At 37.7% G+C, this 121,896-nt stretch overlaps 8 protein-coding genes and 1 long non-coding RNA gene across 10 annotated transcripts in view; 6 read left to right on the top strand and 3 right to left on the bottom strand.

Moving 5' to 3' along the window:
• Positions 1-1,062, bottom strand: part of LOC139120102 (coiled-coil domain-containing protein 172-like) — an 8,611-nt gene extending 7,549 nt beyond the window's left edge. The window contains exon 1 of the mRNA XM_070684190.1: positions 909-1,062. Coding sequence (XP_070540291.1) covers positions 909-987 — 79 coding nt within the window. The 5' untranslated portion in view covers positions 988-1,062. The remainder of the gene's footprint in view (positions 1-908) is intronic.
• Positions 1,063-1,120: 58 nt separating this feature from the next.
• On the top strand, positions 1,121-7,186 carry LOC139120100 (uncharacterized). Its single transcript, XM_070684188.1, has 6 exons — positions 1,121-1,511; positions 2,679-3,500; positions 3,893-4,037; positions 5,169-5,318; positions 5,835-5,982; positions 6,213-7,186. The coding sequence occupies exons 1-6, from the start codon at positions 1,315-1,317 to the stop codon at positions 6,479-6,481; spliced, it is 1,731 nt and encodes a 576-aa protein (XP_070540289.1). The 5' UTR covers positions 1,121-1,314; the 3' UTR covers positions 6,482-7,186.
• Positions 7,187-10,213: 3,027 nt separating this feature from the next.
• On the bottom strand, positions 10,214-13,770 carry LOC139120104 (zinc finger protein Pegasus-like). The gene is made up of 2 exons (XM_070684194.1): positions 13,639-13,770; positions 10,214-13,255 (listed from the first exon to the last, which is right to left on the bottom strand). The coding sequence occupies exon 2, from the start codon at positions 13,235-13,237 to the stop codon at positions 11,849-11,851; it is 1,389 nt and encodes a 462-aa protein (XP_070540295.1). The 5' UTR covers positions 13,238-13,255; positions 13,639-13,770; the 3' UTR covers positions 10,214-11,848.
• Positions 13,771-13,806: 36 nt separating this feature from the next.
• On the top strand, positions 13,807-34,294 carry LOC139120105 (uncharacterized). Its single transcript, XM_070684195.1, has 12 exons — positions 13,807-14,192; positions 15,319-15,417; positions 17,592-17,690; positions 18,568-18,738; positions 19,884-20,015; positions 21,043-21,180; positions 21,762-21,890; positions 27,894-28,022; positions 31,664-31,789; positions 32,076-32,208; positions 32,794-32,919; positions 34,274-34,294. Coding segments are annotated over exons 1-11 (1,314 nt in total). The 5' UTR covers positions 13,807-14,035; the 3' UTR covers positions 32,795-32,919; positions 34,274-34,294.
• A 12,062-nt stretch (positions 34,295-46,356) lies between these two features.
• Positions 46,357-73,803, top strand: LOC139120103 (uncharacterized). The gene is made up of 14 exons (XM_070684193.1): positions 46,357-46,406; positions 47,420-47,825; positions 48,581-48,664; positions 49,949-50,052; positions 50,864-50,989; positions 52,297-52,392; positions 52,794-52,866; positions 54,254-54,339; positions 54,834-54,948; positions 56,062-56,149; positions 60,648-61,313; positions 61,876-61,978; positions 63,022-63,109; positions 63,980-73,803. The coding sequence occupies exons 2-14, from the start codon at positions 47,576-47,578 to the stop codon at positions 64,177-64,179; spliced, it is 2,079 nt and encodes a 692-aa protein (XP_070540294.1). The 5' UTR covers positions 46,357-46,406; positions 47,420-47,575; the 3' UTR covers positions 64,180-73,803.
• A 482-nt stretch (positions 73,804-74,285) lies between these two features.
• Positions 74,286-98,729, top strand: LOC139120106 (PWWP domain-containing protein 2A-like). 2 transcript variants are annotated; one of them, XM_070684198.1, is made up of 3 exons: positions 74,286-74,471; positions 74,626-76,197; positions 98,596-98,729. In XM_070684198.1, the coding sequence occupies exons 1-2, from the start codon at positions 74,329-74,331 to the stop codon at positions 76,175-76,177; spliced, it is 1,695 nt and encodes a 564-aa protein (XP_070540299.1). In that variant the 5' UTR covers positions 74,286-74,328; the 3' UTR covers positions 76,178-76,197; positions 98,596-98,729. The 2 variants fall into 2 exon arrangements, with proteins under 2 accessions (XP_070540299.1, XP_070540297.1); XM_070684196.1 differs by lacking the exon at positions 98,596-98,729 and adding an exon at positions 89,699-95,172.
• Positions 96,043-109,131, bottom strand: LOC139120108 (tetratricopeptide repeat protein 1-like). Its single transcript, XM_070684200.1, has 7 exons — positions 109,020-109,131; positions 104,605-105,311; positions 103,762-103,822; positions 102,931-103,043; positions 102,353-102,389; positions 101,625-101,773; positions 96,043-100,440 (listed from the first exon to the last, which is right to left on the bottom strand). The coding sequence occupies exons 2-7, from the start codon at positions 105,271-105,273 to the stop codon at positions 100,249-100,251; spliced, it is 1,221 nt and encodes a 406-aa protein (XP_070540301.1). The 5' UTR covers positions 105,274-105,311; positions 109,020-109,131; the 3' UTR covers positions 96,043-100,248.
• A 226-nt stretch (positions 109,132-109,357) lies between these two features.
• On the top strand, positions 109,358-121,311 carry LOC139120107 (O-phosphoseryl-tRNA(Sec) selenium transferase-like). Its single transcript, XM_070684199.1, has 10 exons — positions 109,358-109,646; positions 110,531-110,685; positions 112,496-112,614; positions 113,298-113,456; positions 114,348-114,501; positions 116,792-116,894; positions 117,301-117,430; positions 118,608-118,699; positions 119,856-120,037; positions 120,674-121,311. The coding sequence occupies exons 1-10, from the start codon at positions 109,533-109,535 to the stop codon at positions 121,002-121,004; spliced, it is 1,539 nt and encodes a 512-aa protein (XP_070540300.1). The 5' UTR covers positions 109,358-109,532; the 3' UTR covers positions 121,005-121,311.
• LOC139120109 (uncharacterized) lies at positions 115,003-116,087 on the top strand. Its single transcript, XR_011549038.1, has 3 exons — positions 115,003-115,129; positions 115,534-115,554; positions 115,956-116,087. It is a non-coding gene; the product is annotated as an uncharacterized lncRNA (long non-coding RNA).
• Positions 121,312-121,896: the final 585 nt, after the last annotated feature.

Below are 121,896 nucleotides of genomic sequence, written 5' to 3' on the forward strand. Positions count from 1 at the left end.
AGTCTGTGGTTTGCGCTTCAGTGCAACTTTTTCACAGTGACTGAGGCGGGTCCTACTAATTACTGCCCGTGACTGCCCGTAGCTGCCCGAGGACTGCCCGAGAACTGCCCGAGGACTGCCCGAGGAGCAAGTAGGCCTAATTTCGCCAATTTTAACACTAAGCCAATAGCTTGAACTTATATTATGCCTGGCTAACCAAAAATATCATTGATTTAGTGTTTTCTTTAGCGGCTTTAAAACCCGAAAGACGCCGGGCTTTCGACGAGAAAGACGTCCCCGGCTTGATTGTGAGATCATACCATTCAGTGCAAGGGGTGGTAGGTTATCAAGCTGTACGCACTCGGCGAGGTTATTGTACCACCTCTCGGACTAAATGGTATGATCTTACTATCAAGCTGGCGGATGTCCTTCGAGCGGGGCCGTCTTCAGAGTTCCAAAACCGCCGGAGAAAACATCAGGTTAACGCCAAATCAATGATATTTTTGGTTGGCTGGGCATGATATAAACTGAACCTATTGGCCTAGTGTTAAAATTGGCGAAATTTGGCTCACTTTTTCCTCGGGCAGTGCTCGGGCAGTTCTCGGGCAGTCCTCAGGCAGCTACGGGCAGTCACGGGCAGTAATTAGTAGGACCGACTGAAGGCAGCTGAGGGACCGACCGTGTTGTCGTTTACATTGAAAACTCGATAAAATGTGTCAAAATAAACCAGCCTTGTTTAACACATGTAAAAATACAAATTTTCAATCACGTCGATCTATCTGTATGATGGAGGTAGACTAGAACAAGCTTCTCCGTGGCGCGCTCATACGTACAAACAAGTGCGAACAACACACGGACACGATATCGATAGAGCCTGGAGGACGATCGATCATAGTCATTTAATATCGATACTAATTTGGGCCACTTACTTTTAGTTAAATAACTTCGGCGGGCCTGCGCCTTCTGTTCCGATTCGAGAATCTGGACGAAAAGTTCGTCAAGACTCATTTTTTACTTTTCAAGAGTTCAGAAGTGTATTTTGACTGAGTGCCCGAGGGCAGATTGGTCGTCTGCTAAAGCGGAACCGGAAAAGCACTGTATATCACGTGAGCGACAAACGAACCAATCATCACCGTTCGATGTGACATCATCGCAAGACCACGAAAGGTGTGAGGTCACTTTCTCGAAGAGGAAAATGAGGTCATCCTGTACCTTGGCAAAGAATGACTCATAAGCGAGCACGCCCACACGTTCATATAAAGCCGATCGACAGAATAACCGTCACTTACTAGATAGTATCAGTGAAACCAAGAAAGTGCAGACTTGTCCTACATCATGGCAGAAGCTCAGTGCAGTTCATCGTCGTCTTCTGCAAACTCAAGCCGAGAGGACCTGGTACGGCTGTGCAACGAAGACGCAACTGCTGGCGCATGTGAAAACAGTGCTGATATGAGCCATGGAAAGGCCTCAGCTTGCGCAGCGGAGGGTGACTCGATCTCGACGTGGGAGAAACTTGTGCAGAAGCAACGGAGGTATTGTATATATCTTTAGCAAGTTTCTTCTCTACTCTGTTTCAAGTGCTTTCCATGGCCCTGGATACATTTCTAGTTTTTGGATATGTACAGGTCTAGTCTTAGGTAATTCTTGCTCTCCGTGTTGCATTGTCGAGAGGAGGAAGAAACCTGGACCTCTCAGCCCGGCTTTGCCGGTTGCTAGGTTGCATTTGAAAAACACTGGTGGGACACAAATAAGAGGGAAAAACTTGCCGCAATTGCCTTTTCAAACAATTTTACCATTATCGACCAGCATCAAATGGATTTTAACGAAAGTCAAAATAGCGGTGCGCGCATGGATATTTTACATCTAGCGTAAAGCGTGTACCTTGACGTCGAAAACGTCGAAGAGCTTCACTGGACCGGGTAACCATGGAAACCGGTCAGTACATCGTTCACCGGCCCGCTAACTCCCCGGATATGTTCCTATTCAAATCAATGCACAATTTTGCACTCACATCGAGGCATGTAATAATATATAAAGCTACACCTTTGCTATTTTCTATTTTCTGTTGTTGGATGTGCATGTCAGTCAGCGAATTCAAAAATTTGCATATTGTCTGAGGATATCATGTATTAAAAACTATCAAAATGCAGTGAAATCGCATAAGGAATACTAAAAAGATGAACATAAGATGGCTTGAAAAGGATTTTAGATCCTGAAGAAGTTGTTTCATCATTTTCCAAAACTTACTTATGTTGAAATAAAAAGTGTTAAGCTTGCTGACACAACAAGCCATGCACAATGTTGTGGTTGACAAATAGATATTAGTCTGTAGTAAAATTCAATTGTCAAGAATAACCTTGGACATTATATACATACAGACTGCATCGACACATAAACACTATGCACTTGGACATGAGTGTTGTAGTAGAAAAAAGAAACTTTACTTTACAAGCAGAAAACACACTGAAAAATTCATCAAACTTTTCAGCTAATGAGCCCTTGACCAAAGTGTAAGTTCTGGGACAATCGATTAAAATCAGATGTAGAGTAGGGCGACGTCTACTTACGCATACACTGTGTTTTCTTACTGTCCCCTCTTACTACAAGAACACTGCGCAAGTATAGACGTCGCCATACTCTACATCTGATTTTAATCAGATTGGTTCAGAGTGTAAGTTGTTCCCTTTCTGTCTCTGCAGTGAATTGATGTATGAACTATGGAAACTCCAACATGGTGAGAAACCTGTCACAGGGAAAGATGCCCGCCAAAAAGTAGAGACATTTCTCCAAGAGCAAGTGAACCCGAGCAGTTACACTCGTCCAGAACGTCGTGATGATGACCCAATGGTGTTGGAAGTAACTGGCTTAATCGAAAGGAGACCAGTCACGTCTGTACTCAGGAGTTCAGACTTCAAACGTGATTTGGAAAATGCAATTCGCGGAACTATCATTAGACAAGAACGTGAGGCTGACAGGGTGAGAAGGCAACAGGAAATAGCAGCAGTGGCTGCAGCAGCAGCAGCGCCCCCTGTTGCCGATGACAACTGGGATACAATGAGTCAGTCAAGCTACACCAGTGCAATTAGTTCACACTCATCATTTGAACAAAATCAGTTTCCATGGCAACCTATTCCTCAACCACCTGTTATGGCATACCAGCAGTATCCTGGCATGGCTCAGCAACCACCTGCCCAGTATCCAATGGCTCAGCCACCTCTTCATCAAGGGCACTTTACTCCACCAACCATCGCCCATCAGCCGGCACCGTGGTGGCAGCAAACGTCAGTGCCAAGACCATCTCTGAATATGGCACATCAGTGGCAACAGATGCCCGGTGTACATCCTCCACAGATGTACCCAGGAATGCCACCTCAACCAATGATGCAAATACCACCCGTTGCTCAGCAACAAACATTGCCACCATGGCAACAGATGCAGCGGCCACCAGTACTTCCACCTACCATGCAGGGTTTCAACCCATTGCAAAGGCAACAGACGACAAGCGTAAATACACCACAACGGTGAGTGATTGAACTTTGTCATTGCACAATGCCTTAGCTCTCTTCCAGTCAGATTGAAAGAAAATGAACAGAACAAAGTGAAAATGGTATCAATGTTATCAGAGATGAATTGTAAACTCAGGATACTGATGTTAATTATCAAGAAATGGGACAGTAAGCAAAGTTAATTTTTGGGTGATGAACATGTTTAGTTGACTGAAAGTCAAAATGGGTAACTATGAAAAACCAAAAGACAAATGATCATGATACTAATTGGCAAATGCCTGTGTCAAACATTATTTAATCATATTTGTCTATTCAGTGATATCTCTTGTGTGTTAAAAAAAACTATAAAGAAGCCCATATAACCAAGTGAGAAGTTAATTAATGTCTTACATTCTTTCCTATTTTAGGTCAATTCAAGTAAGTTCTATGGAGGCCTTTCGTCAGGCCCAGAGAGAAGAGCTTGTCAGTGAAATCAGTGAGCTTGTACAGCGAAGACTTGTATCTCAAACTTTGGACGGACAGTTCAGAGGGCATCTTGAAGTCCACCTGCAGGTAATATTTGTGGATTTTAGTAAAAATGATGAATGGTAGGTTTAATATATGCACCGGCTATATGCAAACAAAGAGACAGACTTAATTTGTATGTTTTTCTGATTAAACGGATTACAAATTTCATGGCTTGTCGGTGGTATTGCATATTACACAATAAAGCACATTTGTTTTCATCGGCTGCTCCAGAAGGAAAATAAGTAAAAAGTTAATATTGACAGGTATGTAGGTATGATCTGGTCATTTTGAAGAGTAAAGTTGTGTCATAATGGTCCATCAGTCTCAGTCCTTTCCTACTCTAATTCAGAACTACAGGTACAATGAGACTGTACTATAGAGTGCATCAAATGAATAGCAGATGCTATTTCTCTTTTGGCTCTCCTAGGGTGCTCTTCACGGTACACATGTATACCCCCTAGGATAAGGGTAAATTGTAAAACAGCTTTCAGGTAATATGAGCCTCGAAAATGAAAGACTTAAACTTTTGCTCAAACTTTCCTCAAGGAAACTTTCACCCGTTCTCTTTCAAAATCAGGAATAAAAATTGAGTGTCACCTTGCAAATTTTGGTACTAGATAAATAAATTACCAAAGATTTACTGATATTTGAAATTCAAAATATCACCCTTTCCTGTGTTAACTCTATAGGGAAAAATGAAATTGACTATTTTCGAAAAACTAAGAAAGAGAAATTATTTCTTTTACCAAGAGCTTCAAATCAAGCCCCCGCACGTGGTAAATCAGAAAAGAATTGTAAAAGTTTGAGAGTCTGAATATCTGTCCCCGAGGCGCATTCTACCTTAACTTCTAGCCACAGTGCCTCCACCCGCTGTGCTTGAGTGTAGCATATGTCAGTCATACCAGCCAGGGTATTGGTGTGAGGACTAGGAAGATCAGATTTCAAAGTCGTCTGATTGTAACTGTGAATTACAGTTTATGTTAATTTATTCATAAACCTTTGTACGATAGAGTAGTTAAGAAGTTTTCTGTGCAATATTTGTTGCATAATTTAAATGAATTTGTTCTCATTTTGTCTTTCTAAAATGTTGAGTATTTTTTTAAAATGTGTCAAAGGTTAGAGAATTATTTCTTGACTGGCAAGTTGCTTACCATCATGATATGATCACTTTTTCAGGAGACCTTGCAAGCAAGGAACAACAATGGACCGCGAGTTGAACAGTTCGTCAGGTCACTGCGATCCAGCACACAACATACCAGAAATGATTTCTCAAACCTTGGTATTCACGTACCCACTCCCACTGGAGACAGTCCTACGGCTTCAATGGTAAATGTCATTTTGATTTACATATTTTGATGTTATCATGTTCACATAATAAGGTATACTTGTTGTGGGAGATCAAGGTGGTTAAATTTATGTATACTCGGAAGTTTTGTATAAAACCTAGATTATAACAAATACGTTTTATTCTCAAACAGACTATTTGGAAATCATACTCATTTTTGGCACTTTTTTGTTGACATCAATATTATAAATATGAACATCATCATTTGACTAGATTCATATGTCAACAGTAACAATGCATATTGTATTTCAACACACTGTAGGAAAATGAAGATACAAAAGTACTTGTCTTCAGATGAAAATTATTATTCAGTTACAGCTACGTAATTATCCTTTTATGGTAGAAACCTAGTCAACTTACGGAAAATGCTTTCAAGAGAATACTCAATGCACATGCAAAATATTGAATTGAAGTGGACCACATCTTGTGCTATTACATGCATAACATTGAATATCAGTGAATGCTTGAAACTCTATTTTGCCGGGTTTTTGTTGTAGGGTGTATCAAATGCAGCATTTGATGCAATGAGACATGAAATAGAAGAGCTGAAGAACATGATCAGACTCAATTTTGAAATGCAGCTGGACATACGGAGAGCGATATGCCAAGAGGTCGCTGCAGCCTTTGCTGCAGTCAGAGGCACTGGTAAGTGGCGTGTGTTCTTATACCCTAATTTCAGACAGGTGTAATTTGATGAATGCATGTGCATTATCAGGGAGGAAATTTCAGGTTTTTGGAAGAAGTTAAAACAAAAATCCAACTTTAAAGATATTTTGACTACTTCATACACTTGGATGAGGGCAGTGTCTTTGAAGTAGCAAGTTTACACATGGTTGAAGCAATACATTAGAATGTTGTTTGATTTTACATTACAGGTGAGGACAGCCAGGCACAGAGTTGTGTACCCAGCGGCTCTTCCCAGCCAATTCAAGACGGCCATTGCCTGATATGCCTGGACAGGAGTGTTGACAGTGTCTTGTACAAATGCGGTCACATGTGCGTGTGCATGACCTGCGGGTTGAGGCTGAAAGGTCAAGGGTTACACTGCCCAATGTGCAGGGCACCCATCCGTGATGTCATCCGGGCATACAGATGTGTGGCAGAGAGTTCCGATAACCAGGATGAGGCCCAAGAAACGGAGTAAGAGGTCATAATCTGAACAGCAAGTCATTATGGTTCCCCCATAATCTTGAAACCTTTCAGTTTATAGGTCTTTTGTATCACTAATAATCTGGCTTTCTATTGTTAAAAATAGCACCAGTCAGAGATCGCAAATTTTGATAAATGAAGTAATTTGATTTGCTCTGCAGCAGACTCTACTGGTATCAAATGTAAAAAGAACAAGGGCATTAATTTGATTAGTACAGTATTTATTTACTGCATGGAGGCAGATCAGGGATTGTTGCACTGAATCAAATGCCGATTATTATGGGATGTAAAAGTTAGAAGTTACCCAGGAATATCAGCAAGAGATTGGATCAAACTGTGTTCAGCGTTATTGATGGTACCGGTAAAGATAATAAAAAGTAGAAAAACTCTTATGAAATATTTATTTACTACACAAGTAAACTTACACGGTATATGTCATAAAGTGTGGCATTTGTAAATATTTTCCTCAAGAAATGTAGTAGTCATGGGTACAGGGTCATGGATATATTTACAGGGTTATCTTATTCAGAAGTATGAGTAAACTGTAAACATTACAGGATGTGTATGACTGCATGTAAGTGCAAATATTTTAAATATTTTCTATACTATGAGATTTACTACAATATCGGCATTTACATTAGAGTGAGGATTCATATTTCTTGTATTAGCTTAATAAAGATATCATACATGAAAAATTAAATAGCCTGTGGTCTTTTTTCTGATTTGTATTTGAGATTTGTCTGTTCGTGATATCAACAGCAGTATTCTACGGATAAGTCTGCTTGATAATTTCTTCATATACTTTTGTCAGTGTTTGTGTCACGTTTGACAATAAAGTCTCCTAACAGATGCCTGCCAAATTATTCTCCTCAAAGGTATTTTGGGTGAGTTAACAGAGGGAGTTCATTATATTCCTAGATGACCAGATTTTTTGCAATGCTCTATGTCACTGTTTTTTCTGATCTGACTGAATAAAGAGTATTTAAATTATTTTTGTTGAGAGAGTGTTTTTATAGATTCAAATCTACACTTAATCTTCATCATCAGGTGATCCAATATATATAAATTATCAAGTTGACCAATGAACACATACTGATTTTCTAGCCTATGGACACCATCAGTAGACTATGTTGATAAAGTAAGCATTCAGCCAAACCAAGGGGTGAGCAAATCATTTTTTGAGTCACTTAGCCCAAGGGCTAGTAGCCAAACAAATTTACTAGCCCAGCCTTGCTTCCCATTTACCAAACGGTGACTTGTTAAATTTTGTGAAGTTCATGGTTTCGCTACCTGCTTTCCAACTGCAAAATGTGAGGAGGAAAAATGCATTTGGCATGAAGATTTTTGCCTAAATCAACGAAACTTGAGAACCCAAAAATATAACAAGATACTAATTTCTATTTAACGAAATGCATGACTGTTCTTGGGTGCATTACGTGATAATGACTGGATATGTGATACTTGTATCATCCTCTTTTCCTCTATGTCGTGAATATCTCCAGTGACCTCAATGACCCTACATATTAGAAGCATTCTATTCCTCTATACCCATGTAATAATTGGGGAAATAAATTACAACAAATTCAAAATAGGACATCAAATTGTAAAATTGAATTCAGAATAAGAAAATAGAAATTAGTAATTTTGGCATGGATTTGACACCATATTCTCATTGTTCGCTTTGCCTATAGGCAATGTGGTTCTCTATTTCATTCGATGCCGATTAATTTTGCTACTTGCCTAATTTATGCTAGCCTGTTAGGCATGTAGGCAGCAAAAATTTACCTCAAAAGATCTGGCTCTGGCTGGTGGCTTTGCTCACCCCCGCAAACCGGTGAATTTTTTTGTGCCAGTTTTACCAGTCAGAAAGAAAAAAACTTTCAGGAAACCCACAATGGTTGAAATAGTTTGTTAGAAGTAGAGAGAGCATTTTAAAAAATTATTTCAAAACACAGTACTAGTATGGATGGTGATCAAGCGTCATGCATGAACATAGTTTTCATGGTATAACTGTGGCACTAAGTGCAAATTTGTGCACATTCATAGACTTTTCCCAGTTATCCCACAATGCATTGCTGTGGCTATATCAAACACCGTACAAACACTCCAAACAATGAAAACATACAGATTTGTGTTGTACAACAGATTGTTATAGAAGAATGACACAAATTTGCAATGCCAAATAATGCTCCGTGTATATTCTAACCATCAGCAATGAAAATATAGGTCAGGGTGTAATCTACCATAGAGTTCTATGAGTAACATACCCTGCGTGTACCCTACGGCTAAAAAGTTTATTTGTAACTTATGCTTTGTATTCCCTGGCTTGCACTGCATCATGGAACCGGTAAAAGGACTATTGAAGACTGGTAGCACTATGTGCGTCCATTTGTCATGCGTGTGACTCGGCTGTCCATAGACCCAGAGAGGAACAAATTATAACCACATTCACTTCTCATTTTAGCACAGGTCTAATTAAAATATCACAATCTATCCATTAACCAGCTCACCCCATTCCCTGTTCACAGGTCCACAATTACCATTGATAACAATGAGTTTGGGCCACACCATCATGGTTAAAGGGTAGAGGAAACTCTCAAACCCACGGATTGAGCATCCCCATGAACTTACTTTTCCCTGTTATCAAACAATAGCAAAAGAAGGTGAAATAAATCCCCTTTACACAGAACTGCACGCAACATTTGGCAATGAATGAGATTTACATGAATAGTAAAAGTGATAGTACTGGTATGAACTATATGGACATGAGTTCAGTGTAACTATAAAGGAAGCCATGCTGTAACACTGGAAAATGAACTATCACCAGAGAGTCATGCATTGAAACCTGAAGGGAAACTGCAACCCCATAGCTCTCAGTAGTTGCTAAATTAATGATCATGCCATAAGCTTCCTTTGACATCATCGTTGCATCTTTTAAAAGACTGGTAGGTTTTTTGACCCCTCAGAACACACAGTGGGGCTACCCACAATTCCCCTTGATTTGTGCATTCTTCTATCAGTTTCTTAACAATTTGAAATTTAGAATTCAATTTCAGGATTATCTGTTAAAACTATACTCCAAGATTATGATGTTTAAAATTCAAGACTAAATTAAATAAGAAGTCGATGTTTGAAGGTGCTAAAAATTGTACACTTGTCAAGGAAAGTAACAGCATCTAAGATGGTCTCATCATACCACCTGTCAGATATGCAAATTTCCTTTGTCATGAACATTAAAAGAAATTTAAACCCTTTCTTTTGCCAAAACAGATGTGACATTCCCTTAGTTTCCTTGAAAATATTGTGTATGGCTGTATGTTGACAAAATTACAAAATTGCTATCTCTTCTGCGGTTAAAGGGGTTTATCTTCTCATTATTCACAGTGGGAAATAAGAAAATTATGATTATCAAAACTATGTGGTCAGAATTTTGAAATATGGTCAAGGCTTTTCTGTGTATAGAAGAAATTTGCTTCCGTTCTGTGAGTGATCTCCGTGTGCGCGGATCATGGAGAATTGTTGGTAGCCTCACTGTGGAACACATCTGTCAATTCGATCACAACACGAGTGTTGCTGATTTTTGTTTTCTGAAATTACACTTTTGCCAATAACCTAGCAAACAGTTAAATCTGACTTAGAACACATTTGACTCTTTTTTTATCACCACGGTCTTCATGGATTTGGTATGAAAGAGATGAACGTGAAAGTAACTTGTGTACTTAATTAATTTATGCTACATAATATACCCTAGGATTTATTTTGTCAAAGTAAATAAAGATACAAACACTCAGACAAAATATTTGTACTAGTACAGTTCAGTTAAAAATAACGATAAATATTGACAAAGCATTCACATTAATGCTGCTAGACTTCACAAGACAAAAAGGTAGTATGCGCCTCTAAACTTGAAAGTGTTAAATTTCACTTTTTCTCAAATTTTCTCTCAAAGAAAGTTTTTAAGCAATAATCTTTCACAATCACGAATAAAATTCAGGGGGGCCACCATGCAAATTTTGGAACTAGAGAAACAAATTACATAAAATCACTGATATTTGAAATTCAAAATGGCCGCTATTCAGTCTGGTAACAGTGAAAAATTAAAGTTTAAAATTTCACATAATTAAGACTATTGCAACTTTATTTGCTCCACTGGTATTTAAAATGAGTTCACACAGGCAAAAGTAAAACTAAAAGATTGTACAAGCATGCAAGTCCTTTTATCTGTCCCCAAGGCGCATTCTACCTAAATGTATTTTTCCAGTGGCATTGCTGCAGCTTTCTGCGTCTACCTCCGGGACCACACAGACACAAAGAACACAACACTGACTGCACTTGTTTCTCATCCATGATACGCTCTAAACTACTTGGTTAATACAAGTATCATTATTTTCCTTAAATAGCTCATTTTAGTTTCAGCGTTGTTACAGCTTCAGTGGAGAAAGTGACAGCTACAATGTATCTACCAATGTGACCTTGAATTTGATAATTGCCATCTGAATTGTGTTGTGTTTTTGAGAAGGAAACTTCTTGTACACTGGCCATGAAACACTATATGTAAACTTTGTGACACTTGAATCTCTGCATTCATGAGCTATAAATAACTTAACTGCTGAACAAATTAATTACATAGAAATTCTTGTTCTACTCTTGATCTGAGTTGTATAATATGTCAATCAATGCAGCACACTCCATCAATCATAATTTGGGTAAAAAATATACTGCAAACAATAGTTCTAGACCATGAAGAACGGTATGTGCCAATCCTTGACCGTCATGTACAGGATAAAAGAGATCACACACCATGTCACCAAAAGGTCAAGGTTCATGGCATGCTACGGTATGCAGAGGTCACTGTTCATCACACTTGATGCAACGGTTAAAAAAGTGCGTTTTCGGGTCAAACGTCACGGCATTTTACAGTACATGGACGGGTCCAGAGTAGATCATGACACAGAACATAGTATTGTCAGAAATCAAAGTTGTGACCAATGAGTACACCTACTTTCGCATACACATACAAATTAAAAGATCTTTCACAAGGATCATACTTATAAAAACTACTAATTGATTTGATGAAAACGTATAATGCATATGTCTCTCATGATTGTATAGTTGAAAGATATGAGTAAATCACTGCCTACAGTTTTTGGACCATGGAATGGCTCTCTCACAATCTGAGATGAGTTGGTGGGTCATATAATATTTGATCACTGCTGGAATTACTAATATCATTTGATAATAATCATTATCTCATACAGTATTTGATATGGCATCCCATTACAATGTACACTGGCTCTTTCACAATAAAGCTGAGTTGAACAGAGATCAGGCGGTTTCATGCACAAGTTGGCCAGCAGAGAGTTCAGTTTTTGTGTTGACTGCGGGTAATGTGACAAGTAAACTCGATTTTGTCCCTGCACTCATAGCCACATATGGCACACTGGAATGGATGTCGGCTGCCATGACAACTCATATGTAGTGTGTAGATGACATTGTCCGAAAAGAGCGTTCCGCAGTGCGGGCACGATTTCAAATTTTTGGCTATGAGTTCGCATCGGCTGCAGCCAGAGCTGTCTTGCTCGACTGTCTGAGTCCCTTCAGATTTGAAAGTTGCCTTTGGTATCTCCTGCTGCTGGGGACTGCCTGACAATGAACTACTCTGAGATTTGGTCTCTTCATTGTGCCTCTCATTCTGTAAAGGAGCCTGATTCTCTTGACTTTGCCTATTGTCCGTGATAGATTTTGCGTCTCTCGTGGACGTGGCCACCGTGACAGGGGAGATTTCTGCTGCCGGTGGCACTGAGGAGGACATTGGCGTCACGGCCATGTTGTGTGACAGTGGGGCTGTTATCGTGTACGGAACATTTCTGATTTGAGGAAAACCGAAAGACTTTGACATGCTTGGAAGAAGTTTCAATGCCGCTGCCGTCCTAGGCAAGTATGAGGAGTCATTAGGAATTTGGTAGTATTTTTCTGCGACGAGCTCTGTTTGCTTAAGTGATGTTACCGAATTTGAAAAGTGAAAGACTTGAGGTTCGGTCGATGGAGGGCTCTGCAACACAGCTGGGGTTTGTTTTTGTCTGCTTTCGTCTCTCTCTTCAGTGGAAGAGTTAGCATTGATGGGTGCATATGTTGGTTCTGGCGATGAACTCATTTCTGAGGAAGCTTCTGAAGATTGAGAGATTGGTGGGTTCACCGAAAACACACTGCCGATCTTTGGTAGAGGCTGCTGTGGGCTTGGCGACGACTTCGAGGGCGTGCTAACGGGACAGTCTGAGAAATCCTTGTGGCATTTCCTCATGTGCACCGTCACATTCCACTTGTAGCGGCTCTCGTACGAACACCGTGCACACCGGAAGGGCTTCTCGTTGGCGTTGGTGTGAATCTTCACATGCCGCAGGAGACTGCTGCGAAACGCACTGCTGAAGGGGCAGTACTGGCAACAGTAGGGTTTGATCCCTGTGTGTATGTTCATGTGATCGGTGTACGCTTGGTGACAAGATGCAACAAAGTGGCACATGCTACACTGAAACCTGGCCTGAGTAAGAATATATGGTGAGGAGTCCTCATTGTTACCAAGCACGCTGCTTTCATGAGCTCCCCTGCTTTCATCCTCCATTTCATCATCCAGAATCTCTTCGATACTGTCTTCATCATTCAGTTCTTCCTCTTCTTTCACCCCATCTTTTACTGCCTTCCCATCGGTGTCCTTGGATGCGATCCATATCACCTGTTTTCCACCATCACTCATGTTTACCGACGTCTCTACCTAGTAGTACAGTAGAAATTGATAAATTACCATATTCAGTGAGGTAATACATGCATTTATGCGCCGCAGCAATGCGGGTTTTCCCACTCCTTCCGTAACCTAGATTCGATGTTATGAATTTCTTGAACGGAATATAAACACATTCCAGCCAAGTCCATGATCGAAATAATCGATTATATGACACCATCTTTACACATTTCACACTGCTTTATTGAGATGCAAGCATGCCAATATTTTAATTTGATGATCGCATTCGCAAGCACAATGATAACAAAGGAGTGATCAATCCATACTGCTGAGCGGAGTAGGCGTGAACACCACTCAAAATAAATTGTCTGACTTAAACTAATGATAAAACACTGTTAAAATTCCAAGAAACATACCACATTTCTCTTGCACGGGTTTAAGTTTTCTTGGCTGAAATATACGAGTAGTTGTATCGTCCGACGCTTGTTTGCCTCTTGACCTCGATTTAGTGCGCCCTCAAACAGACAAGTTCCTGTCACTTTAGGGCCACTTAACGATACGGAAATGACCCACTTCTTTCTTTTCGCGGAATGTTGGTGCAAACGATCGAGCTAGAATGAGCAATCTTACTGAATTTTTTTAACCATTATCAAAAATTCTAGAGCTTAAAAAGGCGAGAAAACTCGTCAACGTACGTGCACAGTGGCAGTCATACCCTAGGTCAGATGGTGGACTCCTTCTCAACTAAGTTACGTGGTATTCAAATATGTCAGCGGGTACATTGAAATAGCGGTGTTGTGTTGATCATGGATCATGTGTACCAAGTCAATGATGGCATCTCAGGGGAAACAAGTCGTTATGCTAGCCTCAGGAACGGTCGTAGCAGTCGCTGCAGCCATTTTTGTCCAATATGCAAGAGGAATTATTCGAAGAAAGAGCCGAGAAAAGTTAGAGCAACACATAGATGATTGTGAGTATGGGTAAATCTTGAAGGCCATGTGATTGATTGACTTGGTCGTCTCTGATGTCGACACCGTCTCTGCTGGGCTATTTTAAATACGCAGACCTAAACGTAGAGCTTCGTTGTCAGCAATAACGACAACTGGGCACGAAATGGTTGTACTCGAATGATTTCTATCTGCCAATTATATTTACCAAACTGTAGTGCTAGCTGTTGCTCAGCCATGGCGCCATTGCACGGCATTAGAGGAGGCAGAACGAGATATCTGTGGTTCAGTCGGGTTAAAGCGTAGACAGGCCGGGCCCTCTACTGTCTATGGTTAAAGCATGGAGTTACAAGCGAGACTCACTCTTACCTCTGAGGTTTAAGCAACCGTCAATGAGCAAGAGCCGTCAAACTATTTGCCAACAGCCGTGATATATTTTCATCAGATGGAATTTCTGACCCTTTGTACTCGTTTAAATTTGTAATTTCATAATTTGTTTTCCATTGTAATTTCAACTCAAGGCTACATTTACAAATTTACTGGGTTAGTATTTTTTTTGGGGGGGGGGAGGGGGGGCTGGAGGAGTCAGATTGAAATTTTAATTCGTTTAGATCCCCCTCAATACCCTCAAAAACGATTCAAATCCCACCCCTCTATATGTCATCAAACATGTTGAAATCCCGATATTATATTGCCAAAAATTTATCTAGCCAACACTTAAACTAAAATTTTGTAGTTTTTCCTTGCTGTGTTTTTGCCTTTTGTATCATCTCTTGTTTTACACCCTATCACAGGGTTTTCATTATATTTTTCATCACCAGCAGTGTTTCATCTAGGATGGCATCAACAAGGGGATTTTTCCCTCTTGACCAGCAAATTTAGGGGGATTTCACCAGTTCATGTGTTCTACTTTATCTCTGAGGTGCGAATGGCACCATCTCATAAGGGGCCGGTCCTCCCTTGACAAATTACTAGAGGGTGCCAACATGTCAACAGAGGGGGAATCCCAATCCCCCTGTCTACATTAAATACTGCTCCAGGTTAAAAAGAAATGACAACCACCTGGATTTAACTGTGATCCCATTTCATTTCAGCTCAAAAAAATCACAGAAAAAATTTGTACAACTTTATTGTTTTCGCTATTTTCAGACATATCATTGGAAGATCTTGGCGCACTAGCACTCCATGCACCTCAGGTCAACTTACGCAGAAGTGCTGAACAAGTGGTGCTCGACAGAGCAGCCAGACGTAAGTTCTAAAAAATTGATTTCATATGAAATCAGTGACTTCAAAATGCCAACCCATGTGTGTGATAGGTTGAGATATCATGCACATGTAACAGGAATACACCTTGTCAGTAGGGACTTTGTGCTGTGGGAATATTTTGTTGTTACTCTGTGATGGTCTACATAGCCCATGTAAAATGCCAACAATGCATGGTGTAAGGTAGAATGCACATTGGGGACGGATAGTAAGACTTTCAATTTTTAGCTCATATTTGGTTTTATATATAAATACCAAAAAGAGCTTATATGATGAGTCTGAGTGGCGTCTGTATGTCTGTATATTTGTGGGTATGCGCGGATGTATGTCCGTCACACACAAAGGCTCCCATACCGCCAAAGCTACCGTCTCAGTATTTGGTGTACAGGTAGATGTAGGGGTTGAGATATGAATTTGTTCAAATGAACACATCAGTGTCAAAAATGTGCAAATGAGGTAAGAAAAAGGGAAATTCTGCAAATGTTCATGAGTGGTCGCATGCCAATGGCTGAAACAGGATACTCCACTGACCTGTAGTCATTTCCCGTCATTGTTTATGAACTATTACATATTAACAGACCTACTCAAACTAAGGGACGGACCATTAGATCTTGGGAGGGGGTGGTCACAATGAAATTGTGAACATTTTTTTTACAGCTGTAAATTTCTAAAAAAAATTTTTTCCAAATGAGAAAAGCTGTGCTAATTTTTTTTACTAAGTAAATTTTCAGATTTATAATTTTTTTTAGTTCGACGCTGTCTGAGGATACAATGTACATCCATATCACTAGCGCAAATAAGATTGCGTGCTGTAACTACTTATGGCCCAGTGATTTATATTGCTGATAGATTTCGCGAAATGTTGCAGATCATCTTCTGACAAGCTGAGAAGCTGTTTGCAAACTATGTGGTGAAATTTCAATATTTGTGTTTTTAGGACAATTTTTGCCCTTTTTTGATCAAAACATCAATTTCTCTGTAGCAGTATGTCAAACTTCTGTCATTCTTGTTTTTCTGGTTGTACTGTGCAGAAATCATTGTCATAACATCAACGTAGAATTTTCCTGCACTGAACAGATAGAAACAACATTTATTGTTGATCTTTGGTACCCATACTGGTATGTACCAATTCTCATCAAATGTGAGCGACACCGTATAATTGCGATATTTTTTACAATTCTCTTCTGATCTATCGCTTGTAGACTTATTTTAGAGCTCTCGGGGTAAGGAAAAGTTTCACAATCTCAGATTTTCAAAAATCAAAAATTTTATTTTTCTCATCAGATTTAACACAGGGATGGCAGCCATTTTGAATTCAAATATAGGTATCATTTTAGGCAATTTGTTTCTCTGGTACCAAACTTTGCAAGATGACCCCTAATTTTTATTGTTAATTTGGTGAGAGAAAGGTTGAAAGTTTAATTGAGGAAAGTTTGAGCAAAAGTTTAAGTCTTTCACTTTCAAGGCACATACTACCTTAACAGTGCCAGGAACAAAAAAGTAGTTACAACTGCATGTTCACAATGCCACGAAATATTGGCCATTATGAAGATTCATGGACACATAGTTTTTGGATGTGGACCATATGGGAAACTTATTTCCTGAAGGCCTCAAACTGTATAATGTATTCTGAATCTTACCATAATGACTCCCTAGGTTTCTAGTGATTAATTGGTATATCTGTGTCCTCTGGAGTTTTGTCTTCCTTCCTGCTGAAAAACGCAAATCCCAAAATTATTGACGGTTACCTTTAGCATGTATTAAAGGTATTACCATGTGCTACAGGTTGAGATGATATAAGAAATACTATTACTTTTGATTTACAGTGCCTTTTAAGTTAGATGTGAGAATTAAAATTCATCATGTCTGTTAAAGGTATACAGTCACCTGTAATCTAAATATGCCCATATATGATCAAAGGGGTGTTCCCTGGTATTCAAAATGCCCATGTGAGGGCGCTGTTTTTAAAAAGCGGCCACCCTCTTAAAATTTATGATTGGTCACATTTCCTTTCGACGGTAACTGTGGCAAAATTGGGACAGGTGACAGTATACCTTTAACTAAACATGCAGTTTGATGGTTTATAACACTCCAAGTCATCTTTGCAAACACGATGACAAGTTTCATAACTTGAAAATGCACTGTTTGTCTCCACACAGCCCAATACTTCAGTCATATCTTAAAATGCTGTTTAAATAATGATGATGAGGAGTCAGTCTTGAAATCAATAACAGTCCTTTGTGTGATACTTAAAAATGGTAAGTACTTGGTAGTACCAGACTTTAAAATGACGCACAAGCTCCTCGATTTTTACCTGATATTTGAATTCCAATCAGTTCATTTTTTCTTCTGCATATTTTTTCGTATTTGCACCTGAAAATTAAGACTTAAAGATCCATTGCTTGAGGGCGCTCTTTATGCTTCGAGGGGGGGGGGGGGGAGTGTAGAGGGAGCCCTCCAGTGACAGATCTTTCAGTCTACATAAAATTGTAATCATACTTTTATAAGCTTACACTGTAAAATGACCAAGTGAAAAGTTATTCCCTGTAAGGACCTGACAGATTTCTTTCACTTCATCTATTTAGAATGTTGCTGTTCCTTATTTCAGCAAAACAGGTGCAACTGGATTCACATATTGCTTTAATCTATTCCATGTGGCTGTCTACAATCTACCACTGTCCATGAAATTGCATTCTCCTTCCTCAAGAATTATTTTTCATTTCATTCAAAATGTACAATGAGGATATGTATGACCCTAAATATACACCCTTAAAATTTATGGAACTATTCTTTAATTCCTGTACATAGAAAAGATTTTCCTGAATACATTAAGCAATTTTTTGAGTATTTTTTTTCCCCTCCAGAAATTTAAGAGTGCAGTAGGTTACTAGTCAATGTGTATGAGCTCTTGTCTTTCATTAAATTTATAACTTTACTGTATTTGTTGAGTAGAAAGGTTTCACAGTGGACAACTGTGAGGATGAAATGTTTCAAGTGTTGCACTAAAATTTTGGTGGGAAAATTACAGCACTCAAAGGGTTAATATCTACGGAGTTTCTCAATACTCACTCATGTGATACCTCATTATGCACAATAATGTTTGATACCTTTCTGTGACATCTTGACCCACTCTAGTCAATTTTAAAGAACTTCCTGATGAAAGGAAAATTCTGTCCGTCCTTGGAACATGTTTCATGAGAAGCATCCACCAACAGAAGTACAAGAAACAGTGCAAAGATGTCTTCCTGAAACAAAGGGTCCAGTCCAGGTTGGCGGGAGTCATGTTTGATATCATATGTGACATGGGTAAGTTTTCTTTGCGAATCATTTTGCATTTTGTAGCCTTTGTTTTTCACTCTTGAAGTTGTAATTCTGCAAATTTTATATTGATGAGAACATAAACCCTGTAAAATACAGTTATTTCCCAGACGGTGTTGATTGATGTTAGTAAGACTGCCAACACTCAGTTGCAATTCAAATTCATAGACATTAATGGTTACAGTATTTTAACACTGTCTGTAACATAATGATCAAAAATGTAAACCAGCCATTGAAAAGGTATAATGCATTTAATTTCTGTTATTAACGACAATATGAAATCATCAGTCTTAGGTACTTCCTGAGTTTTAAGATAGCATGCGCCTAGGGGACAGATATTTGAACTCTCATCACACTTTTACAATAATTGTGTTGTGGCCTACCACTTTGGAACTCAGGTTGAAGCTCATGGAGTAGATGAAGATTTTACTGGTGTAGTTGTGTGAAAATCAGGAATTTTATTCCCCCCCCCTCCCCATTGACATAACACAGGAATGGCAGCCATTTTGGTTTCAAATATTGGTGAATATTGGGTAATTTGTTTCTCTAGTACCGAAATTTGCGCAGAGACCCCCAGTTTTTACTCTTGATTTTAAAAGAGAATGGTGGAAAGTTTTAGATGAGGAAAGTTTCAGCAAAACTTAAGTCTTTCATTTTCAAGGCACGAACCAACCACCTTAAGGTAGAATGCACCTCGGGGAGAGATATATCTCAAACCTTTGCAATACTTTTTCGGTCTTTAACTTTCTAGGGCTCATTTTGAAGGTCATGGAGTAGATAAAGTGTGCACTAGCTTATTTTTCTGTTAATTTTTCCCTATAAAGTTAACTCAGGGTATGATGGCCATTTTGAATTTCAATTGCCAGTGAATAACGGCTTATTTGTTCTCTAGTACCAAAGTTTGCAAGTTGCCCCATATTATTATTCATAATTTTGGACAGGAAAAATTCTAAGTTCTTTTATGGACAATTTGAACAAAAGTATAAGTCTTTTAATGTTTAGGCATGCAATACCTTCAAGCTGTTTCAGTGGTTTCTCCGACATGTTAACATTACAAGGACGGAACAATCAGACGTTCAATCAGATGATGTGACATTCACCTCCGTTTTGTATGTGCATCTCTTATGTCACAGATGAGAGAAAGATGATGCTGATCTGGGAAACGGAGGGTATCCTAGCAACTATCCTCAATGAGATGCAAACGACAGAGAGCAAAGAAGTGATGAGATACTGTTTGTTTATCGTGCATCAATTGTGTCTGTGTGGTAAGTGTAAAATGTATTGCAAGGCCTGGTACTCTTGAACAGGTTGACATTGATTCTGGGAGATCTCATTTGAAGACTGAAAAGCATTCAGTTGTGCTGAGCCATATTACAATGCAACATTAACCTAGGGGTCTCTTTCTACATTCATCTTGACATACATCCTAAGAGAAGCCAATTATAATCATAGGGAGCGTAACCATACTATATGTCAGGCTTGTTCAGTTCTAGAACAGAAAATTGACCATAGTGCTGTCATTAAAATTCAGAAACAGCCCAAACTACAAGGAGAAATTATGTCATTCATAAATGATCAACAAGCCCAAAGCAATAGCAAACAAATGCTGTGACCAGTGCAGGGCGCCCTCTATTTAGCTGAGATGTAAGCATCACCGACGTTGAACTGTACCATTATCCGTAGACTTCCATTCTGCTGTCTATGCATGGTCAGAGCAATAACATGCACATATATTCTTTAAATTATTGTGATGTGACTCATGGAGAACATATAACTGATAATGCTGATAATTATGAAAATGGTATCTCAAAATGAAACGAGAAAAGTCTTTATTTCTCAGAATCAGGTTGTCTTCACCAATATGTAATCTTTACTGCCAGTTTTGTACAAACCTGTTATAATAGTTTACTTTCATGACGTACAAACTGAAATCTTGTGATGTGTAATTGCAATTCAACATTTGTAGCAAGAAAAAATGCAAATATTTGAATGAAAGATAAGTGATCGTGGCATTTCAGTATGTAATTCAGTGACACAGTTCTACGATCAAATTGCTAGATTCCATCAATGAAAAATACCAGAGTGTCAGGTCATGAAAATGGCCCGTTTGCTCAATTCCCAGGTCTAGTTGTGTATGTCAAAGTGGTGAATCTTTCAGTATCATTATAAAAAGTGATGATCCTTTCAGTGTTAACATGAATGCTGATTGATATTAATATATATAAGAGGTTTTGCTTTTCCCATTGCTTTTCATATCAAGATTGACTTTTACCAATGTTCATGTCTTTACAGATGGTTTGGTACCGGAGCTTGTTGAAAGTGACTGTGTCCCTATCATCTGTGGTATGGTTGTCAACTACTGGGGTGACACTGTTATACAAAGAATAGGCCTGCAAATGCTGGTTTTAATTATCAACACACAAGGCATTGGTAGGTGTCCCTGTGATCACTCAGTCATGCCTGCAACCCCCTGTGTCCAAGTCTATGGTCCATACTATCAGGTGAAAACAATGGAGTTTTACAAGAAATGGGTCAATGCAGGGTTTAATTTGTTCTTTCATCACGTGTGGAAGGGACTGCCAGCCATTCAGCTTTCACACCAGTGCGCCCTCTAAGCCTATTTGGCACACCATGACTTTTGAATATTCTCTGTGACGCAAGAAAATTTTCAGTTGAATAGGAAATTATACATTATGACTCAAGAAAATTTCACAAAATTTTTAATTGACTCAAAAGTTCCAAGAAATCTCTTTCATTAGAGGGTGAGTCTTCACAAACTAACACTGATTGTCACTGCTCAGATTTTGTGATGCTTGTAAACAATTTGGTAACCCTAATAACACTTCTTCTGTCCAAAACAAATGTCCACTTTTGACTTCCCAAGGAAAACTCGTGTACAATGACCAGGAAATCCTTGCTGTCACACCACTGAGTTCAGCATTTATAACATTTCCAGTTTGTGTGTAAACAATTTTCCTCCTAGTGTTTGATGATACTTTCTCAATTATCAGACGAGAAGAAAATATTGGCGGAAATAGCATCCCACAATGTTGTGATGCATGCTGTGGTCTGTCTCAAGTCAGAGGAGAATGTCTTGGTTTACTGGGCTGTTGCATTGCTGCATGAATTCGCCGTCAATGGTAAGCCCTAACTCTGTGTTTATCATCAGGTGTTACAATGAAATGGCAACATCTGGTGGTACAATTCCAGATTTCAAACCTAGATGAAGGGATTGAGGATGTATGTTCAAGAAAAACCTTAAAAGTGACACTGCAAAGAAATGTATTTCTTATTATTAACGTTTCTTTTGTTTCATACTTTAATTTGCTACATCATTGAAACCTAACTGACATTAGAGGAACACTGACTTGTTTTAACAAAAACCCTGTACTGACTATTGAATATATCTAGTCTTTGAGTGCATATTATGTCCTCTTTCTCAGAGACCCATACAGGTTTACTTCCCTTTAAATCTAAACGGTGTGAAAGCATTGATAAGAACACCACTGAAATTGACTTTTGCCAGCATTTTTTTGAGTTATACAGTGTCACTAAAGCCTAGATGTGGTCGCACCTTCAATGATCACCATGGCAAAACAGGTACATTGTATAATACACTCTAGCGCTTACTGTGCAAATATTGTGTACTTGGCCCTGAGATCACTCAAATGTTTAACCATCAAACAGTTTTTGGACACCGTGGTGCGAAGCACCAAAGGTGTCCTATGTCGCCACAATGTCTGTGTGTGTGTCCGTCTGTCCGTCCGTCCGTCCGTCCGTCTGTCCGTCCGTCTGTCCGTCCGTCTGTCCGTCCGTCCGTAGACAGATTTTGTTCCACTCATAACTTAAAGGGAAACCTAAGTCCAGCGACATTGACAGTTTATCCCTTCCAAAGTCACCCTTGAATAAAATGCAGCTCAAATTTGCAACATAATTGCACGCGCCGACGACTACGGAGCGACGAAAAGGGACATTGAAGTAGACGACATTTATGGAAATGAGCTTGGAATTCCATGGGCGCGAAAGGGCTCATGGGAGGAGCGTGCGTGACGTCATCGGCGATACACGAACGTGTGTAACAGCTGGAGTCTATGACTGCAGCAGTGCAGTTCTGCACGTTACGACTCTTTTATGCTCAGTAGCATAAAAAATGATTAACTGTTGTTCACTTGAGTGCAAAAATCACTCAAGGAAGAACAAACTGAGTCAGCTTTTATCATCGTCCCACAGAACAGCTTTTTCGAAGACAGTGGCTAAAAGAAAGTCGGGCGAGTTTTAAAATCTTTAAAAGATAAAAAGTTATGTTCTACTTCTTTCATGATGATTGTTTTATAAGGGATTTCGGGATTCTGATACCGATACAAGACTATACTACTCAATGCGGTTCGTATCTTGACATGCTGAGTCAGCCTACTATATATCGCCGGTTTTAACCAGATAAATATTAATATTGGCGATTTCGGGACTCTAAAATCCGAAGACGGAAACTACACAAAGCGTCTCTTATCTCGACAGCCCGGGTCTGCGAAATCGCCTATATATACCCAATAAATATAGTCAATTTCGGGACTATATCTGGTAATATTGATATAACAAGATATACTGGAATGACTTCTCGCCTATTGTGTCTCGGCACGGCGGGTATGACAAATCGCCGATATTATATTTACCCGATAAATATCAATTGCGCCGGGACTCCTAGACTAATGCAGACGATTCAGTGTGGCTGTTTTCGGACGACCTCGGTTTTCGGACATTTAATGACATGCTGTTCGTTGTACTCACTTCGCTCTGTATTGATAGTGTTTTACAAGTCATGTGACAGCATATTAAGTCAAGTGACGCTGTTGTCCCGTTTCGGATATTTTTTCGGTAGAAGCTATTTCCGGCTACAAACTTAGCCACACCGTTCAATACAAGGTGTCGAACGCAATACACAGAGACAGCCCATGTCCGATATTTAAGCGTCGTCCATGGATTAGACGTAACTAATTTATCACATATTTTTACAAACAGTTTTCTAAACACATCGAAATTGAAAATCGGGGGTTTGAAGTTTCAAAATATCAATATTTAGCCCCTATAATCACATTCGAAATACGACGTCCGATTACTGCGATAGCAGTCCAATTACTGCGCACTCAACATGGGCTCAACAATTTGGCAACTTTGACCCCCTAAATAACACTTCCGTCCTGTCAACAGTTTGAGGATAAGCGCAATAAAGTTTCGAAGGATATGGTAATAAGATTTCGACAGTGCTCGTCATTTATGAAACGGCTTTGAGCGAAATTCACTACCCTGTCCGAAAACTGTCACTAGATTTACTTGCACTGTGTGGTGTCGGCACGCCGGGTCTGCGAAATAAGATATTTATCCGATAAACATCGGCGACTTAGGACTTTAACTCTGATACTAGACGATACATTGTCAAATTGAGGGTAAATGTCCGATGTCCATATGAGATTTCATAACAGATCTGACCACTACTATCGCAAGGACTTGAGAGGGCCGATCGGATATCACCGTGAGTTTGGGAGGACCTTGCACGAATTACATTCTGTACATGTAATACATTTTTACTTGGCGATCGATCGGGACTTGAACAGAGGACATATCGGACATCATCGGGAGTTTTGGCTGGTCTTGTATGAAATACATTCTTTACAACAATAGACGATACTGTCTTTTTAAATAGCGGGCAAATATCCACTATATCGGAGATTTCATCACTTTGTAGATCTGAGTAAGCCCGACTTCCTAAGTTCGAAACGAACTTCGAAAAATAGACGACACTATAGATTTGTCGAATCGCGAATAAATATTTTCCGATACATATCGGAGATTTCGCAACCTTAAAGATCTGGCCAAGCTCGACTTACATGGTAACACCATAGACCCTCGAGGGTCTATGGTAACACATACAATCAGTCAATCCTTCCGTATCATTCACGAACCAAAAATTAATTTTAAGCGACTGGTAAAGAAAAAACTATGTTTTAGAAACGTAGCGTTGAAGGATCGCAGGGTCACTCAGTGTCTCCAATTCAGTTCGGGGTCTGTACAAGCACAGTGACTCCCTTTGTGGAATCATACACAAAACGCAAACAACCAAATATGAACGATGTGTGGAGATGCTTTCATGATATCTTGGTTCACATTAGTATGGTTTGATTTCAGTCGGGGAAAATTAATACTCGATGTCAGAAATATCGCTGTCCGAACAGTCCGAACTCTCCATAGTCGTCTTACAAACGCGCTGAACTGTTTACAGAACTCCTTCAGCTGCAAGCTACAATCGTCTGTATCGCCAATGACGTCACGCACGCTCCTCCCATGAGCCCTTTCGCGCCCATGGAATTCCGAGCTCATTTCCATAAATGTCGTCTACTTCAATGTCCCTTTTCGTCTGATTTTTGGTATATAGGGATAACTTAGCAATACAATTATTTTGACAAAATGTCACGTGACCTCGGTGACCTTTGACCTCAACTATACATATTTGTCCATAACTCAGTAACCACAAGTGCTACACCCTTCATATTTGGTATGATGGGACACCTTATGACGCCACATATTGTACCTCATTAATTATGTGCATATCTAATTTTGAGCAAGCCAATAGAGGTAAATGTATGATTTTTAGCTACTATAGACTATAGTCTATAGAAGCTATTGGGATGGGTATCCGTCCGGCGTCCGTCGTCAGTCTGTATGTATGTATGTATGTATGTATGTATGTATGTATGTATGTATGTATGTCCGTTTGTGAGGCGTCCGTCCACTCAAATATCTTGAGAACCGCAGTACTTACTGATTTGATATTTGTTGTGTAGATGAAAAATACGATTTTGAGAAACTATTTTTTTTAATTTTTGATATTGTTGAAAATAGGCAAATTAATGCCAAAAAAGGCGTTTTTGGTAAAAAATCTTCTTCTTCATAACCGCTGGTCAGACAGCTTTGTTATTTGGTATACAGGTCCCTAGGGGTAACCCAACTTAGACTTGTTCAAATTGTGATGAATATGCAAATCTGTATTTTTAAGGAATTTTTTTGTCATTTTAGGTCAAAATTTGACTTACATTGTATGTAATTCTTGTACTGTATAAACCCTATCAATTCACCCAGAAAAAAATATTAATATGATTTTAAATAATTGAATTAATTAGGAAATCATCAAAGCCAAAATAATTTTAGTGTAGAATTATCAGAAAGTTCAACTTTTTTTGACAGTTCATAGTGAAATGCTTACCATCTTGGAGGATTAAAACATGTAAAGGCAACTTTCCTGAATCCCAACTTTGACATATTCTGAACCGTCATTTATTGTGCCCTGTATGTTATCTAAAAGAAATTGCTCAAAATAGTCAATAGAGATAGAGATAGAGATGAGATAGAGAAAGTTCTAATTTCCATTTATGGTTGACTTGGTAAGGATAAAATAAAATTACTTTTTGAGGAAAAAAATAGAGTGGTCAATTAAAAGAGTGGTCAAAGTGATAGGGTTTTATGGTAAAGCTGGGCTGTATAAAGATTCCTCATGTGCTATTTATAGCAATTATGCAATCTGTGTAAACAGTGCAATGAAAGTGTAACATGATTCCTTATAATGCTTTTGATGACCTTGAACTTCTTAAGTTTCAAACCTTTGTCTCTTCAGTGTGCTTTCTCTGAGTATGTACAGTCTCAACTTATTAAACAGAACTCACAATGTTAATCAAAGATATCCACCTTCTTCATCAATACATGTGTCACAAAAGGTTATTCTCTACATAACTCAACAGAGCTCTGTCAACTGTTGAGTTGCTTGTTCTTTCAAAACCGCTGGTCAGACAGCTTTAATATTTAGTTTACTTGTCCATAGGATGACCTTAGTGAGATAATTTCATACAGTCAGGAAATACTTAATTTTGTATCCATGTCTATAGTAGCTTCAGGGACTTTGGCCCTATGTTTAGTATATAGGGACAGACTATAGGAGAGAAATTTTTTGACAAAATGTCATGTGACCTCGATAACCTTTTACCTAAAATACACGATTATGTCAATAAATAAGTAACCACAAGTGCTATGTCCTTTATATTTAGTAGGATGGGAGACCTTATGACAACACATGCTTTACCTCGTTAATTATGCCCATATATAATTGTGGGCAAGCCAATAGAGCTAGAGGTCTGAATTTTGGCATATATGGATTAATTAGCAATACAATATTTTTTTTTTTTTTTATCAAAATGTCACGTGACCTTGATGACCTTTGACCTTGAATATGCATATATATGCATAACTCAGTAACCACAAGTTCTTTACGCTTCAATTTTGATAGGATAGTAGACCTTAAGATGTCAAATCTTGTACCTCATTTATTATGCACATATGTATTTCTTGGCAGGCCAATACAGCTAGAGGTCTGATCTTTTTTCCCGATTTAGAACCATAACTTAGACATGCCTCTTGTTTCAAAATGGGAACAATGACATAGACCTATGTGTCCATAGATCTGAACATATACACTCCAGTGATACTTCTTAATGACCTCATTTCCCTGCCCCATCAAGACTAATACTCCTATCACAAGTGGAGACTATGTCATTGTCAATGACTTGTTACTTCTAGAATATACAGAATATTATCTCACATAGTGAGTGTCTGAATATTATTCTGAATTGTATTCCAAAGCACATTCTGAAAGGACTCTTCTGGAATATACAGAATATTATCTCACATAGTGAGTGTCTGAATGTTATTCTGAATTGTATTCCTAAGCACATTCTGAAAGTAACTCTTCTGAAAATTTCACATTCTTTGCCACTGCACCATCTCCTTAATACATACTGATGACCCACGGTGTCCACTCAAAGTCTCACTTTGATTTTATGACACACTGAACTTGCAAAAAATGTTGAACAATGTTTATTTCATTTGCTGATTCTGATCTGTGTTTTTTATGCTAACCCAGATGAAAAGGATTGCCTAGAGAGAGGTCGAGTAGAACTACGGAAAAACTTGATGTTTTTCACCCCTTTTCCAACACAGTGGGATGTTTTGGTCATCCTTCACTTCCTCCATGGAAAAATTAGTCTTTCCACATTTCATGTACCGTTGGCGTCAGTGTTGAATACCCATCTTGATTATTGCAGAGGTGTTACGTGATAACATTTGCAAGCTTCCATATCTCATGAAGAGTTTACAGAAGGCGTTGTACGGTGGCCAGGCTGGTCTGCAGAGATTGGTTCTCCGAGTGATTTGTTTCTTAGCTCTCAGAAATGGTAAGTTGAAATTCGTAAATTTCATAATTTGTACTGCTTTCTGGCGCTTACACTCCAAAACTGAATGAAAAACAGGATTTTTCTATACTTCCTTGCATCCTTTCATGATCATGATATTGTTTCAAGATTTTTCACAAATCGTATGGTGTTTCTTGTCTGCAAGTTTTGAATTAACAATTCCTTCCATTTGAAGACTAAAACCATAGACCCTCGAGAAAAACGGGACAGGCAACTGCTGTGGTTTCTTTGTGCGATCTATCTTGGAATACATTAACTTTGTTTGCCAAGAGGTCCCCCACAACAATACTTCGTACTTAACACTGAATCCCATTAACGATCAAACTGATGTTCTGAATATGTAGACTTTGCTCTTGCATGGCACGTTCCCAGTAATGACACAGAGAATTTTGAGGGTTTTTATTTATACCAGTCATGCTGAATGTTCTGGTAACGATGAAGATCACATTTGGGATTCTAGCCGAAACCAACAGGAAAACACCAGACGATAAAAACAGTGTACATTTAGCTATAGGCGCTACAGAAAACTCTTGCTCGGTATCGACAATATAAATTTACATTCCCTACCATAAAAATCTCCGATAACAACAAACATTTACAAGTAAGACAGGTCTACACTTCCCCAGTCCTGCAAAACAAAAATCTGACCTTTATTCATCTGTCACACAAAATTTGATGAAAATCAGGGTTTACAAAAAATTACTACTCAATCGGAGCTGAAATACACAACCTCTAACATTTTGGTACTGTTTTAGCCTAAAGAAACATCAAAGTTCGGATATGCTACACATGTCTACACCCACAAAGTACTAGAAAATACATTTTTAACACTGACTTTCGCTGTCAGGCGAAACTTTGCGATAAATCGGGACTCTACAATGTTTGGTGGAGTCAGAAGCGGTAAGGTAGACATGCATTTACACAAAGCTGAACGCTGTCCTCGCAAATTTGGCCGTTCACAGTTTTCAAACAACAACAGTTCAGTAGTTAACATACATACTTTGCCGAATCATGGAGCACTCCTCGCACAGAAAATATTCCGACGGTTAAAAAACTGCAAAAACGAGGGAAAATTCAGAGATACATGGACGATTGCCGAATGTAAACAACTCTGTGATGTCAACTGCTGTCAAGTCTGGAACTGCAGTGATATGGATTTCGGATTTCTATTTGAAACTTTGTCACTTTACAGCAACATAATGACTCCCTACAGACTTCTAGTTGTATCGAATCTCGCTACCAATATGTAAAAAGTACTTTAATACCATTTTGACGAATTCTTCTCAAAATAGTTGTAACACTTTTCTTTCTAAAAGTGGACTTGCGGGTAATCCGAAATAACTTGTAATCCGAAAACGTTATTACCGTATACCCGCATGCATGTGCCTATGAACCGGACGTTGTGCAGTCGATCAGGTTCAGCTTCATTCCGTCCCCGACCCATTAACACCTCTTAATTATTCCAAGTAGGATCGCACACTGCTAATCCCATAGACCCTTTGTTCTCTATTGCAGTTGCCTGTCCCATTTTTCTCGAGGGTCTATGCTAAAACCAATGATAGAAAAAAAACAGATTTCATTTCAGAAATATCATTATATGAAAGCTCAAAATTTGAAAAATTTTCTTAATTGTGCTCATGCGTCTATACTTTATGTCATGCATGACCATGCATATATTAGACCCCGGTTTTAGACACGATACATGAAACCATCTCGAAAATGAATTAATGGTCATGACCATTAATTCATTTTCACAATGGTTTCATTGAATTTGTCTAAAACCGGGGTCTAATATATGCATGGTCACCCTTTCAGTATCTTTCAACATGTCAAACAATACAAGTAGTATCTTGCATCAAACAAAATTCATGAAAAATGGCCAACTTTGTCCTCTTAAAGCCCCAACTCCCGTATAAAAGCGCGAGAACCTCCGAGAGTGGTCATAATGGTGGGATATTCAAACGTACTCGGTACGCTCTGGACGTCGTCGATAAAAACTGTTAATGTAGAAATCTACTGATTAATTTTTTTCTTGGAAATTGAGAGATATGTGTATAAGTATTTAAAGCACAATATACTTGGTTTCTGACGAAATTAAATTTGAAATGACGTCTGGAACCAGAAAAAGGATAAAATATTTGCCGGTATTATCGCCGATATAACGTTCGATGTTCAGTTTGAATCTGCGTGATTGACATGATATGCAAATTGAAAGTGAGTCATTAGCAATACGTTGTTTACTTTTTACGGACATAGCGTTGATTGTCAATGCAGGAAAAAAAAACAAAATAGTCGGAGCGTACCGAAAGATACAAACGCACACACACTGTGTATAATAAATACATGCAAACATATTTGATCGGAAGTTCTCTTTTTGGAAAATTTGTTGATCCTGAAAAGGACCGTTTTCATTTATGTTGGCCCTGAGCCGTACGTACATTTTATAGGCAGGAAGGCCCATACTGTCATTTATGCCCAACATAAAGTACGTCTGGTATGTTCGGGCAGAGACCACGGACAAGTACCAGCACAAACTCTGGCATGATCTCTCACTTTGTCTACACTGTCTGTATATCTTCTGTCTTCTTTTCAAATTTCAAGTTTTACCCTCTGTTCAACGTACAGTTGAAAGCGCAATGCGTAACTATCGCTTAGCTGTTTCCAAAAGTGATGTACGTTTTCTTTCCCGACCTATTAGCTGTGCATGCCTATGTAACACAAAGCAAACAAAGTCAAAATTCAAAAAACAAGTAGCCTCCAGAATCCAATATGCTGACAAAACCGTGATTTTTTTGACGCCTGCTATCGCATTCGGCATGTTCGGTCGTCACTGCTGGGTCACTTGAGGCTGATCCGACGTCGAGTTGACAAATGTCGCCGGCTGCAGATGAGGTCACCATACTAAACAATTCCAGAAGTTGCACTCAAATGTCCGTGCTCGATCCCCATCACAGCTAGCTCCAATTCATTCCTGGCAAAGAAAATTCCCGAGGCTTCCTCCTGCTCATCAGTGACCGCTATCTTCATAAAGCCAGTTGACATAGTGTGATTAGTCTGACTCTGACTACCACGCGTTTGTAATGAACTAGTATCGCGACTGCGTGGAGAGTGTACAAGTGCAAGTGCACGATTTTGGCGGGATCGTTCAAAGTAGCGAAATACTAGAACTCACCATTTTATAAGGAGGGATGAACATCGAAACGAATGCTCCAAGAATTCATGCGATCACTTTATTCTGATTTTATTTTTAGTGATTAAATATTAGCAGTTTTGATTTCTAAAATACGTATTTTCCAGAAGCTTTTTGACATAATCATAAGACAACAAATCGACACCACATTTCATTTTGGTCACCATAAAACTTGTAATCGAAGCCGGGGGGAATCGTCGCCATATACTTATGTTTTGCTGCGCCCATTTTTATCGATTTTTCTCAGTAGGGCCCTACCGAGAGTTACCCATTTAAGGATTGATTTGCAGATCATATTAAGTAGTTGTTAAAATTTGTGGAAAAGGTATTTTTCTGCTATACAAGCAAGGTCAAGTAGATTCACAAGAGTACCTTAGGTGTTTGATATGATTTTCCATGCCTTTACAACCTGTGTACCTATTGTTTCTTGCAGAACCGTTCAAGTTAGAAGTGCTGGCTTGTAACAGGATCTTGTCTCGCATTCCTATCTGTCTGTCTAGTGGTGACAAAGACGTAGTGCACTGGGCCTTGGTCTTGACCCATGACCTTGCCATGATAGGTATGATAAAGTGCAGTGATTTGTCGTGAAAATAAATGTTGTAACTATACACTGTATGGTTATACCAAACCAAGCTAATGCCAAAGAGAGGTTAGGCCTGGATTCTGATCCTCAAACTCGTCATTCTTGGCTAGCCTGCATTATTTTCTTGTATGCCTGGAAAAATGCTAACACAATGGCCGCTCAGAATATTAACAGCTCAAGCTTTGTATCCACAAACATGAAATGCAGCTTACTTTTCGATACAAATGCCTGACCTAATGGAGTTTCATCTGTCTTGACACAGGTAAAGCTGCAGTTGAGATGTTACTGTCATCCTGTGATGGCATTCTCCAAGCGATGACACCACTGGCCAACAGTCCAGATTCTGTACTTGTGCGGCTATTGGCTGAAACACTGTGGTTTCTTCTGTTGCTGTGGTCAGTTTCCAATGCTTTGTTACATATAAATGTTATGAATGTGTAACCACATATTAGATTTCTTTGATGTGAAAATTAATCTTTACACAAGATTGATCACTCAGATGTTTTCCTCTGATATACATCTGGTATACAATGTGTTTGGATGTATTTTGTCAAGTGCTGTTAAAATTAGTAGTCCTCTAAGCTCACTACAGAAATGCAAATTTCACTTGGAAGATCACAATATTCATATCAGTTGACACAAGAGATGCCACTATTGTTCCTAAGCACGCCCCTCATGCTGTCTTAGTTCAACAAACTATCTACATCGCCATAGACTCTTGAGGAAAATGAGGGTAATTTTACTACAAAGCGCCCTCTAAGGTCAAACTTTTAGTTTACTTTGTCTGGCTCACTGGTGCTAGAAATGAGAAGTTACAGCTAGCTGCCCTTGACATTTGTTGTAACTTTTCAGATTTCTTGCACGGCATCAAGTGGTTTTTGTTGCTGAATACCTCAGCCAGTCTGGTTTTAATATAATATTTTCACTTGTGGTCTTTGATTATTTGTTAAATATTTTGTCTGTGTTTTTCACTTTTTCAGAGCAATTGCACCACATGCTGGTGAAAGGAGGGATCTTGACTGCGGTTTTGTACTTTGCCGAGTGTCATGATCCGGAGTTGACATTCTGGGCATCAGCCTTGATGCTGAATCTTGCTATGACATCAGGTATTGTAACTTAAAATAGTGCCAGTAAATCTAGTTGAAATATAAAACAAGGGCAAAGACACAGACATCATCAATTACAATGCTTAATTAAACTACCAGACGAAAGGGACATAATCTTGAATATTAATTAAATGAAACATCACTTCAAAAACTTTTGATTTTTTCTTGAGGTTTTTTTCTAGTTGTGTTGACTCCCAGGTTATAGCCAATATTCTATAGCACCAGTCTAAGCTATGTTTCATACAGTCAAGTTGTTAACGCCACTCAACCTTAAAGGGACAAAGTCGGCCATTTTTCATGAATTTTATTTGATACAAGATACTATTTATATTTTTTGACATGTTGAAAGATACTGAGTGAATGGGTGACCATGCATATATTCAACCCCTGTTTTAGATAAATTAAACAAAACCATGGCGAAAATGAATTAATGGTCGTGACCATTAAAATTCATTTTTGTGATGGCTTCATGTATTGTGTCTAAAACGGGGGTTGAATATATGCATGGTCACCTATTCATTCCGTATCTTTCAACATGTCAAACAATATAAGCAGTATCTCGTATCAAACAAATTTCATGAAAAATGGCCGACTTTGTCCCTTTTTTAAATGTTCTACCCCTTTAATAAAAAGCTAGATGCTGAATAATGTTGAGACAGTTTTAACTTTTGATTACCAGCCACAAAAAATGATAGACATCCCCAGCATTGTTCTGCTATTGAAATGCATGGTACTAACTGATTAATATCAGTACCTGTAATTTTATATGCTGCACATAAGATTGCATTTCAAATATCCGCAACCAGCACATTGCCAACTTTTCACTTCTTACATGTAGTTGTGACTGGCAGTGTAATTTGAAACGTGAACATTGTTGCGTCTTCTCATTACTTGAATTAAAAAATGATTCTGAATCCTTTGGGAGGTTTAGAGAATTCAAAACTCTTCTCTGGTATGCACAATATTTCAAATCTGGCAGGCATAGAAATTATTTACCTTGACACGTACCTTGCTCTATATAAGATATCAGGCTAAATAATTTTATACACTAACACAAATACAACTAAATTTAAATAAAAAATTCAAAATTTAATATTAACATGCCAGCCGGTTTCAAAATATGCCTGTATGTTTACCAGTATTTTTTGAGAAGTGACAAAATGCAGGTTGTAATAAACAGTGAAAATAGTGAACAACTTTGAATGCAACGGCTGCCTGTTTAGTGAATGAACATAATATGCCATCCTATTTATTGATAAAAATTTAATGTTGCATGTGCTACTTTTAGACCACTTCTAAATTTTTCAATGTTACATATTTATTGTCTTCCAAGTATTCTATTTCGCACCAACAGAGGCAGTAAAAGTTGAACTTTTGAAAGCTGGCGGCTTGCAGACTTTGGTCGATCTTTGTATCGGACAGACTGAAAACACTCAAGTTGTTACCATGGCAGCTAAAACACTGAGCATGCTGGGATATGTTGGTAAGTGGATGTGTAGTGAGTATTGTTCCTAAAAATGGTATGAAAATGAAAAGGGTATGACTTGATACATATTATTTGTGAAGTATTAGGTTTTACACGGTTTTCCCCAAAAACTTTGAAATAGTAATAAATGTGCAAATTATTTTATATAGTGTACAGGAACAGACTTCTGTAGTTTTGTAACATGAATAACCTGTAATGTCATCAGAGGGAGCTAATATTTATCCCCTGTAAACTATACAGTTAAACTGTGAACATTAATTCAAATTCCACTGGTAAATGTAGTCATCTCATTGTTGAACACTGATGTTATGGAATATGACCTTTGCAATTCTTGTTGATTACATTGTGTGTTGACAAAAAAATTTTTCCATCACAAATTGCTAACGGCGTGATTTTATGTGTTTCAGATGCATCTCTTGAAGTCAAGGTGGAATGTGACAGTGAGAGTTCTAGTATCAGTGTCCATGGCAAGCCACATCACTGCAATGCTCCAGGGGTAGGTTATTGGCTAGGAGTTTGGTCAGTTGTCAAGCATTCTCTTGGATGGCGTGCATTGTAAATTGTAGTATTGCTGCATTCAAATCTTAGGCTATGTCTCCTTTTCTCTAAGTCCACTCACAGAGACAGTGATGTGCATCAGCTGATGCACAGGAAAAACATTAATACGAAGGCGCATAGTTTAGTGTAATACATCTGTTTGCTGCCCAAGTAAATTTAAATTCAAGTTGATAAACAGTCTATAATATTAAAAGTATACTTTTTCATTTTTTTAAAATAAAACCTAGATGTCGAAGTTTAACTCAAACATTGAATTGATGCAATATCAAACTCAATGGAACTTGGAGGAGGTAGATTGGGAAAGACTGAATAATGTTGGGCACATAGCAACCTGTAGTATAATTCAACATTTTCTTACTAATAGGGCGTATTTTGTATGCGTTCACCATTACCTAGTAAGGGCACCCTCAGACAAGCACTAGTTTTTCCTGAAGGATGACATGCCCCAATGTTCTTTAGCTTGTTGTGAAACATCATTGAAGATTGATCTCAATGTAAACTTAATTCAGTGTGGAAGTCATGAATTTTGACATTCTGGAAGAAGAAGGATTATCAATATCCTGCCATTTTATTTCTGAGAGACAAAGACTGATTATTTTATTGACCATAGTACCTGTCACTTATATGCACATGCATTTGCAATCTTCAAAACAGCTGTTTATTCCATATCTCAACATTTCTCCATCTCACTTCAGATTAATGTGATGCTGTGGGATACCCTGGCCAATGAGGAAGCCATCTATCAAAACCTCAGTTTGGAGCAATACCCGGCCATTGGAGAGCTGCACCTGGACATTCCGTGCCTGAATTCAAATGAAGGCAGAAATCTCGGCAACATAGTATTTATTACAATTCGTGGAAAGCATGGAGATAGATACCTCAAGGGTGTGTTAGTATTTCATTGACCATTTCATCTAATTAAAGTTGTGTTATTTATCACTTGTTGTATTCATTTCCACAGTTGTCAAATCAGTTGTCAGTGTGTGAATACAAATTTTATGCTTGACATTTTACTAAATTTGTTTGTTGATTTCTTTCTTTTTTCATCTTTTTCCTTCCTTTCTTCCTTATGCTCCCAGTATGTATTGTAATATACACAGTACAAACCATTGAGAGCTCAATAGGATCAGCTTGTGTCTGTTATCTAGCTATCTGTCTATATGTGTGTTTGTTTATATGCATTATGAATGAATGTATGTATGAATGTAGGTAGGTAGGTTGGTAGGTAGGTAGGTAGGTAGGTAGGTAGGTAGGTAGGTATGGATGTATGTATGTATGTATGTATGTATGTATGTATGTATGTATGTATGTATGAATGTATATATGTATGTATATATCTACATGTCTATGTATTTATGTATATATCTATGTCTATCCAACGATGTTTCTTGAAATTTTTTTGTGCACTGTATCAATTAGGGAAAGAGAGCATTTTGACCTGGAAAAAGTTTATTGAAATTTTTTGCAGACTGCTCTCCTTGAAAATAATAAAGTTTAACATTCTAAGATATGACAATTACTTGACATTGTTGACCTTGGACTGAACTTACAATTGATGTTGTACTCTTTCAGGTTTGGAGAAACTGTTGGTAATTGACAAGAAGACATCATTCAGTGGAGTGACTACAATGAATGAATTAGAACTGCCAGTCAACCACACCTGTCTTGTCGTTGCTACACTGGTCAGTGACAATAAATTACAAGTCACGCTGATTGACAAAAGTATCAAATACAGTGAAATTGACCTGACCTTCCCGTATGGTAAGCCCATCTTTGTGAGAAATAGAAGACAAAAGAGACACTTTTTATTTTTCTCAAGCATAAAAGTCAAGGGTCACCAAGCAAAGTTTGACACCAGAGAAACAAATTACCTGACATTTACTGATATTTGAAATTCAAAATGGCTGCCATTCCTGTGTTAACTCTATGGAGAAAAACAAAATTTTCGATTTTTGAAAAACTAAGACGGTTAAAATTTTCCATACACGTAGAGCTTTAAAATCAGCCCCCACGATTGGTTGGTTAGATGAGAATTGTAAAAGTTTGAGAGTCTAAATATCTTTCCCTGAGGTGCAATCCACCATAACATTTCAGCATAATTTTGGAAATAGAATAAGGAATACTTTTATATACAGAACAAATATAATAGAAAATATGATCAGAAGTTACAGCTTCAACATATTCAGTAGAATGGAAAATGACAAGGTTGATTATAGTCATACCAGCCATCAGAAATGTTTATGATAGTGGCATATTACTTCAGCACTGTATACCAGTACTATATTTTACTTTCAGCCGATATCATAAACCACAGAGTGACAAATCTGGTCCTGCTTCCAACCATCGATCTGATATTAAACAGCCCTCCGAGCCGGAATATCAGCAGGGTGTCAGAGATGGAGTTGCTGGAGGTACTGGCGAGACATCCCGTTCACAAGGACATCATGCTGCATGTCAATGGCTTCATGGATCACCTGACCAGTGTCATAAGGTTTGTTGTCATTGCTTGGTGAATGATCAAATCGTAGTTGTACCAAGCCTTTGGGTCATTATGACTAGTTGTTTAATCATTGTTCTTCCAGGTTTGTCTGTCGCTATCGTTTCAAGTTGGTTAACACCAGTCAAGGTAGAATATGCGATGTTGGAACTCGCAAATTATAACACTTTTCTGGTCTACCACAAGTGGGGGCTCATTTTGGAACTTGTAGAGCTAAGGAAATTTTAACCGTCAAATTTTTGTGAACATTTAAAATTTTGTTTTTCCCATTGAGTAACACAGGGAAAGAGGTTGTGTAGCATTTAAAGCGTCGGCAAATATTAGGTAATTAATTAATTTCTCTAATACCAAAATGTGTACCATGACGCTGGATTTTTATTCTGCATTTTGAAAGAAAATGATTTGGAGTTTCCCTAAAGAAAGTTTTAGCAAAACCTTAAAGTCTTTCAGTTTTGGAGTGAGTACTCCGGATTATAGACACCTTGATTGAAGAGTTTAGAAGTTTCGGCATATTTTCATCATAAAAGCTTTAAACCATAGTTGTTGATAATCAAGGAAGTTTGTCTGAAAATTACCTTGCCATTAAAAGACCACACAAGTTATATGAGGGGTAGTCCTCAAGAGGGGCATTTACTAAAATAATTCAGTAAAAATCGGGTCACTATCCAAATTTCGGGGCAGAGACACAAAACACTCAAAATGAATTGATGTTTGAAAGTCAAAATGGCCACTATACCTTGTTTTGACTTTATGAGAAAAAGTTGAATTTTCGTTTTTCTCGAAAATCAAGAAAATTAAAACTTATTTTAATTCACAGGCTTCAAAAGAAGTCCACATGAGAGCAGACTATCGGAATATTGATCAAATTTGAGTGTCTATAAAATTGTCTCTAGAGAACATTCTTCCCTAAGCTTCAAGTGTTCCGGTTTTAACAAACTTGAGCAGTTGAAGAGTCGTAAAACTCTAAACATGATTTCACTGGCTTTTCGTGCTATTACAGACATACAAAAAGATATTGATTTTGACTAGCTTGGCCCAGCACTGATAGTTTGTGTCATAACGGAATATGTCATAGTGGTCTGGTCACCTTGATTTTTACACAAATTTTGAGTGGTTTGACCTGAAAAGGGATGATGTATAGTCAACAATACTCTGAGAATCAGCCCCTTTCTGTCTTTTTCAGTAACCTTGTATTGGATATGACAGATGAACTACGGCTTTTGTTTTGACAAATGCATTGGACACTTAGAGGGATTATCGTAACATTTTGCTGCCATTTGTAGATTTCAATGTGCCCATATGTCACTAGTGTTCATTAATAATTGTCAGACCTGAAGCCAACCAGTGTATTTTGTCAGACTATCTCCGAGTTGCCTGTACTTTGCTATGACAATACTGCCTAATTGATTGGTGTCATATCAGGAAAGGTTGAGATACATTCAAAACAGTGAGATAGTAAAACAAAAATTAGACTACTAGGTATTCTCTGATGACACAGATATCAGAGATATGATAACAAATTTTGTACTGTTACTAGTGTTAGTGTACTGTGTTACACATGTGAGCAGCTGTACTATAGCCTGTCACCAATTAATGGCTGAGTGACTGTGTTCACAAGTACAGTACTGAAAACTGTCCGTCCTGGTCATTTAATAACTGATCAAAGTTACAGGTTTTCCTGCAGATTTTCACCAATCTTCAATTACTGTATAATTGCATTAATTGTATCATAACAAGCATAGGTTTTACATGAAAACATTAAAGGCTACATTCAGGATGTTCAGTGTATTGCATTGAACACTTTTGTGAGTTTGGTCTCCGACTCAGTTAACAAAATAGTTTGGTCTCCAAGTCAGTTTATAAAATATGTTGTGATACAAAATTGTATAAGAGCTTAATCTTGCCATTTCAATTCTACTTTCTTTGAAATTCTAATAAAAATATGATATCATATGATATTTCTTGTGCTTTTTCCCTTCACATGTAGTTTTTGTAGTGATAAAGGAGTGTCTAGTTTCCAGTCACAGCCATTACCATTGGCCCACTGTCTCGGTGCACTCAGAGTGTTGGCATCGCTAACCACACATGGTGAGTTTACCTCGATACAGCCCTCAACTCTGCATGGAACAAATGTTGGTTGTTTTTGGTTAACGTGAGTGGAAGTTTGTTTAAAAAGAATACAAAGTGACAATGTCCTGGTTCAGGCAATGAGGTTTTACAATCAGTGATTTAATTAACTTATGCTATATTCAACCATATTTGACCCACAGTTGGTTCTAATCCAGAGAAGGGAATGTACTGGTAGGGTTATGAAAATAAATTTAATTTTATAGAAAGTAGACTCAAAATTGCAGAGAAGGACGCAGCTTGACATAGTTCAACCAAAATTTCCACTCGCATCAACTAGACATAATCAATATTTTTATTTCAGTTCAGTAAATATTCAATTAATTTTGGGATAAGTCTATCACCTTTTACACACCCTATCACACTTCTAAATGTAAGCTTACAAACTTCTATCCACTCTTTGTCTGAAACCCATATCCCTCTTCCCCTGTGTCATAGCGAACAGTAGGACTGAACCAAAATATAGTTTGGAAAGGGTTAATAGTATGTAGTAATTAATAGTATGTAGTAATATGGGTAAAGATTTCACACAGTTTCAACACTTTGACCAACAGAATGAAATGTGACATAGTCAGTCATTACCCATCCATTTCTTTGCTCAGAATATGGCCATTATTAGCTACTATAGACTATAGTCTATAGAAGCTATTGGGATGGGTATCCGTCCGGCGTCCGGCGTCAGTCTGTATGTATGTATGTATGTATGTATGTATGTATGTATGTATGTATGTCCGTTTGTGAGGCGTCAGTCCACTCAAATATCTTGAGAACCGCAGTACTTACTGATTTGATATTTGTTGTGTAGATGAAAAATATGATTTTGAGAAACTTTTTTTTTTTAATTTTTTGATATTGTTGAAAATAGGCAAATTAATGCCAAAAAAAGTGTTTTTGGTAAAAAATCTTCTCCTTCATAACCGCTGGTCAGACAGCTTTGTTATTTGGTATACAGGTCCCTAGGGGTAACCCAACTTAGATTTGTTCAAATTGTGATGAAACATGCAAATGTGTATTTTTAAGGAATTTTTTTGTCATTTTTGGTCAAAATTTGACTTACATTGTATGTAATTCTTGTACTGTATAAACCCTATCAATCACCCAGAAAAAAATAATTAATATGATTTTAAGTAATTGAATTTATTAGGAAATCATCAAAGCCAAAATAATTTTAGTGTAGAATTATCAGAAAGTTCAACTTTTTTTGACAGTTCATAGTGAAATGCTTACCATCTTGGAGGATTAAAACATGTAAAGGCAACTTTCCTGAATCCCAACTTTGACATATTCTGAACCGTCATTTATTGTGCCCTGTATGTTATCTAAAAGAAATTGCTCAAAATAGTCAATAGAGATAAAGATAGAGATAGAGAAAGTTCTAATTTCCATTTATGGTTGACTTGGTAAGGATAAAATAAAATTACTTTTTGAGGAAAAAAATAGAGTGGTCAAGTAAAGAGTGGTCAAAGTGATAGGGTTTTTATGGTAAAGCTGGGCTGAAGATTCTTCATGTGCTATTTATAGCAATTATGCAATCTGTGTAAACAGTGCAATGAAAGTTACATGATTCCTTATAATGCTTTTGATGACCTTGAACTTCTTAAGTTTCAAACATTTGTCTCTTCAGTGTGCTTTCTCTGAGTATGTACAGTCTCAACTTATTCAACAGAACTCACTTACAATGTTAATCAAAGATATCCACCTTCTTCATCAATGTGTCACAAAAGGTTATTCTCTACAAAACACAGCAGAGCTCTGTCAACTGTTGAGTTGCTTGTTAGTCCCCACAGACACCGTCCGGGGGGACTTATAGGTTTGGTCATGTCCTTGCGTGCGTGCGTGCGTGCGTGCGTGTGTGCGTGCGTCCGTCCGTTCACACAGATATCTCAGAGATGCAAGAAGCGATTTCATTCAAACTTGGTACAAGGATTACTTCATATGTCATACAGATGCACGTCGATTTATTTTGGGATACGATCCAATATGGCCGCCAGGCGGCCATTTTATTACGATTTTTTCGTGTACAGAGCCATAACTCAGACATGTTTCTACCAATTTTATTCAAAGTTGGTACAAGGACATTGACCAATGTCATAGATATGCACGTCAATTTTCTTTGTGATACGATCCAATATGGCCGCCAGGCGGCCATTTTATTACGATTTTTTCATGTACAGAGCCATAACTCAGACATGTTTCAACTGATTTTATTCAAAGTTGGTACAAAGACATTGACCAATGTCATAGATATGCACGTCAATTTTTTTTGTGATACGATCCAATATGGCCGCCAGGCGGCCGTTTTATTATGATTTTTTCATGTACAGAGCCACAACTCAGACATGTTTCAACCGATTTTATTCAACATTGCTACAAGGACATTGACCAATTTCATAGATATGCACGTCGATTTGTTTTGTGATACAATCCAATATGGCCGCTAGGCGGCCATTTTATTACAATTTTTTCATATACAGAGGCATAACTCAGGCATATCTCAACCGATTTTATTCAAAGTTGGTACAAGGACATTGACCAATGTCATAGATATGCACGTCAATTTGTTTTGTGATACGATCCAATATGGCTGCTGTGTGGTCATTTTGTTACGATTTTTTTCATATACAGAGGCATAACTCAGGCATATCTCAACTGATTTTATTCAAAGTTGGTACAAGGACATTGACCTATGTCATACATATGTACGTCGATTTTTTATGTGATACGATCCAATATGGTTGCTAGGCAGCCATTTTATTACGATGTTTTCATGTACAGAGCCATAACTCAGACATATTTCCACCAGTATCATTCAAAGTTGACATTGACCTATTTCATACATATGCTCGTCAATTTGTTTCACGTCATGTAGCAGTAACATGTCAATTATTGAAGTTTCGTAAGTAGGCTGATATGTCAAGAAATATGTACTGCATCAAATTCATGAAACTTTATACAGATGTTAACCGATATTAAGCTCACATTGCTTTAACATTGAAAAAGACATTTATCAGTGTCATTTTAATTAATTTGTAATTGCATAAGTAATGAACTTTCCTAATTAGGGTAATATCTAAGCCACAAATTAATACAACGTCAAATGTGATGAAACTTGATACAGATGTTGATCTCATAGTGTTGTAAATACTGCATCAAACTTTATGAAATATGGTACCAGTGATAATCTGTTAAGTGTTAGAATTGTATGCAAAAATGTTTTGCAACATCCTGTTGATTAATTCCTAGTTGACTCATTTTATGAACTTTAGGATGGTGGCCTACATTGGTTTTATGTTTTCATCACCATGGAACTCATTCTTGGCCATTGAGCGCCATCTGTATCAAAGTATTTTTATCACAGACCTAATTAATGAAGAGAACTCTATCCTCTCTGAGGACATGTAATCAAAGTACCCATTATTAACAAGTGGGGACTGTGTCATCAACGATGACTTGTTTTTTCAAAACCGCTGGTCAGACAGCTTTAAAATTTGGTTTACAAGTCCCGAGGATGACCTTAGTGAGATAATTTCATACAGACAGGAAATACTTAATTTTGTATCCATGTCTATAGTAGCTTCAGGGACTTTGGCCCTATGTTTATTCATATGCACATAAAAATTATAAAATTATATTTTCATGAGTTGTTTTTATATTTTCTTCCGCTTTCCATGTACAGGGTAAAATTCCAAGCAAGTAATTTTATACAAACAAGTTGCTTATTTTTCTGGAGTATTGATATCTTATCTTTTCTACTTATTTGCTTGCCAGATTTAGAAGCCACAGTAGGATAAATCTGTTGGTGTTTCATTACATGTCAAATCAGTAATTTAATTATACGATGCTGAACAGTTCTATGCCAGATAACTTGTACTGATAGTTTTGGTGGCAAAATAAGCATGATAATATCCAAACTTTTTGAATTTGTCCCTTTGATATTATTTTTCACCGAAGTTTTTGCAATATTTCAGAGGTATAATTTCGCTACACAAAGTTAAGGCAAAATAGATTGCACTAACATAATCACTACAACATTATTTTCTTTCTCAAAGTCTACAGAACATTATTCTGATTGACCAATCAAACATTTCACATCTGTTGTAATTTCAAGTCACAATAAAATTTAATTGTTCCCACTAAAATGTAATTCCTAAATTTTGTGTTAATGCACCATATTTCTAGCAACTTATCTGTAAATGTACTCACCATCTACTTCCATGCATGTCTTTAAATCAAAAATGGAAGTATATTTTAAATATATTTTATCACATCTATTGATTTTATAAATCTATTTATAATTCTATTCTTTGTCATTTATTTCATACAGAAATAATCTAAAGTGTTTATTTGTCATACTTGATTACTATCAGCTCTTTTCATCCATTATTTTACGTACGTATCGAATCGCAGCCCCCCCCCCCCCCAATCTTCATCAGAAATGAAATCATTACTTCATCAGTAAGCTGAAATTTTCCTCAACTTGTCATCACATATCGTCTCTGCATGTTCATATGTAGTGTACATTTGTCCTGTTCAAGTTATCCAATAGTTCTGCAGGCCTTGAATCAATCACACATGTTGAATCAGCAACATAAAGGTAGAATGCGCCTTGGGGACAGATTCAAACTCTCAAACTTTTACAATTCTTTTCTGATTTACCACTTGTAGAGGCTCATTTTAAAGCTGTTGGTGTTATAACATTTTTTACTGTCCTATTTTTCAAAAATCGAAAATTTTATTTTTCTCCATAGAGTTAACACAGGGATAGCGGCCATTTTGAATTTTAGATATCAATAAATTTTAGGTTATTTGTTTCTCTAGTACCAAAATTTGCACATTGACAGTTTTGATTTGGAGAATGGTTGACAATTTCATTAAGGAAAGTTTGAGCAAAAGTTTAACCCTTTTCCTGCCAAGTCGGTGAAAATCCGCTTGAAATTTGGTGTAGCCAGAATCTAAGCACTGGTGACCGTTATTCTCCCAACCCGGTGGAAATCGGGCCCTTTTTGGGTACCCCCTTTCCTGCCAAGTCGACGGCACTACGTTTTGCTATCCCCTGTGCGTTTAGGGGTCATCCGAGGAGAGGTTTTCTGACAAGGAACGCCTTTTCCCCTCGAAATGGGTTCGCAGGGAGTCGATAGACAGGGAAAGGTGCAGAAACCTGTCCACCAGTCCCCCACACCCGAGGGGGGCTGGTTTTTTTTTACCGCTTTTTAGCGGACTTGGCAGGATAGCATGGTGACGTTTTCTGGCGGAGTTGGACGTACTTGGCTGCCTGGCACTATAGAGATTGCTGCCGAACTTGACCAACTCGGCAATGCTAATCTAGAAGGCTACCTCTTGCAAACAACTTGGCAGATATGCCGATGGTGCGAGACGAAAGTCACTTATTCAGTTGTGCGTGACTGAAAATGAGAACGTATTTTTGACGGGACGGCTCGACTTGTTCCTCCGATGGAACGGATATGAACGACTCGGAAATACCATTACAAACTGGTGTCCGACGTACTAAGCTGGGCTTCAGCTCTGCAAGTTCAAGCCAGGCAACGTCCTTCACCGCCTTGGCCGTGCCATTCAATGGAGGTAGCTTTGGATTTTTTATTTATTCCATCGTCCGAAGTATCGGCTCTGGTTTGCAGGCAAACGTATTCTCTTGCCGACGCATTAGTAACTACGTACGCTGTTTGCGTACAGAGAATTCAAAAGGTGACATAAGGTCAATATGCTACGGGGATACCGCCTGCAGTAAGCAGGGACTGCTTTTGTTATGCAAACCAGCTAGCAGTACAATATGGCTGCCAGGCATGTGGACACGTACACGTCGATGGCTAGAACAATGGAAGCATATTGCGTTGCACCCGTGCATCGCAAAAGTGAACTGAAGACTTGGGTGTAGTGACTGGTTATCACTGGTTAGCTGCAGCCCAAGCCATGTCGGTACAAACCCGTACCTGACTGAGGACCACTCGATTAAGTCAGTAATGACGGTAACACTCGTAAGCCAACTCCCAACTGAGCTGGCTAAACTACGTTGAGCTGTGCTTCAATGGCTCAGCCATGTCGTTAATACAACGGCAAAAACGTAGTTTTTGTGCTACACTACCAAGTCGTTTAAGGTACGTATTCAATTGACCCTACCCTGGGGAAACAGGACAGGTTTGACGGTGCTTCTGCACCCCTAGCACGACCCTCAGGGTCTCTGACTAACAGACGAGTGAGGTGATGTTTGTGCCTAGCGGACGTGCGTAATACTTAAGGAGTTTATTTCCGAAAAAATAAACATGAAACGGCAATAAAATGACGCACTCCCAGGGGCAAACAAAGCCGGTGACCTCAATTTTTTTCTGCAGCAACCCTTGAGCTCCTTCCCCTGTCTACGGGCATGTAGAAATTATCGAAGTCTAACACGTATAAGTACGGCTAAAACTACCCTGAAAATGGGCGATTTCTGCCAAAATGCCTGGCAGGATAACATGCAGGAGAGCCAATCTTTTGCAGGCACATATTATGGGGCGGTTTTCTACTGACTTGGGAGAATAACGGACAAGGGCGCTCGGCAGGAAAAGGGTTAAGTCTCACTTTCACGGCGCATACTACCTTAAAAAGACCGATTGTCAAGGCTTAGCTTTAAAACTTGGATTAGACGTAATGGAAATAAATTGCTTCAGGGCCTGAACAGACAAAATTTCTTATTCTGCTGTTTGTGTTCTCTCATTTATTGATGTTGTATCACGTTATCTCTGACTGTCTTGTTATGTCTTGTCTCAAAAGACCCGGATACTATCACAGCTGGTTTCCTATCTCAACTTTCGCAACAACTAGGTAGGCAAAGCTCTATTAAATGTGACCTTTGAACTCTGTCATTGCCAAAATGGCATTGTATGCTTGTGATGACTGCAGAGAATTGCACATATGCTCCATTAAATGTGACCTTTGAACTCTACCATTCCCAAAATGGCATTGTATGCGTGCGATGACTGCAGAGAATGAGAGATGGGTTCAAAAGTTCAAACGCATAATGTCAAAAAGAATTCCACAAGTATTGCCTGCAACCCTTCACACTATTTTGAAATTATATTGCTGATATTGATCAAAGTTCTGTTCTTGCGAATTCTCAACAAGAATGATAATTTTTGTCAAAAAGGACAATAAGTGTAGTCCAAAACTCTCAGTACCTTGCATCAGACTTTCAATAAGATTCCCCATCTAGAAAACCAAATAATATTGCAGTGGTCAAATTCTTTCATGTTATTGTAAACATTCGTTGCAAATATGCCCTTGTTGTACCGTGTTTTGTGACTTAACTTTTTCTAAATCTCAATGATTCTGCCTGTCTCAGCTGAGTGCTGATGCAAACCACTCTACCATCTGTCAGCTGTTGTTGTTCACATCTAAGTCACACAGCGTATCAGCGTGTGGGTTGCCCGCCTTGATGCCAGTTACACTGATAACAATTCTGCAACTTTTTCAGTTTAATCAATATTTGATATCAGAAAAAATTACAAATTGTCAAACTGAATGTGGTGGTTTTCATACCAGAAATCTACATTGAACATTGACCAAAGTGGGGCAAAGATATTTGATTTAATTTGTGTGATTACATCTGCCCATTTGAATATGGAAATTTTAAATCTGTTTCACTTTAAAATGCCAAAGGAAGTTTCAAAAGTTCCAAAATTTTTTTCTGCATTTTTTTGAACCTGAGACTTCTGTTAGATTTATGTACACAATTGTTTCTTCAAAATGTATGACATTCAGGGTATAGACACCGAATCCTATGTTATTTAATGAACTCTGACACAATGTGATAAAATTTTAATGAAATTTGATTCCAGTGTCGTGTAAGAAGTGGGAGCTTGAAAGCCAGAACCTTATTGGTGCAATATGTGGCATTATTGTTTAATATCAGCAATATATGGATCCATTCCGTATTGGACAACGTCACGTTGGAATACCACAATGTTGACAGACTGTCTGCGAGTAAAATAAGTATGGATGCAGCCAGTGTCACCAATGACCAATCAAGCAGCAGCAGCATCCCAGGTGACCAATCAGAGACGGGAAACAAAAACGTGGACCAATCAGGAAATAGGCAAACATCAGGCAGGGATTCTACCAGTGCAGGTTCTCCAGTGCACAGAGATGTTGTCATAGAGACATCCCCAGGTGATGAAATTGCGGTAAAATCAACTTCAGAAATATCAGAGGATGGACAGCGAAAATCACGGCAATCTTCAGAAAGTGAGTACCACTGTACTTCATCAGGTGACAAATATGACTTCTTGTGCTGTAATCATATTCTGTGTTGATTTCATTTCTACTTTGAACATAAGAATGTATCTTTAAAGCAGTATGCGCTTCGAAAGTAAACAACTTAAACTTTTGCTCAAACTTTCCTAATGAACTTTCAACCATTCTCTTACTAAATCAATAAAAATCAAGGGTCACCGTGCAAACTTTTGAACTAGTGAAACAAACTGCCCGACATTTTGCAATATTTGAAATTCAAAATGGCTGCCATTCCTGTGTCAACTCTATGGGGGGGAGATTAAATTTCAAATTTTCCAAAAAACTAAGATGGTGAAAGTTTTTCTTGCTCCAAGACCTTTAAATGAGCCCTCCATATGTCGTAGATCAGAAAAGAATTGTAGAAATTTGAGAGTCTGAATATCTGTCCCCAAGGCGTGTTCTGTCTTACTGATATTCAGCACAAAGTAAAAGATAATTTTATGATGTGATGTCAAAGCATGTTACAGTCATTTGGATTTTACATCAGTTTGTTTCTCAAATCAAACACCAATATTACAAGTTCTTTTCACCCCAGAAAAAGAATTTAACCTACCACTCCCCAAAAATGTGATACAATATGATCAACTGGCAAAGACATCCTGAGGTTTATATGTTGATCAGGGCAAACCAGTGCATCTCTGTTTTTTACCAATCCACTTCACATTTATCCATCTCATCTAAAACATACTTCTCTTTTCTTTCCACAGTTGATGAATATGATGAGATGTACGCCAGTCTAGCCAGGTTCTCTGTGCTCATACTTGGTAACCTAGCAACCATTAATGATAAAGGTACGATCAGCATTTTTCGGCAGTGACTGCCTTCAAAGCTGCACCAGCTGCAACTTTTAATGTGCTTTTCAATAATTTTATCTGGTTTGTATGAAAGAAAGAATTTTTTCTTACTTTGCTCCTCCCAAAAATCAATTTATTGAACGTGTCAATACAGCCTGTGTACCTGTGTATGGAAGTCCAGTGTTATTGTAACAATTTGGACCAGAATTCATCTGTCGGTAAGCAGGGCGCTGACACAGACTGTGCTTTTTTGCCAGGTTAATACCGTGTTTCGACATACTTTTTGGAACTGAGAAGGATAGGAAAATGTTTGTTTTTAATAGAACAGCTGGTGATGGCAGTTTTATCAAAAGGGGAAAACATCAGACAGTAGTCTTTTTCAAGTAATTGATAGTATGGAGCTGGAAATAAATAGGTGTTTATGTCTCTGTCTTCATAAATATCACCCAATGGCACAGTTTGTCCAGGAACTTTGAGGATTTTTGAACTCTTCAAGTTTATAGTCCTATACCAATACATGAAATACATGTATGTACCAGTAAACCTCTTTTGGGCCAGAGACAACACGTCGATGTGGCTGTGACAGTGGTTATGCTGCACCCATGCAAGATTTATATAGCAAGGATTAGACTCAGTCCACACAGCAGGAAGTTGTCATTGGACGTTTTTAGATTTATTGGATCTATTTCAGGATTAGGGTTCAGGTTAAGGACCGGGTCACAGCAAGGGGTCAGGGTCAAGGCTAGGGTTGTAATAGCAATCCTGAAATTGATACCATAAAGTTTATGATATTTGACGGCTACTTCCTATTTTGTCTAGTGTGCCCCATATATTATATTTTATGGCTTCCATTTGTCATAAATACGCATAGCATGTAACTTTCTGGATCAGGCAATGTCTGTTGTCTACATTTTCGAATCTTTATGTACATGTACATGTATGTACATGTATATACATACACCTTTATGTTGGTCCGCTAAAAACTTTGAAACAACATCTTTAACCTCAATACTTTCTGTAAAGAAACAACATAATTTGTGGATGGGGATTTTATCCAAATGACTACAGGTGCTAGTCTCAAACATATGCAAATGAGACTAAAAATGTGAAAAAAATTAACTAAAGTCAAAATCTCAGAAACTACCATTCCAAATGCTTTTATATTTAATCTAGATATTTTGTCAGGGATGGTCCAATTTGGATTAAACAGATTCCCAAAATTTTTAGATTTTAATTGTTTACAATTTTTTTACATTTTTTTCTTTCATATTTCTCTTGCAGAAACTTCTCGTCTTTGCCGTGAAGTGCTGTGTAAATCTGGTGCTATACATAATCTATGGTGTACACTGTTGTGTTCCGGTGGGCCTTTGAAATTCAGCATTACTGTAAGTTTAGATGTACTGTAACAACAAAGTGACCTGTACTTCCACATCCATGCTGCTTTTTAGTGTCATTTTGCTGTTTTCATTTGACTCAACATTTTGTAAGATTACGTCTTCCCAAACAGTCACATTAAGTTGATCGCATCTATGTTATATTTCACATGTTGGTGATTCAAAATTTGATGCACCCAACAGTATCTGTTTTCTCTGTACGTCGTCATCCACAAACCAGATATACTGACACTGTGAAATACTTCAGGGTTTTCCACAAGGGGATTTTAGGGGTGGGCCACTCCACTGTCTTTAGAGCAATCTGTTCATATGTAAATAAGCATACAAAATAATATATTTTCACAAGAAAAGAATATGCAAATTATACACTGTTATGTAAATTTGTCATCCTCTGTTTTTCAAAGTTGTGGAGAACACTGTACTGGCTTCTCTTTACTAGCCAGAATACACGTTCAGTGCAGAAAAAGGGAATTTGATTTTCCCTTTTTGTTTTAGCAAAAGAGTAAGCTGATTAAAATGAAACACTGGAGTATAAATTAACCATATAACATAACTTGAAAAGTGTTGCAAGTTCCCACTGGCCCTTCTACAGTGTGCCCTCTAACAAAAGAGATTTCAGGAAACTTCTGAGTCAATTGAAAAATTTGTGAAATTTTCTTGAGTCACAATGTATAATTTCCTATTCAACTGAAAATCTTCTTGCGTCACATCACGAGAGCAGTTAAACCAAAATGCAGTGTACAATCACGGTGAACTCAGTCCAGACTTCTGTTTCACATAGTAGGCATCCTTCTGTTGATAGGTACCCACTGTGTATGCGCTGACAAAACTTTCCTGCACCGAGTGGAAACCGTTTCCAACCCACGGCGTCTTGTTGAATGTCAGTGACAAAACTGCTGCACTACTACTCACTGGAGATTGTCTGGAGGTGAGTAACTATAGTGGTTGGAGGAGGGGGTTGTGTGGAGAATAGTCACTAATGTTGGTGAGGGAGGGCTGTTATTGTATGGAGATAAGAAACTACAGTGGGTAAGGTAGGGGGTTTGTGTGGTAAGTCACTTCAGTGGGTACAGGAGAAAGTTTATATGGTGAGTCACTACAGTGCCAGTGGGTGGGAGAGGGGGGGGGGTTATGTGGAGGTGAGTCAATATAATGGGTGGGAAAGTATATGAGGTGAGTTACTACAGTGGGTGGGTGGGAGAGGGGTTCATGTGGAAGTTAGTCACCTGCAGAGAGGGTAGGGGAAGGTGTTTGCGTTGAGGTGAATCACTACTACAGTGGATGGGGGAGGGGGTTTATGTGGAGGTGAGTAACTGCAGTGTGTTGGGAGAGGGTACTGTTGAGGGTAGTCACCAGGGTTTATTACAAAGGTTGGGTCACCACCATTGGTGTAGCATGGTATTAAAGTGTTGTTTTGATTGAGGTCAATCTCTGTGAAGGGTTGAGAGGTTTTTGGGATGCCTAGTCTTTAGTCATGATAAGTGCAAAAGGAGAATTTGCTGGCCATGACTCACCACGGTGTTGGAATGGCAAAGAGGATTTATCTAATGTTAAGGTGCCTCAAAACTGAAATATCGCAACTTTTGCTCTAACTTTCCCCAAATCAAGAATAAAAATAATGGGTCATTGTGCAACTTTTGGTACCAGAGATACAATTATTTACCGATATTTGGAATTCAAAATAGCCACAACGCCCACGTTAACTCTGTGGGGAAAATTACATTTTAAATTTTCACAAAACTAAAACAAAGAAAAGTTTTCTTACTCCAACAGCTTCAGAAAAAGTTTTTGAAGTTGTCCCTTACCGTAGATACCTTCTAACTTTTTACGGCTGACTCGCAGCGTGTTTGCAAGGTTATATCTGATTGGTCGATTGTCACTATTCACAGCCACTTAGGGAGTCTATTTGTATTGTTTTCATTATATTGGTAAGATTCAGCCACCCAATTGGATAACAGCTTCGAAATCGCTGCGAGTCGGCCCACTTTTTAAACAGTTTTTCAATTTTAATGCAATACACAATACATCACCAACAAAATACAACCATAAAGCAATTTTTATTTTTATTTTTTTTAGTGGTTACTTGAATTCCATCCATATACTAGTATTTTAGAACTTTGTGCAATCTCTCTATTCCAATCATGAACGGTATTTGCATTTATTGTAAATTTGTTTTGCAATTTTTAAGATAATTTTGGTTATGTTGTCTTGAGCACAATGATTCTCTTTATACAGGTACGCAATGATAACTGGACATTTGAGAGTATTCGCACCCAGCTACCTGTTAACGTATCAGAAATGGATGAAATTCCACTTGGATGGTACTATGAGGTAGGTGAAAACTTTGTGTGAGGGTAACTACACAATACGAGTGTAGAAAATCTCCCAAAGTCTTGCTGAAAACCTTTGAACAGACTTTTGTAATATCAACAAACAATACTTTGATGGTGATTTCCATGAGCAACTCTCTAATGAAAACTTTCTTGTGATATTTCAGTGGCTTTAAACACTCTTTACTTTTCCATAATTATTGCAAATGAACAACAAAGCTTCACATACACAAGATATAAAACTTATGGTACTACATCAATGCATAAATCCCAGTCATGCATTGCTGTGAAATTTGCACAAGACATAAAACAATCCAATAGGGACTTTGCTTTCGAATGTGATGGTTATTTTGAATTTATAACGCATGATTGTTTTCATTTGTTTAACATCTTTGTTTTCAGGTAACACTGAAATCCAGCAGTATAATGCAAGTAGGCTGGGCGTCAAAGCATTGTCACTTCAGTCCAGAAAAGGGTAAACTCTAAAACCATTTCTTTCAGTAATGCTTGATTTTATCTACGATCACGCAGTCATTGACATAGACTTGGTTCAAGTCTGTGATTGTGAATGTTTGAGTGGAGTGAACGCAATGATTTGTATTCTGCTTTCATGTGAAACGCACGTGTGAATGGACGTGATGAGTAGGGTGAACACGATGAGGGGAGTGAACGCTATACAGCGGAGTTTCACCCGGAATCACAGACTTAGCTTTCTTGCACGATCTGCATTGCTATAAATTATTCATGAGATGACGTTTTCTGTACTCATATATTATTCATAAGATGACATCACTAAATTTTACACATTGGGAGGAGTTACCAATTGACCCAAACGAGAGGTGCATAAAACTCACATGGCGTTGTTGACAAAATGTCGAGTGCGATCACTCCCACAAAAGTCAGCGCGACCTCTGTTGTATCACCGAAAACGCGTGAAAATATCTGTGTTGTTTGTGGGGCCCATGTTGCAAAATGCGAAAATCGTCGCCGGTTATTCAAGGATGGGAAAAGACACCGTCCTTACAGTTGTAGCCTGTTCTCTTACGTGCCCAAAGCGATGGAAATCAAAACAATGTGGGGCGACTTTGTATGTCAGTGATTTTCCGCTGCCGGTTGGTGCGCAGACGAACACATCTTTTCCCTCAATGTAACTCTCAACAAGCTTTCTTTGGTAATCTCGCATGATAAGCGATGGTCGACCGATCAGTAGTAAAACGCGGTTGATGTACGAACTTGATGCCATTATTCTCCCAGATATAAAACGTACTCGATGTCTAGCTTTGCACGGAGATGACAACAAACTTTTTAATGCATGCAGAGGTTTATTAGCAATGCGTTCTTCTTATTGGCCAGAATAACGGCGGGGGCTGTCAATCATTTTGTATTTGCTCTAAGTCACTGTGTACACAGTCCGTCTCACCGCCTGTACTTTGCAAGAAGTCCAAGTCGGTGAATCCGGCAGAAACTAACTCACTACTACGCAGACTCACACGTGACGCATTCAATCGCTGGGAAAACCTGGATTGAGCTGCCAAATTCCGGATAGGTTTGTACGAAATAGGAGAGACACTATTATAAATGATTTTATTTTTTTAAAATTCACCGACTTGAACCAAGTCTATCATTGACACAGTTGATGTGATATGTGTAAGCAGACAATGTCAGTTATCGGGCCTTTGTTCTTTGGCACACGCATCTCCTTTGATATTTGTAGAGCTGCCCCTTATAATTTTCTGTCACACACCATGGTGTTAGGGTATTGTCTGTAATCGTTCTTGTTTTTACTTCAGCGGTCATCATCAGCTTTCAAAAAATGTCAGGATAAACCGTTACTCAATACAACTTTACTTGTGATTCTGTAGGTCTTGGTGTTGGGGATGATATTCACTCCTATGCCTTTGACGGAGGCAGGTGTAAAGTTTGGAATGGACCAATCACAGAGCAGATGGTGAGTTTGCAAGTAACCATGGCAATAACATCCTGTGTGACCTTTGGTATTTCTGTGACCTGTGCCATATTAGATACAAAGAGTTGTGCCAAGTGATTTTGCAAACTGGGGCTGGTATGACGAAAACATATCTATGTTACTGCGGGTTGTATGACCTGTGACCTGTATTTGATCAGCTGCGAAAACAAAATGTCAAAAAAATTTTTACAGGTCAACCAATAATGTACAAAGATGATGGTTTTAATGTAGAAAGGAAGATTTTACATGAGTGTATGCTGACCTGAACTAGCAAAATGTACGAACTTGAAAATATTACCCCAAAACAATAAAATAAATAAGCATAAAGCTGTAATTCACAATAGAAATCAATTGCACAAGCATAGAAGTTATCCATTACGGATAGTGAGTGGCATTGTCCACTCAATCAAAAGTATTTCTGCAACAGACCTATGTCACTTTCCCCGCTCATTTGACTACATGTCCTTCTTTGACAGAATAATGATTATGGAACAGAATGGCGTGACGGTGACATTGTTAGCTGTCTCCTTTGTTCCGATGGTTCATTATCATTTTGGCTCAATGGTGTTGATTGCGGTGTTGCTTTCAGAGGTAAGCAAGCACCATTAAAAAGATCAGCTAAAGTGAATTTCATTTTCAGTTTAGTTTAATTCATTATATACAGGTTTATTGCCAGTTCGTAATAGGTTTTTAATTCGCACCTTTTTGTCACAAAACAAAGGAAGCTCATATAACTTCACATCTCAGTGAAATTTAATTTATTAATTAGCATAATAGGTTAGACCTGGAATGCAAACGGAACATGGTACAGACAAACCCACACCCACAGAAATACCTGTATTTCTGTCCATGTCTGTACACATGGGTTTGAGTGTATCGGCATCACATGATCTCTTTGGCGTACTGGGTCTGCAGAACACCATGCGTCCTTTTCATTCTGTTTTAGAACCATTGAACACTGACCAATGATGTCAATATTTGGACATCATATGGGTTTAATTTGGCAAGTCTTCCAGCCATAAATTTCTCATAAAACATAAAATTATTTTGCGGTATGTTTTTACGCAAGAGATCGCTACCAAAGGACACCAAATTCCCAGCAGGTTTGAACTGCATACACACTTCCTCAAAAATAATGCATTGGTATGTTTTACCTGCCTAAAAAATCAAACTTAAAGCCTACGTGCAGATACGTGTATATTTTAAAAGTATGAATAATTCATAGTTGTTCAGATTGAGTTGAGTTTTTGATTTCACCAAATTTCTGTGCAAAACAGCCAGTAGTTTTCCTTTTCAATGTCAAACAGATGACTGGAAACTTTTGCACAAGTCCATTTATGATGTGCCTTCAGGGTCTTTTAGGCAAAATATGTCCATCAAAACTGTTTTTTCCAATTTTCAATAAAGTACATAACCATATTTTCCTTCAGCAGAAACTGGTGATTACGTCTCAGAGATTGTTAACTTTTCAATCTGGAAGGGGGAAACACGCTTTGTCCAACAGACACATACAATACTCTTGTTTGAAAAGATAAAAAAGTTTCAAAATTAGACAAAGAAAGAATTTTTACAGAGTTCTTCATCATGGTTTTGGCACTAGTAAACGTCCAACAAGATAGGTCAAATAACTTCTTTGAAATCATGACTGTCACTGGATTCTATCTCATCATAATCAAATCAAATCAAATAATTTATTTTCGACAGACATAGACCTTGGAGAAGCCTGGTATCCGGCTTGTTCTTTGTCGACAGATCAGCAGATTAGGTTTAACTTTGGAGCCACGCCATTCAGGTCAGTTACTGTGCTCCAATATCATATAGAAATGAACACCTGTTCAGCTACACTTAAAATCAATGTGTGTGTGTGTCTTTGTGTATGAATGTGTCTGTGTGTACCATATATCTGTGCATCTTTGCATATCAATGTCCAAGGTTGTATACTTAAATGAGTGTTGAATACAAAAAGACATCATTTCAAAGTCTGATGAATGGTGTAAAATGATTTCTTGATGTTTTATCATTCAAAACATTTGAATTGCTAAACAGAGTATGCATCAGGGACTCTCATTGAGAATTTTACATCAGTACTTAAAACATGGCAGGACTGAAAACAATGTCTTTGGAATCTTAATATCGCTATCTCTAAATCTATCTACATAGCAGGTTAGATCTGTAACTTTCCCTAGTTTCAAGCATGGAGACTTCAGATATACATGGCAGTTAATTGTACTCAGAGCAGAGCAGAATGGCAAACTGGTTGCTTTTCTCTTTAATTAAACTAGAGTTCTGTCTGTAGGATGATTCTGTTGCATCTTGAATAGAGATGTATGTGAGTTAATTGATAAGTTCAACCATAGGGAAGTGAAGTGGCTCAACTCTGTGTTTTTTACAAAGATTCAGCTTTAGATTCAGAAACAGACAGATTTTGAAATTTTTGAAGGAAATTCTGTGGTTTACTCAAAGTCAGTGACATTGTTCATAAGTTGTGTGATTCGATCAAATTTCTCGACATGAGTGATGACGTCAACGTTGTTGATTTTGGCTCTTCGTATATCAGCTCGTGCTGTGCACTGAGTAGTGCATTAAGCAGTCCATCAAATATACATGAATTTGACAGACACTGATGGTGTGCATTTCTGACCTTTTGGCCGTTTTCAGCTTCAATTTATTTGGCTCGGAAGAGGGGGATAGTTTGATGCTGGAAAATGCCTCCGTCAGTGGACCAATTAGCGGATCTGTAGATGCATGAATAATTGATACCATGCCTCCTTTTCCAGTACACCGAGTTGCACTGGTGAATTTTTCAAGGGAATTGAAATCATTTACTTTGAGGTCTTCAGTAGTTTTTAGTCCCCGCGGACGAAGTCCGGCGGGGACTTATAGATTGGGTCCCGTCCGTCCGTCCGTCCGTCCGTCCGTCCGTCCGTCCGTCATCAACAGTTTCTCAGACACTGCCGAACCAATTTCGTTCAAACTTGGCACAAAGGCATAGCACTATGACCTACAGATGCACGTCGATTTATTTTGTGATACGATCGAATTTGGCCGCGAGGCGGCCATTTTGTTGCGATTTTTCATGTCTTTGGACCATAACTCAGACATCCTTGAGCAGATTATGTTCAAACTTGGCACAAAGGCATAACACTATGGCTTACATATCCATGTCAAATAATTTTGCGATATAATCCAATATGGGCGCGAGGCGGCCATTTTGTTGCGATTTTTCATGTCTTTGGACCATAACTCAGACATCCTTGAGCAGATTATGTTCAAACTTGGCACAAAGGCATAACACTATGGCTTACATATCCATGTCAAATAATTTTGCGATATAATCCAATATGGGCGCGAGGCGGCCATTTTGTTGCGATTTTTCGTGTCTTTGAACCATAACTCAAACATCCTCGAACTGATTCTGTTCAAACTTGGCACAAAGGCATAACACTATGGCCTACACATGCATGTCAAATTATATTGCGATACGATCCAATATGGGCGTGAGGCGGCCATTTTGTTGCGATTTTCATGTCTATGGACCATGACTCAGACATTCTTGAACCGATTCTGTTCAAATTTGGCACAAAAGCAAAATAGTATGCCCTTCATATGAACACCAATTTATTTTGTGAAATGATCCAATATGGCTGACAGGTGGCCATTTTTTTGCGATTTTTTTCATGTCTTTGAACCGTAACTCAAACATCCTTGAACCGATTTTGTTCAAACTTGGCACAAAGGCAAAGCACGTACTATGGCATGCATATGCATGTATCAATTAACCTTGCGATAGGATCCAATATGGCTGCAGAACTGCCATTTTGTTGTAATTTTGCATGTCTTTGAAGCATAATTCAAAGGTCATTACACCCATTTTGTCCAAACTTGGCACAAAGATCAAGCACTATGGCATACATGTCAATTTACTTCGTGACATGTTCCAATATGGCTGCCAGATTGTAAATTTTTTTCCAATATCTCTGCCCGATGGTCTTTTTTGGATTTTTTCATGTCTTTGGGGTTAATAATCATATGCAAATATTCCTTAACCAATGTTGTTGAGACTTGGTACAAAGATAAAGTACTATGGCATACATATGCATGTCTACTAATTTTGTGCTATGATCCATATGGTCAAAAGACAGCCATTTGATTTCAATTTTGGTGTGATTTTTTTATGTCTTTGAAACATAAACATAGGTCACTGTCCCTCGATGGACTGATTTTGTTCAAACGTGATACGAAGATAAAATACTATGGCTGCATTCTTGTGCACATTAAATTGTTTCATTATATGATCCGAAATAGCTGATGGCTGATTACAACAACATACCCAATCCCATAGCATTTCGAAAATTCCACCAAACCATGTGTATAGTATGTGCCGTCATGACACTAGAGGCAGTGAGGGCATCGTTATGTGTGATGTAATCAACAGTTCCTTCAGTGGTCATTACCGGCAGAGATGAGTCATTTATTGAACGTTCCTCAGATTACTTTATTATGCAAGTCACAGGCCTGATGCACCCGTTGCATCAATGTCATTCCACAGCGACCTAGACCACAGCTACCTAGACACCAAAGATTATAACAAAATGGACAAGCGGGGACTGTGTCATCAACGATGACTTGTTAGAGAAGGACCTTGTTCGCGTGCGGAGTCCGCCCCTTCATGAAGGAAAGTATACTGTCCTTAGACAGAGTTCAGCCCACCCATCAAAGTGCTGATGTCTTATTACTGCGAAGCATTCAGTATATGTAGTTTGTAAAGGGAAACATAATTTGTAACATCTCGTCTATAGTCTAAGAGTAAAGCTTTGTTCACTCACTATGCGTGTCCACTTCAAATTGTTGTTTCACGACGCTGTTCAATCAAGTTTTATTCACAACAAATTTCTCTTCACTGATTTGAAAGTTTCTGTTCTCAAGGTTTGGTCGTTGACGTAAAAGAGTATTTTTACAATCATTCTAACCCTAGAACATGAGTAGCATAAGAATTCAGAAGATTGCCATCTAACAGAACAAATTCCCAGAGGTTTTGTCCATGACAAATTACTCCTCACTGTTAAGGAACTTTCTGCTGTTGCTGGGGTTGATCCGTGAACATCTTGCTCATCCAAATGAAAGAACAGTTTTCCAAACATTTTAATAATGATTCATCGGCAGTAGAATAAAGCACATTTATTCATGACTGGTTTCTTGCCTCTTTGGTTTTCAATCCCGGCAAATTTCCTGTCAATGATAGGCCATTTCTGTACTCATGTCAATATTATATCTTTGCACACTGTTTTCATTGACATTAACCCTTCCACCCCCATTTGTCTTTAGAGGTCTAACTTTATCATAGAACACAATGAAATTGGTTCAAACCACAGTGATGAAAAGGTTAACCCTTACCATAAATGTTTTATAGACTTCCATAGGATTATGTGGAATCTTGTTTCTCTATAGAATTCTGTTGGAAATGATGCTTAACTTCTCTAGAACTTTTATAGATATGTATAGAAGATCTATAAGCTGTAGAATTCTATAGAATCCTATCAAGTCTTTTCATAAGCTAGCCAGAGAGCACTTCCAAACATTGTAACACTGGATCATGAGTAGCAGAGAGTTCAGTTAAGGCAAGTTTCCCTTTTCACTGGCTGTCACTTAGTCTTTCTTTCATCTACCGGTATTGTGCACTTTGTCACCCGTATTATATTTGTGGTCAGCAAACCTGAAGATAAGTGGTTACAATCCACTTGACTGTGTTAGGGAGCCTTTCATACTGGATGGGTAGAAGTGCAACCCCTAGGATGATTTTATAATTTGTTGCAGCCTGATGTTATCCCAATACAACTTACTTTAACTTTTTCAGCTACACTTTGTAATTCTACTTTAAAATTTGTGCTTTTCATTTGTTCTGATAATTTCATCATGTCATGTATTACCAAGTAACTATAGGTAACAAGAAGACTTTGAAATAGCAATATCATGGTGTTTATTTTGCACCTGTAATAACTTTTTAGTCCATCAGTGATTGTCAAATAAAAATCCCTGTTGCATAACATCTTTGCTCTTTCTCCATCGCTTATGGTGTTACCCCTGATGATGGGTATTTCTGAAAATACCACCAAAGGGTAGAATTTACTAGGACATACACCCTGGTATTTTTGTGAATAACTTTGTGTTACCAATATGCAGTGTGTTTCTCTACACAAACACACAAAAATAAGACAAAACATCCATTTACAGTAATTTTGCTTTTCTTCTGATATTGATCGCATCATATCATCTTCTATTTCATATGTCAGGAACAAGATGCCAGATGGGTTTGTACCGGTGAATGCAGTTTCACAGGCAGGCTCTTATCTTGACAAGAGGAATGCCGATGATTCAGTTCCCGATCTTTCCGGCCAATCAGCTACAACAAAGCCGTCAATGGCATGGTGGGTACCATTGGACAATGAGTCTGAGTCACATGATCAGGAGCAGCCGACGGAAGTAGCTCCTGAAGCTGGGGATGACCAAGATCAGCCAATCAGCAGCCACAGTGCCTTAAATGACATTTTAAACAGGAGCTTCTCTCCAATCGGCATTGATGTTACGTCAGATTTTGGGGACAACCATCACTACTCACCAATAAGCAGCGGCGTTAGATATGACGGCGCCGGTGACAGTCAGTACCCACCTATGGATGACAATATCATTGTAGATATCGAAGATGAGGAACTAAGTCTGCAAGATGGTGGAGGTGACCAGCCATGTGAACCAGTCAACATTGATTTCATGAATGACAATGCTGATCATGGGGTGTATCCACCAATCAACACGAGCCTTACAGATGAAGATGGAGCTGGAGATGACACGGCCTATCGTCCAACCGTCAAAGATATTGCTGATGTCGGTGGAGGGCAAGCAGAGAGCCACCCACCACCATCCCTGTATTTTGAAATCTGTCTAACATGCAATGATCAAAGGTACGATATCACAGAATTGAATAATACTCTTTCTTGTCTCTTCAGCAGTTTGAAAGTTAAAGTGGTATCTGCTCTTCAATCAAGCAGCTGGTGAACCTTGCTTGCAACGAAATACAATGTTTCAGAAAAGGGGTGAATATTGTGTTGCCAGTTGGATGACTGACTAAACAACTGAGTTGGTGTTGCAACTAGAAATACTGGCATATTCTTCTCTGTGTGTTGGTACAAGTTCCACTCAATTCCATCCATTCATACTTTCCAAACCATGTAACATTCAACAAGTCAGACAACAGCCGAAATTGACTAGCTATTCACTGATTCTAGCCAGTTGTCCTTCATATCAACGATTTCCTCCCCCATGATTGGGATATGCTCTCTTTGAGTCCCTCCCACTCCACAGTCATCCCCCAATCACAGTCTGCCTCCAATTTGTACAGGTTTTTGAACACACTGAATTCACGGTGACTTTTACCTAGGTATAGCTACTTTCCCAACAGTGAAATAGTTCAGTCATTTGAAGTACATTGCAGTCACAAATATTTTTCATGATTGTCTTTCACAGGCCATTGTCGTTTGGTTTCCGTAACATGGACGACAGCCAGTCTGTCCAAGCATTGGTCTGTCCTGATGACACAATGCTGATGCCTGATGGAGACAAAGTGAAGGTAAAGATTACTTAGAGCCTGGAGTCAAAAGAACATCAAATCTGTGTTAAACCTTTGTAGTAGTTTAAATGTTACCAAGGTGTTACTGGACCAAATCCATAGCCAGAGTTTAATGCTAGCCCAGTGTCTTCTGTTGGGGTGTTTATACAGTTAATAGATTGTGAATTCCCTGTCCATTGTATATAAAAGTTATCAGTGATGACAGATCACATCTATCAATGAGGAAAACCCAGTGACTGAAACACATGTTTTTACTCATGTTTCAAAATTTTCTTTATTGGTTTCTTTGCTAACTAACTTTCAGAAAGTTTGTTTTGACATCTTAGTATTATACCTGTATAAAAAGCATACATTTTTGTTCATATTTTAACATTTTACAGTTTCTGTCTGCTTAGATATTACCCCAAAATAATCTTGTTTTGTTTTCCCACTTTGGATTGACCTATTAATCAAAACATATTCCCTGTGCCAAGTTATGCCAAGTTATTAAATTTTGTTTGTTTTAATATTACTGCCTTATAAAATTCACAGTATATGGAAATTGATTGAGAAACATTATGCCAGTGTGATCTTAATGAAGGTCACCATAGCAAAATTGGAAAGCAATGTGGTCAAGAGAGACAGGATGAACAAAATTTGCCAGTATAATTACATAATTTCTTTGTGTTTATCTAATCTTACACACATGATGGATAACACTCAGTGTACAGGGGAAGTTGTACAAAGGCAACATGTCACTTTATACTGCTAGAGTTGTCCATTTAGCTTTGTGTAAACCAGGCAATGATATAGTTTCTGGAAATCTGATGGAAACTCGTCTCATCAACAGAACACAAAATAGGTGACATACAACATCTCTGCAATACTTCAACATTACAGCGTTTATTGTAAGGATTTGATTTCAATTACATACGGTAGGAGAGAATAATGATATTAAAGCAGTTGTATGATTGTATTTCATGTAGAGAGTACATTTTGCAATGTAGAGATTTTTTGCACACCGCAAAATAGATCATTCTGTTCTTGTGTGATCACTTTTTCAGTTTTCACATCAACATCAACTGATACTTGGATGTGGACTCTTGCTGCCCCCTGGAGCGTGTTTCTTCACCATCAATGGCCAACCAATCAGTAAGTGCACTTTGACCTCTCACCTTTCACCCTCCCCCAGTTGGGATAATCATGATAATGGATGCAGTGTCTCTCTTAAATTTAACCAAAGTGAAGGAGTTCTGGAAGGCCCCATGTACTGCATGCCTATAATTAGAGAATTACCTGGCCTTGAACTTCTGCCTAGATGTGCTCTGCCTTCATTTGCATGTGTGATTTTTAATGCAATATATTAAAATTAAAAATAACCACTTCTATGATCTTATGTTTAATATCAATTTCATTGACACAGTGCAAAATGTATGTATGTTTATCCATGTATGCTTGCATGCTATATATCTATGTCAGTGTTTCAGTAAAATTGTCTGTATTTGTCGCCCGACTGTGTGTGTATAGATCAGTGTTTGGGGTGGAATGTGTTTGTGTATATATCATTGCAATTATGTTTAATTACTCTTTATCTGTATCAGGGGTCAGTATCTGTTCAGTGTCATCTATTTGTATGTCCCTTGTGTACCTGTATTCAAATACAGTTGCTGTGGCTGTTCATTACATCATACAAGTCAACTCGTTAATTATAAATATGTCCCAAATTGTGCTGTAATATCGGTTTAACCAGGTGTCAATTGACTTTTTGTACTGGTTTATTTTGAGGTACTTTCTGCGTATGGTAATATGGAAATATCTGACCAGCCCCTTCACTAATTTGTAACAGTACCAGCTGTGAGCCAGAAATCTTTAACAAGGGACTGTGTACCAACCGGAAAATTTCAAGAATTAAGAGATACAGTCTAGCACAGAAAACCATTGAATGGTGACTCATTACCAATCATCTAGCTCTCGACAGCTTTTTTTTAAGTGAAGTAAAAATTTGTTGCATTTATTTTTCAGAGTTTTTGTATACTTTCTACGACGAGGAGATAGGACAGGGCCCTCTGCTGCCGTACATCAGCGACCCATACCTACACTTGAATGTCGGCGACACGTACTTCATGTATGAAGCAGGCAACGAACGTGAGATCAGACTCGGAATGGCAGCCTTGCTACACGACTACCATGAAAGCAGAATTCTGGCACACGCTGCCTTATAAAACCCAGGCAAGATCAAACACAGACCCCATGATGTGTCACAGGTCGAAAATCGGGTCACTTTTTTTTACAGTACTGTTTAAACACAAAGATGATATAGTACTGGTGTTTTTCTGTGTTTATAAGTGTATCTATGCCATGTGGTATGATGAGATACACAGAGCTGTCAGGGGCCCCTGTTTCAAATCAGCTTCCTGTGATGTAATCATCCCTCTTAGCCAACTCACCCATGTACAGGGTCAGGCTTACCGCTGAAAACTGTCCAAATAAGCTGTTATACATGCTGTGATTAAAATTCAGTAATTTTTGGATCTGATTTGGTCAGATTTAAAGTCATAATCTACAATAAGGATACACCTGGTAAAGAAGCTTGTGATCAAGTGTTCTCACCGACACATCTAGAGTCCATTCACCATGAACGGTCCCTGACATGATTTTGTCTTTTCCAGCAAAACCCAATTTTTGCTTGCTTTCATTTTCCCTCATGTTTGCAATCTTGCTTTCATTCATGTTTTGTCTAGCCCTATGCTTTAAGCACCATCAAGACATTGAGTCAAGACAGACAGTACAGGGCCATCTTTTGTGTCTTGAACTAAGATGATACAGTATCCTAGCAACAGTGAGTCAGTGAATCATAACATTAAGCCATTTATACAATTTTACGTGTAGTACTTGAAAACTTTGCTATTGATTTTTATCATTTACATGATGGATTGATGCTCTGTCAATCATGTTTTTTTTTGCAAAATAATATTGCATTTCACTGGGTGGTTTTTGATTCAGATGGAAATGAGTTTGTAGTTCAGTCACGCTGTGCATTGTCAAAATTGACAGTCAGCATTTGTAACCTTGACCTTAGCTACCTGATACGAGTCAGAATATACCAGTGCTCAGTTGAGTCAGCTTAATCTAAACAATGTCACAGTAAGCTAGGATCTAAAACCGATCCATCAGATCTGAAAGATTCAATGAGAAAAGACATTTTCATTGCAAAATGAAGGTGACTTAATACCTTTTTGTGTATGTAGGCACATTTTTGAAAATATCAGATGAAAAGATACTCTAAAATCATCATGGATTATCCAAAGTGGTTATGAAGTAAGTTTGAAAACTATTATTAGTATTAAAGCATTGTACCTATTGTAAGCTGCTAGTAAAATTACTGCCTTTTGTGTTTATTTGTATGAACCATGGACATTTCAGAAATGAAAAATAATTCTTTGTCAGTTGAAACCAGGTCCATTTTGCCCATGTTCAATAGAGAGTAATCATATCCTTGTTTTTCTCTGCTCAAAGCAATACCACAGAATATTGTCCATTTAACTTTCGTTTATATGTGTTGTCAAAATAGTCAATGAAGTGATGGGCTTATATTGCACGCCAAAAGTAGCAGTAGGCTGGGAAAGTGTTAATGAGGATAATGACATTTTAAAAGGAAATTCCATTGATCTGTTTTAGATGTTGTGCATCTGCAGACTCACCTAAACAAGATGTCTCCACCACTGAATAGCTTTATAAGACACATATTTCTAATTTGGTGAAAAAATATGTAGTCACATGAATTGAAGATAAATCAATAATTAGAGCAATCTATAATGTCCACAAGATAGATTGCCAGCTGATTGTGTTTGTAAACAAGCTCACTTTGTGGAACCCCACAAGGCACATAGTCTCTTATCATAGGAGTTAGAAATTCTTGAATTCACGGTCATTTGAACTTTTGAAAGAAATAACCTTGCAACAAACACTCATTGGCTTCTATTTCCAACCTCTCACAATCTGAGAAGTATGATTTCTGAGTTTCCTGTAACAAGTGCATCATATTTTATTTATTTTTTTTATTTTTATTTCAGAGTAAATACTGTTCAAGGGGTTCTGCAAATTTGAGGATTTTATAATCTGGCATTTTATCATCAGCAGGTTGAATTATCTGCTGAGATCAGAATAGCCCATAAACAAAGATTACACCAGGTCACTGGCAGGAACTCCCCAGTTCAAAGGTCAACCAACTGAAAAAGTTGTCAATTTATTGACCCTTGACCCCCGTATCAATAAGTAAACCTCTTTGCCTGAAAGGAAGTATTGTACTTGTATGAAGATTTAGGGTTAAAGTACTTGCTAGATTTAGTCCGTACATCAATTATGAGGATAGTACATGGAATTTAGAAGGCTTGGGATATGCAAAACCCCGTTTCTGCCAAGCGTATTGTAGATATGCAATGTTTACAAGCCAAAGTGAGCACTCAAGACAGTAAATTGCCCGGAAAAGTAACCATGATAGACTGCAAGCATAAGCTTAAAAGTGCACTGACAGATATCTCAAGCCAGAGATATATTCTTTCAACTTTGACCTTTCACCTGTGTGTAATTCATCCTATTTCACTGAACTCAACAATGGCAACATTGTTTCAGCAAGGAATTAAGGGCATAATCGAAGAAGATTGTGACTAGATTCATTCATTTGCCTGAAATCACTTTATTTCCTGTATTTCAGATTACATTATTCACTGATACTCAAAGTATATAAATTATCAAATTAATTGAGCAGATTCTAACAGATGGGGATTTTAACAACAAATCTAATAGCAACATTAATTTTCTTTCCAGATAGGAAATTTACTGTCCAACATGGCCATTTATGTTTTAAAGCCACAATGTCTTCTTATAAATTGATATATGTAAAAAGCACTGATTCTGCCATATAGGGACTTGTAAATAGATTTTATTTGCCTGTGGTCATTTCTATGTCACTGCAGCTGCCAAAATAATGTCTGTCATATAAACATTCAGATGAAAGTAGTTGTCTCTGTCTTTGAAATGCAGCCCTTCTCACAAAATAATACCACTAGGAATGCTACTAATGTACCTCATGAATTCATTTTTGTAGATTAAAAAAAACATATTTGACTGAAATTGAAGACTGTATGGATTTTGGAGAGGAGGTTTCTCAGTGTTATTTCATCTTGATGGGATGTTCAGAGCTCGATAGAAAGCTATAATAATTATTTGTTGTATCATCTCATGCATACTGGAATGTCACAGATTGGTTTTACATTTAGCTTGTTTGAAGCTGCAAACATTTCCTGCATGTCCAGAATTGTTTGATAAAACAATTTCAAAAATGGCATAGTTATGTTGACGCTTGGGAACATTCTTCATGCGTGTGTCAGTGCTGCTAAGCCAGTTTGATTTTTAACCATTTCAAGCATTGAATGTTCGTACAACTTCATCGTTTTGTACCCTGAGATGGGACCACTTAGGAGGGAAATTGTGGTGATTAGATTTAACCTGAGCGCTGCAAGTACAAGCCAAAACTGTCAATGCCACAGAAAGGCACCCTTTCCCAACCTCCCCCACCCCACCCCAATCACAGTCCTCCCCACAACAGCCCACCAGAAAACAACCCACATAATCGCACCACAAAATTTACTCAGAACTTTTGAGTATTAGCTTGTCACTGTGAACAAAAAAAAATGTCCGCCACACTTGTACAACGTTTGCCTTTGTGAAGATCGAACAATAGTACTGGATACAAATTCAGCGTATTTATAACTATTTGTGACAGAAAAGCTCTTGTGGAAATTCAACCACAGTAAAGAGTGTGTGTGTTTGTTTTGTGTAAGCAGCTGCTTATTTTGGCATTCAATTGACAGAAGAGTTTAAACAGGGGTGATAAATGTTTTCAATTCTGCAAAGGATTTCGCAGGGCTGGCACATGATATCCAATTAGACTGATATACTGTTGTGTTTTGTACAAAAAGCAGGTCGGCCACAGCCTTTCAACATCATACACATAGAACTTACTGCTTGCATTTAAAATTTTACCAATTTGCCGAAAATCCAACAAAAATTTACAATAATGCCAAATAAAATGCATCAAGATTTTTCAGGGATTTTTTCTAAGATTTAAATATTTTGACCAATATTGAAATTGAATGATTTGTATGGTAGTGTGTTTACTTGAACGAAAAACTGACTTCCCATATATTCCATAAATTCAAACAGCCGTGGACATTGCAAGCACTCAGGATTTACAAACTAAATAATGCATGATTGTTGAATAGAAACGGCCTCACATAATATTTTCTGGTTATATGGGTAACTATTTTGAAGTTCTTGAGGACAATTTCTAACGATGTTATTTAGATCCACTCTGTTGATCAGTGTGCTTTCAAGCCATCGTGACCAAAATTGCATAATAATATGTAGATACACATCTGTCTTGTTGTGTTATGGACTTCTGCTTGTGAGTTCAATATTGAAACAAAATAATTTCAGCCTCGTTCATTATCAAACGACAAGCACAGCTATAAATAAGCAGTCTATATGGAAATTTAAAAATTATTCTTTGAAACTGGAAAATGCCCTATAAGCTCAGTTAATGAGTTAATATTCAAATACACCCAAATTACCAGTATTTGGATTATAAAGCCATGTTTGACTGCATACAGTGAAAGAATGATTTCCACTGTAGTAGTTCATTTAAACTCTGATAATGGCTGTGGAATTCTTTTTTTTCAAATTTATTATATACTTAACTTTTTCAGTCATTGTATAATTTGTAAATATTGATTGTTGCTTTGCTGTACTTATTTATTTATTTTGAATGGATTTATTTTTAACCTAGACAAAGCAAGCATCTAAAACGGCCATTATTTTCGATGTGTATGTCATCTAGGTCAAAGCCAGTAAAGGCATTTTTGGTGATAGGCTGAACCTGCTACAGATCAGCAGACTGACTGTAGTCAGAATGATAAAAAACAAAATTGTTAAAATATTATCCTTCTTAAACCTCATCATTCCAAGTGTAAAAATTGTACCGGCAGTTCTGTGCAGCTGTTTTTTTATTGCAAAGACAATAAAGCTTACATAAAAAATGTAAACTCGCTTTTGAAAAAAAAATGAGTCATTTCCTTTCTATTTGCTCAAAGATCAGTAGACAAGTAAATTGTGTATATCAGTACTGTGCTTTTTTGAATTTATTAGTTTCCCCGAGTGACAGTTGAATTGAGAGTCGTCAATTTGACTGATGATTCAACGTTAATGATGTTGAGTCAACCCTCAACTCCAATTTCAGCATCCACTCACATCCTGGTGGTAATTTGAATTCTAAGAATACGTACACAATACTCAGGCAGAGTAACATTGAAGGGGGTTGAAAATTGGGGTGTTTGCCCGAGGCTATTGCAGTCTACCCTGACAGCTTAGTCAGGCCATCTATCATTTTCTAAGGATGGAGTTGTCAGCCTAATTTCACAATCTTGTCAAACCTCCTGTCAGCAATAGTAAGCATTGATGGTCTTATAGATTTTGTGGTCTCCCCTAAACCCTGAAAATACAACATTACGTACACCTGTGTGTGTTTCACCTATGAACACCTAACCTTCCATGTATTGCCATAATTAGCTGGTGCACACACAGCTTGCAATTAACATAAATGAAATTTTAAATATTTTTTTTATGTTTTCTTTGTCAGTGTTCAGTTGTAAAGCATCAAAAATGAATCCTTGGCACACAGTTACCGGGTACTTCAGATGAATTTTACCCCAGTCTATAATGAAATTTTTTTACATTTCCGGTTGATTTTTTTTTGAAACAAAAAAGTGAGGGAAACGGACAGGTGATAATGTTTCAATGGTCTGTCAATGGACATAAGTTACCGTATGCAAATGGGGAGGTGGCAGCTGTCCCTTGTTACACTATGAAAGCAGTGACAGGACAATACAATGTTATCTGTTATGCACACTGCATTGTACATTACCTTTCATTGTTTTCTTTTGAGTCAGTCCGTGGGGAACACCATTGGTACAGCCACTTAGCTTGGTTGAAACAAAATCACATGGCTTTTTCACAAAGTACAGATGAACAAACCACAAAGTCAAAATTACTGTCATGATTAATTTTTTAAGGGGTTTGATAATTTTGCATTTATAAATTTGACCCGTTGGAAAATATATGCATGGATCAGGTGCTTGTGTTTTAATATAAATGTTACTACATCTGAAATAAGAGAAAACTAACAGGTTGATTTAAACAGGCTTAGCATACATTTCATTAAACGTACCTTTCCCTAGATTGTCTTTCTAGTATTGAAAAGACAGATTTTGGTGTGAATTTCTGTGATTTTTGTGAATACAAAAATGTAAATTGCAGTATTGATGCCGGCAATTCTTAGAAACTTGAAGGGGCATTGTTTGTCAGCAAAAAATTAAATCGACATCTGTAAATGGAAGGGTTACAGAATCAATGAAATTCTTGTGGGTATATGAGAAATTTAATATATCAAAAATTGCCCCTCTGGCTGTCGAAAATCAGTTGTGTAAACATGATAGATCGAGTCTAAGTTTGTGCACTGAATTTCAAATTCTTGGATACATCTTTTTGATTAAAACATTGATTCTTTATTTTATCAGATTTGTGAACCAAATGAGCACAGAAATTACTCTCACAGTGATAGTGTATCGAGAACCACAACCTGTTTGTTAAATTTTACGTCTGGTTTCAAACGTTTATTTCTTTGTTGATTGATTTTCACATATGAGAGAAGACTCCTGTCTGTTCATTTGGTAAAAATAAAGCAGTGATAAAGAAAAATGTTTTAAATTATTTAAAAATGTAGTGATGCCGCTCATTTGTAACGATTCCATTTATATTTTTGACAAAAGACTTTTTCTTTCGTATAATAAAAGCAAGCAAAAAATAGTATCTTTTGTACTAACTTGACAGAGGAAAATGTTAAGCTATATTATTAATGTAAACACAGAGAGGGAAAAACACATTTTAATATGGTGTGGTTACAAGTACAACTTATGTATTTTTCCAAACTATGACGGATGTGATTGCATCATTGCTTAATAATTATACAAGTGGTAGTTATTTTGGGTTGAATCACAGGCGTACCCAGCAATTCAGTTGCCCGTGGGTGGAAGTTGAGTTCCTCCACAGTTCCTCAACTCACAAATTCTTTGCTCTTTTTCCTGTACTTGTTGAAGCCTGCATACTCACAAACACTCATTTCCTTCTGGAGAGAAAAACATCTTCTACATGCACACAGAACACCTGTGTATCAACATGTTTCTTTTTAAAAGCATTCTCTGCTCAGATCCATCCCGGCTGTCTCTGTGTGGTTTTGATGACCTTGTGTATTTCCGGTGCAAAGTAGGCACGGAATTTCATGAAAATAATGGATTTTCTTGGACTGGAGTGTGCTAGAGATTGAAAGGTTACAAGAGGACACGCAAGTCTGTCCTGATGGTACATAGTGCATGGTCAACATTCCATGGTGTTCATTACAGCTGCATTTCCTCCCCGGGGATGAACCCATTTCCAATTGTCAAAATATACTTGTACGAGACATGTCGAAACATAATTACCGTTTTAAATATCAAGCAGAAGTAAGACTCATTAACCTTCTCAATTTAGGGATGACATTGACTATATCAAATGGCAGGGAAATTTAATAATATCACTGAGCAGTGCACACTGCATCTGTGGAATGCAACGTTAAAATTTGTACTGTGTTGACTTGAATGGAGCTGAATTTTGTTTCAGGTACATGACACCATTACCCCAATTCATTGTGCTTTGTTTGGATTTTACATGGACAAACTTACAGAAGTCAAAACAATTGCTTACTTTTTGTGCACCTTTGATATTTACTACTTGTGTTTAATTACCATATAAAATGTTATTTTTTTTTCCTCGCAACAAATAAGTGAAGAACATGTGAATTAAGATTGCTGTACTTGTGCTCTCAAAACTTTGTCTGTTTTCTTGCCACTTTACTTATTCAACAATGGTATTCTGTGAAACTGTATTCATTATTTTATCTGAACACAATGTGTGAATTTTGCACTGTTGCGTTAACGGTGCAAGTCTGCCACATTATGCAATTTATTGGACTGGGTATAATTTTTAAGTGGGGGCAAGATTGCACTTTTACAAGTTCTTGTTCAGATTTAAAGTAAAGAACCGAAATTTAACAACAACCACAGATATTTATGTCTGTATCTATACAGCAGGTGTTTGATTACCCCAAATTTTAATTTGTTATTTTGTTCTACATGATAATCAGCCTAGCAGCAGTCATTTGCCGATTTGACTCATTGGTAGGGTTTCTCAAAACTAGCAGTATAATTTTGGACGTATTGGAAGTGGTTGCCGAATGCAGCAATTTTATCAACCAAAAAAAAGTCAAAATGCCAAAGTTGTTTCAAAGGTGAAGATTTATTTTCAAACCTTTGTAGCAGATAGTGTAGAAAATTTATGATGTGTAAATTATGTGTGTCATAAATTGTCTAAAAAAAGTGTGTCTTGCAGATTTGATTTATTTTTCAAAACAAATAGTTTTTGTGATATGATTGCTGCGAAATAGTTGTGTAAAACTCGCTGGACATGTACCCAGCTTTGTGAAGTAATTATTTCATTTTTAACATTGAATAGACATTGACAACCAGCACAATAACACTGTAGCCTATGTATTTTTTGCTTGTTGTTTTTATGGTGCTATAGTCATTGTTAACATTTTCTCTGATTTGGTGATTTGTTTTTCATTAGCGTTTTGTGCTAAAACACTAGCTAAGGTGACATGACCCTTGTGATTTGAGCCATTCAACTGTTGTCATTCTATTCATCCCCTTTGATTGACATTATTTGTTCTTTGCAACCTGCCACTTCAGATGATAAACACATGACCTTGTGTAAGGGGCCCCCTAGCTGAGAGAGGTGTTTCTGAAATCTCACACCGAGCGGCGGCGGCCATGTTGTACACGATGGGCTTTGAGTGTCGCACTGTCGAAGGCAGATTTGAACACCTTTTACAAGAAATCATAAAACATAAGACATACACTGAAGTTCCTTGATAAAAACACCACTAGTCCGCCACATTGGTTTTGTGTGTTTTCACCAATCTTTGGGTGTATGAACTGATCACAGTCGCCTCCAAAGTCAAAAACAACACATGTAGCCAGCATGGGACCAAATTGAAAACTTGTATTCTTTTCATCAGCACACATTTTTTGCGTAAAACATGCTTAAATTTTCTCAGAATTCTTCGATTTTCAGTGTTTAAACCAAGTTTATAATTTCTTTGTGACCTTTCTCTTTTAATTTTTCCTGCATAAAATTTGACGGCATGGTCTAATTATAATTGCATCTATTGATACACACTGGTGACAGAATTCTGTAACATATATTAAACATAAATATCAAGAGGGCATGTCCACCTTCTGTACATTTTTAGAAATCACAAATATTGATCAAGTGTGTTTTCAAATTCTGTAATTTCAAATAATGTTGCTGTGTTTGTATTATATAATTATCTGAAGCACTGAGTTCCTGTAGCAGTGGGGGCTACCGTGAGAATTTACTCATCTCAGTGATAGTGAATGCTGTCTATCCCAGAAAGTGGAAAAGGAAAAAACTTTGTTGATCATGAACAGATCTAAGTGTTCTATCATGTATGTCATTCCTGGTATACTCACTCGTAATGAAATATTATATTTTCTTACACTGGAAATTTTTCAGTATGCCATTGAGTCATTCTCTTTTAAATCCGTCCATTTCTGGAAGTTATCTATTTTAATTGTACCTTTTTACTGAAGAAAAATAAAATAATGATATTGTAACCTCAGTTGTATCATTTTTTGATGTTCAATCGATTTTTACAGAGTACGTAAAATTTGTGTTTATAAACTGACATCACTATCCCGGCATGGGAAAAACGATACGGTGAGAAACAAACTGAATGATAAGTATCATGATTTTTTTCTTTATTTTGATGGGCAAGTATGATTCATCGGAATTGAAACACATTCCAAGAAAATAAAATACATCGATAGCAATAACAGAGTACAAAAATAATTGTTTTGGGAAAATGTTGTGGAATTTTGGTCTGAAAATTATGCACTGAATATACTCGTATATTATCATATTTGGAAAATAATTTTATATTCATCGGAATATGACACAGTTGAATTTAGAGAATTTGTAATTGCAATTTGACAAAGTAAAAAAATGTTGCTGGGTGTATTTTAGTGCTATACTCGAACGAGGGGCCTACCAGAAGGGGCTCGATAAAGCCAGATAGTATTGAACTGCGCATGCGCAATAGTGTATTCAGGGATGTTGTTGTATTCCGTGCTGGGGTTGAAATGGCGTCCAGCATCATGGAAGGCGTGAAGAAGGGCGCTGAAGTTGGCGTGCAGATTGAAGAAGCCCTGGAAGACCTCCTTGTTGTGTCGTTCCACCATGGCGAGAGGATATTTCGCGGAGTCCTGCTCGATACATCGAAACGGTAAGCCAATGTCGAATTTTACAACTCTTTTTTTTGGCATGGGATAATCGAAGATTAGAAGTTTTTGCCCTCTTTCAATCCTGCAAAGAGGATGACAAGTTTTACCTGTTTATCCAAATGTGGGAATCTGATTCGAATTATGTCGGTGTTTCAGGGATGGTCCTTTTGGGATTCCAGCAGCTCGATTATCGGGATTAAAAGCAGAAATTAGCGTTCAAACCGATCCAACATCATCAGAAACGCTACAACTTGATTCTGACACCGGCAAAACTTGGGAGCCATCATCCCTAAGTTATAGACACACATATGGACAAGATATGCCTCAACCTCCCCCAAGACCCATCCTGAAACCACGAAGGTATGTGTCGAAGGGCATCACAAAAGATAAATATGAAAGAACTCGACATATACGGTTGAGGCCACGGCAAGTGCTGTGCTCCAACTGCAAAAACATGTGCAGCCAAAATTCTGTAATAGCCAAAAGTAGTCTTTCCAGAACTACCCCAACCGCTGCTCCAGCGAATAGCCAAATTCAAAAAGTAGAAATTAGGAAAAGGAAAGCCGAAACGAGTGTACCAAAACATAAGGAAGTCAAAAGACTGAAGAAAAAAGAGATGAAAGTCGAAAATCCAACAAGTAAAATTGAAACACAGACAATTACTAAGACGAGTCCGCTAATTAAGATATCCTTTGCCACACCACATGGCAAAGGGAGGGTGTTGAAAATACCTCCTCGCACACACACCACCATCAAGTCAAGTAATCCTACCAAACTAAGTCACCATGAACATGAAAAAGCGAGAAAAGCACTGAAAAAAGCCAAGGACACAATACAGCTCAAGTCAACAACTCCCATCATGGTGAACGGAATGAACCATCGTGTCCAGGACAATTACAAGAAACATGGAGAGAAACGCAAGTCCAAGTACAAGCACTCAAATAAGAGAGAAGACAGAGTAGATTATCAGACATACGATTTTGATGATTCTGATTCCGAAATGTCTACCGCGACGGGAGACCAGAATATCCCCGTTGTTGAGATTGACAAACCATATGTGGACACAAGCAATAACCGCTTGATTTTCAGGACTAAACACAAGAAGACAAAAGACAAAAACAAGTTGAAATCTTTAAAACCTGTTCTCGCAAGTCTGCCAACGCAGAAAAACAAAAACTCTGATGATTCGGCAGTGTCAGTGAGTAGTGAACAGTCGTCATCGACGCATGTGTCGGAAAGGAGCGGTCTCAGTGATCCTTATGACTTTCCCAGCTCCGACGCTGATGAAGAAAAGGAAAAGTCACTAGAACAAGAAAACAAACCAAGGCCTTCACTGACTGTCCGCATTCACAAAAAAAATGTCACAAAATGCACCACACCAGATGGCAGAACAACTTGCGTCGGTGATGTTGTGTGGGGTAAAATTCAGGGTTTCCCGTGGTGGCCCGGCCGAGTGGTCGCCATCACCATCACTAGGAATGATTCCGGCACCATGTTCAACCAGGAGGCCAAGATAGCGTGGTTCGCCTCGTCGACCGCATCGTACATGCCCTGCATCGATGTCCATCCTTTCCTCGAAGCGTTCCAAAAGCGGTACAAGAAGAAGAAGAGAGGGCCGTACAGGGAAGCCATCAAGCAAGCAACACAGGCCTGTAAAGATCTCTCCAGAGAAGTTAAACAACTCAACACAATGTTCGAAGTCTCATAAGACATAACACCCAACAGCAGGTGAGTTAGACCATCAGAACATATCTTAGTATATGTGCTGATTTTTGTTACACCAAAACAAAGAATTACAAGAAAAGTGCTACAGAGTATCTGTCACACTACATGTGACATTTCCAGAATATAAAGTCTCCTTGAATTGTGAAAAAAAATTACATAAAAATTTATCAAGTGATAATCATACTCTGCCAGTGAATTACAATAGTAATCTTGAAAAAAAATTGCCATTAAAAAATGATGGAGCTAGTCTTCATTGCTGCCTTTGCACATTTTCCTGTGAGCAGTCAATTTCAAGGACAAAGAGAATATTTTAAATTATTCAATACAAAGATACAACAGTGACAGTAAATCAGAATCTTCTGATGTCAAAATGACTCGGTAATATTTGTAACATTTTGCTTGTAATTCTTTCTTTGGTTTGTAACAATGTCTGTGATTTGACAGCCCTGGAGAGGTAAGTTTAATTTTACTTATTAAAATCTGGCATGGCATGTTGAGTTTATACACGACCAAACCAACATGGCTGCCAGTGATTCACGCACACACATGGTGGACAAACTCTACCACTCCCACTGTTGTCAACCAAATTTCACCGTAAAACCACCTGACATTGAGTCTTTGGTGGATTTTTACTTCCAGCGTGTCAAATGCTGTTGAAAGGATGGACTCTAAAATCATAACTGGCGATCTTTCACTTGAAATTCTCTGTTATTTTTTCTGTGTACAAATGTTATGGCAAGCCTCAGCGCTCCATTTAAATGACATGACAAGGGTCCACTCGCATAGCTAACATAACCCAAGCCAATTATGCATTCATGTTACCCAAGGCTAAAAATAGAACTCTAAACTAGTTGGTGGAAAATACACCCTGTAATCGCCCGTAACTGGTGAAGCACATTCACTACAGATTGGACACAGTAACTTTTGCTATGTCAAAGTAGCACACAGTTATTCATTCATGATATAATGAACTTTCTTGGTGTAATTCTGCGAACAAAAGATAGCATTGATTTGCTCTCCAACATGGCCGCCTTGCCTATTGATGGAACTGTACATACAACTCCACACACAATTACCTTGACATTAGACCTCACTCTCGCATACACGCAAGCAACATTAACCTTGTGCTGTGGTAGTAGGTTAATGTCTTTTTGCGTTCCCTTCTTTCACGCATTTCTTTACGATTGATTCCGTCAAATTTGTAAGTCTGCAGTGTCATTTTTAAAGGGCAGTATTTATTCATGTGTGTGTGTGTGTGTGGATGTGTGTGTAGATGTGTTTGGCCGGGCTAAATATTATTTTCGTGTTGCGTCAACAGTCCCCAGCCCAACTAAAAAAGCAGGCTTGAAAATGACGATTGTGTCAACTTCCTGGATTAGTCTTGCCCAGAATACAGGAAGTTGTAACACATTCAGCTGAATTTGACATTTCGTTCAAATTCAGTAGGCAAATTCAGAATTCAGAGCCCTAAAAAGGTGCGGAAACATCACATCCAATAGGCATGTTGAATTGTTTAATCTGAAAAGTAAACCATACACCATACAAATATACACAGGGAGAGGACTCTATGCTTTGACATTTATGAAATCATTTCAGTATTGTCAGTTGTGTACTGCGGAGTAGGCAGTGATTCCTTCAAGTAAAATATTCAAAATTTTAATCCTTTCATCGCATTTCCCTGCACTTATGAACCATGGTATTTTAGGCTTTCCTTCCTGTAATTTTTGATTTAAATTAAGAAATTTGCCTTTTGAGGAAAAAAATCAGTGTATTCCAACCTGACAGAACAAAATGACCAGAGTCTTCTCTAAAAGACCTTGCATTTATTCTTGTTTTTCTTTTTCTTTAAACACATCTTTCATGAAACAACAACACAATAGGTATCTCCTTCAGTTTACAACTTCGATAAAACCTTGATACTGGGCTGCTATCAAAGTAACCAATTTTATCAGGGTATGTGTGTGTAATCGGCTATGACCATATATGGTAATGGCCTGTTTATACAGCGATGACATTCATGAATTTCAAACGCAGTTGTCAATACATCCAGCAATAGTGGCATTTTTTCCTGTACATTGCATATTAGTCGTCGTAACAAGAAAAAATATTCTTGTGATGCGTGCAAATTTAAAATATTCAAATCATTTTCCATTTTTTTGGGGACAGCATTGTGACTCATCATTTACCTATGGTGTTTACATTGCAGTGAATCGAAATAAAATTTCAATTTTCTAAAAAGAGGAAACAGGTTCTTCCTACTATGTAAAAACAAATCAGCAAACAATAATAGGTCTATCTCTTTTCACAAATTCTCCTCAAAGGAAAACATGGTGATTTTGCGGATACTTGATACTGTGTTTCCTGTGCCAATGACTTTCGTTGGTTTATCACTCTGATATATAACTGTGAATGTGAGAGAAAAAAAATTAAATAATGTGAATTAATTCATATTAAACATTCATACATTTACACAGCAGACCGAAACAGTCTTTCACGTCGAATGCCACAAATTTTGGTGAATGGACGGTGTTTTTCAGCCATATTTGAATTGTGTAAGCGTTGACATTCACGTCGCTGAACTCCCAAATATTCTGTTCTGATCACTGAAGCCTTTGAATCGGTCAATTCACTGACTATCCTATTTCCTGCCATGTTGAATTTCTGAAATTACACTGACTTGGTAACCCCACATCGGTTTTGACTCCATGGATTTGGTTCTTTTATAATCAAGCCCCCCCCCCCCCTTCCACCCCAAGGGGTACCCACTGCCAGGTGGCATTTAGGGGGCCTTTTACTATCACGGCCTTAGAACTGCTTTCAGTGAAGACAAGAAATTGATCTGATGTGATGTGTCTGTAGGCAACACCATCTCACTCTTTCAATCACTTAATTTGGTCATACGACCAGAATATGTCACTTCAAAATCGCAACTTTTTGGTGAAAAGGTTGTTGCAGTGTGGCTTTTGTGGTGAAACAGCTTTTTTTTTCAACACTGCATGCACAGCTTGCACGCTCCTTTGTTCGATTTGTCACTGCCCCTTTGTAAAAGTTAGAATACTGTGGAAGAAATATAATTTGTATTCAAATTATTGATGGCTGTCATGTTACGTGTTCTTGATATGTCATCAAGTTTCTGGAAAGCCCTCTCTGTGACAAGGGGAAGTTAATGTATCGAGAAAAGAAAACAAATTTTTTCGACATGATACAATAGCACACATCCTGAATGGCTGTGAAAAACTCTTCTGAACACAATCTTTTGTGTGGCTTCTCTGAATGTGTCAGTAACACTTACAGCTGAACACAGAGGTTTGGCTGTACTTATATAGCCAGCATCTATGCCAAGAAGTGTATTTTGCTGGGCAAACTGTGGTCATACTACCTCCGCAAGTGCTTGTTGTTTTTCAGTAATTGGGAATTATTCAGCTGCTGGTCATATGTTGTTTACGTGCAAAGATACAAACTCTAAAATAAGGTAATTGGGGTCACCGAGCAACTTATGAAGTGTACATAACCTTTTATGGGTTTGTTCACACGCCAGGTTTGAACACCACTACTGTTGACATTGTCAAAAATTCAACGTCTTGGGGATTCAACATTCCTTGAAGAAAGTTGAAGCCCCACCTTGTAAGTTTTTTGCCTTCTACAAGGTGGCATGACAGTGCTAGTGAAAGGCATGCTTTCTATTCAGTTGTCAAAACTTTGCTTCTGATAAAAGCACCCTGCCCAAATTTGCATTCTGTGGTAATTTGCTCTCACAGCTTGTTGCCAGGAGCAAGAAGGCTGACAGCTTCTGAGTGTAACCAGGCCTGACATCGAAGAGAAGGCTGTTGACAGCATTTAAAACAAGATTGAGTGTCCAAAACAAGTTTGCCAGAGTTCAAAAATCAATGAACAAAAATATCCATCGATAATTTCAACATACCAAAGTAAAAATATCGGTCGGTGATTTCAACATGCCAAAGTGTTTACAAGGCTTTCCCACCATAGAAGTTACCAAAGATGGATTTTATTTTTCATAAGCAGAGACCTGCCAGTCGCAATATGCAGAGATGAACAAACATCTACCTTGTTTGGTTAGTGCGGCAGAGCTCTTTGAACAAGAAATAATAATATAGAATTCAAGCTGATCTCTTCAGTTTGCACATGGTTTGCAGTAGGTCTGGTAGGGTGTCTTTTCTGCCTTGGTCTGTGTGTTTCCTTGGTGGGGGTGGGGGGGTGGGGGGTTGTAGTAGCATATTTGGTCTATTCAGTCCAAGTTTGCACATTGTGAGGTTTACTCACACTAGCAGTGAACACTTTGTCTCATACGAACAGCCGACAAATATCCATTCCAAATATTTGCAAGACTGGCAGCACCAATTCTTTGAGGGTTTTCTGGTCATTTTCCGCTCCAGTTCAGCTGTGCAACGCGAAAGCACTAGATGAAGTATTATGATAGAGCTTCAAACATTATGTCAGTCTTGTAACATTTGTATGACACAGTAATCAGTTAGTTACATGAGTAGTTACATGAGTTTTACACAGTACACTCTGCTTTTCGTGCATGTCCTTTTTTTCTCTCTTTGATATTCATAAACCATAATGCACCAAATTCAGGAATTTCTTGATCAGATTCAAGCATTGATTGGAGGGGAAAAAACAAGAAGAAAACCATTCATCAGCGATTAAAATAATTTTGTAAAGCGAGCTTTTTATTACAACACAATATGCGCAATCTGAGACCATATGGAGACACCATACCAGTCAATAGGAAAACCACTTCCTGAATTGCACAGTGCCAGGAATGTATTCCAATTTTAAATGGAGTCAGTCGAAAATTTAACTTTGAAAACGTCAATTGCAAAGCCCCTGGACTGGTGTATCTGGATAAAGTTTCTATATATTTGGATAATGTTTCATGGAACATAGAGATTGGGTCATGTAGGATTGCTGATGTCAGCAGGTTCATAAGTGATGGAAGTACTGTGTATAAGCAATTGGCAATTGTAGCATTTTTGTTTATCGTGAACTCTCGACCTCTTGCAGTCTGGGATGTTGAAACCATTATAAACTTTTAAGTGTTGGTCACAAAAGGCAAAAATACAGTGGTAGATGTAATTCATGGTTGCGGCAGTATTATTACCAAATGGTGGATGTTGACAAAAGTGTTTTGTTGCTTTGGATTGATGGTCTCTGAAAGCAAAAAAATACTCCCTGGGGTCATGGATCGTAAAAAATGATATATTAGAAATGTGATTTCATTGTGTTAGGGCTAGGGGGTCAGATCTTGTGTCACTCGCATATGACAGGTTTTTTTATGAGAGCAGAGAAAGTCTCAAAGAATACAAAATAAATCAAACGGAACACAAACAACCTATCTACGATGACTATTTACTGTCATGCCGTGTGATAGACAGACTGAGCTTAAAGAGATTTAGGCAAAGATCCATTGTAAATTTGTAGAAATTAACACAGTGACCATACGTTGTAACAGTATGCAGCTGTATGAAAACCGGCGCTGTTCCTCAAATTGACGATATTTGCGCAGATGTAAAGAAGATGTCTCGCTTTGTCTTCCAAAGGTATTGAATCGTGATTGTTGATGTGTTTTCTGTGACTGTGAACAAGATGAAACCCCCCTCTCTGTGATCAAACTAAAATATTACCTTTTTTGGGTAGCAAAGATTACTTAAACTTTGTTTTCCTTCACTCTTGACAAAAAGAAAACACGTTGGCATATGGCAACAGCATAGAAGCAGAAAAGCGTAGTCTTGAACCGAGAAAATATGGAAAAGTGTTACGTCTGTAGGGGATTGTATAGGCAGATCAGCACTCAAAAGAAAATAAAACTCTTTCTCATACATCAGCCTCGTTTACAGACATTTCCTCTTTCCATGCTGTTCCATGTGACTACCCTGCAATACTAACAATGGGGTATTGTGGTGTGTCACATTCCTCAGGTTGCATGGCCAGTGAGTCGCAGGATCTGTCGCAGATGTTGCACTCCACAAATTCTGGAGAATTTGGTCCTTGAGATAAATCAGCCATTTAGTGCATGTGTTATATGTGCGGCAATTACCGGCGACACCAAATCTGTCATGCACGTTTTTCCTTTTAAGTAACTGCTGGTCGACTGTTTACTTCTGTTAATAAATTGAACTCTGAACTCTGTTCACAGTCGTTGAGGGTATGGAGAAGAAATCACCCCAGCAGCTCTTTACTGTACAGAACTGTCTAGTATCTATACAGTGTATGTGAGGCTGTGTAAACCGCAAGAGTTAAAAACAAATGTCCAGATACTAGACTACACACTGAGCCTTCAATCGAATTATGCTACAAACACATATGAACTTTTTGTCCATTTGGTAATGGTACACCATTTGATTAATTCTTCAAAATTGAAATTGTATATCACAGTTCACGCCGCCTCAGTTATTCTGACGCATGTCAATTTTTAAACATTCTCGGAAAGAAACAAACCAGGACAAGATGATGCAAGTCATCCTCACCAGGTCAAAGGTCACCCAGACGTGTGCAGGGCATAAAAAGCAATACCATAATTTTGGTATTTGTGTCAACACGGCATGTAAGCACTTTAAACAAACATTCAAAATATGTGGATGATAATTGTAAACTGATATTTGTGCAAGTATTTGTTCAGGCTGTGTCAGTCAATAAAATTCATGATTCCATGATTATGACTCATCATTAAATGACTGGACAGGTAACAGGTATGCTGTCAGATTATGATGGCAGAGGATGTTATATTTTCTAAACAACTGGCTTTTGTAGTACATGTACACGCAATGTCTGTGCAGCCAGGGATTCATTTCAGAATGACGTATGGGCCAAAGCTTCGGTTATCTTCCTGGATGTCAGATGTGCTGGGACCTTTATTGAAAATTCCTCTCTGTTGATGAAAAACTTTGATAGCTTCACCCTGCAGGGTCATAGTTGAACATTTACTGAACATCATCCGCAATCCATGTAGAATGCCAGGCTCTGATGATGTGAACTTACGAAAGATCTAAAGTCATTCAGAGAATGGTCCGGAATCATCTTCTGTGATTATGATGGCACAGCTCCAAAAGCTATGACAGAAGATTGGTACCTATCAGGATTTAGCCTGAGGTGGATTCATGGAGCATTCATTGAGACTTTTCTTTCCACATGTGTGCTGCTGAAAGGAGCTGTCGAGAGATCAGCCAGATTTATCCATCTGTCGAGAGATACTTTCAAGAAGCTTAAAACACAAATAATTTAAGAGTATCTGGCCAAATGGTGTTGTCAGACAAACACAGCTGGGATTAGTTATTTAAACCGCATGTCATATTGTTTTGTAGTGTTTTGTGTCAAGTTTCCCCCATGAAAAAAAACAAAATTCAAATATGTCTTGAGATCGTCAGCTTTCTCAGAAAACTGGAATGGTTGAATATAAAATTTCAATGTGTGAACTTGTTTATTCGGCGCGATTTCTCATATGATACAGAATCCAGGAAAAAAGTACATCCCAGTGTTTGATATCTGGTTCTGACTACAGTAGATGTCGAATGAGGCTTTATGCTTTAATTTTCACTGTCAACATAAAGCATAATTCATGTTGAGTTCTCATACATGAAACAGACAAATTTAAACTAGAGAATTCTCGACCTTCGATGTGTCCATGTTCCAAACATTTTTTAAATGTCACAGTAGTCCACAACGTGATTCACCCCAAAATAGGATGCTTAAAGGCCATGCAAGGCTCTAGACCTTGTCTTATGATGGACCAAAAAACACATTAGGGAAAATTTGTTGGTTGCTAAGAGTCTGACATTGAGTGAAGGCAAGTGAATATCTGCCGGTTGTCCAATGCAAAACCGCTGTCAGTGATATTATCAGTATGAACGGAAACACCTAAACCAGGGCCTCCCTTACTCAATAATAGCACAGGGGAAGTGCTCCGTTGGATGTGTATAAACACACAGCACCACCAGGCATACAGATTGCATGACAGGTAGTGGAAAGGTCACATACCCATGTTGCCAAATTTTTATCCAGAAGTACAGCAGCTTCTGGTATTGAACTCCCACTTATGCAAAATTTGAAAGTTTACCAGAAACGGTGAAGTAAAACTGTGTGTCTTTTGGTTTGAAATGTTCCATGCAATGCCATACACTTTGTTGGAGTCAAATAGTTCACAAAGACAATGCATACAGTGGAGTATGCTTGCCATACACGTACCCAGCATACATGTCATTTGGGCCCCTTAAAGCAAACGAGAAAATAAAATCTGAAAGCGAAAGTCCCCAGATATTGTCAAGATGCATAGGTTTCCAACTCACAGAGGTATCAGCTTGAAAGCATTCTCATGTACTGTGCATTTGTGGCTACTGAGGGTTTGCAGTCAAAATGTCTGTCGGTAGATGTAACTGTTGCATTGTGGGAAATGTGGATGAGAAACGCCATTATTTTTGTTTCTCACGGGATGATTTTAATCATCTGTTGTCAAGAAGTTTGCTTTTATCACAAATTTTTCACTGGCTGCGAGAGTGCTTATTCTAGTCGACAGCGATGTGAGATTTCTTTAGGAGGGAATACAAACTCCAGAGCAACTGATATGAAATTCAGATTTTGAAACTCTGCATGAACTCCATACACAACCAGTGACAAGTTGAACACTTGTGTAGAGATACACAATTTGCCGTTGTGTTCCCTGTTTGAGTGGCGATATGTTGTAGGTTGATAGCTTTCCATTTAGATATTTTTTCGTTTTCGCAAACATTTAGTTATAAATATTTTTCTGTTTATCAGCAAAACATATGCTCCAACAATTGGTTGTCCATTTGGTTGTAGACATAGCATTTGATCCTACAATGTTTTTCTGGGACAGAAATTGTTTCATCCAACAGTTTGCGGTTATGTCTGTGGAATTGGTGAGATTGGGTCCTAGGATATCTACAGTGGTATGTCGTGTCACACAAAATATATGACAACTCATGTGAACACACTGCAAATAAAGCCTGCTGAGCCTTCAACAAATATGTCACCTACAAACAATTTCAGTTTTGAGTGTTATATTGTAGAAATAAATGTTACAGAATTGTGTTGTCTTGACAGGGCACTAGAACTGGCCATGGAAATGTATCAATAACTGTGACATACAGACTCAGTAGGGCAGGGAAAGTAGCAAACATATACACACATATGAGACATACAAACATACAAATGTACACAGAGACTGACAGACAAAGAGCAACCTACAACATGTCTTGTTTTCTAACTCTATCCTTTCAAGGCATAATACATGTACCATTGTGCCAAGGGGAAAAGAAGACAGCCTGTAGTGTTCTGAGAATAAAGTGGATTTCTTTTCACCAGGGATAAACAGACTCTCATCATTGTAATCATAGATCATGAAGAGTCACCCCCTCCCCTTCTCAATGACCCACCCCTTCATTTCAATGGCACATATAATGAGACAAGGTTAGCTGGAAGGTCAGGTAAATAGACACATGGTTCAATGGAAACCTAGCCATGAATAGTATCAGCTACAGACACTGGAAACATTGAGGTTATGCATACATTTTACAGTATAGTGTTGTTGTTTTGGCTTCTCAAAATCCTTCCATGTACCTATTGTGTCTTGACTTTATGGCAAATACAAGATTATAGTGGAGTGACATCTGATCTGAATATATTTTAATCTCAAATACTGATATTGTATTTAAAGTAGGGTCTTTTCTCTTCTGCCAAGTTTGTGATAGAAATATTGAGTCTTTTGTGTGGTGGTCATGAATCAGCAACTTTTGAGAGAGAAGAGGGTTGGCCGTGCACCGACATGATGAATTCGGAGACAACAAACATGTCTCCTTCAGATTAGTGTGCATAAATGTAGATGATGAACAGCCTGAATTGTTGATTTAAGATGGTTCCCAGTGTAATATACCGGTAGGTGCAATTTCTAGAAATTGAAGTTCGAAATTAAATTTCCAAGGATAAATATTCCGGCAGTGATAGGGGCGACTGCTTTGAATGTGGCAGATTGAAGCAGGTTTCATAGTCAGGCAGCGAGGTTGAAGCTTGTTGAAAGCTCACATGAATGTTATGAAGATAGTGACATTGTATCCAGCATTGAAATCGGAAACCTTGGTGAATATTTCAAAATAAGTAATCAGCGCGGTAAATGTAATATTGGATGAAGAAACCATAGCAGTTGGAACTTCACCGAGTTTCATTGTGTTGGGCGTATCGCTGGCCAGGTAATTATTGTCACCTGTTACGATGGATGGTGAAAAACACATTGCCATTAATGTTGTGAACTTAATTTTTGTGGCCAGAAGAATATTTTCTCATTCACACAGCAATGTTTGGATCAGCGTGGATGTAAATATGAAGAGACCATGTCATCGATGTGTATGGTTAAAAAAAAAAAAAAATCATCTTAAATCCTGTTGTTGCCAGTGCAAACTGGTCCATGGTACGATTACAGTAAAGAGTTTCTGCTAACTTCCTCTTGCCATAATACAATGGGAAAGACCAGTATTCTGGGCTTGACATGGTTAGCCTTTGTGATGTAATGAGGTGAAACACAGACAATATCCTGGCCCACATAACTGCAGCGTGGCTTAAGCATGTTTCTGACAAGCAGTATGAGAAAATTTCAAACGTACATACTGTCTTCCAAAATGCCAGGCACATCTGACAAATTTTGATTACGTTAAAAAATTCAATCCATGCTGTTGCAGTTCTCAGTGAACGGAAAAGTGATTTTGTGGATAATCGCGAACAGAAGTTAAATTGTGAATGCAGACTTGACGACCAACAGACATTTCCTGTACAATAATCAAATAATCAATATCGGTTTTATGTCAGTTGAAAGCTCTGCTATGATACTTGGATATTAAACCTGTTATGTACATCTCTAACATTTCATTTATCATCACTGACTGAGTGTCAGTTGCTGTTTAGTTGTTGTCTGAATTTCAATTATCTGAATGTGGTCAATATACTGTCTGCCCTCTCAGTCACAAAATGACTCCTTTGCTTATCTCCTGTGTACGTATGACATGCATCGATAGATCTGTCATAACAAAGAATCCAATCAGGACCAAATTCCAATGGTAGCGGCTTTCAGTATTTTCAATTTTGATTGAGAAACATAGAACCAGGCTTTGGGAGATTGTAATACCAGAATTTAAGGCAGTATGCACCTCAAAGTGAATGACTATAAATTTGTGCTCAAACTTTCTTCAATGAAACTACAACTATACTCTTCCCAAATCAAGAACGAAAATCAGGGGTTACCATGCACAGTTTTGTACTAGAGAAACAAATTACCTTACATTTACTGATATTTGAAATTCAAAATGGCTGCCATCTCTGTGTCAAATGCATGGGGGAAAATTTTTTTTTTTCTAAAAAACTATGACAGTACAGTGGAACGTTTTCTTACTCCAAAACCTTTAAAATGAGCTCCCACAAGCACTACCAGTAGATCAGAAAAGATATGTAAAAATTTGAGAGGCCGATTATCTGTCCCTGAGGTGGATACTACCTTAAGGTACAGTGTAGGACTTTATTAGTGCAGCCACAAGGTCATCTAACAAGAAATGCTTCTGTGAAGTCAAGGAAGGTGTTAACGCTGTGCAAGCATGACCTGAGATATTGCTATACAGATGTCAAAGGTCACCTGGTTGGCAGCCCATGGAATGTTACACATGAGTGCAACATCAAATGCATAGTATGGTTTCCTGGTGAAAGTTGATTCATTACGTGTTAAATGACATTATGCAGCACATAATGTTGTCTGAGATAAAATGCAACAAAAATGTCCACAAATTCCTGACATTTTCGAGGCCAATTTTAACTCAGAGTGCAATTTTTGAAATCACAGCCATGACTGTAAATCATTTGCCCCAATGAGGTGACCTGCGTGGAAACATATTTAGCATTTCTCTTTATGGAAGACTTACAGTACATAATATCGTAGTGTCTGAAAACCATTTTGATGATTCATGTATAAGAATATTTGGAGTCTTGTTTCTATATTGATTAGAGCTTGCTAACATCAGAGGAATCAAATTAAAAATTGCAGTGACTTGTCAGTTGTATTTCTGTCTAAATATGTCATCAGTAATGTAATTACTTCTACAGTAGTCAAATAAGGGCAAGTGTCCCTCGGCCACTTCATGTGACATGTCGCATCACACTGTCATTTTCTCAGTGTGTCTGAAAAGCCAGTATGGTTAAACCTGAACTAGCTGTACAGAGCTGTGGTACAGGTGATTCCACATTACAGTCTACTTTCTCCGGTTTTACAAGAATACAAGTCTACGTTTAACTCCTTGTGCCAGTTCCGGCATTGCCCCAGATTAGAAACATGAATAGGCCTTTGTAAGATTCCACAGCGATTCCCGGAATCCATGAATGTGACTCTGCCCTCACAACAAAACACAGCCTAGTCCTCAAGACTGAGTGAGTGTTAATTTTCAGTCAAGGCTTTTGAAACTGACCTCAAACCTGATGTCAGTTCAGAGTATGTATGTTGTAAGCATACATGTATTTGACATTCTCCTCATCTGATTGGCATTTCTGATTCCGACACTTAGATCCTGATAATTCGTCCCTGCAGCCAAGTTAAGGAAATAGTAAAGAAAGGGTGTTTTGCACAGCAATTATGTAGTGTCTGATGTACAGACAGCACTCTCTTTCCTGGCTGATCGAGGTTTTTGTTCTGTCGGATAGACTGTGATGGAAATCGCAAATTTTGATGACTTGTGATTTGAAGACTGATCCTGGGTTTTTCCGTTCTCCGGAATTGGTGTCTCATAATACCGGGACAGCGTGTAGGTTATTGCAAGCAGTAATTCTTTTTCAGTTGCACCATCAATCTGTCAAAGCAACTTTCTGAGTTGCAGGTTCCTATTTTCGTCACGACGATGATCACGGTGTTTATTGTGCAGGTTTGAAATACACCACATATAAATTAACCTGCCCTGTCAGACAGACTTAGTCTGTGAAATAAACGTCACATTTTAATGTATGAAGCATGATCATCCTCTGATTATAAATCTCCAACCCGTCAGCATTTCAGATGATTTGTATAGCTACCGGCACATATCTATCTTTGTTATTTTGGTTTATCTTTTTCTGATACGTGCATCACTCTGAAATGTTGATAAATACAGCTCACTGTAATTATGTGACTATTCTGCCGAGTCACCGCCGTAAATGGAGTACCCAAGCAAACGGCTTGCCCTTGTATGGATCTGTGAAATCAGTGCTTTATTGCAAAAATGTTCAGCAAGTTTAGATATGATCTCTCTTTTCATCTAAATGTTGACTGAAATGAGCCCTGTGTACAATACCTTATATGACTTTTCACATAAATACACGTTACATATTATGTCATCAACCCTTGCGTCAGAATATTGTTTACCTTTAAAAGTGCGATAATAGCATTACTAAAATTCTTGTTCAAAGATCACTGATTTTGGTCCTGATCTCTTTCTAAAAGTTTTCTTTTTTTTCTACTTGTTTACAGATGTTTACCTCGGTCTCTATGGTAACCAGCCTGTCATTGCTACTGACTGTAGTAGCGTCATGCAGAAACGATCAGTTACCAAGTCAAATCTCAACCCATACCACATTACTGTATATCACCGATGTTGACTCCCATGCCAGTGTTTGTAACAGAAACAATATATGGGCAGCGTTAATGGAACTACTGGACAGGTCAAAGGTCACAGCATGCATGGTTCAATGCTGTGAAGAAGAATTGCGCATTACGTGTTCTCTTGTTCGTCATCAACACACAAATCATGGAGTAAATCGCACAGATTCATTCGGAGACTGAAGATTTTGGAAGTGGAGGCAAACAGCTGAGCCTTTCACTTTTTAACACTCACAAGTTTCACACCATGAATCAAGAGTTCATGTTTTTCTCAAATGCAGAATCTGACGTCAGCTTCTGTAGAATTCAGTGCACCATCAGAGAGCCGAGTTGGTAAATTGTTGCAGTAATAATTACTGATTGTGTGTTATTTCACATAGAGGAATAATTGGTTAAATCTTTCCACCGTGTGGAGTAGTAAAAAAACAGTTCTGGGTAGACGACAGATGTTTGTCTCCATACAACAATACAAATGTCATATTTCGTGAGCTTCAATGTAAAGAAAAACATGATATGAAAGACCATATAGTTATGTTATAAAAAAGACCATAAAATATGATGCAATTAAGAAGTGATTAAACTGACAGATGGTTTTGTAAGTTTAATGTCTGTGATGTACACAGTAGTGATAACATCTCTTTCTAGTGATACTGAAATTAAAACTATTTCAGGTTTTTAGGTAAAAATATTGACTCTGATGATTCATGCTAGAGAAAAGTCATGAACACTGAATGTTTTCAAATTCATTTGCATTTTAATAGGCATCACCAAGTTGAAAGTCAGGGTTTGAAATTGGAAAAGCTGCTATCAGATCGTTGTAGTGGACGGCATGATTTTTTAATGAAATCAACGTAATGTTTCACAGAATTCAGGGAGGACATTTTGTCCTTGAATGTTAAACTCGTTGAAATTGGTCCGGGATTTGGTTGAGAGCATTTTTTTCAGGAAATGGTTGATTATAAGGTTGCTGTCAACATTTTTTATCCAAAAGATGTTTAGCTGACTTTAATGGAATAAGTGATTCTTACACAGGTCAAATGAAAGTGACGTTGTTTGGAATGAGCCCTGTCGGTATCCATTTCTTGCTCACAGGAATTATGTATGAAATCAAATCAGCAATGCGTCTGAGATGCATTTCCAAGAACAACTGATTTTTAGACAGAACACTTTTAATCTGAATAATTGCATTGCACTGTATTTACAACTCCTGTACGCTATATATTTTATCACCGTGGTTGCAAAATTTTTTGAGCATTGACCAAAAATTTGTTTTTTTTCCCACGAATAATGCATGAATATATGCCCTTTTGAAAGTGGATAATGTTAGGCCGGTACCACTGCCAAATTACTCAGTTTACGCAAGCAGTGCAGAATACCGTACGTCACATTTGAGGCCAGTTTTCGATACTGATCTCTACTGTATAGGTTTCTGTAAAAAGCTCCTCTAATTCTCTCCTTGATAATTATTTTTTTCCGAGTATTTTTGATACAAACTATTCAGACATTTGTCTTCTTCCTCAAGTTCCAAGATTTTCATAATGGATTGTAATTTTAAAAGTAGATGTAGTTTTTAGCGATCAGTGTTATTAGTTTTAGAGTTCAGTACGTTTCCATTATATTGTAATGTTCAGGCCAATGTAGTCATAGACTTGTGATTTTGCCCTTATTTCTTTATTTTATGCATGGTCCATCCATAGAGGACCATGTTTTATGTTTCTATGTAAAAGATCATGGAATGGAATTATGCCCTTTTTCGTAGACATTTGGAATATATTGTGCGCAGGGAACAGCAACACGACAAAATGAAGGAAAACATTATGTGTTTTTATTGAATCTGTACAGCATTGTGTGGTACAGTGCTGAACATTGGTCAGTAATTGTAACTATACAAAAGGCTGCACTTTTTGCTCTAACTTCAACCACAGTCATGTATGATCTCATAAGTTTCATGTGGCCATTAACCCTTATCCTGGTAGGCCGATCACTTCCCTATCGGCGGAGTCAGTAAACAGCAGTATTGAACCAAAAACTAAACAGAATTTCACCCACTTTGTGTAGTATATTACAGCGGGTCAAGTCAGTGAAAGTTAAGTTTACAGCATGTATATTTTCAGGGGCCTTCAAATGCTCAAATCTGTGTTAACATGCATATATGGGACTCATTATGCCTCAATGGTTTGACGAACTTGACCTGATGGTGACATATGAACTTGGCAGGATAAGGGTTCATTGCACTAAGATCCATCATATTTGTATCATTTTGAGTATTTCCACAATTTTCACAAATGTAAATGGGTGAAAATTTTATTTACTTCAAAGAGTTTCAAAACAAGCCTCTACAAGTGGTGGATCAGAAAAGAATTGGCAAACTTTGAGTCCAAATATCTGTCCCCGAGGTGCATTCTACCTTAAGCAAGTTCCCTCTGACTAAAGAAATTTGTTGAGAAAATTCCAGAAATTTGTGCATTTCTAAAATGACTCGTGAGTATGTAAGGTTAAGAAAACCGTGTTAACAATGGTAAAAATTTCCAGTATCAGGTATTTTAAAAGACATTTCCCCTATCATTGAAGAAGACGTGTCATTACAAAGATATGATGAGAATACCTGTCCTGGTCAAACAGTTAATGCATTTCATGTCAGAGGATGCAGCGACCAATCACAACAGCTCTACTTTCTGCCAATTCAAAGATGTGACCGACCAATCACACAACTCCACTTATGACCTGCAAGCAAAGGCACTGTACCGTCTTCTGACAGGTTCTCTATGACACAAAATGTTTGACTCTGAAAATCTTCTGTCCAATGGATTTGTGAAAAAGAATCTGATCATTACAAGTTTTGTCCATTGGATATCTAATGAATAATTGCTTTCTTGTACAAATGGTACGTGTAGTTAATCAGTTCACTAGAAAATGACACATAAACTAACACGCAGACAACTGGCATTGTATATAACAGACATGCAAAATGTAAAATTTCGGTTGAAAACTAAGCTTTAAAGTTGATGTAGGTAAATTTTTATACCCATGACGAACATAATTATGTTCCGTCAAAGAACAGAAAGTGAGAAATATGGCTTATGCTATGTGCGTGGGTGAGGAGACAGTTTATCATTACCATGAAATTAATTTTTAAAATGATGTCGATTACATTTGCCTTACAGTAAATCAGGTGTGAATTTATTCACAGATCAGATCTGTCACATACAGAATCATGACTGCAAAATGCTTGTAATTTCTTTAATGACAAACTGTCCATCTTTTCACGCAGTGTCAGGATTTGCTAACGTAGGGTCAGCAAGCATGGATTTTTTCTCTTGTTTTTCAAACTTGCCACGTTTTCAAGAATCTTGACACAGGCATCGGCTGTTTCAGGATTCAACGTTGACTGTTTGTTGTATGCCTCGTCATTTGCTCAGTTGCTTTGTCTGACAACTGAACTCAGGGTTGACACCCCCTCTTACCCTCCCCTCAGTGTACCCCACAACTATTTGATTAAATAGATTTGATAAAGCTTAACATGAAATATTTCCCCTTTGAAGTATGTTCGTTTCGCCTCAACATGCAAACGGTAGATTGCCGTGTTTGTTCCAGTATGGTTTCACTGTAATGTAGTGACTTAGCAACAGATATATAGACATAGCATGTAGCTGGATTGAAATGAAATGATGTCATCAATAAGCCAAAGATCACACTGATAATTTTCTCTCTTGAAAGATTATCAGTATCAGCTTTTAAAGAAACTGGCGACAACCATTTATCGGTGTTTCTCATCATTGAAGTGTATTCCTAGTAAGCTATCCTGTGCCTATGGTTCTATAGACAAGTGGAAACAACTGATCTGAAATATCTTTGGAATGGCTTCTGCATCGGATCCTGTTCAAATTTTGTCAAAGCCAGAAATTGCAAAATCCAGTTGAAATAAAATTGACAAATTTCTTCTGTGCTGTTTTATGCCATGTTCAATTACCGTAAATATTTCAGTTCCATAGCTGAAGGATATCTGTCATTTTGCTACAGGAGCTAAAAATGCACGGCTTACACTGACCCCCCCCCCCCCCCCCCCCCCCAATGAATTCAGTTTAGTAATAGATGATTGGTTTTGCCCAGAGGTAATTTCTCGGTATTGTTAATTGCAATGAAAAGGGTCTTATTCTTGTGAGCCTTTACCCTCTTATTTCCTAAGTGTTTTAAAAGTGTATATACCCATTTTATGTGCCCTGCAAACAGTAGACTGTTCCAATATGAACCAAATACATGGGGATGGACAGTTAATGTTATTCTGTGGCAATATTTTTGTCTCTCCATATCAAGTCAGAGTTTTGATGAGCGTGTCTGGCAGTCATATTTTCAAAATTCCTGGTAGCGTCTAACCTCTGCAAGTCAGAGCTTCTGCTTTCTCCAATTGAACCTTTCACCCCTGTTTCAGTGTTTATGGTCTGTCCTTGCTATTTAATACAGTGAGGAAAGACCATAAAGCGATCCATGGAAGGGTTGGTCGAGTCAGAGCTACCTCGGTCTGCAGAAGAGTGGACAATGTGAAGGGTTCTGAGACACTCCTCACCTTATACCCATCGAGAGACCGCATAGATTGATGGGTAAATTACCAGGAGTAGACCATCCTGAATCATGGTACCATATGGGCAGACAGATCAAACTTCACATTTTCCACTTTTCACTTTTTCAGTCAGATCTGTTAGTATAGCGCTGTTCATGGTTACAGGTTTGTTACTAAATATAGCTGTACGCGCGCGACATCGGACACGCAGCTTGAAATGCGGACAAATTTTATCAATGTTGCATGCGTGGCTGTTTTTGCAGCTTGTACTCTGAGTCGTGAATATGTTTTTTAGTATTCACTGTTACACTAGCAGTCGCCCACTGAGATGTATTTTCGTCGTTCTTGCATGCGTAATTTTTAAAAGCGTAATCTAAAAATGCGGACAAATATTTATTTTTGCATATTAATGAGAGAACAGTGACGTAAACTGTGAACGGCCCTATTGCTGTTAGATCCTTACACAGACTTACAACATGTACAAAGTGTATTTCAAACCAATTGTCAGACACACTGAACAACCTCGTATTGGCAGTCAGAAAATTTTATCCGAAAGATATAGATAGCACCCAGTAAATATGTCATATCTTGATGTGCTCTTGTCTCTTTATAGCTTCCTCGTACTTACATTATGTGTACATGATACCCCCTATATGTACTTTCCAATTCTGAAATGGTTAAAACTCATTTAAAAACTCATGTACGCTTTATGAATACACTGTATAGCTTACGAAAATCTTAGTTACTAGTAATAAAACCATGTATATACAAATCGTTTTCTGACAAACATTGTCTCTTGCTGATGCTTTTGTTTTGGCCTCGTAAAATTTCTCCCAGTACCGTGAACGTGTGTCAGTGTGTGTGAATCTGTGGAGAAAGAGTCGGCTAATTTTGAAGCTGTCTTATGGGAGAATTAATTTTGCCACAATCACACAAAAATGTGAATATTTTAAATTGGCAATATTCATGACCCCTACATGACCTATTCATGACCCCTACACGACCTTGTCTTCTGATATTTTCAATGTTATGAAAACTTAAGTTTGAGTGAACACACTGCAACAATATTTACCATATTCAGTGAATTCTGAACTGAATTATGGGCACCGTAATCTCAACCAAAAGTACATTCTTTTGCTTTCAAAATGTTGAATTTTTAGTATCACATTGTGAAAAATACCATCTGGTGTTTAGGTTCATTGACTCCCCTTCTCCAAAGTTATAAAATTATTTCATTGGATCCTTCTCATGAAACAAAGTTTTATGGGTCACCATGCAATTTTAGGGATCAGAGAGACAACAAGTCGCCTGAGTGATATTGGGAAATTCAATATGGCTGCCATACCCTGTCACAGTATAAATTCTACCTGATTTTGCCAAGACCAGATGGTGAACGCCGCATTCACTCCACTAGCTTCTAAATTGGCTGGCAAAGTATTGTAAATATTTGAGTGTCTGAAAAACTGTCTGGTTTTGGCATTTCCCTCACTGTATATATCACCTTTTTCAACTCCTGTCAACCACTTTAAAGTGGATTTCCGACAAACACTTCAAGTTATCATAAATACCTTGGCAATGTCTCTGAAGAGACTGAATTCAACATCACAGTATGCAGTTAAAATATGAAAAATGCAAGAACACCAAAAGACCAAGATCATGAATTCAACTCTCCTTTTTATTGGATATACAATGGTTGGCTGTGTAATTCCCGCCACTGTGACAGAGCTTACAGTTACAAAAAAATTGAACAACTGGGAATGAAAGCATCAAATTCATTGTTTCAAACGATAAAGAGGCTGCCATATTGGACAGTTGCATAATACCAAAATAAGTTTTAATACCTCACATCAACGTCATAGTGCCCAGAGTAATTAGAAAGATCTCTCATTGAATTCGTTGAATAGGGTTGAGTGATAAAATATGTTACAAGAATTGATGGTGGCCAGAAGAGATTATTGGTTGTCTCATTTCAAGGACTTACAAATGCAATTTATAGTTTTCCCAATATCAATTTATAAGCAGATGGGAAAACTTATCATGCTAATACCAGATCACACCAATATCAGATTAATGATTGACTTGAACACTGAGTAAACCTTGTGTAGCTTATTGTACTGAATGAAAACTTCAAGAAAATAACTCTAAATCGCCAACTCAAGCTGTCTTTGCCAATCTAAGACCATATCAAGTTCAAATACTAATTCAGTGATCTCCTCCCCTTTGATTTTGATATTAGATATGGTTTTGGCTGGATATAATTCAGTTTTGTCTGAAGCAAAATCTAAATCCTGATCAACTTAAATGATAAAATTTGCTTGTGGATAAATTATGTTTCTTATTCTCTTTCCCTTATGTTGATTTGAGGACAGCAACATTGTAAAAAGGTCAAGTATTAACAGTGAACACAACAAAGAGAAAACCCACTCTCAAAATTGAAAATTTTAAAACAATTTTTGAAAGATTTGGGAAATATTTTGGTTAGAAAATTGTCTTCTTTCACCGGTATAAAGTCATTTAACATGCTGAATTCTGTCTATTCACTGCACGACTCAATGGAGAATTATGTCCCAAGGGGCATTGCAGGCCGTACATACATCTCTTCACAACTTCTCAAAACCATCCACCGACTGAAATATTTTTATCGGACACAATCGACTTCAATGGTTTATTGTCATATGTCGTACTTTTCATATTTCACAAATTTGAAGAGATATTCAGCGGTATACAATCAACTTGTGAAGACTCCCTGAAGATTCCCGTGACGTCATTTCTCAATAAGAGTGAGAAAACAGTCTCAATGAGATGCCGTCGTAGTGGGGAAAATATCATATTTCTGTCATTATTCATATGTTTGAATGGACTAAAAAAGCTACAAATGAACACTACAGAGTACCCTGGCCTGGACAGGAAATTAGGTCATTGCATTACAGGAAGTAAATTATTCAACCTACCCGGTGCCCACCCACCCTTGTCAAGTGCACTTGCTTACATATAAACAGGAAAAACATCGCTACATCATTGGCACAGAGCCAAACTAAAATACAATGTGGTTCACGGGGCCACAATTGAATATTACCATAAGTCAATAAAACCCAAGTGGTGAGTCTTCGTACATTATTTCACCGCGGTGTCTTTTTTCCTAGAAACTCTCCGGGGTAGAATTTCTCATACACAATTCCTTTTCTTTGCAGTTGACTGTACTTTCATTTGTGTACTCTACGAGTTTGGCAGACGACAAAACTAACAAATGGCAGCATTTCTCCCAGATCACACAGATGCTATATTCAAACATTCATATTACACTAAACCATTCACAACTTGACATCTCTATTATTCTACAAAGCCAGATGGTTGTCCATAGAAAAGGACCTCAATTGGCTCCGAATAGAACAACATTCAAAAGTTGCAGTTTTAAACTAATTAGGCGAACCACAACATCAATCGTATTTTATTCAATCACCTTTGTTGATGAATGGATGAGACAGAACTCTAATTAGTCTAAAAGTATGCATCAAGAATAAAAGCAAAATATTGTTTTCAGAGCAAAGAGAGACACAGATTCTAACAAAAGGTTGTTTGACTCTTTGTAACCAGGGATGTCTATGTATCAATTTATGAAAGGTTGGCTTACATGTATAGACAGTACCTTGATATGCATGCACGTACATTCTGATTTTAAACTACTCCCCATTGGTGTCTTAAAATTCCTGTATTAAATTTCTAATATAGGCTCACCCTATTGCGATTATTCCCTTTCCTCCCAGAGGGTCAGGGGTACGTGCTGTAGATCATCATCTTCACATAGGATTAGATTCAGTGTATCATAATTTCTGACGCACTTGCAAATTACATTATCTTTCAAATGTTCCGTCAGATATTTGTCATACCATCTTTTCAATATCTTCTTGTTGTTTTAACCCTTTGAGTGCTGTAATTTTTCCAAAAAAAATTTTAATGCAACATTTTACCGATTGTTATAAATTTTCTGTAACTTTTTGCATAATTTTGGACCATAGTGATATCACATTCCATTGGCTACAGTTTTTCATCAAAATTTTGGCAAAAATCTTAAAAAAATTTGCTTAGGGTAAATTTTATAAGGGCAACACAAATTGACTTTGGTGCTCAAAGGGTTAATTTAACGTGAAAGTTCATTTTTGATGCATCAAAATCTCACTGATAATTTGCGTTTGGTTTCATATTTTCACAGATGTCATGAGTACCGGTATAACAAAGGCACTGGACAAATTCAAATTGGTGAAAAACGGGGTAATTTCTTGAAGCCTTTCCTACCAGAAACTTCTCTGATTCTTCGATACACTGAAGCACTATGGATGCATTGTTCTCTTTCATCCAAGTCACACCCGTTGCTTTTCTCCATGTGCTGTTCAATCAAGTTTGGAAACATGTCCGATTGTTCACCATGATTCAGTTTAACCTTAGTATTACAAAATTCACATCATTCTGTCCAGGATAGAGTTACATTTAGTTTTCTGCATTACGTAGATGACACAGGTCATATTCTACTACCAGCTCTACAAACCTCACCATTGTATTTCCTTGTTAACTCTGCTCACAGTGCCCAGTAACTACATTGTTTGTGCAATTTGGAAGACAAGTTTGTATCTGCTACGGTTATCACAGGTTTAAGATACTGATACCCTCTGCACTGTAATACTTACAGAAGCGAAATATTGGTAAATTTTGAAACACAAATGATTTCCCCTGGTGCATATAAAAATGGCTGATGCCATGTGTAACATTCCCTGCGTGAGCACATAAAGGAAATCTGAAAGAAGGTGTGAAGTAAAGATTAAACTATCTTTCAGTCATGACGAAACTAGACCATTTTTACAAATTTGACAGCTTATATACATATGAAATCTAAATCCCAGAATTGTACAGACAGCCATTCAAAATTTGTCACTAAATATTGGAAAGCAGTGACTTTACAGTTGCTGTGACTCAAACAACATGCGAGCTACAGAGGAGTGTAACACAGGTTGGTTTATGCGGCTCATCATCAAATTGTCCTTTGTAATCATTGTGCAACTGGTTTTTTTAATACCAAAAGATGAGGCAGCAACTGGAGATACTTGCATTGTGGTAAAATATTTGTGTACGAGAGAATAATGTGATCAGCTGAATGCCACTGTTGTACCGCAAACTATTATTGCAAAGAAACAGATGCTGCAAGGACCTGATTGCACAGTTGGATTGAGAATAATAAATAAATAAAGTAAATTCATCATTACTCGTAAAATGAAATCATTTTTTATCACACTTATCCCCTAAATTCATGCACTGAAAGATCAAAGTGCCGAGTATGCTCTAGGGTAAATTGATAACATCCACGCAGCCGAAGAGAATTTCCTAATATATAACCTTATATGGTGGTAATACTGTCTCACAGCTACTGACATAACTTTCAATTGCGAAAGGGGTACCCTGGACAATAACCAGGCAAGTACTTCAAGAAGATATTAAAGCATAAAAAACGTTCTCATAATCATAATTTTGCACTCAAATCAACTGGGAGGCAGGTGGTTGCTGTAGAGACATGGCGAAGTGTTTGCTTTTGTTTTCATAAACTTGACCACTTGAGGGCGCTATGCCACATTGAGTCTGACTTCTGAGAGCGTGCATGATCCATTCCATTACTTTGAATTTGCTCAGTTGCTTGCAGCACAGAAGTCAGATTCCATTTCTTCAAAGACTGCCTCTTTTACCACACTCTAAGCCATTCCATTAAAAACTTATAAAGCTTATTATTATTTTGTCTTGCTGACTTCCACTTCAAAATTTCAAGTCTTCAGACTGTCTCATGTAGTATAATAAACAAAAATTAACAGCACATTCCAAGTTATTTTCCATTATTTTGGGTATTTTGTTGAAAGTTGACAGAATAGGATCCTGTTTGGGGGTCCTGTTGAAGCTGAAAATTGTTCGTTGACAGACCAAACGGTCTAAGAAACAAGTTGCCTAAATCTTTCAGTTTTCCAATCATTTCATCTTTCAGCTTTTCATTTCTTTCTTTGATTTCTTCGGGAAGTCTCTGAAATTTAAAAAATACAAGACATGTTGAACTGAAAGAAACATCTGTCACAAGAGGAAGTTGTCCTTAAATCAAGGCCCCATTAGCTATTGGCTTTTGATGTATTTTCCACTAGTTATTGTCTGTTTGTTCAATACAGTTTCTTGTCCTGCTCAAGAAACCATGATGTAATGTTCCTCGCAACTTGCAAACACAGTCTGTGTCACGCATGTGATGACAAATCTGATTGTTAACAACTGAATTTTAGCCGTGACAAGTGTTCTTTTGTCAACAACAACATGCCATCTTGTACATTATGTGCTTTGTTACTTTGGCGTGCACTGTATATTTCAATATACTTAAGAGACAGGAAAAAATTTTGAAAATTTTATCAGAAATTCCAGCTTTTTACAAAATACTGCATTCTGTTTGAAGCCAGCCATACTTTTGATCAGCTACACTAGTTATCTGAACAAAAGAATATATTTCTGTGAGTACTACAGAAGTTGAAGATTGTATATATTTCAAATGAGACTGCAGCCCTCACTGTCTTTAAGGGGAAAATTTCTCTTTCCGCAATATCAATTCCCTTCACCCCTTTTGGATTTACCTGTTCACCCCTAATGCCCTGTAAACTGCTCCACACTCACCATTAATAACAATGAATTTGGGCAAAACCATAGTGATGAAAGGGTGAAAGCAACCAAACTTTACAATAGAAACAATACAGATTGTCCAGAACTTGATTTGCAACAGGTCTGAATAAGTTTCTGATCAAAGATCAAACAACTTTACAGAAGATGGAACTGACAAAAGAGTATGACCTATCGGCAAATCATCACAGTGTTTTGATACCAAAGATTCATTTGAATTATGCATACATTTCATAATTATACATAAGTTTTGGGTTTTTTCTGTTTGCTAAATTTGTCATAGCTTATACATATCATGCTCTAACTTCCTACTGAACACACTATAGAAACCAGTCTTGACAAGATGCCTGAAAGACACTTTTATTTCTTACATCAAAATCGCTAAATGTATTGATGACATCATCACCATTTTTTTCCCACTACCATTAGACGCCTCCCCTGACAGTAAAATTTTTCTGAGTCCTCAGTTAGAAACTAAAACATCTATACAGTTTCTGAGACTGAGACCTGTTTGAGTCATACAAGGGCTTGAAGACACCAGCTAATGCTTACCATACAAGCTTCCCTCGCAACATAGGATCCCGGATCTAACTCTAATACTTTCTGATAGTCAGTGAGAGCCTCGTCTAACTTCTCTTCTTTTTCATAAGTCTGAGCTCTTCTGATCAACGTCTTCAGATACGCTGGATGAAGTTCAAGAGCTGCACAAAAACCAAAATACAAGTACAATGAAATGTCTTGATTGTGTATAACTGTATATTAATTACAAATATAGTTTTCACCTGCAGTGTCAAGAAGAGTTCAAAAACTTGTGGACAGATGGATGCAAATGGTCACATTATGAAATTCTGTTCTCCGTCTCGGGGAAAATTTTTATCCACACAAGATGATTGCTGCTCTTGTACATACGTCCTTTTTGAGAGGTACATGCTCATAAATTTATGGTTAGCCAAGAAAATTTAACAGAAGATCAAATAACTGGCGTAAATGCATGGATACATCATGTTATATTATTCTTTACTCACTCCATTTTTTCCAAAGTTTACATGTTGGTGAGATCCTTACAAATCTACTGTCGGGAAACAAAGAAAGTCTATTTTTTTCTACGACCTCAAGTCATTTCAAAATTCTAGTGGGTCACATGACTTTCCAAAGATCTTACTACACAGTACCGTCAACAGATACTCATCTCCAAAACACCAAAGTTGAATCTTTCATTCCACAATTTGCGTACACATTTCACATGACGACTGAAACAGGGGCTTTTATATTCCATTTACCTTTTGAACAATCAGCGATGGCTTCTTCTCTTTCTTCCTGTATTAAAGATAGCATAAATTAGAGTTCAGAATAGGGACATATATACTGCCCTACTTGTACAAGTACTGTAGGTTAATCCCATATGACTCAAAATATCAAATGACAACCTACAGGAATTACACACTTTTAGATATCGACACAGTGCAATATTTAAATAAAATATGAAAATATCAAGGTTCAAAAAAACAAAGTGATAATTGTAATATTTGAGTGTAGCACAGATACATATGACACTTCTTTGTTTATAACTTTTAACTTTCTAGATCAGGCTTTATCACACAAAATACAGCGCCCATTGCTGACAGGATACCAGATACATTTGCTGTGCAGATGGTATTGGTAACATTTACATTTGTCCTCTGGTATGCAGGGAAGTCCCTGTCATCAATATGTTCCAAGAATAAGATTGTCTTTATGAAAGATTTGGCCAAAAAAGTTTCTGTCATGTAACAAAATAGCAAGATGGTGAAATGAGTGGGCATCAAAATAATAAACAATAATAAAATGAAAATAACTGAGATGACAAGTTTTCACTTACTAGTTTGAGATGACAAGCAGCTCTGTTTGAATACATAATGGCTCTTTCTTTTTTGTAACACAGAGGGCAGATTTGCAATGCTTGGCCATAGGTGTGGATAGCTTCACCATATTCTGTAGGATGAAATAATGTTAAACAAGATATTTGTCAAATGAATCATCAAAATTTCAAAACCAGATTACTCAAGATAAACCTTAAGACTTCAATATTGCAAACTTTCCTGGTTGTTTAAATTCTAATCATTACAAAGAAATTATAACATGATGACATCATAAATAGAATTTTCATGTGACTGAGTTTGAGTCAAAGTTTCCAACAGATTACATCAATCTGTCTTAATAACGCCACAAATTCATGAAAACTTTTTCTGCATCAAAGTGAGTGAGCATTAATGAGCACACCAGGATGATCCTGAGGCTTTGGTCTCTATGCAAAAATATTCTGATAACCACTACAAAGATTACTACTGAAAGTTTGATTTTGATATGATTATTTAAATGCACACATCTCATATGGTCATCTCATGCCACATGACATTAAAATTTCCCTATCATGATCTTGTTAATTTAATACTACACAATGCTACTCAACGTACTACATGTATAATAGTATATTCTTGGGCAACATTCAAGAAGTGGTACTGCCACAAACTGAGGGCGTAATAATTAGTACCGTACTTATGGAAGCAGTAAGTGCTACCATAAGGGGGCCTTTGTGTTTTGACTTCAGTTGTTGTGGCTTCAAGCAACGTAGGGCTGTACCACTTCTGGAATGTTGGCTGGCATTGTACTTTGTGGTACGGTAAAACAATGTTATGGCTGATATCTGTACCTTCATTCTTGTAAAATTCATTGCCTTTTGTTTTCAACTCTTGAGCTTCATCTTTTCTCATCTGCAATAATATAGAAAACAGTTAATATGACCTGAAAAAATGCTGTATCAATACTGCATGGGACATCATACACCATCACACAGGTAAGACAGTGCTGGTTATTTTTAAATGGGACAGCTATTTGGATGCACACTAGAAGTGCAATTGTAGCTAGAATTGTAGCTGATTTTCTTGTTTTTGCCAGACAATTGTATTACATGTCTGACTAATTTGAGAACAAATTACCCTTTTCTATTTCCTATGAATTTCTGTGAACTGTCCTAACGTACACAGTATGAAAAACTTCCTACAGGAAATTTTTTTTCATGATATATAAACATAACAACTTTTGGTAGACTGTGCCATGGGGACAGATATTCTTACTCTCAGATTAGTTCAATTCTTTATTCTAATCTACCACTTGTGAGAGCTCATTTGAAAGCACTGCGAGTAAGAAAAATTTTACCATCTAAGTTCTTTTGAAAATCGAAAATTTTATTTTCCCCCATAGAGTTAACAGACGGATGGCAGCCATTTTGAATTTCAAATAATTATATCATACCAGTATATTGATAGCACAAATGCAGCAACATGATTGGTCAAGACGTGAAAACAACCATGGTATATTCGCAATATACCACGGCTGGCACACGCGCATGCTCTTGGCAAACGCAGAAATCTTTTTTTGACGTTCGGCCTCCTATCCATGCAATAAAAGGTTGTTTTTATATCCAGAAGAAATCACAAATATCTTTCATAGAGTGACAAAGTCCAAACCATCTATGCAAATCATGTTCACTCACTTCCTTTTCCTCTTCAGTCATGCTGTTCTCCAGTTCTTTCAAATGTTCCTCATCTTCCTCTAGGGTTGTTGGTTTGGGTTTACTTGTCTCATCTGGAACGTCCTCTTCCTCATCCGGCAGTTTCTCATCACCATCCTCTTCCTCATCCAGCAGTTTATCATCACTGTTCTCTTTCTCGTCATTCTCTTCCAATGTATGGCATTCCCATTGTAGCTCATTACTTTCAGTGGCACTAGTTTCCGGCGTATCCATGGATTCTTTTCCTTCACTAACAAGTTCATCCTTACAAGTATCCATATTCCCGTCTTTGACACATTGCTGTTTGTCAGTTTCATCATTACTTTCCTTCAGTTCAATTACAGATTTCTCCTCTGTGACTGTACTTTCTCTTTGTTCAAACAGTTTTTCCTTTGTTGTTTCAGCGTCCGTACTTACCACTTTGTCAGGCGACGAATCATCTAGTCTCACTGGCTCTTCCCCATCTTTGTTAATCTCATCCAAAGCATCATAAAATTCATCTCTGTCTCCATCATTATCAGATTCCGAACTGTCTTTCTCCACAGCAGAGCTGCTTACTTCTTTAGTATTCTCACTTAATTTCTCAGCTTCACAAACGCTATCCCCAGCACCTATTTCTGAGGTATCTCCTATTCCACCACTGGTAGCCATTATATTTTTTTATGTAGAACACTAATGATTGCCTGAAACTGAAGAGCATTCTCGTCATGTAACACAAACAGTCATTTGAATAACGGTCATGATAGATGGAACGTGTTTGAATGCAACTTGGCTTGAATTAGGACCATCCCCGGTACACCAATGACTCTATTACATCTGTTTTCATATTTAAAATCACAGTCTCCCTATCACAATGTTCCCCAATCCATGGATGTACAAAAATATATTATTGTGCATCCATGCTCAATCCTTTATTGGGGTAGAGGGATTGAGCCCGTGCACGTGAAGTGACAGCAGCAGGAGTTGGGAAAATATAAGCTACATGTATGCTATCGAGTCTTGATACATTATTATGCTTCTACCGTCAGCCCTACCACTCACACGACAATGTTGCCTTGTGTTCAGGCAACTCAACGTGTTAGTGAAGCGACTTGCAGTATCACCACGGTAATGAGGTGAGAATCGTAAATCTGTTTCACCATTTGTGATTAGTCTTACATGAAGCCGTAATCCACAGCTTTTGTTGAGAGATAAAACAATTTAGCATCCCATTTTCGAGACAATTTTTCATACAGAGTTTAGGATTGTCTCACTCTTTTCAGCTCACTGCACTGTCCGGTATGTCCCTACCTACATCACAATGTCATGATGGAGCTAGCTTACGGTACAAAATGTATCGGTATTCTTTTATTTTATTTTTTTTATTTATTTTATTTATTTATTTGAATCAGGCTCTAGGCCCATAGAAAAATAGCATAAAATAAAGAAAAATAACAGATACACACAAACAATCATCTATACAGAAGAAAAAACAACTTCAGTATAAAATAGTTCTCCAGTGCCTGCACTGTAGTGAGTCAATATATGTACAAGCATAAATAGTCTTAATATAAGAATTCTGAGATCTCTTAATTCTGTTCATAAAGTTAAAAATGTTTTTACGCAGTAACTCGCCAAAAGACAATACATCATAGACAACAAACATGGTACTAATACTACAACGTCTTGACAGATTAAAAAGTCGTCTGAAACAATTATTATACGCCACTCGAATTTTCGTCAGAGAGCGCTTTGTAAAGGTGGACCAAAGCTGGCAGCAGTATAAATTTGAGCAAAATGATTTAAATAATCTGGTTTTCACCTGTATAGAACAGTAAGCAAACTTCCTGAAAAGAAAGTTACCACGAATATACAATAGCCGCATTTGTCTTTTAATGTCATCGTCATCGTTGAAAGAGCTAATTATAAAAACACCCAAATCTTGTACGAGTGGACAAAAGAAAGCTTCATACCACTAAGACAAATTTCAGGCATATTGATAAGTTTAAAGCTATTGGGCATTACAATCATACATACAGTTTTCTTTTGATTATAAATGATATCATGTTCAGCACCGTAAACCTCACAAATACGAATAAGTTTTTGCAGGCCCTTGCTTGTCGGGCAAAAGATAACTAAATCATCAGCGTAACAAATATGATTAAGTCTTCTACCACCAAAAAGACAGCCAACATTACAACTGGATAAACTATAGCTAAGTTCATCAATGTAAACATTGAAGAAAAGTGGCGAAAGAATGCCCCCTTGACGAACACCGTTTAAAACATTAAATGCAGTAGATAATGTAGATCCCCACCTAACGCACACTTGTTGAAATCTATACCAAAAAACAATCAGTCGTACGAATATTTCAGGAACTCCTCTCGATAAAAGCTTCTGAAAAAGTGTCCAATGATTGACACGGTCGAACGCCTTAGAGGCATCCATAAAACATAAAAACATGGGAGTTTTATGTGTCTTATAAAACTGAATAACTTCCTTTAAGAGATAAATACATTGATCTGTAGAGTGTTTAGCCTTAAAACCAAACTGGTTATCTGATGTATATAAATATGACTCGATATAAGTTAACAAGACATTTTCAAAATCTTAGAAAATACAGATGACAACGCAATGGGTCGATAATTGCCCTTGTCAGCTATATCACCGGCCTTATCTTTGATAATAGGCACCAAAACAGTAGAAATCATACTAGAAGGTAAATAACCATGTAACAGACAAGCATTGAAAATAATAGTCAGAAGTACAGCAAGTCTATGACTAGAATACAGTATATGTTCAGATGAAATACCATCAGGACCGCAAGCTTTACTCTTTTCCAACTTACTGACAGCAGTCCTAATATCATTAACAGAAAACATTTTATGGGAGTCATTAAGCTGAATATTCAACAATTGTTCTTCAACAAATGACTTATTACTCTCTGTCTTAACAGAAGAGTACAAATCTTTAAAATGGCTATACCACATGTTAGCTATGTCTTTATGTCCCGTAGCTCCCCCGACTGTATTGGCAAGAGGCACCCGACTGTATGGCAAGAGGCACCCGACTAGACGCTTGTTGTTCTACATGTTTCCAGAATTGAATGTCGTTCTTATTGATTAAATCTGAAGCAAGAGCATCTGCTCTAGTTGTACGCTCATTGTTTTTACACCAACGCAGAGCATATTTAAAATGGGCTCTGGTAGTCTGCATCCTGCGAAATATATGACCTTGCTTAGGCTTTGAAAAGCTCATCCAGAGTTTAAAAGCAAATCTAGCTTCATCATGGGCAGTCTTAACAAATTCATTCCATCCAGGAATATTAAAATTTCTCTTTGTTTTCGAATGAGGAATATTCATCTCAGCTGCCTGAGATAGACTCTGTACAACATTGCTATACAGCAAATCAATATCATTATGATGGTTGGTATTGTTCCAATTAACATCAGTACAATGTAAAAGATGGGAAGGTATGACAAGTTCGTTAAGCAAATCATCACAATTTAAGCGATATGCTTCAATATGGTGTTCGTCGGCAAGATGCCATTTACAGAAACTTACATGATTGTCAGAATCAAGATCAAAATGCGGGAGGCTACCAGTATTGATAGAAATACACAGAGGAAAATGGTCTGAAGTATGAAAATCATGAAGAATGGAAATATTAGAAATGGCATTGTGACCCTGAAAAGTTGATAAACAGTGATCAAGCCAGGATGTGGTGGCATGCGAATCACTGAAATAAGTGAAATGGTCTCCAACATCTAAAAGCTTAACATCTGAAAGTACATAATTATGATCAGTACAAAAAGACTTGAGTTCATTACCAAAAGAGCTGTTTTTGTTAACACAAGCATTCCAGTCTCCCACAATATATGCACATGGGGTATTACATTCAGTAACTATAGAATGCACAAGTCCAAGATGACTTAAAAAGCATTCATAGTTTTCATTATTACTTCTATCATCACATGGCATGTATACATTAAGAATAATTAATTTTTGATCATTGCATTCAAACAGCACACCCATAATCCTATCAGTTTCATTATCAAATTTCAAAATTTTAATAGCATTTCCAAAATCCTTTCTCCACAAGATACCAAGGCCGCCATGGGGGCGTCCAATAAGAATTTCTTTATCAACAGGCATGGCTGAAATACCATCAGCATAAAAAAAGTCATTAATATTCCTAAGAAAACTGAGTTCATCGGCAGCTAACCAAGTCTCTTGAAGTAAAACAATATCATTAGAATTACATAATAAATTGATTTCGTTAACAGACGTTTTCACATTTTTACAATTAAAACTTGCAATTCGTAGATGCATGATGTGCGATTTAACAGTCAGCAGAGTCAGAGAGACTATAATATGAATGTGACGTAAAATTTTATGGTATGGAAAAGATACGTTACCGAATAGTTGAAAGAATTACTTGAAAAACCAAGATCAGCCCACTGTATCGCGATTTACTGGTACATTCGATACACAGTGCAATGCGTTCAACGTCTTCCGGGTTGCAGGAATGACCTCAGAAAGTACTCTGTATCTTGACCCTTTGAAAAATATCAATCCGCAATCATTTATTGCAACTTTTCATACAAATACGAACCAGAAATATATTTGTACTTTTACTCTATGCAAATGTTCTTGTGAAGAGCCTGCCGTTTAATCCTACTATCACGACATATTAATATCATTTGAACGAACTTTTTTTCGCGTGGATTTAGATAACCTCACGTAGGTGTTGCTGGGCACTTCCGGGTTATTTGAGTTTACTGAGAGTGGCAAGTCGCATGACTCGAGAGACGCTCGCTTTGTCATCATCAAGGAACTTTAGCGGGCCCGGATAACTGCAAATTTCTCGACATATCTCTGGATGAATTCGGTGTGTTTGTAACGATTTGTATTTTACGGGGATCAAAACGATGAATGCCGAAAGTTTCGCGCACTGCGAGAAACTCTTACCCAGTTCGTACGTGAAACAGGCACACCAAGCCTTGCGAGCAAGAGAAACAGTAATACGGACATTCATCGAACACGTATGTATGACATCTAACTGTTAAACGCACTCCTTCAGACAATATTATATGTTTTAGCACGGTCCCTCCACAAACACGGTCCCTCCACAAAAGGACCGTGGTTTTAGCCACAGTTACGTATGGTTCGATACACAGCGGCCGCCTTGGTCTGCAAATGTATCGAACCACACGTAACTGTGGTTTTAGCTCCAATTTAGGATCAGATTGTCTATTTGAAAGCGAAAGCAGCTGAGCGAATGTCCCCAATGACTTTGGTGAAACTTTGATACTATTACACAAACTAAAAATTCCAAACTTTATGTAAATTTTCGTTGAGCACATCTTTCTGTTGTATGTAAATGATGTCGTTGGAAATGAAGCCTTTTCGGAGCTCAGTTACCGGTATTATTCATAAACAGTGTTGCAAACAACAACAACAATGTTCAGACACAGTTAAGAAAGTTTAATTCGAGAATATAATATGTTTACTTTGATAAAATCAGTCAAAAAAGGCATACAAAATTATATAGCTTAGCTAGAAAAGGACTGATCTTATTTGAAACACGAGTGTGCAATAGATCAGCCTTAGGTTGTCCAAAAGTAACTTGAAGTTGAACTGCAGATGAAAATTGTAGAGTTCATATCCGGTTCTACCTGTCAGTGATTGACTGTGCACAGCACAGCATAGCATTGTCTTTTTGAGCGCAATGAAAGCTGTAGTATCAAAGTGCGGGCAAATTACCCTGTACAAGATTTGTAAGATGAAACACATGAAGAAAAAGTACACAGTAATTTGCCAGAGTCCCCCATGAACTGTGAATTTACAGAGCGTGGTTATTGCTTGTATTATGTTATTATAATAAGGTACTGCAGTCTTATCACTCTATATCTATCATGTTTGACAGAGGAGGTGGCCGGAGGAGGGATGGGATGATGCTACGATCGAGTTACTCTTGCATGAATTTGCCATGATGGACAGCAACAATTTCCATGGTAACTGCGGTGTTGGGGAGAGAGAAGCGAGATTTGCATCAGACTTGGTTGCAAGGAGGCATTACAGGTAATAATACCCAGTGGATTGCAAAGTACATGAAAAGTTCATTCCCCACCCCCATCCACCCAGCAAGGAATTCATGTCCATATTCATACCTAATCTGCACATAGTAAATGCTCCGAATACCCTATGTCAATAGACCTTTTCCTGGTTATTCCACAATGCAGTTGAAAACTGTGCATACACACTTGAAAGAAATCATGTTTTTGTTGTATATGTATATGTATATGTCCAGTAATACAATGCATAATGATGAAAAAAAGTTTTGTGCATTGTGAATGGATCGTCCAGGGTAGCATTGTCCTCAAATGTTCAGTTACTCACCCTAGTGTGCAAAGCATCATGGAACCAGTGAAAGGACTCAGGCTGTCAAATTTTTTACTCTGATATGTCATTTTGTGTGATGGTTTAACCTTGCCAACTGTTTGACAGATTCAGAGTTCATATTTGTAGAACATAATGGTGGCTAGAATGATAATATAGGGTTATTCACAAAATACGGCCCTGTATGGACGAGGGCTCAGTGAGTGACGTATTGGACGAGCCGAAGGCGAGTCCAATACGTCACTCACTGAGCCCGAGTCCATACAGGGCCGTATTTTGTGTATAACCCTATTATTATACACCCCCCTTTAATCGTCCGTATAAACTAGTTCTATGGTAAATTTTGAGGGATGCGGCACGCGCGATATGAGTGGAACGCGCGCGATTACTGCTCCGTTGGCACGAAGCCAATTAATTTTCAGTGCTGCACTAGCAAACTTCGCTGAATATTTTCAATTTAATTAGTTTTTTAAAACAAAAATCAATTGCATTTAGACTCAGTTTTGTGTTTAGCGTGTTTTAAACCTTATACTACAAATACATTTTGGTGGAAGTTGTTATTATGTCTATAACTCACCGTAAAATAGTTTGTTTACATCCGATAATCACTAGGTCAAAGGTCAAACAGGCGCGTCGCGCGTCTCCCGTATTCGGGACTCCGCGTACTATACAAAATACGGAAAGTTATTGGACGGTCAAACTCCCATAGGTTACGGCAGTAGGTGTATAATAATACCGTATATTTTGTTGAAAAAACATCTTTGATTGCATCTGCTATTGTTTAACACTAACCTGACATACAGTTTTCCCAAACCTAATAAAAAACACTTGTATGTATATATATCCACTAATCCAGTCTTTGATTACAATGTGCCATCATGTTCTGTTATTGCCCGCACGTTTGTAGATAAATTGTAAATAGTACAAATACTTTTACACTATTGTGATGGCAAATACCAGCATGTCGTTATTGTGAACAAGGAACATGCATTGATTCAGTAACTTTCAATACACTGTGGAAAAACTGTAGAAATTAAGATTTTGGTAATTTCATGGATGTACAATATTTTCAACCCATATGTGCCTCTGACAGATAGAAATGTTTCTTCATTTGCTTTGATCTTGACGGTAATTCATTCACCCCTATTTCCTTATTATAAATGGAATCTGCCAAGCACATTGAAAACAATGTGAATATAGAAGGATCTAGTGGCGGCAGAGGTATACCTTATGCTGGTGATTCAAACTGAAAATAGTGAATGTAATACAAGGGTCAAAACTACATGTGCCCTTTGTACCATGAGGTATGATTGACATTCATGTATTGACGCAAAGCCGACAAAAATTCAATGTTCTGTGTCTGTCATAATGTGAACCTTATATTCACCATTGATGATGTTATGCATGCCCTTGAAATGACCTTTTGCTATATGTTAAAAAAGTATTATAAATTTCATGAATCTTTATTGAAATATAAGTTTTGTCTTTACAGAATGGGCCATGGTATCGGTAGGTCTGGCGATGTCACAGCAATCCAACCCAAAGCTGCTGGATCCAGCTTGATAAATAAGTTAGCAAATATTTTAGTGACAGATGCTATTAAAATTGCAGGTAAGAACAATATCATATCAGTGATTTGGTTGAAGATGGTAAGGAGGACTGGTAAATGTTACCAGGGTTCCACAGTTGTCTTTACCAGCATTCCTCACGGTACGTCACTGCAATCAGAGTAGGAGAACAGTAGAAATGTTGCCATGGTTTTTGCCAATTTTCCCAAACCTTAGCAAAAACTCTGCATTAGCACAAGTTATGATACCAAATAGGTACTTTAAATAAACTTCACTTTCCTTGGCTTCGATATACAAGTGCTTAACCCTTCACCCCCAGTTCCCTGAATACAGGTCCAACTTTACCATAGAAAACAATGGATTTGGGACAAACCATGGTGGTGAAAGGGTTAAAAAGCACAAGTGCCTATTTATTGCTGTTCAAGAAACCAGTCACCATCTGTCACAACCTCTCTCTAATATGAAGCTCTGCAACATGTATAGATGTATTTTAACAGTTTGATTTAGAAAGCATACCGTTTGCATCGTCATGCATGTATATATAACAGTATATGTCCACATCATGTACGGTACAAATAAATGACCAAATAGACTTTGGACTCATAGCTTGCACAAATAGTTGTACTGTACTGTACAGCAAATACATCTATCAAAATTTCATCAAATTTAGTGTCCTCAACTGATATGTCCTGTATCTGATATAGATATATTATCACTTTATTGCAGGGGCTAGAACTATATCAAGTAGTTTTATTGTGCCCATGGCAACAGGCATGGGTATCGTTTTATGCTTTTTAGCACTTCGGAATCTTAGGCCAAACACAAAGTATATCCTGTGGCCGAGGATTGATCAGAAGACATGTTTCAAGGCAATTAATACGGCAGGTACGTGAAAGTGTTAAAATCCAGTTATGTTGGGTAGTGTGATGAATTTAAATCCAATTTTGGCAGTGATGTTTGGTATGTCTTTACGGAAGGGATGTCACATGTGTGTTGAAGTACTGTAATTATTTTTGAAAAGCCTACAATTAAGGTAGTATGTGCCTCAAAAATGAAAACTCAAACTTTCCTAATGAAACTTTAAACCTTTCTGGCTCTGAATCTAAAGAAACCAATTACCTAACATTTACCGTTATTTGAAATTCAAAATGGTCACCATCCCCATGTAAATAAAATTTTCAAAAATCTAAGATGATAAAAAAGTTTATTACACCAAGAGCTTTAAAATGAGCCCCCATAAATGGTAGATCAGAGGAGAATTGAAAAAGTTTTGGAGTCCGAATATCTGTCCCCCTGCTGCATTCTACCTGAACTTCTTCATGTTTGTATCAAACTCAACCTCTCTCTGTACATGAGACGGTTTCAACAGAATTATGCTTTCATGAAACATTTGCAATTTTCATAGATAATGGTGATCAAGTTGTAAGCTAATTTACATATAGCAGCATCATGTAAACAATATTGGCCACTGCAGATAGATATTGTGAGAAACTTTGTAAGACAAGTCAGTATAGGCTATATTTATGTTGTGGTTCTCATGACATAATTAACATCAAGAACTATTTTAATGATATCTTGAAAGACAATATCCTGAAACTGAAAATTTTCAGATGTATGTTTACATTTTTGCACAATTTGCTAAGTTTCTTTACAGTGTCTTGAAACTTAGGAGAAGTACCAAGTACATGTAGCACTGATATTTTTGATGAAGTTCATTTTGCTTGTAGTTGAAATCTCATCCAATGATTATTTGTGTTTGTTTTTGTGCTACGGTAGGTTTCACCCCAATTGTCATAGACAATGTACTAGAAGGCGATGAACTTCGGACAAACTTGGTGCAAATTGAAGAGAAAATCCAAGAGCTTGGAGCTAAAAATATCCTATGCATTTGTTGTACAACGAGTTGTTTTGCCCCAAGAGCGCCTGACAGGTATGTACCAGTATCCATGGTAACATATTTTGATTTGTAGACTTGTATGAGTGTTCATAGTACCATACATGCAAATCAATTTACAATCCATCTATGTACTTGAGGAGAAACTGAACAATGCTTTAAATTCAAATACTGGCAGGGTTTTCGCTAAGCGCCGGCCACCGGCCAATTGGCCGGCTACTTGCACTGAACTGGCCGTCTACTTTTCCTCAAGCCATTACGATTATTTTGATTTTATACTCGTTCATGCCCATTGTAGGTAGATATTTGTCAATCCCTCGAGTAAAAAAGAGGTCAATTCGAAGTTGTTTCTAATGAAAAAATCGACGAACTTGCTGAGCAAATGGTCGTGACCGATCGAACATGGTCAAATATCCAGCGTTGCGTCACGTAACCTCAGTACGACGAAAGTACGTACGATGCTATGTACTCAACAGGACGCACGATGAGAAGTGGGCGTGACTATAGCGCATCCGGGACACACTTAGTAATTGTAATGACGTCAGCGTCACCAGTCACACTTTCCAAACGGATTCCATTATGGCGTCGTCGGCTAAGCGGACACGTCTTCAGGGAAGTGGGGGTCCGCCGAAATGGCGGAAAATTGAAGAGTTCTTTTTAAAAGGTAAGCTTTAAGCTTCGTTTTGAAGTTATGGACCTCTTTAGAAAGAATTTAGACCCGAGTTTCACTAATTTTTGTCGAAATAATTCATCGTTGGTCAACTGTGTGCAACGTTCAAGACCAAACAATCGAGAGATGGACGTTCATGTACGTGGGTTCGTTCGCTACGTTTTGTCAATTTTGTTGTACCTGAATTTTTATTTTGAATGTAGACTGCTATGGAGTATTGTTTGTATTAAGATGACAAATTTTTATTAATATGATTTCAGTCGACAAATAGCAATGCGCACAGTTTACATCACAGGTTGAAACTTAACTGATGAGTGACGTCAGCGTACCCAGTTTCTGTGCGCCAGCTGATTGTAAACAACGGAGATTGATATTTCTTTTGTACAATTGTTTTTCAGGATAAGTTTTCAAATGACAGCGTAAGTAATAATACCTTTAAAATTCGGTGTGCCACGGTCTAATGGGATTGTTGTTTAAGTTGCACGTACCTAGTACTTAAATTTAAAACTGTAACACTGCTTTTCCTTTGTAATAACTTTACTTAAATCCTTACACTAGTCTTGCTGCCTATATTATTTAACTCCTAAAGGTAACATACATTGTTTTTTGTATGCTGATTTTACCTTACTTAGTTTGCTTCGCCAATCACAGTTACACTTGCATCATTTTTTCCCACTGCCTATCAAAACTTTAAAGTAAATATGGGTAATTTGCTCCCTAGCTATTATTGTATGGGTAGACTAGTGGTGATCTTGATAATTATGTTAGCATTTCCAATGATTTGGATTCTTCATTTTCCTATATTTTTTTTTTATCTCAGATGGGGCATCGAGTTGTGACAAAACCGTTCAGCCAGACACTGGCATTGCATCATCATCATGTGAAGCCTATGGAGCTTGGTAGAAAGAGGATTAAATTGTAACTGTAATAACATCATGCTACTAAATAAAAGGTTGAAACACTGAAATGAGTTGGTGTGAAGAATGATTAATAATATAATGTTGGGTCAAAGGTCAACATGCCCCCCCCCCCCCCCCCCCCCCCCGCCGCGCGCAATTGGCCCCCTACTTTGCAGCTATGGCCTTCTACTTCAAATTTTAGTGAAACCCCTGTACTGGTAATCTGATCTGTGACAGTGTTCACTACTTTCTGACTTGCAAGTTCAAGCGGTTGGTTTTTAGCTCACATTTGGTATATGTATACATATCAAAGAGAGCTTATATGGTAGATCGGTGGTGACTGTATGTAATTGTATGTATGTCCGTCCACATCAAAAACTCAAAAACTGCAGCATTTACCATCTTAGTATTTGGAGTACAGGTGCACCAGGAGTGGAGGTGTGAATTTCTTGGAATGAAAATGTTTGTGTCAAGAATATGCAAATGAGGTAAAAAAAAGGCAAAAATCCTGCAAATTGCTAATGTTTTGTAACTACAGCCAGTTTTGGTTGACACGTAGTGTGTAGGTTCCTTAACTTTAGTCAGATTTGCTCAAATTGTGGGAAATTTTCATAGTTGTCTCTTTGGGCAATTTTTTCCCGTTTTTGGTCAAAAATCTCTGATTAGTGCTTAAAGTGTGTAGGTCAGTTGCCTTTTGAAAGTAACCGTAAATGTAAGTTGATAAGCTTGTTTCCATCCGATAATAATTTTACTCCAGACTTGAAGAGGTGGCAATCATATGTAAGAAGTACGACATTCCTCATGTTGTAAACAATGCCTATGGATTACAGTCAGCGAAATGTATGCATCTCATACAACAGGTATGTGAATTTCATTTAAGTGTATGCATATCATACAACAGGTAAGTGAATTTCATTGCAGTGTATTGGTTGGAAAAGCACTGATATGTCAGACTAGTCAATGCAATGGCAGTTTCATGGGTCCAACAAAAAATTTGATGGTCTTTGACCTTGGACCCTTGGGTATGTTCACCCTTGCTATTCAAACTGGTAAATTGCTGGCTTCTTTGATATTCTTTGATATTTCTTTTTTTTTATCTGAGTCAGTTCTTCAAACATAAATAACACTCTTTAATGGCAATTGTACATGGACACTTTAACAATCATGAGGAAAGGCATTGACATTTTCCTTCAGATACAACTGGCCAAAACTCTCTCTTCAAGATGGTAACAAAAGATTTACAAACTGTCATTAATTTCTTTGCAGGCATCCAGGGTTGGTAGGCTGGATGTCTTTGTACAAAGTACTGACAAAAATTTCCAAGTGCCTGTAGGTGGCTCTGTCATAGCTGGATACAACAAGGAATTAGTTGAAGAAACTAGCAAGATCTATCCAGGTAAGACATTATCCTCAAAATCATCCTGCAAAATTGTTTTTTTAACCTTTTACCCTTTCCTTTTTTAAGGAAAAGTTGTGTACCAACCGAACAATTGTGAGGAAAAGCATTAACCGTTCAACATAGGATAATACCTAATTCTTCAGGTTTTCTTTTCTCGCTTGCACCTCCCATTTCCAAATACAGAGATCCAAACTTCCCTCAGAAAACAACAGGCTTATACCAATTGTTGCCAATGAAGGAGGTGAATCCTGTCACCTTCATCAGCAGTTTTATCTGCTCCAATGACATTGATCAGGCTTGTTTATTAGTCCCCACAGACACCGTCCGGGGGGACTTGTAGGTTTGGTCATGTCCGTGCGTGCGTGCGTGCGTCCGTCCGTCCGTTTACGCAGATATCTCTGAGATGCCTGGGGCGATTTCATTCAAACTTGGTACAAGGATTACTTTATATGTCATACAGATGCACGTCAATTTGTTTTGTGATACGATCCAATATGGCCGCCAGGCGGCCATTTTATTACGATGTTTTCATGAACAGAGCCATTTCTCAGGCATATCCGCATGTTTTGACCAATTGTATTCAAAGTTGGTACAAGGACATTGACCAATGTCATAGCTATGCACATCAATTTGTTTTGTGATGCGATCTAATATGGCCACTGTGCGACCATTTTGTTACGATTTTTTCATGTCCTGAACCATAACTCAGACATGTATCAAGCGAATTCATTCAAAAGTATTTCTATCACAGACCTAATGAAGAGGACTCTATCCTCTCTGAGGACCTGTAATCAAAATACCCATTAACAAATGGGGACTGTGTCATCAACGATGACTTGTTACCAATAATAGGAAGAAAATTGCTTTTCGTAGGGTATGACCCCATTAGATTCAAACCCTCCTCGTCCCAAAGGTTACAGAATGAGTATAGCTACCAAGCTGTTTATCCTACATCAGTCTTGGTCTGTAACAACCTTTATGAACACCACTGAAATTAGTTTCATTCTTTGGCATAGCGTAGCATATTATTTGACATCTGTGGAAATGGTTTATGATGAATATAGCGAAATTTAAGTGGTACACATGAATAGTACATATTCCATTGAGCATTCTTGTTAAAGTATTGAGTGTTGATTGTAGCAGAAGAGATGATGTCATGTTACCATGGTTACAGGTCGTGCATCAGCAGCACCATCACTAGATGTATTCATCACTCTACTGTCACAAGGGGTCAAAGGTTACAAGAAAATGTTAGCAGACAGAAAGGTAATAATTTTAGTCCAATATACACTTGTATCAGCTTTGAAATTTTGCGGAATGCTCATACACCTTGTCCGTGTACTTGTATATATGAACAATTCTAGGGATGGACAAAGCTATTTAGTTCATGGTGAACCACAGATCAGTCATCACTATCAAGATACTTGTGTACATTTGGTTGTCCTGAAGCCAAATTTGGTTGTCCAGTCTACACACAGTTTTGTCACAAACTTTGATTAGCATTGGGCCACAAACAATTAGATCCGCCCAGCCCTCTTTTAAATTTGTCATCATGGGCAACAACATAGAGGCGTGACTTGTAGTCAGGTATGGCGTGGATCAATCTTTTTTTCAGAATGTGACTTTTTGAATAATTTAAAAAGTTCTGTGAAAGTTGGAAAATTTGTGCATTCTTTGGTCGAAACAACATGGCTTTCACATCATAAGAGGCTGGTGAAAAACACAAGATGTTTTGACAGAGGACAAACAGATAATGCAATCATTTGTCAGCATTCAGCCAGTGTCTTCACTTTCCTGTAATGTGGATGTGAAGAATGTGATGTTATGCAATAGCAACATAATATTGTTTTGCCATGGGTGCGATGTCTGTTTCTTACAACCAGATTTCAAGCCGTGAGTGAATTTCATCATAATATAGCATAATCACACTTCTCACTTCAAAAAGACGGTAGTTGTCTTTTTGAATAACATAAATAAGTTAAGTTAATTTTTAAAGTTAATGGGAAACAATATGTATCAATGATATTATTGAATTTTACAAAATTTCTTCCTCCTTGCTTGTCCTTTGGACTAAGTAAATGATATTAGAAAAGCTGTAATTAAAGGTAATTCATTACATGGTACATAGAATATACACAGGTATGTGTTATGAATATGGCATGTAGGGACAACACCAAAAGTTTGCAAAACCTGTTTAGTATATTGTGGTTCCAGTGTCAATTGCAGTTTGCAATCTACATGTTAGCTTGCAATGCTTGACACATTCGTTACCATGACCAAATTCATTAATATTTGCAAGTCCATTTACCAAGTCAAATATCAAACTCATTTGTGTGCAAAAATATATTCCTTTGGTCTTTGGCCTCGGACAGTTTTGGTTTTATCATCCATGTATGTGTATTTCTTTTCTTGTGTGCTTCAGGAAATGTTCAAGTATTTATCGGAGGAAATCACTAAAGTTGCAGACACGCACGGTGAAAGGTTACTGAAGACCAAGAACAACACCATATCATTGGCCATGTCGTTATCACAGCTCCATGGCGACACAAAACAGGTGACAGAACTGGGTTCCATGTTGTTCACAAGATTTGTGTCAGGAACAAGGTGAGTAATTTGCCATGTAAATGATTTTGTTTCACAAAAAAAATGCCAATTCAAGTGTTTTTGATTTTCTCAGTGTTTGTGCGTCAGAATCTAACAAATTATCCATTATGTTTTTGAAAAAAAAACACTGCCTGGCCAATAACATCTGAAATTGTCAGGTTTTACCGCTGGAGCCAAACCATGAAAATTTGAAAGCTGAACAAATACAACATATCACCAACTAATAAATAAGTTCTGATAAATGTAGATTTCTTTATTTCTTCTATTCCATAATTAATACTCTTACCCATAAATTCATTCATCAATTACTCATTCCATTGCCCAAAAAATAAAACCATGTTCTCAAAGTCATAGGAGAAACTAACTCAGTAACTGTATTGAATGGGATAAACAGATAAGTTGGATTACAACTGCCACTCAGTTTGAACACTAATTTTTATAGAAAAACCACTTTTTAAATAGCAATCTGTAATTGGATAGAACAGAGCTGTTTGATCAGTGAAGTGATCAGGAGACTTTCAATTTAACATTGTACAGTTTGTATATTGACTGTTTTATAGTTAAAAATTCCATTTGTGTCTCATGATTCTTAAGTAAAATATGACTCGCTATGGCTCTTCATCCTGGTGCTTACAGAGTGGTGGCGCATGACAGCCCGGACAAAGAAGTCGCCGGGTATAAGTTCAAGAACTACGGAGCTCATACGGACCAGTATCCGTGCACGTATCTGACTGCCGCGGCAGCCATAGGAATGACAAAACACGACGTCGATACTTTCGTGAAAAGACTTGACAAAGTGCTCGGCAAGTGTATCAGCAAGAGTGGCGATAAAAACCAAGTAAATCAAAAACCTGCTGACGAAACCTTGGTGAAACATATAGATGGGCTTTCGGTCAATGACAAGGACAGTGAGGATAAGGATACTTGTGAAAATGAGGAACCTGTCATGGATTCTGTACCGCAGTAATGTCTAGCACCATCAGATATAGTTTTTAAAACGTTTACTGCCACACTTCTAAGTCTCTCACCCCTATTTTCTGTACATGGTTTCACCCATCCTGTGGAAAACAATGGGACAGTACCAATCTCTAGAAGTGATAGTGTTAAAATTCTTCCAAGGACTTATGTGCGTCATAGTACTATCACTTTTTTTTCCTTCAGTGGCATTTTAACTGCTTGAACATTTCCTTCTTCTGTGGTTAACATTTTTAATAAACCATGCAAAGCCAAGTCCAAAAGAATTTGAATTAAACAAAGTATTATTGTCACCACAATTAACAGTAAGATGACCTTCATAACGGCCAATGTGATGATGACAGATTATGCACTTGAAGTTCAACATATTTAGGAAAGCAGCGTGGGATGTTGTATTAGCGTTTCCATTTTTAGTCATTAACGAATGAATAACATGAACTTTGTATCTATCTAGTAGATCTTATAGCTATTACAGAGAAATATCAAAACAATCTCAGTCACTCAACTGAATATATTTGAACTTCAAGACATGATCTGTCTTGGCCATGGATCTGTCAGTATATGTATTCACTCACAGAAGTTCCAGAAAAAGTCAACTCAAAACTTTAGAATTTCTTCCACTAATTCGTGAAATTCAACCCTGCTGACTTCATTGATCTACCAGTAGCTCCAGGACCCTTCTCCCTTTTTGCCATAGGTTTCAATAACACTTAAAAAGAGGAATCCAAATGTTCACAGTACAAACGTATAGAAGAGCTGACACTGTAAAGATCATACAAACCTCAGGAGGACATCTGTGTAATAAATAGTTTCAAATAAAAGGTAACAGTCTTATATGTAAATAATATTTGAACTTGTAGTTTTCATTTTCAAAAATTGATATA

This window comes from Ptychodera flava, chromosome 20, assembly GCF_041260155.1.
Source record: "Ptychodera flava strain L36383 chromosome 20, AS_Pfla_20210202, whole genome shotgun sequence".
In the NCBI taxonomy this organism is placed as follows: Eukaryota; Metazoa; Hemichordata; class Enteropneusta; family Ptychoderidae; genus Ptychodera; species Ptychodera flava.

Bases quoted from the DNA above. Each gene is read 5' to 3' on its own strand.
- LOC139120100 (XM_070684188.1), top strand. From the start codon at position 1,315: ATGGCAGAAGCTCAGTGCAGTTCATCGTCGTCTTCTGCAAACTCAAGC. The intron at 3,501-3,892 runs GTGAGTGATTGA...TTCCTATTTTAG, and splicing joins AGCGTAAATACACCACAACG to GTCAATTCAAGTAAGTTCTA. The intron at 5,319-5,834 runs GTAAATGTCATT...TTTTTGTTGTAG, and splicing joins ACAGTCCTACGGCTTCAATG to GGTGTATCAAATGCAGCATT.
- LOC139120104 (XM_070684194.1), bottom strand. From the start codon at position 13,237: ATGAGTGATGGTGGAAAACAGGTGATATGGATCGCATCCAAGGACACC.
- LOC139120105 (XM_070684195.1), top strand. From the start codon at position 14,036: ATGTGTACCAAGTCAATGATGGCATCTCAGGGGAAACAAGTCGTTATG. The intron at 18,739-19,883 runs GTAAGTTTTCTT...CTTATGTCACAG, and splicing joins TGATATCATATGTGACATGG to ATGAGAGAAAGATGATGCTG. The intron at 20,016-21,042 runs GTAAGTGTAAAA...ATGTCTTTACAG, and splicing joins GCATCAATTGTGTCTGTGTG to ATGGTTTGGTACCGGAGCTT.
- LOC139120103 (XM_070684193.1), top strand. From the start codon at position 47,576: ATGGATGCAGCCAGTGTCACCAATGACCAATCAAGCAGCAGCAGCATC. The intron at 52,867-54,253 runs GTAAACTCTAAA...GTGATTCTGTAG, and splicing joins TCACTTCAGTCCAGAAAAGG to GTCTTGGTGTTGGGGATGAT. The intron at 56,150-60,647 runs GTCAGTTACTGT...TTCATATGTCAG, and splicing joins TTTGGAGCCACGCCATTCAG to GAACAAGATGCCAGATGGGT.
- LOC139120106 (XM_070684198.1), top strand. From the start codon at position 74,329: ATGGCGTCCAGCATCATGGAAGGCGTGAAGAAGGGCGCTGAAGTTGGC. The intron at 74,472-74,625 runs GTAAGCCAATGT...TCGGTGTTTCAG, and splicing joins CTGCTCGATACATCGAAACG to GGATGGTCCTTTTGGGATTC.
- LOC139120108 (XM_070684200.1), bottom strand. From the start codon at position 105,273: ATGGCTACCAGTGGTGGAATAGGAGATACCTCAGAAATAGGTGCTGGG. The intron at 103,044-103,761 runs GTACAGATATCA...TTCATCCTACAG, and splicing joins TGAATTTTACAAGAATGAAG to AATATGGTGAAGCTATCCAC. The intron at 101,774-102,352 runs GTAAATGGAATA...GTTTTTGTGCAG, and splicing joins CATCGCTGATTGTTCAAAAG to CTCTTGAACTTCATCCAGCG.
- LOC139120107 (XM_070684199.1), top strand. From the start codon at position 109,533: ATGAATGCCGAAAGTTTCGCGCACTGCGAGAAACTCTTACCCAGTTCG. The intron at 110,686-112,495 runs GTAATAATACCC...TTGTCTTTACAG, and splicing joins GTTGCAAGGAGGCATTACAG to AATGGGCCATGGTATCGGTA. The intron at 117,431-118,607 runs GTAAGACATTAT...CCATGGTTACAG, and splicing joins AACTAGCAAGATCTATCCAG to GTCGTGCATCAGCAGCACCA.